The 144179-nt window shown below is 39.0% G+C and overlaps 1 protein-coding gene and 1 non-coding gene across 2 annotated transcripts; both read left to right on the top strand.

Moving 5' to 3' along the window:
• Positions 1 to 39835: 39835 nt before the first annotated feature.
• SLC15A5 (solute carrier family 15 member 5) lies at positions 39836 to 124289 on the top strand. The gene is made up of 9 exons (XM_059680952.1): positions 39836 to 40196; positions 42946 to 43168; positions 62090 to 62259; positions 74743 to 74963; positions 81996 to 82182; positions 94046 to 94234; positions 102574 to 102705; positions 118414 to 118522; positions 124142 to 124289. Exons 1-9 carry the CDS (start codon positions 39836 to 39838, stop codon positions 124287 to 124289), a joined length of 1740 nt encoding a protein of 579 aa, XP_059536935.1.
• LOC132229064 (small nucleolar RNA SNORA11) lies at positions 80366 to 80493 on the top strand. The gene has a single exon (XR_009451631.1). It is a non-coding gene; the product is annotated as a small nucleolar RNA SNORA11 (small nucleolar RNA).
• Positions 124290 to 144179: the final 19890 nt, after the last annotated feature.

Here is a 144179-nt window from a genome sequence, read left to right as displayed (position 1 = left end):
GATTAGTGATATAACGGCTGGTGCTGAGCTTGGGCAAATATTTATAGAGTAATCATATTGGATAGGGTTGGATAACCTCTTGGATTAAGTGTGAGCTTCTGCCAGGCGATGCTACAAAATTGTGCTAATTTAATGGTACAGTCCATTCTTCTGTCTGCTGATACAACCTCTACAGACACTGATACAAATATAATCAGGGGCATTAGGGGACAGTATGGTTCCTTTATTGGCACCCTTGACAGTAATGTGCCAGAAAAATAAATCCAAGTGTAACTTTGCAAATATAAATTATGGGATAGGTAAATGAAATCTTACACAGGGAGATTATATATATATACCTAGCACTGTGATGAGCCTAAAGTAAGTAGTCAATGGATAAATACTTGCTATGTTATCAGTATATTAGATACCAGAGAAACAATTTTGCTTTTATTTACTTTCAGGAACAGTAAACAGGTCTTAATTAGGCAAGCCAGTTTTAGTGTTAATAGAGGATTTCTTCTATATCAAAATGTATTGTTATTAAGCCAACCTCTCACAGAGACACAGCAAGTAAAACTGAAAATATACAGTTAATTTTAATATGTAGTCTTTAACCCAGGGGTGGGCAAACTTTTTGACTCGAGGGCCACAATGGGTTCTTAAACTGGACCAGAGGGCCGGAACAAAAGCATGGATGGAGTGTTTGTGTGAACTAATACATGTTAACACTGCTGCTGGTGAAGGAGCGGAGGGGAGAGCAAGAGAACCCTCCGCTCTTTTGGCTCCGCGGGCCGGATGGAACAGCCGAATGGGCCGGATCCGGCCCGCGGGCAGTAGTTTGCCCACGGCTGCTTTAACCTGTAGTCTGAAAGGAGACTGAGACCTTGGGAAGGAAGAGATGAAGGCAGTCGTTTTTAAAGGCCATGCAGTTAAACAGTGGCCAAATGGAGGCTAGGAATTCCATTCTCACGCACCCTGCCCAATGCTTTCCCAGCCTGGGCATATAGACCGATTAAAACAAAATAGTGTAATACCATTATACAAATGACTTTAGGAAACTGGGTCACTTCCTTACGCATATTCCTTGCTCATAGTGTTATATAATGTTAATTTAATAAAGATTATATATTTATTAAATATACATGCTTTTTATTTGCATTGATTAATTGCAATTGCACCATTTTAAAAATACTGTGGAGCTATCTTTCTTAGACACACCAGCCAACCAGTTAGCTATATTTAGATGTGAGGAGGAGGCAGAGTAATTGTTAAAGAGTCCTATGTTTTTTTACAACTGACTTGACTGACAGGCCTTAAGAGCTATTTCTTTCAAAGCAAATATGACTCATAGCCCTTAGGTAGAGTGTGCACACAGGCTAGAAATATTGATCTGTCCACATCCCACAAACATTAAGACACAATAAAAAGAATTTTTAACTTAATTCTGAATAATGCAATAGCAAAAGCATACGAACAGTACACAATCAACAATGGTAATGTATGTGTAATGTTTTGTGATGTCAAGGATGTAATTTAAACTCAAGAAACGTACGCTGTCTTTCCAGCTCAAACTCACTCCCTTCAACTTAACTGTGACACTTCTTAGAACAGTAGGTGCCTAAAGAAACATACTTAAAGATATAAATAAATATGTATTATTTAAGTCATCAAGTATAAGGCACCCACCTGTAGTAAGTAACTCTAATCACCAGCTCAAAACTTAGAAATGAGAGCAACCAGCAGGCAGTTCAGGTAAAACTTCTCTTTGGCGTTTGCTAATAACGGAGTGAGGCAATGCCCCCGATTACTCCACATCAACACTGGCAAGAGGGAGAAAGAGGTAGAGGCAGGTTATGAAAGGTAGCCAGTCGACAGATGCTCCCTTCCCTGGTGTTTCCTGAACTACTTGAAAACCCCTTTTTTTACTTGCCTCTGGCCAGCCTTCTGCCACTTCTGATTTCTGGTTCCCACCAGAGACGGGAGAGGATAATCAATAGTGCTGTGGGTTACAAAACGCAGTTTTCTTAATTTTGGCTCTGGTGGCTCTCCCAGCTCCATAGAGGTGCCTGCAGCTGGATTCTTCCTTCCAGCCCAGTTCAATGACAGGGTTGCAGGCCACACTGCTGTCACCACCTTAAGAGCAGTATTTTCAATTAAACAAAATAAACAAACAAGCAGAGCAGAAACAGATGCATAGATACAGAGAACAGTTTGACAGTCGACAGATGGGAGAGGGTTGGAGGATGGGTGAAAAAGATGAAGGGATTATGAAGTACAAATTGATAATAACAGAATAGTCGTAGGGCTATAAAGTTCAGCATAGGGAATATAGTCCATATTATTCTAATAACTATGTATGATGCCAGATGGATATGAGATATATTGGGAATGATCACTTTGTAAGTTATATAATGTCTAATTGCTGGGCTGTACATCTGAAATTGATGTAATATTGTACATCAGCTTCAATGTAAAAATAAAAAATAATTTAAAAAAATAAAATACAAAGAGTGCGCCCTAATGCAAACTATGGACTAGAGTTAATAATATGTATCAATATTGTCCATCAATTGTAAAAAACTTAGCACACCAAGGCAAGCTGTTAATAACAGGGAAATGTGCAAGATAGGGAGGAGGGGTATATGAGAACTCTGTCCATTCTGGTTAATATTTCTGTAAACCTAAAACTGCTCTAAAAATAGTCTGTTAATTAAACAATACAATCCCTAAAATAACAGTTAAGCTTTCTACAAATAGTTCTGTTCCCACTTAATATTCTAGTATACATTTGTATATAGTACTTTCCCAGAACACTGGAGAAATGCTTCCACACAATTACATTGTTTGGGGAGCAAATACCAATAGATGAGAGAAATATGGGTGAGAGACAGAGAGAGCTGGTGAGTGTGGGAAGGAAAAACAGGGACATATCACCAGAGGACATGTCCCATGCCTGCTGACTTCTCCTGTTGCCCAGGACTGCCCCGCTGCAAATCTTCATCACAGTCTCTCTCCCATGCCTTTCTCAGTAACCCCCTGGAGTTTGCAATGATGTGCTTGGCTCTTGCCATGTAGATCAAATTATTGCTTGGAAAAATGTTCACTTAGCATTTATCTATGGGCTAAAACTTGTCCATACAGTGCAATCGACCCAGTCCTTAGGCAGAGGAATTTAAGGGTTCATATTTAAGAAATTTTAGCTCCAAGTTAAATTAATTTGTTTGTTGTTATGACACTGTGACTAGTGCAACCAAGTTTCTGCAAGGCTGGGTTCCTGTCCCTGAGCCATCTTTCTTACCTGGTCCTTCACCCACTTTGAGTCCCATCCCTGCATCTAGGTTTTGACATCTCCTACTGAATATCTGAATACCTCGCTTTGTGGATCTCTGCCAGATCTCTCTACAGAGATGGGGTCTCTGTAGACACTATAATCACTACCTGCTCCACCTCTGCTTAAAGCAACCCGTGAGATTCACTCAAACCTTGATTCATATGCAGGCTGTTCTTTCCTCTTGGCGTCATCTCCCAATTTTATATTCTCTTTCTAGAGTCCCATCCTGTCCTCCTAAGGCTAGATCAATAATCTCGTTACAATTCGATTTCAGAAGCCCTCAGGTGTCTATGGATTCCTGATTCTTACTTTCTTTGATCTGATTCAGCTCCATACTCCAAGTATAACCGCTGCCATATAAGTCATAAAAAAGCATTCACGAAAATAGGAATTTCTATTTGTTGAATACTTGCAAAGTACTGGACCCTGTGTTTCAAGTATTATTTTAATATTCACAACCACCTTTTAATATTTTTCAGGGCAGTTTGTCTGCCGATAAACATACGGATCTAGCCTTCCCAATCGTGAAAATACTGTATTACTTTCTCATGGGTTAGTATCTAGGCACTGCCTAAGTCTTCCAAGTGCCCTCCCCTGACGCCCCAGCCACCCAGTCTCTCTCCAGGACCCAGCAGTGAAATGGTTGACGTCCAGCACCGTGCTCTGGCCAGTGGTGATTCTGATCGGTGCTGCCATGCCATCTGACAGTCAAATGTTTTTAATATCAGCCCCTGATGATTAGTAGCTCACCCACGCCTCTCTGCAGAGATTAGGCAAGTAAGGCCTGGAGAGATTTACTTGCCAAAGGCCTTGTAATTAGTAAATGATAAAACAGAGACTCAAGCCCATGTCGGTCTGTCTTCATACCCCATCCTCTTTCCCCTATATCAATAGGTCATAGGCACAGAGAGGTGTTTCCCAAACTTTTCTGATAGTAAGAGTAAGCTTTTGTCAAAATTACAGATTCCTGGGCCCAACCCTTTTGGAGAGTCTAATCCAAACCTGTCTAGTTTCAGGCTAGAATCTATATTTTCAAGAAGGTGATTCTATGATTATTCAAGCTTTGGAAACACTGGCCTAAGGCTTTTTTTTTCTTTCAAAATCATTGTGATTCAAATTATTGTGACATCGCCCGTCTTAAGTAAGTAAAGACATTAACACAATTCCTGACTCATAGGGAACATTTTATGAACAGAATAGGATATGTGTTTCAGGTGGGGGGCCGCTTGCTGGTTGTCTTAGGTCAGGTGGCACAATTCAAAAGTAGAGTCATTCTTTGATATTTCTAGAAACATCCATAGAGACAGGCAATATTAGATTGAAGCAAAATTATAGTTTACCAATAGGTCAAATGAAAAGGACATGGAAAGAGGTCTTTAAAAAAAAAAACTTCATGAAAAATAGCACCGAGCTGAGTAAGAAAAATGTTAGGGTTCTAAAACCTATCAATTTACCCAAATAGCATTCAGCATATGCTTTTTCCCAGAACCATAATCCATGAATAAAGAACTTAAAGGAAATTGAATGTATGCTGTTATCTGTGGTGGTCATTGGTGCTTCCCCTGTACCTTGCCATCTTTCTGCACCTTGCCATCTTTCTGCAGCCGTGTCTTTTCGGGAAATGTTCATTATGGTTTGTCACATAAAGCCTTTGCAATAGCTCCTCTATCGCGACTTTCTCCCATTTCTGCCGTTAGCGAAAGCGAATCGTGAAACATAAAGAGGATTCTAGAAAAAGGCAACTATCACATATTAATTGCACACAGAGGTTTATGATGCAATTCTCCTTCTCAGGAAAGTGCTTTGAAAGAAGCAGGAAGAAAGGGGCAAAATAGACGAGCAGTTGTCTCCAGCCTGGTCTTATAATGGGAATTGATTCATTAAATATTTCTGAGGATGGCAGTGTCACCTAGTCAATAGAACGTCCTAGATGCTCTTCCTGACATGTAAATCATCCCTGCACAAGAGAAACCGAGAGTGGAGCTGAAATTTACTACCGCAGGACCTGGCCCAAGCTGGGTTGGGTCTCTTCCAAGTGTCAAACCCTGCCAAACGCTTAAACACCTGCTTCAGTTATCAGTGCACATATTCCCTGAGACAACCGAGAAACAAGCCCTCAGAAAAACCAGTAAGTAAAACCAAGTGCCAAATATGCCCTCCGCAGAAGCTGATAAAATAAAACATTTAAATAAATTTAACCGGATGCTTCCAAATGGCACACCTGACGATGAAAAAAATGCACAGTAGTGGAAACCACCTCGAGAAAAACATATTGAGCCACTTTTCTGTAATCCTCAAAAGCCAAACCCGTATCTAACCTCACCCTCATCATCTGCGTATAATGTGACTTCCTACCCCACAGCAAAGAAAAATGAAATAAAATAAATAATAGCAGCCACAACAAAAAGTAAACCTTAGAATTAGATGGTACAAGGGACTTGAAATAAGGAACGCTGCCCACTCCCCTTATTTATTGAGGTGAAGAATGGAGCTTTTCTTCATTTACTTGGGTTTTTTTCCTCCAGTACTTAACACCTGTAGGACAGTCCCTGCCTTAAGAGGTAGGGCTCAGCTAATGAGGTGTGTCAACACAATTGAAAGCCCATTTCTAAATGAAAATTGCACTGTGCTGTGAGCACAATCCCTTCAGGTTAAAGAGAGCATTTATAAAGCAGCAGGGGTGGTAGCTGGTGTTTTCTCTGGAAGAAGCGCCTGTAGGGTTACCACAGCTGGGGAAGAGATAGGCTGACCTAGAGCGATGGGCTAACATGATCATTCTCCCCCAAATTAGTCATATTTCTCCAGGTTACCGTGGTAGATAGAGAATAAAGGCAGACATAATCCGTCTCCTAATTGTAAACCAGCACTAGCCTAATTATATTCCCATTTACCCCAGATACTCTAAAATCATAGGCTTTCTGTTCGCTAATTCCTCTTATTCATGGTTTTATGACTCCAGAGGAGGCTTTGGGAAGTACGAATTGAAAAGGAGTGCAGTGAGTTAGTTCCACATAGACATTAACTATGAAAAGGGCATGGAATGGAGCAGAAGAGGGGGTGGGAAGGAAAAAACCTTATATTTAGTGTAGACTGATTTCAATCAAGGCTAAAGGAGGATTTAAGGCCTGGCCACATAAGCCTGGGGGGCCAGGTCACAGATGTGGGAGTACAAAGCAGTGTAATAACCAGCTAGCTTGTGTTCCTTATCTATGAAACGGAGCCATTCTGTGATAAACTCCACTCCCTTTGTCTTAGAATGTGTCTCATTGTTATCCTATTTGATAATTAAGATCTATGTAATGGTGAGTATTTTGTGTCAACTTATTAACATTAGCCTTGGAAGGGATCCACGCAGAAAGCTCAAGAGGTAATGCTGAAAATTGTAAGCTGTTAGCAGCCACAAATAGGGCAAAAGGTGAAGGTCACAAATTCATTTACATCTTTCAAGATAATGCTATCTACATGCTCTTTTACCAAATCATCACTCCATGTGATTTGTTTGATTCTAGTCTGTGTTAGGAGTATAAAAATTGGAAGATTATATAATGGTTGTAATGGTTTGCTGGGAGGTGTGTGTGTGTGTGTGTGTGTGTGTGTGTGTGTGTGTGTGTGTGTGTGTGTCACACACATGTATGAGAATAAGAGAGTTATCAAACTACATCAGGCTTAAATGTTTTATTCTTCTGTGACTTTCTAATGCAAGTGTTGTAATGTACCCTGTGAATCACAGAAGGACGCCTCAAGAAGTCGAATTAAAGAGTCACATTTATTGCAATCCGGGACTATTCCCCAAATCTCATAGTAACAAGATGGTCGCAGCTCCAGGGTTATATAGGCAAAAAATCACAAAGGTATTGATTACATCTCAAGGTTTGGAATGAGGAACCTGGTTTGCAAAAAAGCAGTTTACAGAAGCAGAAGCAGCATGTTAATTATAGTTTTGGGGGTCACTGAATTGACAGAAACACATTATCTAGAGCCCTCGGGTCTGGAATGAGGAACCTGGGTTAAACTTAGGCATGTTATATAAATTACAGTTTTGGGTCTCTGGAACATTGAGTCAACAAGGATACATTAACTGGAGCCCTCTGACCTTGGGATAACTGTGCTGTCCTTCCCAGGTAAGGGAAAATGTGCTTTGTAAGACTAGTATAACCACAACCCATGGGATATTCACATTACAATCAATAAGGCATTTAATCGAATGGAATGATTTATATAATTCAGAAAATCAAAATAACCTGTCCATTGTTAAACAAAGCAAATAGGTACATAAGCCAAACAGCAGGGTTAAAGGTAAACTATAGTTTCTACCTGAGATGATTGTTACCATACTTCACAAGTAAATGATTTTTTTAAAAAATTGTTTAACTTATTGCAAAGATCACCCAACCTTTGTCTCTTAAGTTTTCCCAAGGCCACAACTCAAAAGGGAATGATGGCACCAATATCATGGTGCCACTATGAGGGAAGGCCATGTATTATCTTAGTTTTTAGTTGGGGAATGTTCTTTGCTGGGTCACAAGGTCAGTACAATTCACAGCATAGAGGAGGAGCAGAAATGAAGGTCGAACAGAGCTAAGTGAACAAATTCTCTGGAAGGGAATGTTTATGTTCTGCAACGAGGAGCATTTAAGGTAGAGACATATTAATCCGGGCAATATGGGTCCAGTATTTGATTCTCCAGTGCTACAGGTCAAGGACTGTAATGGTCAGCTCCTCCAGATGATAATAAGGCTGACATTTATACCAAAAAGAAACACAATTTGGCCCTCCCAACTTCCTAAGTTGAGAATAGGGATGCTGTTCCAGTCAGCTTTATACCACACCATGCTCTGGAAGAGTTCCTTGTATAGATAAAATGTTCAAGCAGCATTGCTTGAATTTATAACAAAGAAAAAATTTAATAGTTTTCCATGAAAATTCTGCTGTAAAGCAGACAGGTTGTTTGTGGGTTTGGTTTTTTGTTTCTTAGTGCTTTCCTATCCAGGTCAGGAAACACTGAGAAATTGAATTTAAATTCGAATAATGCTTGGTAAATATGGAATCAGAGAAATGAAAATTGCATTGCCTTGAGAGATGGTATTTTCACGAAGCTATAAAGCCAATGAGTCATTCCTCTCCACTGAAGGGCTGTGTTTGACAATTTAATCATATATATATGTGTATCCTACTCAAGTTACCCTCTTTCTTTTGAGTGCATTTTTCCCTGTAAAAACATTCATTCTTCACTACTTTTTTTCCTGGGTTCCATAAGAACCCGATTGTTTGCATTTATTATCACCATGCTCACCATTTTTATTTAATCATCATTGCTTTCTGACAATCTCTGGGACATTCTCCCTACTAACTTGTTGATTTTGAGCATCAACTTTAATATCTTTCTTCCCTCACCTATCTGCTGACATTTCCAGGAACTTCAATATCTGATTCAATTTGACACATGATCACCACAAGTAAGGCAATGAATGGGCTAAGTGCTGAGTGAATACAAGCATGGGTAATATATGGTTCTTGATCTCATTAGTATCAAGGTCACATGGTTGAGCCTGGTAGGCTTCATTAGAGCCACGGAGTGGGGTGGTCATGTTTGTGGGCTCAGGCACTAGACTGCTTGGATTCATACCCTGCCCTGACACTTCCTAACTGTGTGATCTTGAGCATCACATTTCCTCACCCATGAAGTAAGAATGTTAATAACAGCTGTTACTTTGTGGGGTTATAGTGAGAGTTAAAGAGTTAATATGGCTAAATTTCTTGGAACACTCTCTGACAAGTAAACTAATAAAAACAACTTGCTTTCATCTCTCTTGTTGCTTCCTTCTCTGAGTGCCGGTCTGGAGGCTGCAAGGGGATTTTTTCCAGACATTTCACAGGTCCATTCTCCCAGTTCTTACACTCCTGCCTGGCTTGCTAATCTGTTGCCAGAGAAATCAGTGGGTGCAATTTCCCCAACATTAGTGAAAGTGGGGTTCTTGGGGCACCGCTGGAATGAGCCCTTCCGGAGGCCCCAACGGGAGAATGGATGTTTTTTATTGGCATGGAATTATATTTCTCAGGTTGCAAAGTCCCATGCCCCTTAACCCAGTCCTGAAAAGGATGCAGCTGGGGTTCCAGTAGAGCCAAAACTAGGGTCAGGGTCCAAAGTGTCCATTCCATGATGGCATTGAGTCTGGCAGAGCATCCGGCTAGATTTAGTCCATTGCCGGGGTCCAGCCCCAGCAGGTCCAGGGGTCCCCAAAGGTGTGGACGGAGTCGGCGAAGAAGGAAGGACACGGAGACAGCGTTCAGTTGATGAGCAGCCTAGCCAGGATCTCCAGCCAGGATCTCCAGCCAAGTTCTGGTCTGGATCTCCAGAGAGGTTCTGCTTAGGATCTCCAGCCAGGTTCTGTGTCCATGTTCTCTTGCTAGGTTCTCCAGGTTCTCCAGCCAGGTTCTGTAGCCATGTTCCCTCGCTAGGTTCTCCATCCAGGTTCTGTCCAGGTTCTCCAGCCAGGTTCAGTCACCAGGTTCTAGTCAGGTTCTCTTGCCAATTTCTGTAGTCAGGTTCAGTCCAGGATCTTTTGCCATGTTCTCTCACTAGGTTCTGTCTCTAGGTTCTGAGGCCAGTTTCTGTCCAGGATCTTTTGCCATGTTCTCTCCAGCGAAGTTCTTCTGTCTCTAGAGAACGTTCTGTGTAGATTCTGTCTTCTAAGTACTGTCTCTTGCTGTCTTGTTGCATCTGTATTTATACCAGTTGATTCCAATCCTATCAATCTCTATTCCAAAGGTTAGGGCGTTTCTTATCTCCATTCCAGGGAGTAAAGTTATGTAGCTTAAGCATGATTGTTCGTAGTTAAAATGATTAATTACCCGCCTGGCACTTAGTTAAGAGGTTTTATTCCCTCCCTAACTTCAGGGGGAAATCCCTACCTGGGGATTCAACCTTTCTCGGAGAGGTGACCTTGGTTAAAACACAGCACCAAGAAGGTGAGCAAACATATTAAGAACCGTATGCCATACATGCCAGGTCCCTTGAAACAGCAAGGATGGACCGGCTCCCGGCAGTCCATCAGTCCAGTGTGTGGTCCACATGGCTGTGAGCCACACGGGTGGATGTAGGGGAGCATATGCCCTGCAACAGGAGAGCCAGGAGTCTGGCACCTAAGAGAGGAAGCCAGGAGTGAGCACTCTTTTGTCCAGGAGTCTAAATACTCAGGTTTTCCACCTTTGCAGTGGCCATGCCTATTCTGGCCATTGACTTGTTCTCAGGTGTGACTGACAGATAAGCACCTTCCCACGTCACCCAGACCTTACTGGGCATGCATCTGTTGTCCATTCCCTTCCCCCAGCTATCTGCAGGGACCAGACCTGGAGAATGTTAACTGCAGCTTCTTGGCATGCCTATGTTATTTAGTCTTCCCATTACTCCTTTCCTGTTAAAGAACAACCAGATTATTATAATGGCAACAGCATCATGCACTGCTTTCTCAACTGTTAAATTCTCCATACTTAATTATCTATAGGCTCACAGATACCTTGTATATCATTGTCATGTGGGTGGCCTTCTTTGTTACCTCATTTTCTGATGTCATAGAGACATGTATGGGCAATAATACCTCCTTATGTGCATTCACTAAACAAATATTTATTGAGTGCCTACTCTAAGACAGGCTCTTTTAACACTGAAGATACAAAGGTAAATAACATAAGAATAAGGTATCTGGCCTCATGAAGTTCTTATAGAATAGAGAGGCTTTTGCAAATGAAATAATAAAGAAACAAGATAATTACAAAAAAAATGTGATATAAGAGTTAAGAAGAAAATGAAAGGCATGTTGTGATGGCAAATTACAGTAGGGAGATCACTTATGAACACAAATTTCTGACACATCATGAGCTGTGAGAGAGCAGTTCAGGCAAACGAGAATAATAAAAAGGCCCCTGTAAGAAAGCAATCAAAAAAGCAGCAAAAGGCTTGATGTTTTGAGAAAGAGGTTGTGGCTGTTATAACGTGAGGTTAAAGATTGTCAAGAATCTACTAATGGAAGGCTTTGGATGCCATGGTTAGAAGTTTTAATTTTACTCTAATCAAAACAGGAATCAAAAGAACGGTTCTAAATATGGTGTCTGTGTTGAAAAGAGAACATTTTAGGGAAAAAAATGAAACTTGGAGTCCCATTGTCAAGATCATGTCAGTATCAAGAGGTGGGCAATTTAAGGTGTTTTAGAGATATGGCAGACAGTACACCTTCCAAGAGTGAGCACCATAACACTGAGTAGCTGCTTTCTCAGTGAGCCAAAAAGTGAGGCAAGTAGATGAGATTGCCACAGAAGTGAAGGAGGGGGACAATTGGTACCAACCTGATTATTTAAATTATAAAGGAAATAAATTAAGAGAAAAAAATTAGATCCCACATCTAAATTTACTTGCAAATGACTGTACATGATCGAGAATGCCTTTTCCAGACAGAATTTTAAGGGAGGTAATGTTTGTGTTTGGCATCACAATCCCCACTTTAAAAATATTATTAAAATTTTTTGAGTGCTTACATAAACCAGGTGTCCTTCATTTTCTCATTTAATTCAAATAACAGCTCTATCAGCATTTACTATTATTATGCTTATCTTTACAGATGCAGTGACATCGAATCTCAGTGAGGTAACTTTCCCAAGGTGATAGAACCAGAGAACAGAAAGCTAGGATCAAATGCAGGTGCCTGATACAAGAGGGTGAACTCTTAACTACTAAATAGAACCACGGTGTTCCACCATTGATGGCACCTCCCACCTCTCTCTCTCTCTCTCTCTCTCTCTCTCTCTCTCTCTCTCTCTCTCAAATAAATAAATAAAAATAAATAAATAAAAACCTTCTCTCAGGGAGAATCTATTACCCTGTCTCTCCAAACCCACTAATGACCTACACAATTTTGATAAATTACACTTTTCATTTCAATAGTAGAACCACTAATTGTGAAAATCAAGCTTGAGCAAGGCAGTAGAAGAGATACTTCCTGAGACAGAGCTGCCTTAGTGGTACTTCTGATAGCACATCAGATCCAGCCCTGTGGATAAATGAGACCTTAGCCAAGAAAGGATAAATGATAGATGATTTGGACAAAGTAAATGACAGGAGTGTAAAAATGTTTTAGGGCAAGGGACATTCAAATAAATGCCATTGGATGATTTATTTTCCAAAAGGTGTTATATTCACTGCTGAAACACACCTACATGTCTGCTAGAAATGTGGCTGTAAAAAAAAAAATCTATGTGTATAAAAAATTTACACTGTAGCAAGCTGACCTCAACCTTTTATTTACTAAAGCCACCATCTTAGCGCCAAGAACACATTTCCAACTTCCTCTAAGACTTCAACACCTGGATGTCCCACAGCTACCTTAAGTAAAATGTATGCAAAATTCAGCTCATTACCTTCTCTCTCAACTTTTAATATTTTGAATCTCAGTGAATGCATCATATCAGCAGTTGCCAATGCTATAAACTTCCAAGTTTCCATAATTGCTTCCCTTACCTTCACTCAGCTCTCCAATTCTAATCCAAGGCAATAGCAAATACATACATTTTTCTTCCCTTAGTTATATCACACATCTCCCACTCTTTTTATTTTAATCCTCACAAGAGGATATTTTTTCCGTTGATTTTTAAAGAGGGTGGAAGAGAGAGGGAAAGACAGAGAAAAACATCAATGTGAGAGAAGCACCTCAATTGGTTGCCCTCTGCATGAGCCCTGACCAGGGCCTGGGCCAAAGAGAATCTTGCAACCAAGCTATGTGCCCTTGACCGGAATCAAACCTGGGACCCTTTGGTCTGTAGGCCAACACTCTATCCACTGAGCCAGGGCTCCACCACTCCTTACCATCTGCAATGTGGCTCATGTAGTTCAAGTCTTCAACCTGTCACAAGTGCAATATCTTAGCCCAGGTTCTCTAAAAATCAGAGTTAAAGCAAAGCAAGCATGAGGGGAAAGGAAAAGTGAGGCCGACAAGAAGAAACACGCAGGCAGAAGAAGTCATTTCCTCTTCTGTGTTTCCCAATAACCTTGCATAAAAAACCTAGACCTTGAAAGACCCAAGTCAAAGTAACATCTATCCAGAAAATGCAGCTGTGATATAGTAGAAAGAACACAGTATCTGAGTGCTTCAGTTGGAATCTTTATTAGTTTGCCAGGGCTTCTATAATGTAGTCCCATCAACTGGGTGGCCTGAAAGGCAGAAATTTATTGTCTCATAATTCTGGAAGCTAGAAGTCCAAAATCAAGATGTTGGTTCCTTCTGAATACTGTGAAGTAGAATATATGCCACACCTCTCCCCTCACTTCTGGGGGGTTTGTTGATAATATTTGGAATTTTATAGTTTATAGAAATATCACCCTGAACTCTGCCTTTATCTTCATGTGGCATTTTCCATGTATGTGGGTCTGTCTCCCAATTCCCTATTTTTATAAGAACACGTCATATTGGATTATGAGCCCCTCAACTTAGCTCATCTCAACTCATAACATCTGCAATGACCTTATAATTCCAAATAAGGTCATTGCATCTATTGTCCATTCCCTTCTGAAGTGCTGAGAGTTAGGACTAATGGCCATGAATTCGAGTGTGGGAATTGAGGGCACATTTCAACCCATAATCCCCAAATCCCAGTGACTTTGGGAATGTCTCATAAATTTTCTGGGCCCCATTCTTCTTATCAGAAAAACAGTAATAATGATACAGATATGGGCCTAGTTTAACTGGAGATCAATAGTAATATTGTAAAGCTTCTAGATGAAATAGCAGAGAAAGACAAGGGACCAAAACAAAAGGAATTTTGTCTATTAGATAAGATAATCTGCATCTTAACAACTCACTATTTTAGAGTAGGATTTGGGGTTATAAGGTTAGCCAGCAAATAGAATAGAGCAAGAGTATGAAATATATGAAGAGTATAGAGTAATTAGTTCCTAATTCCCAAGGAGTTTCTCTTTAAATGGTGAAGGGAGAAAGAGCAAAAGCTAGAGCATATTACATGATCTTTCTAGGACTCCCTTTCCACATTGAAAAAGATGCTTACTCTCCTACGTATAGATATGAGAAAAGCACCCTGAGCAGAAACATGTTAGCAAAGGTAGATTAGCACCACTTAGAATGTATGGGCTGTGTGTTTCAAACTCATGTTGCCTTTCACTTTTTTCATACTTATCTTTCCTTTTACAAGTACTGAATTCAAAATTTCTACCTATATCCATAGATATTCTGCTCCATTCCTAAATAAATTTCTTGTATTTATCTATTGAAACTGCTGGAAAACTTGTACATCGGAATCCCCAACAAAGGCATTTTTCATTCTTCACAAAGTTTTAAATTAGGTTGTCCTATATAATAAAAGCCCAGCGACCAAATGGCGGAATGACCAGTCGACCAGTCTCTACGATGTGCACTAACCACCAGGGGGCAGATGCTCAATGCAGGAGCTGCCCCTTGATGGTCAATGTGCTCCCACAGTGGGAGCCTGCTAAGCTGACTGGGATGAGCGGCTGCTCCCACAGCAGGAGCAGCTGCTCAGAGGGCGGGTCCACAGCCACTCAGCTGTCCGAGATGAATGGCACTCCCATAGTGGGCCGATCCCTGCAAACCATGCCCCCCAACAGTGCATGAATCAGTGCACCAGTCCTCTAGTTATCCTATAATTAAGAAGGGTATAATGGTTTTGCATAGGCACAGCTATTAATGCTTTTAGCAGAGACTTCCTAATCTTAATACCTTCAAACACAACACACAACACACACACTTACAGAAATACATACACACACACAGCAGAAAAAGTAAGAGAGATGAAGATTCTTCAATCAATCCTACAGCAGAGAAAAACTCAACATCTCTCCTACACTTCACTTCTGCCTTGGATTTTCAAGTTTCTCACTATCAGCTCCATCAAGCATTTAATTTTGTTTTTGATCACTGTTATTTATGGTCTTACATTATGCTAGTTGCTGTAAGAGTATGGGGGGGGGAGAACAAAAGTTGAATACAGTAAGAATCTCTTATAATTAAGGAAGTTAAAAATATATATGTATGAAAATGATTATAAGACATGTATGTACATAAACAATTATAAGACACTATAGAGAGAAATAAGTTACAGTGTGTGCTGAGGTGAGAAAGGAATCCTACTATGGGGGTGAAAGAGGACCAGGAAGAGCCTCCTAGAGGAGCAGTATTAGAAAGGGCTTTTAACAACGAGCAGCATTTTTTCAAAAGACACAGTAACAATAAAGGAATCAAACTTGACTAAACTTGATTATATTTGTGGAGCAGGGAAACAAAGTTACATGGTTAAAACATACCAAAATGCTATTTTTGTAGGTTGAAGTTGTATGTTGGGGCCAACCTGTAGTAGATCTCAAATGTCAAAATAAGAAATCTGCGTAGATGCAGAGAATAGACTGATGACTGCTGCTGGGGTCCTGCCCCAGCGGGTCCAGGGGTTCCCCAAAGGTGTGGACGGAGTCGGCGAAGAAGGAATGACACGGAGACAGTGTTCAGTTGATCAGCAGCCTAGCCAGGATCTCCAGCCAAGTTCTGGTCTGGATCTCCAGAGAGGTTCTGCTTAGGATCTCCAGCCAGGTTCTGTCCAGGTTCTCCAGGCAGGTCCAGTCACCAGGTTCTAGTCAGGCTCTCCTGCCAATGTCCGCAGTCAGGTTCAGTCCAGGATCCCCTGCCATGCTCTCTCGCCAGGCTTCGCCTCCAGGCTCCGAGGCCAGTCCCTGTCCAGGATCCTCCGGAATGCTGTCTCCAGCGAAGTTCTTCTGTCTCCAGGCTCCATGTAGGTTCTGTCTTCTTGATTCTGTTCTGAGTTCTGTGTGTTTCTGTCTTGTTACAACTGTATTTATACCAGTTGATTCAATCCTATCAATCTCTATTACAAAGGTTAGGGCGTTTCTTATCTCCATTCCAGGGAGAAAAGATTATGTAGTTTAAGCATGATTGTTCGTAGTTAAAGGGATTAATTACCCGCCTGGCACTTAGTTGAGGGGTTTTATTCCCTCCCTAACTTCAGGGGAAAATCCCTACCTGGGGATTCAACCTTTCTCGGAGAGGTGACTTTGGTTAAAACACAGCGCCAAGAAGGTGAGCAAACATATTAAGAACCGTATGCCATATATGCCAGGTCCCTTGAAACAGCAAGGATGGACCGGCTCCCGGCAAATTCCCCCTTTTTTATTTTTTAAAAGCAAGCATTAAAAAGAAAAACCTGAAACGCTCTCTTGTATCCATTTTAAGAGTAGGATTGGCGCTTTCTGCTATTACCTGAGTCCTGATCTATCATCCCAGGGAGAGCTTGCCAATCCTGCACTTTCCCAGGGTAGAAAGGCTGCAGTGGGGTTAAGGATAAGGCTCCTTGGGCCTACCTTCTCCCATGCCTCTACATTTACCTTTCTGGCACCTTTCCTTCCTCAGAAAAGCATGGACATACTTCTTGTATAAAACGTTCTGTCTGACTGGGAGTAACCTTAATTCCTCTGCTAGCAAGCATATATGTTAAAAGATCAATACAGAGTCTTTTTTCTTTAGACTCAGTATGGCACATCTTCTTAACCTAAAGATCAATACAGAGTCTTCTTTCTTTGCACTCAGTATGGCACATCTTCTCAATCTAAGTTCTGTACTATCCACCTTCTTACCCTACTTATCCTCTGTAGGGGGGTCTGCAGTACCCTGGTGGAGTCCTATCCGTCCTGAATGTGGGGGTTCTTAATGGGGGGGGCTTACCTATGGGAATCCTGTTCCAGGGGTTCCCAAAGGTGTGGACGGAGTCGGCGAAGACTATCCACCCTTTTCCTATGGTGGAGTCCTATCCGTCCCGAGTGTGGAGGTTCTCAATGGGGGGGCTTACCTAAGGGAATCCTGTTCCAGGGGTTCCCAAAGGTGTGGACGGAGTCGGTGAAGACTATCCACCCTCTTCCTATGGTGGAGTCCTATCCGTCCCGAGTGCGGGGCGCTTGCCTAGGGGGATGGGGGGCTTACCTAAGGGTCCCTGTTCGGGCGCCAGATGCCGGAGTCCAACCCCAGCAGGTCCAGGGGTCCCCAAAGGTGTGGACGGAGTCGGCGAAGAAGGAAGGGCATGGAGACAGTGTTCAGTTGATCTCTTGCCAGGCTCTGCCTCCAGGCTCCAAGGCCAGTCCCTGTCTAGGATCCTCCGGCATGCTCTCGCCAGCGAAGTTCTTCTGTCTCTAGAGAACGTTCTGTGTAGGTTCTGTGCCTAGGCTCTGTCTCTCTTGGTCCTGTCTTCCAAGCCCTGTGTCCTTAGTTCTGTGTTCTGAGTTCTGTGTGTTTCTGCCTTGTTACAACTGTATTTATACCAGTTGATTCAATCCTATCAATCTCTATTACAAAGGTTAGGGCGTTTCTTATCTCCATTCCAGGGAGAAAAGATTATGTAGTTTAAGCATGATTGTTCGTAGTTAAAGGGATTAATTACCCGCCTGGCACTTAGTTGAGGGGTTTTATTCCCTCCCTAACTTCAGGGGAAAATCCCTACCTGGGGATTCAACCTTTCTCGGAGAGGTGACTTTGGTTAAAACACAGCGCCAAGAAGGTGAGCAAACATATTAAGAACCGTATGCCATATATGCCAGGTCCCTTGAAACAGCAAGGATGGACCGGCTCCCGGCAGACTGCCAGACGGGAGGGGGCTGGGGACTGGATGAGAGAGGTGAAGGAATTGAACAGTACCAATTCATAGGTACAAAACAGTCATGGGGATGTAAAGTACATCATAGGGAATGTAATCAATGATATTGTAATTGCTATGTATGGCACTAGGTGGGTCCTGGAAATATCAGGGGGACCCCTTTGTAAGATATATGACTGTCACCACTATGCTGAACACCTGACACTAATACAAATTATAGTGAATGTCAACTGCAATTGAAAAATAAAATTAAAAAAGGAATAATGCAAAAGTAAAATAGGAGTCTGAGAGACCTCTGAGAGGAGCGCACAAATGTGCTATATGTTAAAGAAGGTTTACTTAATAATTGAGTTCAGGCTGGAAATAGAAGAGCCATTGGGAAGCTCTTATAAACTGGATCCTGACCAAGTCCCCAAAGCTCCACCAGACTTCAGGCCATTCAATAAATATCTCCTCTGTCCTGCTTCCTACCTCCTGTATGTTTCTGTTTATTCAACATCCTTGACCAATTCCTTTGATCTCACCTGGTATCCCTGTCTAGTCATAGGACTCTTGCTTCTCCATCTGGATAGGCAAAGCCCAGCTCAGCAGGGAGATGAGGTCAGTCAGGCTAAACTTGTAAGAACAGCTTTGGGGATGCTTACTCCATTTTACTGTTATATTTGTTAGCATGTCACCCTCTTTCCCATCGGACCACGCCTTCTGAAAGGCAGTCAGAATGCTTTGTCTATGTGCCTCGGACATAGCAGGACACCTGGCACTCCCCAGCGCTTCATAAATACTAGTTCAGTGAGTAAAATTCTCACCATCTCAACTCAGGGGGGAAAAGCAACAGAACAACAAAAATGTGGCTGTTGTGTAGAAACTTTCCCTGACCTCCTATTCCACGTTCGGAATAGCATGCAGTTACTGAGCCTATGCCCCATGTTTTGTGGAAAACTCCCAATCTAAGATACTTATCTCAAATAAATTTAAAAAATAAATAAATAAATAAATAAATAAATAAATAAATTTTAAAATCCAGTCCCTATGATACTATTTCATAGAGCCACATTTAAATGCCTTTAAAAAATTTTCTGTGCAGCTTGCCAGGCACAATTCCGGTCACATGTAGGTGCTCAATAAACATGTGTTTATTGATTTTTAGATAAGCATTTCAGAAATATTAATTACCAGTCACTCAGAACCACTTTACAATATTAATGTAACATGTAGTCATTGGACATCTATTATGTGTGATACTCTATTAGGTACCGAGAGAGAGCCTTGGATGGGCTGCGAAGCTGTCAGAATCCCAAAAGAAGTTCCAATTGCTGCAGCCTACTCACATCACTAACCAAATAAAACTTGAAAATTGACCTGATGAGGTGATCTAAAAGTCTCTTTAGGCTCATAATTTACAAGGCTCATTATACAATTTCACATTAGAGTTTTCAGCTCTTTACATCAAAAATTAATAGACCAAAAACAAACTAAGAATGTAAGCAATATTTAGACCACTGTTGGAAGACTCAGCCCCCTCTCAGCTACTGACTGAACCAGAAAGCCTAATTAGTGCTACAATCACTTCATACTGGAAAGCATTCACTGTACTTTTAAAACAATCTAATGTTAATCAACATTGTACATTAAACCTAGCTCATGTCCATTAGCAAGGAAATCATTTTTAATAGGAGGAATTCAGTTTTAATGTTTTGTAATGGGCCATTTATTAGTATACAAGAGGGTCAGAAGAACTAATTAGAGACTATCTGAGCAAGTGTAAGTAATATGGTTTTCCCAGGTTGCCAATTGGGATTCCAAATCCCAGAACAGAATACTTAGATGCAGATATAGTATCAGATTTTATATGCCTGTGGGATTACTTGAGTGCCCCAAAGCTTAATTTAAATGCCAGGTTGTGAAAATTTGCTTCAGTAAAGCAAGTTTAAGTCACATTCGTCCTTTTGATTTTTATGAGATCTGAACAGGTAAAAGCCTGCTTAGTTTTTTTTTAAATTAGCTCCATGGCATTCTTTTTTTCATTTTATGTACTTCAGTGTAAACATTAAGAAGAAAAATCTTTTCTCTTTCTCACATGGTCCAGCATTCATGACAGTAATTATCTGAATTGCTTACTTCCTGCTATCTTCCTGCCTGCGTGTAAGACATTTTACCAAAACTTCCCCAATGTGAGACCTTCCTAACGGTTTCTTTTTTCAGCAGTTGTGAGGAACGCTGTCGGAGGAGAGGGAGTAATTTTGGAATTTGATAGCAAGGCCCCTGAGGATATGAAAACTCACTCAAAATGCATTGTACAACTGCCTTAGGCAAGTAAGGTATACCCAAGCTATGAACATCTGGCTTGCAACTACTATTTACATAATGAACTCATTCTTTTCCACCCTCAGTATTTACCTCAGAATCCTCTGCTCTCTCCCTCGGGGAGTGCTCCAGAATTCAGTGGTAGCCAGCGTGGCCTTCACTGCCTTGTTTTGCTCTTCAAGATCAGGCATATGCCTTGCTCCTCATGTTTATTTTATGACTTGTACTTTCTTTGTTTCCATCTAAGGGTGTTGTTGTTTTTTCTGAATGTAGATCTTTATTCTTTAATCAACAACAAAACTCCCTTTTTTTCTTCTTTCTAAAAATAATTATTTACCAGTTACCTCTTTACTTTCTCTTTAATTTTGACCTGAAATTACAACCCATATAAAGCAAAAAAGTATCAAAGTCAGGCTTATGATAAACTTATACACACACAAAAAAAAATGTGTTTAAGTAAATGTAAAAAAATAAATAAAACAAATGAACTAGATCCCAAATTTTCCCCTAGATTAATCCATAAAAAAAACCCCACAATGAAATCTACAAATACAATAGAACAACATGGAGATCTCATTCTGAAGGTGAGATGGAATAGCAAAGAAAGACTACCCAAGGTAATCTTCCATAAGACCAAGGGAGAGTGGGACATTAGTCCTATCTGACACTGACATTTTTGTTAAAGCTATAATAAGACAATGTGGCACTCAGATGGGGTTAGATAAACAGAGTAATGGAAAAGATAGGATCCTAAAATAATTTCACACTCGGAGTATGGACTAGGAATTAGAGATCAGTTAGGTGAGAAGGGGGGAGATAATATTTATTCAATCAGTGGGTCTGGGAGAATTGGTTATCTATAAGGTAATCAATTAAATTAGTTTCTTAACCCACATAATATTCAAAAATCAGTTACTAGCTGTAGATTTAAGACAATTATGAAAGGTAAAAATATAGAAATTATAGAATAAAATATAGAGTATCTTTGCAACCTCAGAAAGCAGAAAATTTCTTAAACAACCCACACCCCATAAAGTAAAAGATAGGTATGGTATGTCACTACATTGAAACTAAAATCTTGCATTCACCAAAAGACGTAAGGATTTAAAAAGACAAATCACAGAGTGGGAGGTTTTTGTTATACATGTTTTTATATGCAGAATCAATAAGAAAAAAAGACAATGCAATAGAAAAATGAGAAAAATGTGAGTGGGCATTTCACAACAAAATGCAACACAAATAGCCCTAAGCATGTGAAAAGATGCCTATCCTCACTGGTAATCAGAAAAACGTAAATTAAAACCACAGTGAGAAATAAATAATTAATGTTTGAAAATTAAAAAGATGATTAAAAAATAAAAATTCAATTGAAAGCAAGGTAAGAGTCTTTAACACACTGCTGGTGATGATTTAAATTGTTACAGCCATTTGCAAAAAAGTTTATCCTGTCAATGCTGAGGAAAACTAAGCATAAACACATCCTATGATTCAGCAGTTCCATTCCTAACTACATACTCTATAATCTAAATCTTGTATTCCCCCCAAGTTTATAAGCTGAAACCCAAACCCCATGATATTAGGAAATGGGGCCTTTGTGAGGTAATTAGTTCGGGAGGATAGAGTGATTAGTGGCCTTTATCTAAAAGCAGAATCTTAAAAAAATCTTTATTTAAAAATGGAATTAAAAAAAAAACTGAACAAAACAAAACACTCATAGATACAAAGCACAAATGAATCATTGCCAGACAGGAGGGGGTAGGAAGGACAGGTGAAAAAGGCAAAGAGAAATAAAGAGGTACAAACTTCAAGTTATGAAATAAATAAGTCATGGGGATGTAATGTACAGCACAAGAAATATAGTCAATATTGTAATAGCTTTGTATGGTGACAGATGGTTACTAAACATTATGGTGATCACATCATCCTATCTAATAATAGAGAAACATGGTAATTAACCGTAACTTTGCTACCCTTCCCATTGGCTAATCAGGGCAATATGCAAATTAACTGCCAACCAAGATGGTGGCCAGCAGCCAGGCAGCTGAAGCGAACAGGAGGCTTGCTTGCTCCAGTGATGGAGGAAGCCAAGGTTCCCCGCCTGCCGCTGCCGGCCTCTGAGCTGCAGTCTAAGAAACAATGTTGCAAATATAGAAGCTAAACAAACCCCAGAAACCTGCTTTCAGCCAGCCGGCAGCTGCAACAGTGTTTCAATTATAGAACCCAAACAAACCCAGACCTGCTTTCAGCAGCGGAGGTCTCAGAGCTAAAGCCAGCTCTCAGTTCCAGTGACAGCTATAGAAGATAAATAAATCCCAGAATAAAAAAAAAAGAAAGAAAAAAAGGAGAGGCTGGGAGCTTCAGTCATCCACCAGCCTGAAAACGGCCCTCATCCCCTCACCCAGACTGGCCAGGCACCCCAGTGGGGACCCCCACCCTGAAGGGGGTGTGACCAGCTGGAAACAGCCATCATCCCCTCATCCAGGCTGGCCAGGCACCCCAGTGGGGACCCCCACCCTAAAGGGGGTGTGACCAGCTGCAAACAGCCATCATCCCCTCACCCAGGCTGGCCAGGCACCCAAGCGGGACCCCCACCCTGCTCTGGGACACCCTTCAGGGCAAACCAGTGGGCCTCCACCCATGCACCAGGCCTCTATCCTATATAGTAAAAGGGTAATACGCAAACTGACCCTAATAGCAGAAAGACTGGGAATGACTGGTCACTATGACACACACTGGCCACCAGGGGCAGACACTCAATGCAGGAGCTGTCCCCTGGTGGTCAGGGCGCTCCCACATGGGAGGAGCTCTGCTCAGCCATAAGCCAGGCTGATGGCTGCCAGTACAGCAGTGGTGGTGGGAGCCTCTCCTGCCTCCTCAGCAACACTAAGGATGTCCGACTGCAGTTTAGGCCTCCTCCCCGCTGGCAAGTGGACATGCCCTGAGGGCTGCCGGGCTACCAGAGGGATGTCTGATTGCCATCTTAGGCCCAATCCCCCAGGGAGCGGGCCTAAGCCAGCAGGTGGTCATCCCCTGAGGGGTTCCAGATTGCGAGAGGGCACAGGCCAGGCTGTTGGACCCCTCCCTCCCCCACAAGTGCACAAATTTTTGTGCACCGGGCCTCTAGTAATCTATAAAAAATGTTGAATCATTATGTTGTCCATCTATAAAAAATGTGGAAGGGGACAGGTAGAAGAGGGCACAGAGGGGATAAATGATGATGAAAAATAAAATAAAATAAGATATATGCAACTTAAATGCTAGGACAACCAAAAAACTTCTGGAAAAACAAATTAGAGAGTAAAAAAAAAGTTTGGATTATTTTAACTAAATCATAACTTAGCTTAAAACAACCTAGAAATTTTGTTACCACTAGCTTTTTTACAACTTATCTACTCAATACTATAATTCACATAGCAGTTCATCCTCTCCAGGGTGTCCTATAGGATTTTGATCAAGTTGGTTTCCTGTAGGCTTAGGTAAGACTAGCAAGAAGTCCTTCCCATGGTGTGAGGCTGGAATCCTCTTGCTTGATCCCCATACCACACCCATATCCTAAATCCAAAGATTCCACTGCTCTTATTAATTAGGCAATAAAGGAGGATGTACAGTAATACAAAACAAATACAAAAACTTTGAGGATCCAAAAAATTAGGCTGGAGGATCATGAAAGCTTGGGAGACAGGATCAAGTCAAAAGGCATAATGCTTCTTCTTTCACATTTTGCTCAATATTCTTTCTCACCCCCAACTCTCTCTCTCTCTCTCTCTCTCTCTCTCTCTCTCTCTCTCTCTTTCTCTCTCTCTCTCTCTTTCCTTGCTCTAAGAACTTAATGAATATTATTGAACAATTAATTGTAAATGAGAGGGTAAAAGATCTTCCAGAATGTATGAAATAACTTTTTATGAAACATTTACATGCTGTTGACACAAACAAGCAAGACTGAGATGCCCGAAATATTCCAGGATAGAAAGATACACTGAAAAAATTTTTTTAAAGGGCTTTATAGATCAAGAGGGAGTTATTAAGGGGATGTGACTGATCACTAAGTGGATAATAATATTAGCAATGGCAGTAAAATCTTGAATTTATGAATTCATAAGAAACTTTCTATTTAATGTCAGTTGTAATGATTTATTAATAATTAAATATGAAGTGTACCTAGATTTCCTATCTCTATAAAATGTGTGTTAAATTCATCCCAGATGTTCATCTACATTTTCCAACACACCCTCACTGATTCGTGTGGTAGAATAGTCTTCTTAGCAAAAGGGACAAAAGAAAGAAATCAAAATTTCATTGAGTGCCTGCCATGTTCCAAGGCATATTACATTCATTATTTCATTTAATCCACACAACAATCATATAAGTATTACACAACTAATCCTAACTTATAAATCAAAATTAGGTATTTAGAAAAGCAAATAACTTTTTTAATGTTTCACAGGTAGAAGGTGAGAGGATCAGTATTTGAATAGAAGTCCATCTGGCTTCAAATCCCAGCAAGCTTTCTTTCCCTTGTGTTAAATTCCTCCCTAATAAATGTAGTTTGTAACTGTGAAGCGTTAGCAGGGGGGAAATTTCCTGTATGTCCATAATCTAATTTCCAGGATTATTTTAATGAAAAAAATGGACATCAAGCCTCATAGCAAAGACTGCTATTAGTAAAAGCCTTCCTTGGAATACCAATCTCTTTAGTTAGTTAGGCAACATAGCTTTGCCTCCTACTACTAGGTCATGCACAGCCTAAGCCTTTCAGTAAAATGCTGCTGATTGCAAGTGACTTCCAAATCCAAACAAGTGTTTTAGGTCTATTTAATAGATCAATACAATAATTCACTCGGGGGGCCCTGAAATCATTTGTTTGGACCTGATGTCTATGTAGTCAGATTGAAATATATACTTTAGCATGTGCAGGGAATTAACACAAATAAATTGCATGGAAAGATGTTAGACTAATTTAGGTTGTGTGAAGGAGGTAGTATTTAACTCATTTCCAAGTGACTGGGATTAAATAGGTCACTATAAATGCAATGCCTTCAAGAAGTATCACAAAGGAAAATAAACCAAAAGGCCAAAGGATAGACTCTGTCAAGTTCAGATGCTTCAAAATTCAACTGAGCAGAGGCTAGAATACACACCAATGATGAACTTATTGATGGAAGGAGGGTGGAGCAAATGAAGAAAACTTGATATAAATTGAAGGGTTTTTTTCTTCTTTTGTTTAAATCAGTTCTATTTGACAGTGAAAGACTCTCCCAAGGGAAATGTTGCTTGATTCGCTTAAACTCAGTGGACACAACACCAGAGGGGAACAATTTTGCCTTAACTCACCAGAGGAATAGAGTATATGTGGAAGTAATAATAAGTTCCCATCTCTAATATTGATGACATGAAAACCAGAGTTTATATGCTTGTTTGATCTAGTGTTGGATTGGATTCTAGCAGCAACATTTCATACCAACTAAGGTCTCTTGATTATGTGTGCTGGGACATCAGCCAAAAGACCATTACAATAGTCTGAAGGGAGTAAAATAAAATTTTTTAACATGGATCCTTCCATCAAGAACAGAGAAATGGCTATAGGAGGAAAATTTCATTACAACTGAGGTGTGACTCATTTGTCAGGTGTGCAGTAAAAGATGATTCTCCATAAGAGAAACTTTTAAAAAGAGAATTAAAGGAGGTACTTTGCTGACCAATGAATGACTTGAATGTGCCCATCAATGTAATGCTGAAAACAGTAAAGTCATATAATCATTCATTCATTTACTTGGTCATTTAACAAACAGTTGTTTTATAACCAAGCACTTTGCCAGATGCTGTCAATGTGAAGAAGAATAAGACTCCACCCACATGTGCAGGATAGAAGGACAAACTAGGGGAAAGAGATGTAAGTAGACAATTATATTTAATTACATGAAGCATGGTGTTATAGAAGCATGGACAAAGAACACATCACCTGCCATGGACTAGAGCCTGGAGACATCTTCCTACAAGACAGGAAACCCGAAATAAATCTTGAAACATGAGTAAAACTTAGCCAGCTAGAAATGATGGTATTCATGAAATAAGAGGCAGCACAGGCCAAAGGAAAGAACCTAAGGCCAGAGCTGTGTTGAGAACTACAAGTAGTGCAGTGCTAACGCAGAGAGAGTACTGAAGGATGAAAAACAGAGGCCAGATTAGGGGAGCAATGGGAGCCTCCTCAAGGAGCAAGGGCTTCATTCTGGAGAGTGACAGGGTAAACAGAGGACGATGGCAGATGAATAGAGAGGCGATTGGCATGTCACCAAAGTGGAGACTGGGTAATCAGTAGGAAATCTCTTACAATAATTATGGCAAGGGATAATGAGGGACTGGATAAGGAACACTACAGATAGAAAGGAAAGACAATCTGAAAAATACCTGAAGATAAAAATGATACAGCCTGATAAATGATTGGATGTGGAGGATAGTGAAAGAGAAGGAACATCCAAAACCTCCCAAGTTTAAATGAGAATGGGGAAGGGGGATAATGAAAGGTAACAACACTGACCCATGGTCCAGGAAATAAGCTAAAAGAAACCATGCTAAAGACATGGAAAAAGAGAGGGGGGTGGAGAGAGAGAGAGAGAGAGAGAGAGAGAGAGAGAGAGACTATCTGAGTAACCCTGGTAAATCACACCATTTCCTGAACAAAGGTCCTCATTTTTACGTGGAGTACTTGGTGTGAGGCCATCTAATATCATACCTATCTCTATTATATTTGCTTTCTGGGGGGTGTTGGGTGTTTTTTTTTACTGTATAATATTTATCTGTATGCTACATATAAAAGTGCCTAAGCACTTTTGATTGATTGAATTTGAATCTGCTTGTATTTACTGTGCTATGCCTTCTTTATGTCAGATGCCACGCTGGTTTTATAATGCTCTTCTAGGCACATCATTTCCTTCTCTTCTTTTTATTTTTCTATCAGTGTCTCCAATGGACTGAGGCACAACTGAAAGTTTCCATCCAATCTGATATTCCTGCAGCACAATTCTGATATGAATCAGCATTTTCATTACATAAATCTCAATTTTCAGCTCAAGCTACGAGTATATAAGGCATTATATTTCCTGCCATTTCGAATCTCTGACTCATTCAGAGTTGACCTGTAAGTATGGGTTAGGAAATGATAAAAATCAAAACATAATTGTGGTAGCTATTTGGACAGATGGAACATCAACATGGCCTTTCGATTCTGATTTTTACTACTCTGCCAGGACATGTACAGTTTTTATTCATTTAACAAGTATTCATTGGGCACAATTTTGAAGCCCTTAAATGTTTCTGTGGGAAGAAAAAAACAGTAAAAATTCCTTCTATTATGGAATTTAATTCAACTACAAAGCAACATTCAATTAAATGTGTGTATGGAAAGGGGTATATATGTATAAATGGATAGATAGATGATAGATGACAGATGATAGATAGATGGATAGATAGATAGATGATAGATAGATAGATAGATAGATAGATGATAGATAGATAGATAGATAGATAGATAGATAGATAGATAGATAGATGACAGGCAATGAACTTGGTCAGAGTTAGGGATATTGGACTGAGAAGTTTCCTGGCATGTGGCACTTAAAGGATTAAAATCAGGAAAGTCATATGAAAACCAGGACAAGTTGGTCACTCTAGAGTGTGAAGCAGGGACACAGTAAACAATTTTAAAGAGGAAGCTCAGTAACCTAATTGAGACAATGGTGTCTAAGTAGAATCTTACAGGAGGTGAAGAAGTTGGACATGAGTATATCGAGGGAAAGCATTCAAGACAGAGGAATGAGCTTAGGAAATGGCTCCATAATAGGGCATGTTTGGTGTATATGGACATAGTGAAAATATATATTAGACAGACTGCCTTCAAGGTGGCAAAATTAAAAGAGTAAGGTTTAAATCAGAAGAGCTGCATTTAAATCCAGGATCTCCTACTTCTTAATATTCTGATATTGGACCTCTCTAAACTCTCTAGGGGAATAATTATACATTACTAGAGGCCTGGTGCACAAAAATTTGTGCACTCGGGGGGGGGGGGTGGTCCCTCAGCCTGGCCTGTGCCCTCTCGCAGTCTGGGACCCCTCGGGGGATGTCCACCTGCTGGCTTAGGCCCGCTCCTTGGGGGATTGGGCAGTCAGACATCCCTCTGGCAGCCCGGAGCCCTCAAGGGATGTCCACTTGCCAGCGGGGAGGAGGCCTAAGCTGCAGTTGGACATCCTTAGTGCTGCTGAGGAGGCGGGAGAGGCTCTCGCCACCACCGCTGTGCTGGCAGCCATCAGCCTGTCTTGTGGCTGAGCAGAGCTCCCCCTGTGGGAGTGCACTGACCACCAGGGGGCAGCTCCTGCATTGAGTGTCTGCCCCTGGTGGTCAGTGTGTGTCATAGTGACCAGTCATTCCCAGTCGTTCTGCTGTTAGGGTTAATTGCATATTACCCTTTTATTATATAGGATAGAGGCCTGGTGCATGGGTGGGGGCCAGCTGGTTTGCCCTGAAGGGCGTCCCAGATCAGAGTGGGGGTCCCACTGGGGTGCCTGGCCAGCCTGGGTGAGGAGCTGATGGCCATTTTCAGGCAGGCCATGCCCCCCAGCTACCCAAGCTCCCAGCCTCTCCTTTTTTTTCTGGGATTTATTTATCTTCTATAATTGAAACTTTGTAGCTTTGAGAAGAGCCGAGGGCCGACCAGGGCAGGTGGGAAGCTTGGCTTCCTCCATCACTGGGGGCAGCCCAAGCCTCCTGTTCACTCCAGCTCCATGGCTGCCACCATCTTAGTTGGGTTACTTTGCATACTTGCTCCTGACTGGCTGGTGGGCATGGCTTGTGGGTGTGGCTTAAGTGTGGTAGAGGGGTGGTTAATTTGCATGTTTCTCTTTTATTATATAGGATTAGAAATATAAAAATAGTAGGTTTAAGTAGTGAATGGATAAAATTATATTTGTGCTGAATCAACAAGCCCAAAGAACTGGACCCAAAAATTCATTTTAGCTGTTCTTTAATATCCTTTGAGTGATTTAGACTTTGCCAATATGAATAAACCCATCATGAAACCATTCAATGTAATTTTTCTTCTGCATATTTTTGCCTTCTGTCTTAACAATAAAATATGGGTGTGGGAATCCTAAAACAATCAATAAATATTTGGTATGACCATAATAACCCAAATCTTTATCTGTGCCAAAACTAAATAAACATTTCACACACACACACACACACACACACACAGAAAAAAAGAAAAACAAAACCAGAAACTTCCATTTTCTTATAATTTTACTTATTGTTGACAGCTTATCTGGATAATTCAGTGAAAAGATTCTAGCAGAGAAGATTTTTAGATAAATTAATTAGAACTATTGTTTCAGCAAACCATGCAATTAAATTTCATATTCATTCTGCACATTGTGAAAAGTTTTTACCTGTTCAGCTAGAGTGAATACTTCAAATAGAACCAGATTTACAGAGCTCCAAATCTTTCCTCCCTGGTCATTTTCTGCTCAAGGACATATTTTGGCCTAACATGCACCAAATCACAACAGAAGTCCCTTTCTTTTCATTTTCACTACATCCTAAGCAATTCCTCCAAGGACTTCCTCAGAGTTATCTGCAGATGGGAAAGGCAATTCACAATGCAATAAAATTTATAGCTCATAAAATTATGAATAAGCCAAACGTTAAAAAAGAAAAGTTAAACTAGGTTTAAAATGATTTTTATAATATCAACCACATGAATTGACACAGAAAATGAATTGCAAATGTAAGGGAATGCAACAACTAAATGCTCTGTGCTCTCTGCGTGTTAAATGGAGACTGTCAGCACAGCACAAAAAGATAAAGGAAATCGTCATTGATTTCTCTCAGTAGAGGTGGCCGACATAAGGCCCAAAGTAGACTTTTTTTAAAGCAGATTAACTGGGTCTGATTATAAGGACAAAAGCCAAAATAAAAGGAGGTGTTTGGAAACTAGATGATGAAATGAAGCAAGTCCACCTGTAATCATTGTAATTAGCTAGTTTATTAATATCAATAATAGAAAGAGAGCAAATGGGAGGCTAGAAATTATAAGCATGGTCATCTGGGCAATTTCACACCTCCCCGGGAACCACCAGTCCACTCCCTGCAGATCACTCTGGAAAGGGATCAAACCAACGAGGAGAGAAGCATATATGCAGTGAAGTTGGGGAGGGTGTGGCGCAGGGAAGGTGCTTGCCTGACAGTCTAGTCTGGGAAACAATAGATTGGCCAGGGAATGAACCCCAATGCAAGCCCATGAAATCTTGGAGAGTTAAAATCAAAATCCCCAAGAGCCCCCCTCTCTTGCTTGCCCTTGCTCATTTGCTTTCTCTTGCTCTGTGACCCGCCGTCACCCATGTATTCACATGTTCTCTCTTCATAGCTTCGTGGCTTTAAGCAGCCACATGGCCCAAGGCTGGGGGACCCCACTTACAATGGACTACAGCTGGGGACACAAGCTAAGCTAGCCAGATGCTGGACTGGACTGCACTTTAATATGGAACAGAAATTTGGGGCATTAGCCTTAATTCTGGTCCTGCTGAAGACATGGTTGGACTTTTTCCATGGCAGGAAGGACAGAGACGGGACCTTGGAGGGAATCCCCTTAATTTATATCGTTAATAAATCTTTCCACAAGCCCCTCCTCCTGTGGGCACCTCAGAATTTTTTCCCCTCTAGGCACCGCAAGAACTCCACTTCCACCAATAACAAACCCAAATCATTACTGTGATTATTTTGTTAAAAAGAATACAAATATAAGACAATAATAATTAAATAATCCAAACATTACTTTCTCTAAGTAGTGATTCTTTTTCAAATGAAATAATAGAAGTCTTAGCAATATTAGAATAATCTCAATTTTCCATTTCATTTACCTAATTACCATGGACAACTTAGTGACAACTTTAGAATCTGGAAGGGTGAATGAAAACAGACATTATCAATATCCAATTCAGAATTATTGAATTCCCCCACAAATTTGTGTCCTTGGTGATCTTTTCTTACCATACACACTTTTCCTAGATGACCTCATCTATTCTATTGACTCTAATGATTATACATTGATGATTCCCAAATGAATATTATTATGGCTCATATTCCTGTGCCCCTGCCCAAATTCTATCAGTGTTTGTATGTGTCCTGGTAACCTTAACTATCTGCCTAAATTCAAGCTAAATACCTGACTCCATCTTAGTTAAAGGCCACTCAAATGTGTGCAAGGACCTGGGGAAGGAGGGATTAGGTCGCCTTTTATACATCCCCCTATGGCCAGTATCCCTGCACTATTCCAATCAATCAGCACGTGTAGGTATCAATACCTATGTCTATGGAGTTTATATTTTTCTGTCCATTTCAAGTATCACTTTTTTTCAAGTCCATTCCCAGCCTTCCACCTACTTTGCTCTATATTACTGAAAGCTGACCTCTGGAAAATCTGTTTCTAAAACTCCCTTGCCAACTCCCTTGGCTTTTACTTAAATTTGATCAATGAGGGATGGGGGAGAAGGGGAGGACATGTGGGAAACTAGAGGCCAAGAAGGGGGAGGGTCAAGCTATTCCCAGTCACACAGGGACCCCAAAACTCCGTGTTTTTCAAGCTGCCAGGTTTTGTTCAAAATGTTTATTAATATCTTGTTTGTTAATTATTAAATCACAAAGGTATATTTTATTTCTTACCTAACTTGACATTTGACTATTCAGTTCTTCCTGTATCTCCCAGGAAATCCCACCCTCACTGTCACTCCCATTTCCCCCCCACATTTCCACATATGCAGTCTTTTTTTGTTTTTTGTCTTAAGTATTGAAATCCTCCCAGCTACCTTGTTTTTCCTTTGTTTTATTCTCCCTACACCCTTGAATGGCTTCAACCACTCTTATGGTTTCATCTAGCATCACTAAACAAATGAGTTCATCTATAGCTCTGGTCCAGGTTGGTCTCCTCAACTTCAGAGATGAATATTCTGAACATCTCTTTGTGTATGTCCCACAGGCTTCTCCAAATCAAAACTTAGTTCATTATCTCCTCCACCCCTATCTAGTATCCAACGGCAACCCCCCTCCACCAACCTGTGTCTCAAGGAACTGTGAAATTTCTCCAGCCAGTAACCTGGGCATCAAGATTGATTTCTTCTAACCCATCACAAATATTTAGATCAGTCAGAAATGTTTGTAAATGCTCCCTCTTTCATGACTCACTAATCTATACCCTGTTTATTATTCTCATTAAATACCTGTAAACAGACTCTCATCACTTTACTCCTAACCAGTTTCTATGGCCCCCTGTCCATTCTTTCCATTGCTTCTAGAAAAGTGGTTCTCATTGCTCTTTGAATATAATTCTTTTTTTAAAAAATTTTCTTTATTTTGAATGTAATTCTTACTTCATCAATCTATGAAATACTTTTGCTGACTTTCTACTGAGTTCAGAATAAAATCTAAACTTTTTATTTTAACACAAGACTCTCCACAGTTTTTCCGCATTTAACTCTTCTCACCACTCCTCTTTATATTGCTCTAGTACTAACAAAATATCGGCAGTTCTCAAGCTCCCTTTGCTTTCACACATCATTGCCTGTGGCCCACTTCTCCCTCTTCCCAGAAAGCACCTCCATTCCTTCTTGGCCTGGAAAACCCTTTGCTCCTCATCAAGATTTCACTCAGGCATTCCCTACTCCAGAAAGTCTTTTCTGTACAGTCTCATTAAGGTGCACTTCATCTGTTAGCCCAGAGTGGCCTGTGTACTTCCATGAGAACTGTCACTGTTCTCTAATTGTATTTTTATTTCAGTCTCTACTGTCAGGCTATGAATTCCTTGAAATCTTAGGTCCTTCTTACTTCTTACAATTTTCTAGCACAGAACAAACACATATTTCTTGAATGAAAGAGGTAATCTCATCATAATTATATGTATAAAAATAGCATATCTAAAATATCTAGTATACTTATTGGAGAAAAATGAAAGTTAAAGATCAGATCTTATTCACCATTGAATCCTGAGCATCAAGCAGAGTGTCTGGCATACAAAAGGTGCTCAATAAATGTTGACTTTTTATTGTTCCTAAGTTGGATTGAGTTTATTTGGTGAATAAGTTCATTGGAAAATCATGCCAATCCTCTGTTCTCTTGTCCTATGCCAAACCTTTAAGTAAATTAGCCTCTGTTATTTAAGAACTTATATTGGGCAGAGTACTATGAAAAGCTTAAAAAGTCTGGTCTTTGCCGAAACTGGTTTGGCTCAGTGGATAGAGCGTCGGCCTGCGGACTGAAAGGTCCCAGGTTCGATTCCGGTCAAGGGCATGTACCTGGGTTGCGGGCACATCCCCTGTGGGAGGTGTGCAGGAGGCAGCTGATCGATGTTTCTATCTCATCGATGTTTCTCTCAATCTCTCTCCCTTCCTCTCTGTAAAAAATCAATAAAATATATATAAAAATAAGTCTGGTCTTTGTTCTCTTGAAATTTTGTAATCTAAATATATACTTAGATACATACATAAGTTTAGTGAGAGTCCATCACATGGATGAGACAGACGGGGTCTTATTAGGCTTATAAAATAGTTTACCACTTGCCCTACCCACCACGAATTCAGAGATAACATTGTTCCCATTAGATTTTGCCGTTTTACAATACAAAAACTTTTCTAAAATCCAAGTCAAGAGCTAGGAAATGAGTCAGAAAGAGACATCTCATCCTGAGATAACTCACTCTAATTTCCTCATTAGTGAAAACGACATCATCATAAAGAATATCTGCCAACAATCTGATATAAAAATGTACATGCATCATGAAAAATAATTGCTGTTCAATTACTACTGAATTACAAAGCCATCGTACAGGTGCAATAATGCAAGAGCCTTGAAAGTATGAAAAACTGCTTAGCTTAGGTAATTACATGTGTTTGAATAACGTCCCCAGAATAAAATTTGCAGAGTTTGAAGAAACAATGAAATCAGAACCAACATGCTATTTATAACCGTATTTTTAATTTTTTAATTTTTCCTCTTGAATAAATTTTTAAAGGCCAGGGATAATTTTTCAACTCTGGGGTCCAGGCAGGGAGAATAATACAGTAGCTCTCCCTCTGCTTTCTACCTTTTCCACCTCTCATATTGGATCCACAGGGTCAGTACCACACACATAGAAATCTAGCCATAAACATGGTAATTGCAACTTTTAAAATACTTAAATCTTGCTTGTGCCCTCTGCATAGCTTACATAGACAAAAAGCAATAATATATAGGAAGACAATTCTATTACTAATGTGAAAATTTCTTGTAAATTTCCAGGTCTTTAGGAAAGAAAATTAGAATCAGAAAACTAGAAAGGGCCTTAAATATCACCTAATCTAAAGTCCTTATTCACTGTATAAGATAGCTGAGGTCTTAATGAATTAAGTTCATTGTACAAATTTGTGGCAATAGTAGAAGACCTGAGTCTAAAAGCATTTCTGCAATATTTCGATTTGATTAGCATAAGCTCTATTGGTCCAGGTCAATTCTAATTTTCACGATATTCAAACTTAAAAGCTCTAAGACAGGTTTTTGCCCAACTACAATGTTATAGAAATGAAATTGGACGGCAGCAATGGGGCATACATCTTATTATAAGACAAGCTATTAGCTAAGTTAGCTTAGACCAGTCACCTCAGCTCTCATAGCTTCCATTGTAAATGGGGTTTGTCCAAAATGCCTTCTTTTAGATCTAAGATTGTATCATTTTGAAATTAAGGGAGAGGTGCCCTCCACCTCTGTATCTCTCCAGCCCTCTCTTCCCCTACAGCAGTGGTTCTCAACCTTCCTAATGCCGCGACCCTTTAATACAGGTCCTCATGTTGTGGTGACCCCCGATTTCATTGTTACAAATTGAACATAATTAAAGCATAGTGATTAATCACAAAAACAATATGTAATTATATATGTGTTTTCTGATGGTCTTAGGCAACCCCTGTGAGAGGGTCGTTCGCTCCCCAAAGGGGTCGCGACCCACAGGTTGAGAACCGCTGCCCTACAGTAAGATGCCTTTTTTAAGGAAGCCAGTATTCCTTGTCTCTAAATTGGTCAAGATCATAGTCTAAGGAAATGATTGGTTTAAAAATGGAGGCTTCAATATTCATCAACATTTTAAGTTTTAAGACCAGTGTTATAGAGGTTAATTATTTCCTCCTACACATATTCTCTAGAATTGGTGCAGGCAAACCCCAAATATTGAAGGAAGACAAGGAAATAATTGTACCTTCACATTTACATAACATATGATCCAAATGCTTACATTTTTCTTTTCTGAAACTATAATCTAGTGTTAAAGTCACAGCCAAATTGTTTAGTTTACTCTAAGAAATAAAAAAGGAAGTGACTTAGAGTTCAAAAAGGAATCAGGTTAGTATTTAGTAATTAATTTCAAAACAACTAAAACAGTTATTTTCTTGTTTTAACGAAAACTAACTTTTTCTCCAAAATGTCTACTGTTGTCCTATCATGTATGTTTACCATAGTCTCCTATAGCCTTCTCTGGGTGCTTTGCATAGGAATGGCATAGTGTCCCCATAATTTCTCATGAAATTCTAATGGTATTCAGTAGAAGTGATTAAATAACAATGTTCAAAAGCTGCTTTTGCCTTGAAAATGTTTAACATTGTCACACAAAGTGTCATTGGAGGTTATGCTTCACCTCCACGCAAAGCCAGAAGTAACTCTTCCCACACACACACAGGAAAGGGAATTTGATTCCTCTCTTTCATCGCCTATGGGATATGGCATAGGTGTCTCAAACTCAGTCTGTCAAACAGCAGCGTCATCTTACTTTACCCCAAATCTGTCCCTTTGTACATAATATCACCACTGTCCACTGTGATGTCTATGCTAGAAACATCATCCTTGATGTCCACTTCCTCATCCCACACATCCAATTAGTCCTAAAAATCCTGCCTCCAATTTTCTTCCAAATCTTGGTTCTTCCCTTTTTTAATTCCTTCTTGTGTAGATGGCTACACTAGTACTCTAGGTGATGGTGGTAGTAAAACAAGTAGCTGAGGATTATTGTCTTGTCAATATCCCTTAGCTGTTGTTCATGCTTCTGATCTTGAGTAGAAAAAAAATGATTTGTTATGAAAGACTTTAATCCTTTATACCCTGCCTTTTTGTAGAATTCAATTTAGTTAGTCAGGTTATAAAAGAGGAATGACTTCAACAACCAATCAAAATTCTGTCTTATGGAGCCATTTATGATCTGGCTTTTTCTTTGCTTTTCAGCTTCATCACTCATTTCTTCTCATATCCCTGAAGCTCCCTGCTGCAGGCCTTCTGAATCTGCTCCTACCTTGAACCAGTAAAAACAATTTCTTTAGGTCCTCCAAGAGTAACATGTTCTGTGTTTTAAAAAGCATGCTCTCAAGTGGAGTCTCTGTGTTCAAAAACAATATGGACTCTTCAATTTAAAAAAAAATGTCTGAAATTTATATTGTATTTTGACATTATGTTTTAAGACATCTAAAATCCTTCCCACACTTTAACCCAGTAAAATTGTTTTTGATAAACTAGCCTAAAAATATAGTGTGGGCATGGGAGTAGCTTTATGTACATATGTTCATTCCAGTATTGTTGATAAAGGTGCTTTTTCTTTGAAATGTGGGTTCATGGTCAAAGTTAAAGAAAGACTGCTTATAACTGATCTGGGACAAATGCTACCAAAAGTGGAAGAATAGTTAAGTGAATGATGTGTCCATTAATGCAACCATAAAAATTCATGTTCACAAAGAGTTCATAATGGCATGTTAAAGTGCTAACAACATTACCTACAAAAGGAGTGGAAAATGTATTATACAGCAATTGTATAAAGTTATATATTTTAAAATCTACTAAGAAAAAAAGGGAAAAACATGAAAACAAATGCTCCAAGCCCTGGCCAGTGTGTTCAGTGGATACAGCATTGGCCAGACTACCAAGGGTCTCTGGTTTGATTCCCAGTCAAGGGTATGTACTTGGGTTGCAGGTTCAATTCCCGACCCATGTTGTGGCACGTGCAGGAGGCAACCAATCGATGTTTCTCTCTCACATCGATGTCTCTCTCTCTCTCTCTCTCTCTCTCTCTCTCTCTCTCTCTCCCACTTCCATCCTTCCTTTCCACTCTTTCTAAAATCAATAGGAAAATATCCTTGGGTGAGGATTAACACACACACAAAAAAAAAAAATAGCTCCAAAAATGTTCACTGTTTGTTTTTTTTCTTTGATATCTATCTTTAGATATTTTCCAAATTGTATCTTATGTACATACATTGCTTCTAAAATGGAAGAAAAACATCACTTTATTCAGGGGGTTCAGGGGAGGAAGGAGAGGAACAGAAAATAAGCCTGGGGGTGGGGAGAGTTGCATAAAACTGAAGGATGCTAAGTCCCCCCTCAAGGTCTCAAGCTTGCTGGTAAAGATGATGACATTCAAGATTCTGCCAAGTGCTCTCAAGTGGAGTTGCTATTTGTCCTTTAAGCTCACTCTGAGCTTGGTATTGAGAAAAACCAATAAGAAACTGGTGTTTCCCTATCGCTTCCACTCTACTCCGCAAATGCTGTTACTCTCCCTAACTCGACCACCCCAAAACCACAGGTTCCCACCACCTGTGGCCTGTTGTTGGGCAAGGATACACAGAGGAGCCAAAGAATTCACACACAACCGTCACTGGGCCCTGGGAGGGGCAGCACAGCCTAGATTGTGAAATACTGTAACATTCCAGGAATCCCTTGTCAGCTGCTGGCTAAACACAGCCAGAGGCCGCAGGAAAACTGTCTCTTGCATCTGGGGCAACATAAACTATAACTTAAGGTTCCTTGTAAGCCGCAGAAACCAAACGTGGCTAACTTAATCAAATCCAAGTTGATTGGAAATTGAGTCCTTTACATAAGGAAAAACGAATCCTGCCTCTTGGAGCGTAAGAACCACGGCAGCTCTGCATTCAGCCCAAGAGCCTCAGGGGCAATTCCTTTTTGGGTGCTGCCTTCTAATGACTCAGCTTCCACCAGGGCCCGTATTAAGTGCTCCACTCATGATTAGAATTCCTGGGGAGAAAAAGTGAAAGGATTGCTTTAACCATGTGCCCATCTCCTTGTCTAGAGGTAAAGAGATGCCCCGATTAACAGTCATTCGGGATCTCATGCAATAGATGGAAACCAGCCCGAAGGTAGGATTGACCACATGTTGGGATTTGCCCTACAGTCCCAATTTATAACTGTTTTTCAGGAATAACTATAAATAGTCTCACTTTTACTCGCAAAAGTGTCCACGTTTGGATAATAAATTGCATTATCACTCTACACAAAGGAAAAAGAGGGCATTGTTACCAAAGAAGGGGAAGCGATGCTGAGCAGATGAAAATAGCTACCATTACAATGAGACTATTAGCAGGGGTCAAAACAAAGTGTTTTGCTCCCAATCTCTCAGGTCAAAAGATAAGAATCAGGGTCAAAAGCCCTTATCAGTCTTTTGCTTTTGACTCCCACGTGAAAATAACATTTCCAGCCTCACTCCCTATGTGCTGAATTATTATGACTCTGACCCAATCGTTGCATTGCCTTGTCTTTGTATGTCCTTGCAGCTAAACCCCTGAATGTTAAAAGTGTTCTCTTTTACCGCTGCTTTTTTAGCTTAATTGGTGCCCTCCTGCTTTCCAAAATAGAATGCTAACATCCATTCACCCAGCTGGAGGGTCAGGGTGATCCCACATCCAATATTCCCCAAAGCATGTATGGGATGGTTGCTGCCCCCCTGCTGCTCACTAGTAATAAGGAGTCAAATAGCAGCTTTTGATTCCGATTTCCTCCGCGAGGCTGCTCTACAAGCATGGGGTCAACTTAAAGGAAGAGGGATTTCCTGTATTATTTTTCTCCTTTCATTTGTGCATTTAAATTACTTTCTTGCAAACTCTGCTTGTTACCTAAATGTACTAGAACTTTTGTTACCTAATTAGCTTTATCAGAATCCCAACCAAAAATAACAAGAAATGGAATAACGATAAGGTATCCTGCTCCCCTCAAAATAGATTTCCTTGCGCGCTTTATCTCTTGGTACTGTTCTGGCTTGTTTAATTAAAGTATCAGAAATTATTAGACTCAAATTATTTCTTGATCTAGTGCTCAAATTCTCCTGGAAGAAAAAAAAAACAGCTTCTTCTGCTTCGGTATTTAAACCTTTATCAGTGTGAGGCAGATAAATTTCCCACACATACGCAACCAAATTCAGGTAATTCGATATATTTTGGGAAGAAGAGCCTAATTTAGCCTCTGAGTAATTAAGCAAACACATTTGATTTGGGTACCAGGGGCCACCATGAACATCAGATACTCATGTCTCCTCTCCTATGTGCCTGGGTCATCAAAATGAACAACATTAGAGTGCAAAATATCCTATGAAACCTTAGCATGAAGGTGTGAAATTCAAAGCCAAGATCTTATTTATATTTTCATTAGAGAGGTAGAGGTAAAAAATCTCCAAGTTCAAGCCACTAACATTAGTCGTATTCAAGGAGGGTAGTCATGTCTGTTGTAGACTTTGAAATAACTGAGGAGAAAGCACTTTTAAATGACAGCATTGAGAAGGAGAGAAATATAAGACCGATTGGTTGCCCCTCTTCATCACACTGTGTGGGGAAAGCTCGGGTTGGAATCTGTTGGCTCCTGGTGGAGCTGTGTGAGAGGTTCACTTTCTTTGAAGTCGTCTGCAATATGATCCCTTTCTGCACGGTCAAGCTTGGCCACCGCAGTCACCAGGCAGCCATTCTGAACTTGTGTTTTATCGGAGCTTCGATCCTTAGCCCTGTGTCTGCGGGGTGGTTTGCTGATGTCTGTCTGGGAAGAAACAGACTGGCATATGTTTGCTTATGTCTACATTTTCTAGGTGAGTGTCCTCTTCTGACTGGATTGTTTTGCAATTTAATTGCATGGGTTGTCATTAGAATTTATAGTTTATGTTATTTCTGCCTTGCTCTTAGGGTCAATTGCAATCAGTGAAGTAAGAATGTTGTTTCAATTTATTTCATCTTCCTTATTATTTGAGGGATGCTAGTAAGTGTGTGTGTGTTGGAGGATGCTTTGACACCTATATTGTTGCACTGATTATGTCTTATAGTAATTAGCTCTTTACCTGTCGGTCTTTTGGACTCCTTAGAATGCCTCCTTTCCTCTGTCCTATCCCAAATCCAAATTCATGACCAATGCTATGTGAAGCATGTACTTCATTTACTCCACAACTAAGATAAAATGCTATAAAGATTTTTGAACTCCATGTAGAGTAATTGAGAAATGTTTTCATCAAGCGGTGGTCTTTTAATTAGTCACATAGTAATTAAGATTGCATATGAAGATGTTTTTTCTATATCATGAAATATGGCTGTATGCTAAAAAAATGAATGAATTCAAACACTACCCTGTGCCTTTTTACATAGAGAGAAATAAATATATCTAAAGTTTGAGAGTAAGGTGATTGTGAGAAACGTTTGGAAAATATCAAGAGTGTTTAAGGTCTAGAGAGCAAGTTGATAAACAGTCTAGAATTTTAGGCTGAAAAGTTCAAGTTGTCCTTCTAGACAACAAAGACTCACTGATGATATGATGAAAACATTTGGGAAATGCTTTTCTTCAATAAACGGGAGGGGCAACCACAGGGAGAGGTTAAATAGGGAGACAGAGGGAGACCAGAAATCTCAGGATGATGGTCTAGGACAGCGGTTCTCAACCTGTGGGTCGCAACCCCTTTGGGGGTCGAACGACCCTCTCACAGGGGTCGCCTAAGACCATCGGAAAACACATATATAATTACATATTGTTTTGTGATTAATCACTATGCTTTAATTATGTTCAATTTGTAACAATGAAATTGGGGGTCACCACAACATGAGGAACTGTATTAAAGGTCGAGGCATTAGGAAAGTTGAGAACCACTGGTCTAGGAAATGGAGACGTGTTAATTCAGGAGAGAACGTGAAAAAAAAAACCCACTTAAAAACTAGGCAACTAAATTATGACATAAATATGATGGAGGAATATAAATCAGCTCCAAGTTTCTGAACTGAGGAACTTAAAACATGTATGCTGTTCACCAATATGGAGAAGTGCAGCAGAAATGCAGATTTGGGGCACAGTGGGTGAGATGAATGAGGAAGGGATGGGTTCTCAGACATGCAACATATCACACAATTTCAGGCAGGTGGTAAAGGATCACTCGCCGAATGGGTTAGAGTGTGATACCAACATGTAAGCTTCTTTACTGCTTCAGTCTGTGAAATCAAAACGAAGCCACTGCATGGCAAATATTCATTCAACGTTCATTTCTCACTGACATCAATACTCTGACCCAGGCACTGTTCTAGAATCTGCAAATGCAACAGAGAAGAAAGCCCAAGTTGACTTTCTGGTGCAGGGAGTGAGAAAACAAGTAAACTTAAACTATGAAAAGGGGTTAATGAGTGTCATGATGAAAAACATGCCAAGTAAGGGGACAGGATGGACTGGACAGTCACAGGGTTGCTGTTCTGTATCGGGGAATGTTTTCTGATAAGGAGGCGTTGAGCAAGGGCCTGAATGATTTGCTCTTAACCTGGTAACGGGTCGTAGCAGGAGCACTTGGTAACTACTTAACATGGTCATTACTTAACATGGTCATTTCTATTAGTTTAAATTCCTGTGCACATCATCAGACTAGGACCGAACTTCTAGCTTTGTAATTTGGCAAACAAAACACTTAAACTCCATAACCATTCTTTTTACTAAAAATCATTTCCTTTTTTAAAAATTAAATCTTTTGTTGAAAGTATTACATATGCCCTCTTTTCCCCCCATGGACCCCTTCTAGCCTGGCCCCGGCCCCAGGCCCGGGCCTTCACCACCCTATTGCCTGTGTCCATGGGTTACATAGATATGCATGTAAGTGCTTTGTGTCCCCCACTCACTGCTACCATCAATTTCCAACCCGTCACTGAGTATCAGAGGTTCTGTTAAAACTGTGTCTTCTGTCTGAATCGCTAAAACCTGAGCTCAGAAAGGCAGCTTTCTTTTACTTCACCATCACTTCTCACCTCTGTGCAGCAGTGAGGCTACCCCTCACCCCCACCCGCGTGAGGAATGAGAGAAAGAAGGGCTTTAAAAGGAGAAAGAGAAGCAGAAAAGGAAAAGAGGCTATGCTCTCCTCTAACTACACTGTTATTCTTAAAATGCTTTACTTAGCAGGCTTCTGAGATGTCTGAGATACCACTTTTTTTTTTTTTATCACTCTATTGATTAAGAACAAATAAACCTTGTTAACAGTGTTTTCTTCCTGGGGATGAGATTACAGGCATCTTTAATTTCTTACAGGATGTATTTCTGAATTACTTTAATTTTGTTAAAATGGGCATGATTTGCTTATACATTCTGAGAAAAACAATAGTTCAAGTTTAAGGGGGGAAAGGAGGACTCTAGACTAGTTAAAATACATATTGGAGGACATGTTCACATTGAGAAAAGTCCTGCTGTCTCCAAAATGGTGAACAGATATTTTAATAAGACAATCGCATGATGATGCTACTTTCAGAGGAAAAACCTTACTTGTGATGTGATTTGGTGATTCAATTGGTTTATGACATATTTATTCTCCTTTTCCCCGTCCACAGGCACTGCTTTGTTGTCTGTGGTTGCCTTTCCTTTGGAAGATTTCTATGTAGGTGGTCACCGTATGACCAACCGCATACCAAGACAGGAGCAGAGCAGGCTGTTTTACGTAGCTCTGCTGGCCCTCTGCCTCGGCTCGGGCGGAGTGAGAGCCATCGTTTGTCCACTGGGCGCTTACAGCCTCCAGGAGCCTGGATCACAGACACGAGTGTCTTTTTGTAACTGGTAGGTAGCACCGGTTGGAAGAGAAACAAGGTTATGGCATTCCTCTCTTTTGGGATTTCTCGTTGTTTGCTTTCTGGTGCCCTTCTGAGGGCAGTAGCCCAGTCTTCATCATTGGTTGGGCTAGGCCAGTGGTCAGCAAACCGAGGCTCGGCAAACCACGGCTCGCGAGCCACATGCAGCTCTTTGGCCCCTTGAGTGTGGCTCTTCCACAAAATACCGACTTCTGCGCATGGGCCAAGAAGTTTCAGTCACACTGTACGTGCACACCCGCACGTGGTATTTTGTGGAAGAGCCACACTCAAGGGGCCAAAGAGATGCATGTGGCTCACGAGCCGTGGTTTGCCGACCACAGGGCTAGGCACAGAGCCAAATATCAACAGTACAACGATTGAAATTTCTTTTGAGATACAAATTTTTTAAACTTAAACTATATAGGTAGGTACATTGTTATTAACTTAATTAGGGTACTCCTAAGGCTTAGGAAGAGCCACACTCAAGGGGCCAAAGAGCCGCATGTGGCTCGCGAGCCGCAGTTTGCCAACCACGGATAGGGGATTTACAAGGTGACCATGCCCCTGACAATGATTCAGGCACTAACGATAGGAACATATGAGTCGGATACAGAGCAACCCAACTTCCCAGCACCTTCTGAAAACACATTGATACATTTACCCTCCAAGTGGGCAAGTGTGAAATGGCTTGGCATAGTGCAGAGAATGTGGCTTTGGAGCACATTCAAAGCAGGCCTGGAGGGAAGTCTCACATCTGTTTAACACAACTGCTTGACCTCGGTCATTTATTCTTTACAAGCTTCAGTGTAATCATTCCTAAAGAGATATAATAATGCCTCTGTAAGGCCGCTGAAACCTCCCTTCCCCCTCTTAACTAACTTTTCCAGTAAGCCCTGGTTATTGTAAGAACAAAGAGAAAACCCCCCCTCCTCCTGTGTTTTAACTGACCTTTCCAGTAAGCTCTGGTGCCCTGGTCTGGTCATAGCATAGCTATCTTATCTCTTCTTGGGATCGGTATGTGTAAAGACAGACCACCCTGCCCCTTAGGAAAGGAGTCAACTACTAACACAGGTCTGCCCCCTAGGAGATGAGTCAACTGTTAACTGTTAACCTAGTTCCCTGTTTTACCGGCCACCTGCGTGTGGTTTTTGCCTTTATAAACTCATGTCCTGCAATTGCTCGGGGCTCCAGTCAGCCAGCACTTCCCTTGTGTTGCTGTCTGTCTGCCTGAGAGCCCCTGCGCTGCGCTTGTAATAAAGAACCTCTTGCTTTTGCATCAAGTTTCGGTCTCCGCGTTTGACTTGGGGTCGTCGCCCCCTCCGTCGGACTCACCGGGGGTCTTGGGACCTTACATTTGGGGGCTCGTCCGGGATTTGGGGCGACCACCCCTCAAGCGCCGACATCGGTCTTGGAGGTAAGCAGACTCCGGAGTCGTTCAGTGTTTGTCTTGTCTTTTGTTCGTTCTCAGTTTTGGTTTTTCGGGAAGACAGGTTGTCGGCTCCGTAAGGAGTCGGCTCCTCTGGTCGAAGGGACTTTGGCCAGAAAAACTGTCACCCTGGGGGACGCCCCAGGGACGGGTGGTGACCAAGAGGAGGTCTTGGTCACTTCTGGTTCGGGCTGTCTGGCAACGGGCACTCGCGTGTCCGGCAGGACTAGCATCAGGGAGGGATATCATCCCTCAGCGGGCATTCTGTATCTGGGTAAATTCTTGTGGATCCGGTGTCTTGTCGCGTCGTTGTTTGTTCTTTGTTTTTGTCTTTTACTCCTCTTCTCCCATCCAGGTAACATGGGCCAAGGAAGCAGCACCCCTCTTTCTCTTAACCCCTCAATCTGAGAAAAGGCGGGTTGCTCCTGCTGGTTGGCGCGCAGCCAACGTCTGGCTTTCAGTTTGTTTTGTTTTTTGTCTTTGTTTTTTGCTTCCATGGAGTTGGAAGGCTGTATTTCTTTGGGCCCTTTAGTTGTTTGTGTTTCCGTTTTATTTTGTGGACTTGCTGGATTAATAATTTCAAGGAGATTGGGGGAGGCTTTAGAGCTCCCTCAGGAATGGGGAAGTTGTTAAGAGTTGAATGGATTGTTTAAACTCTGAATGTATATCTGGTGAAAGTATATAAATGTGAAGGGAAGGGGACTGCTCTCACCCCTCCTTTGTGTGGCGGTCGGGCGGCCGCCTGAGTGAGGGTCTGTGGAAACAGGTCACCCCCTCCCCAAGTATTCTAAAATTAAAATCCTTCTTGTAATTGAAAAGCATTTGCAAATTTATAAATGCATCCGGGATTTCTGTGCACATGTAAAGGGAAAAGGCCAGTTTAAAAACGAGTGCGCATAGTTTTGAGCTGGACTTGACTTTTTGCTGTGTACAGAATAAAAACCCGACTGTTGTGGTCTTAAAAATGGCAAAGATGAACCTGAGAAAGAAATACAGGCTGGTTTCCTAAGGCGATCTAAAGTAGCTCTTTTGAAATTTCTTGACTTCCCCAGCAGGAAAATTGTGACCATTTTGAAATTTAGCAGTTATGCCAGGCTTATTGGCTGGAAACTTAAAACTTTTAAGTTCAAATCATATAAAAGTATTGAGATTTATAATGCTGAAATGTTGATCTGAGTATGCCTAGTATGAAGTCTAGATGATAGAAGTTAATCTATTAATTGAAAATGCCTTATATTTTATTTGAAATGTATCTTTAAATGTAAAAGTCTCTTTTCTTGCCATTGAAAAAGTTTAAAGATACATACTTTTTTTAATGGAAGGAGGGGTAGACACGCCCTTCCCCTAGCGTGTAGGTAATCCAATTCCCGCCAGCAGCCATCTTTAGGAATGTTAATTTGCATTTCTATGGCTACACCTTTTGCTAGCGACCTTCCCAGAAAAGGTCAAGCGGCCAAAAGGTGGCTCCTTTGAAATCAGCTTTCCGCCAGTAGTCATTCTGTTAATACCTACAAGTTCGCTTCTCAGTTTCCCCGTGCAGAAAAAAACATGGTTTAAAGTTAATTATTAGATTTTAAAATTTATTCTTAAAAATATAAAAGTGTAGTTAATCAAAGAACTGCTAATATTTGACTTGTAAGCTCTGAAAGTTTAAAGTGCAAATTGAATCAGGAGAAATTAATTAAATATCTAATGTATAACTTGTTTTTGAAAAAATAAAATGTGTTTTCTCTTAAATGATTAGGAATTCAAAATATGTTACTCATTGGTCTGATTTAAAAAGGAGGATTAATTTTATGATCTCAACGGAAAATTTTTTAATACAAAAACCAGTTTAAATTTGATTGATATGCTTTAAGATAATTATAAAAGGTATAAACAGCTAATGAGATTTCTGTTTGTCTAAAATATAATGTTGGTCATCTATCTTTTAGGGGTTTTGGTTTGCTCTGTCAAAGAACAGTGTAGACAGCCGCCACTTTGAGCTGCCTGACTTGGCAGCCGCCATGTTGGCCCCATGGCCCGCCGCTCCCCTGGGGGCTGCCATCTTGAAACAGCAAAGGCCCCGCCCACCCTCTGACTTAGCCAATCACAAAAAGAGTGTCTGCTTACTAAGGGAGGATAGAATTTCAGAGGTGGAGTTTTAAGGCGGAGTTTTACTGCGGAAATGGGGATGGGGCAAAAAGTGTGCTAGCCTCGTGGATTTATTTAATACTTAATAAATTAGCAATCACGGTCTTAATATAATTTCAGTGGTATGATAGCAGTAGAACCACAGTTATACATAATATCATAAACAAATTAAAAGTAATTGATTCCATGGTCAAGACTAAATCCTATTATGTTGAGAACTGTTTTTAAGTGTTGAAAATGTTTTCCTAAGTTTTACCTAGGTTACCCAAGAAAGATTTTTCTTTTTTTCTGTGTCTCTTAAAATGTATTGCTAATCACCTATGAATTAAGGCTAAAAGTTCTAGCTACCTGAAAAGCATGGCCTTGATATAATAAAAAGAAAAAAATATATATTAAATGAATAATATACCAGTGAGCTGGGACTGGTCACTAATGGTGGATGTGAGAAAGGGAGCCCTCCCCATCTGTTCCTGTCTGCTCAAGATCCCAAGACTGTAAAAGTATTTGTTCACTGAAAGGATGTAAGTACAAATGTTTATTTAATGTTTGTATGCCTACTTGGGTATAATTATTTGTTCATGTAAATGTGGAAGTATATTCTATGCTAGGTTGGGATTTTGGAATTCTGGGGTAGATTTAAAAGGTATTTGTGGCTTTTCTAGTCTGATTGGGACATTTAAGGGTGGGGCTCACAGTTCCTCAGGGCAGAGATTCCATGGGCCCTTCCCCCTGCCTGTGCTGAATTAAATAATACAGGCCAGTGTCATTTAGCTTGCTGGTTAAAGGAAGACAATGGGCCTTAGAATCTGTAACGGTGGGCAGGAATGAAGCTGGTCAAATGTACTGAAAGGGTTTGGTACCTGTTGCTGCTACCAAAGGAGGGGCTGGTACCCCTTCTAGCGCACTCCCTTGAAAGAGGCCTGGTTGCTGCTCTGCCACAAAGGGAACTGATAGAAAGGCAAGAAAGCAGAGCGCTGTAACTGATAAACAGGGTTACCTAGAAGCCATCAGGACTTTGAAGTTCTCCAAGAGAGGAGGAATCTGACTCAGAGACTGGCGAGGACTGGGTCGCTTTTTCTTTAACTATCTCTTTCCTTGAGAGGGCTCCAGAGGGCGCACGAGGACATTTGGCCACGCCTCCGCGCCATCTATGAGACCAGCCCAACCCCAACTCCTCATCAGCACAGACCAGGAGATTGGGTCTACATCAGAAGGCACCACCGGGAGACCCTAGAGGCACGTTGGAAGGATCCCTACATTGTGGGGCTGACGACCCCCACCGCTCTCAAGGTAGGCGGCATCACAACCTGGGTCCACCCGGAAAGACTTCATCACCAAATGGAGCATCGATCGATCGAAATCAACCCAACCTGCTCAAGCTCAAGCTACGGAGTGCTTGACCTGCCTGATGCCGGTAACATGACTCGCGATCGCTCCTGTCACCAGGAGCCCCCACAATACTGTGTAATACACTTAGATAATGCCTGCATCTTCATGGACATGGCTCCAAAGAGACAAGGACCATTTATAGAATCACATGTTTAGTGGTAGATTTGGCTACCTGAAGCGGCATGATGCCAATATTATGTTTATGTTATATTAACCTTTGATTCTTTTGCAGGTTTGAATGTATGTTGGCTGTCCTGGAAGGGAGCTGTGTGGGGTGACCCCCAAAAGTAAAGGGTGCCTAGCTGCCAAGGGGGCAGGTGCCCAACTGGGCAGGGAAGGGTGCCCATCAGGTTTTAGTCTCTGTTGAGAGACAGCTAACAGTTGACAGCCTATAATACTGTCTTGCAGGCCTGGGTCACCATGCCCATGTCAGGGGTACTGAAGCTGGAAAAAGCCTATTTAGACTAGAAAGTCTGAGGCATGGTTATGCATAGAAAGAAGGTTTTATACCAACAATTACTGTTTTGTTTTAAATCCATGAAAAGGAATTAGCAAGGAAAGTCAGAAAATCTTAGAGTAAATCAGTATGTTTTTCTCCTTATGTAATTCCTCCGAAATCTGGCAATGCTAAATAAGTACGTTTCTTTGCATAGATCCAATGAGACTGGTTCCTAATAATGGTTTTATTAATGGAAAACTTTGACTGGAGTATCATGTTTTAAAGAGCCCTGCCTGAGCTCTAAAGACTTGAACCCACTAAGAATGCCACGAAGAAAGCCTGGTGTCCTGCCTGGGAGCCCTGAAGATGGCTGGCGCTGGAGCGTCAGGCCCATGCCCTACCATCACTGGCGGTTGGTAAGAGTAGAAGGGGAGCAATAAGGATGCCTCTGCATCTCTGCGAAACCCCCACACACTCTGGGCCGCAATGAGTAGGAGGGCTACTGAGATGGGCCTTAAAGCCTGGAGCGTGGGCTCAGGTAGAGTTGCTACAGGTGAGGGATTCACCTAACTCAGCAGATACTGCAGGCAGGCTTGATGGCAGCTGGATGGCTTGGCTTCCTGGCCCTACGGGGCACATTAAGGTTCAACCATGAAATTCCAGCAAAGGTAGTCAGTTACCATTCTTGTTGTGTTTATGCAAACATCAGGACAGTAAATAAATTTATCTTGATTTGGCTTTTTAATAGCCATGGAGGAATTTTAAGAAGAAAAATCCTATTTCAATGGAAGTTGTTAAATCTAAAATGGTTTCTTTCCCTTCCACCGGACCATTTGTTGAGTGTATAAAATAGTTCAGTTGATAGTTCTGTGTGCTCACTATGGGCCCCTAGCGACGGTGAAATAAAAGTGCAGTCCGTCTCATGATTGAGAAGGAAGTTCAAAGAAAAGGGGGGAATGTAAGGCCGCTGAAACCTCCCTTCCCCCTCTTAACTAACTTTTCCAGTAAGCCCTGGTTATTGTAAGAACAAAGAGAAAACCCCCCCTCCTCCTGTGTTTTAACTGACCTTTCCAGTAAGCTCTGGTGCCCTGGTCTGGTCATAGCATAGCTATCTTATCTCTTCTTGGGATCGGTATGTGTAAAGACAGACCACCCTGCCCCTTAGGAAAGGAGTCAACTACTAACACAGGTCTGCCCCCTAGGAGATGAGTCAACTGTTAACTGTTAACCTAGTTCCCTGTTTTACCGGCCACCTGCGTGTGGTTTTTGCCTTTATAAACTCATGTCCTGCAATTGCTCGGGGCTCCAGTCAGCCAGCACTTCCCTTGTGTTGCTGTCTGTCTGCCTGAGAGCCCCTGCGCTGCGCTTGTAATAAAGAACCTCTTGCTTTTGCATCAAGTTTCGGTCTCCGCGTTTGACTTGGGGTCGTCGCCCCCTCCGTCGGACTCACCGGGGGTCTTGGGACCTTACACCTCTTCTTGGCTTTTATTAGAGGTAATAATGTATACACTGCCGGCAGAGAACCTGGCACATAGTAGGTGATCAATAAGCAGTAGCTATTATTATGAGTTATTACATTGGATTGGACTAATTTAGCAGGGATTATACATTCAGAGGGCAAAACAGAGAGAATATGAAAAGGATAGAAGTACTGCACAATATTTATTTATTTATTTATTTATTTATTTATTTATTTATTTATTTATGAGAGAAAGGGACTGGGAGAGAGAAACATGGATGAGGGATGAGAAATATCAATTGGTTGCCTCCTGCACACCCCTATCAGGGATTCCAGCAACCTTTTGGCGCACAGGAGGATACCCAACCAACTGAGCTACACCGGCCAGGGCTTGTATAATTTTTTAAAACATCAACCAGTATCTCTGCTTTGCATCCACATTGGCCCCATCATCTGAAAGAGTTTGTATTCCTTGACAACCAAACCACGTTTCTGTGAGTCTTGGCCTCTTCTGATGAGTTCTTATACAGTTTTATGTGGTTTTGAGGAACCAATTTTTATTACCAATTATGAATTCAAAAAAATGGAAATTTTATCTTAAGGTAGAGCATTTCATAGAGAATTTTGTTGTGTTTTTTATTATTCACCAGTGGATGTCAAACAGGTCTGAGATACATTACATCTTTTGTTCACACTTTTCTGTGAAATGGGTTGCCAACATTTTTCTAAAACGGTCTGACTTTCCAACGTTAACAATGAATAATGTTAGCAATAGATAAAGCAATGCCCAAAGAGCATCAGACAAAATGTTTTCAGAAAATTTATATTAAAATCATTAAATGAAAAAAAATGTTAGCTAGGTACATGTAGTTATCCAAGGCAGTTAGTATCTCTCTCTCTCTCTCTCTCTCTCTCTCTCTCTCTCTCTCTCTCTCTCTCTCCAATTATATTAATATTACAAAGCACTCAGGCCTATTTTGGATTAAGTCCAAATGTCATAGAATGATGAAGTTTCACCCAAGGTGGAAGGAACTTTTCACTTCTTTATAGAAAATTCTGCCTCCTTGACCTGCCCAAAGGAGAAAGAAAAATCTTTTATTGTTATTCTATTCATAAGTTTAATCCTTAATTAGCAACATCATTTTGATTAAATAAGACTCTAGAGGATGAAGACAGGCAAGCAATCGGTTGTTCTGGAAGATAGCTCTGGAGAATATATTGTGCTGTGGTCTTAGTCATTGAGTTGTGTTTAATCAAAATGACATTTCTCTGTGTGGATTACAAAGGAGACATTATATGAATGAAATATTTCCTCTGGGAGATAGAGGGGACTCCCAATGGGTTTGTGCTTTAGGACTTTGCAAAGGGGGATGGGGAATTGGGTAAAAATGAATTTCTGCAGCTGTGAGGAGTGGGCCAAATTTAGGATGAACGCACTTTGATTTGGTTACCTGTTATTTCCTAATTTCATTAAAATCTCTAACAAGAAGAGCCATTAGGTATTTTTAAAACCTAAGTTAAAGCACCTAAAAATGTGTATAAAGAATCAGGGTGTTATTCATTACTGTGTAAAAGAATTATTTGAATAATAAGCTCCTTAAAGGCTAAATCTGGTTGCTTTAAAAAAAATTTTTTTTCAGTTTAAACACTAACTGAAGAAATTTTTAGCAACAGCTGCTTGTTGAAGTTTATAGAAATGGATATTAACTGTTCCTGTACACACTGCAGGGACTGGTGACAAGACCGACAGAGACCCTCATTGGGCAGCCGCACAGCTGGCATGATCCTGGCTCTGTCACTTTGGAGTTCTCATGGTTTTCAGCAAGTCCCTTAACCTCTCAGAGACCCAGGTCTCTCATCCACAAAATGGAAATACCTTGGAGGGCCATTTATATATTCACAGCTTATATATACTAGTAAAGTATCCGAGCACAATATAGGTATTCAAGTCAGCATAGCTATTACTAAACGACAACTGAGTCATCGGCTAAAATCATTGTTTAAATTCTGGAAAAGAGGGAACCCATTTAAGAGGAGACTATCTTTCAAATGGGCAGCCCGTTCACTTATAATCTATTTCTCCAAGTGAAAAATGCCTCCAGAAATTAATAGTCTGGTTAATATAACGAACGTCAGTAGTGTCTTTAAAAAACAACATACCACTGGAATCTATAACTACTTGAAGGCCGCATCCAGTTCTGTTTTCAGCACAGATGTCAGATGTTCATAGTTACAAGACCTTTAATGAGATGTGTTATTGTATCTGCACCACCTAAAGCTTCTCAATGATCATGTTAAATGGTGCAGACTGGAAGTTTCAGGCGTTGAAAGCACCACTTCCAAGTAGAGCTGCCAAATGTAGGTGAGTAAAACCACTCCCAGCCAACATTACCATCTGGTACTAGATCTTCCTCAACTGTGTACCTCATTGAAAGTATGAAACGAACCTCCATAAAATCAAGAAGCATAATGATCTGCCAACATCCTTGCACCATTATCCAGAGCAGAACTCGGCTCTTTCAGCATTTTCCAAAATCTGAGGTGTACAATTACGAGTCAGCACACGGAGATCATCTAGATAAATACACTTGTGCAGAATCTTTCTTTTTTTTTAATTGAACCTATTGGGGTGACGTTGGTTAATAAAATTATGTAGGTTTCAGGTGCACAAGTCTATGATACATCATCTGTATGTTGTATTGTGGGTTCACTGCCCCAAGCCAAGTCTCCATCCACCACCATTTATTTCTCCTTTACCCTCTTCTACCTCCTCCCACCCCTTTCCCTCTGATAATCACTATACTGTTATCTGTCTGTGATGGTCTCTTTGTTTGTTTGTTTGTTTGTTTGTTGCTTAATCCCATAACCTTTTTTTTACCCAGCCCCCGACTCCCTCCCCTCTGACAGCTGTCAGTTTGTTCTCTGTATCTATGAGTCTATTTTTATTTTGTTTGGCAGAATCTTTTCTAGAAGCAAAAGAAGGTGGATAATTAAGTCTGTTCCTGACCATCATTTTTTAATTAAATCTTTATTGTTGAAAGTATTATACATGTCACCTTCCCTCTCCTCCCCCCCCCCCTGCCCCTGCCCATTGGCCCCTTCTAGCTGGCCCCCATCCCCTGCGCCAGGCTTTTTTGTCTATGTCCATGGGTAATGCATATATGCATACAAGTTCTTTGGTTGATCTCTTCCCACCTCCACCTTCCAAGAGTACACAGTCTGTTCAATGCTTCTATGTTTCTGGGCATGACCATCATTTTTTTATTCTATTAAAATTAATCTCAAACGTTACTTGACATTTCTCTACTTACATCATTTTTTTATTCTATTAAAATTAATCTCAAACGTTACTTCCACATTTCTCTACTTACTTCACCTCATAACATATCACATCTGTGTATCATAGTCTATTGGTAACATAGTCTAGTTACCAGAGTGAATTACACATGATTTAAAGGGCCAAAGAGAATATTGATAAAGTTCTTGAAGAAGTCCAGAAATTTTGAATATCTAGTGCTCAAATTGACCCTACATGATATCTGTCTCCTATTAAAATGTTCTAATTTTAAATACTTACTTACTCAAATATAATATATTTTATCTTAAGGAAATACTAGAGGCAAAATTTTATTATCCTACAGCATTTTTCCAGAAACTGTGTTAATATTCAATTGAGTGTTGTTTGACAGCCTCACCCCCACCTCATAAATCAGAATTTTTGGGGAGCCTCGCCAAGGAATGTACATTTTCAGCAAGTGCTTTAGGATTTTGAAAATAGTCCCAGAGACATAAGGAATGGGGACTACAAAAGCAGTCTAGCAATATCGTTGAAAAGAAATGGAACTAAACATTGATTGAACATACTTAATGTGCACCAGACTTCTTTGTAAATTTTGATAATTCATAGTTATTTTTCACATTTCAAAATCTACCTGATTGAGAAATTCTGCATAATCCTTGAGAAAAAACCCCCACAAAATGTGAATCTGCATACATTCTACAATAGTAAGTTATTATTTATAAAATACACTTCAGCCAACAAAATCAAAGCAGTTCATGGAATAATCCTGCAAACTCATTAATACTCAAAATATCCTCTGAGTTGCATAATGAGGAGTAACCTATAAATAGCTTTAAAAAAATCACTAGACCTCCCAAAATTCTATTAGCATGGGCTCTAGCCAAGTTTAACAAATGCTTCACTCACCCTAATAACAAAAGGCACCTCCTTTATCTCTACCAACATTGTAAGCTCAAAGGAAATACACCCAGAATTTCTCTCCAGTAGTTAACTGTGGGAACCAAACAATATTGGGGGAGAGGGTTGGAGAGAATGACAATTCCTTATATTTCTTATTGCTCTTGCTGCCTCCTGCTTTTCTTAAGCTCTGCTTGGTAATTTTTAAGTTTGGTAGATGTGTGAGTAGAGACTTATGGTCATCAGTAAACATGAGGTGGTTCAAAGGTCTTGAACTCAGAAATGAGAAAATGATATACGTAAACAACTGTTAACATGAGTATGTTGGCATCCTATCCTATGTGCACTGTAACATTATTTACAATAGCCAAGATCTGGAAACAGTGCAAGTGCCCATTGGAAGATGAGTGTATAAAAAAGCTGTGGTACATTTACACAATGGACTACTACTCAGCTGTTAAAAAAAAAAAAAAGGAAAGTAAATCAGCTGTTGCAACAGCATGGATGGACCTGGAGATTATTATGCTAAGTGAAATAAGCCAGACAGAGAAAGACAAATACCATATGATCTTACTTAAATGTGGAATCTAATGAAAAAAATAGAACCAGAGACATGGATACATGGAACAGACTGACAGCTATCAGAGAGGAAGAGGGTTGTGGGGCTGGATGAAAGAAGGTAATGGGATTAAGCAAAAAATCATATATGCATAGCACATGGATACAGACAATAGTGCGGTTTTAGCCAGAGGGAAAGGGAGTGGGAGGATAAAGTGGAGGTGGGCAAAGGGGGCAAAATGGGGACAGAAAGAGACTTTGCTTGGGGCTAGGGGGGCACAATGCAGGGTGCAGATGATGTTTTGAATTGTACACCGGAAACCTGTATGGTTTTGTGAATCAATGTCACCCCAATAAATTTAATTTTAAAAAATTTTAAAGAAAATAATATAATGAGTAATAATGCAAGAATTTAAAAAGAGAGAGAGAAAGAGAATGAGAGCATTAAAATAGTGAGAGAGGCAGTGAGAGCGGGAAGAAGAGAATGTAGCATCTTAATTAGAAATATATATTTTACTTTGACCTTGCTGTGTATTCACCAAAATCAATGATCTTCCTGTAATAAACTGCCATTTCTTTAACAGCATTGTTGAAATAATTTATAGATAAAAAGTGAGAACTGTACAATTTCCATTTTATCCTCCTTTCTCCAAATTCATGGCTGCCAGAGTATTCTTTGAAACATTTCAGTGGGCCACTGGTTATGCTAAAAGAAGCAATGATTGACAACAGCCATTCACCATGAAATCAGCACCCAAGTGTTTCACTGACTCTTCTAAACAGTTCAACTTTATCCCTTTGAAGAGCTGTAAATCCCCTGGTAAATTATCTAAATACTGTTCAATGCACAGAATAAAATATTCACTCTGAACTCTTTACATTGTCCACTAATACTCTAAAGATCTGAATGTTTGATACTTCTCAGGTTAGGAAAGAACATTTTAAACCATTTCTCCTAAAATCACTTAAATTCAGTCTAAAGCATGTCAAAATTATTCAGCCTAAGAACAATTGTGTGAGTTTTAAAATTATCACTAAACAAATTCAGGTAAATATTTAAAATAAATAATCTCAAAATATTTTTGCTATTTTTACATTAACAATTTTGTTCCTTATTTGTATTCAACACCATAAAATCATGAAGACAAAAAAAAATTACCACTTATATATACTCCGAGTTATTTGCAGCTCCCAGTCCGTATTTAAAAGTAGACTAAAGAAACATATTTTTACTGCTGCTTTCAATTTTCCTTAATCACTGGTATTTGTTTTGCTTTAGTGCTTTGCTCTCTGGCTTTCTGTGTGAAAGGTGCTTTATATGTTCAATTTGCTAGTGAACTATGAGATGAAAGGAGCCTTAATGGTGAGTTTGAAGACTGTGGATTTTTATTTCTTTTATTTTTTTACAATTGATATATATACAATTTCAGCCTTAATTATCTATGGCTTGTCCTGTTCATGGATCAACAAAGACATATATAAAACATGCCTGTACTGTGTAATTCTTTCAGAAAATTACACAATCAAATAGGTTGGGTGGCATTTGTTCAAACACATTTAGTACTTTATGTGAAATCTCTTTCTATACATAGATATTCAGCCTATAATTCTTTGGTTTCTGACTACCTTTCACAAGATTTAAGTCTTGCAATAATTGTAATTTTCCTTGACCCTCTTTAGACAATTCAGCTTACATCACCATGTGGTGTACTGAAGAGTCACACAGTGTCCTCTTGGATTTCTCAGCAATACTTAACATTTAAAAAAAAAGAATTTCCTAAAGATGGAAAGAAATATAGTATTGCTTTCAGCTCCAGCTTCTCTCTGTTGCTTCAGCCACAACTCAAATGTGCAGCTTGCAACAGCATGAAAGGATGACCCGAGGCTGAGCCTAGGGACTCCATCCAGTTGTCCTAGAAAATTCTCACTTCATACCTCACCCACATTGTGATGTTTCTATTAGTGAATTACAGCAAGTCAGTTTCCTCAGCATGGCCATGTTTGATATGTAATTACTTTCATAGACCAATTATTAAAGATTTGGATTTGTGGATGTTGTCATTTCTTTAAATTTTTACCAGAGATGCCATGTTATTATCAGTTAGTTATTCATTATCCATTTATTGTGGAACTAGAACTGTGCTAGGTCCTGTGGAGACACGGATATAAAGAATAAGGTGTTGCTGTCAGGGAGCTTGCTGATCTAGAAGTGAGAACACAAAACTGACAAAAGTGAAAAATGGACAGTGCATGTTTGCTTTAGAACTTCAGAGAAAAGAAAAAGTAGAATACTCACGAGAAAAATGAATGAAGAAAAAGACATTTGATATGGGACTTTGAAAGTGAGACAGGGCAAGCCAAAGAACATGAAAAGTCACAGGGATGGAAATGAGCAGGCATGTTTATAGGACAGGGAGGAGACTAGCCTAATTGGACACATCCTCCCAAATCGATATCACATATCTATCTACTCTCCCTTTCCTCTGCTACCACTCTGGTCCAGTTCACACTCAGCTCTCATCCAGATGATTACAATAGCTACAATTGGTCTCCTTACCAAGCCCTGTCTGCAATTCAGAGAGCTGACACAATAATCCTTTTTTCTTTTCATCTAAAATCAGATCATTTCAGCCCCCTGTTTAATTGCCTTCAAATGGCTCCCCAATGCACTAGAAATAAAGTCCAAACACCTTACCACAAACTTCAAGGACCTAAAAGATGTGGACCCAGTTAACTGCTTCGTCTTCTTTTCTTTTCTTTCCTTTTTAATATATTTTATTGATTTTTTACAGAGAGGAAGGGAGAGGGACAGAGAGTTAGAAACATCGATGAGAGAGAAACATCGATCAGCCACCCCCTGCACACCCCCACCGGGGACGTGCCCGCAACCAAGGCACATGCCCCTGACTGGAACCAAACCTGGGACCCCCAGTCCGCAGGCCCACGCTCCATCCACTGAGCCAAACCGGTCAGGGCGCTTCGCCTTCTTTTCTAACTCTCTGTTCCTGTCACTATGCTCTAATTTCACTGCTCTTTTTTGTTCCTGAAATCAAGATTGGAGAAAATGAACAGCAACTACATTTGCTTGGTATTTATACAGCTACTGTCTGTGTTCTTCATTCAATCTTTACAAAAATTCTGTGCATAAGGTATAATCCCTAAGTTTTAAAGAGAAAGACCCAGAATTCTAGAGAGACTCAGATCACAGATAATGTGATTATTGGAGTTGTAATTCAAACTCAAGTCTACTGACAACCATTCCAAAGAGAAAGGACAATATTTATAATTAATGCTATATAAAACATGTTAAGAGGCATGAGTGAAAGGTAATTCAAATGTTAAACCCTGGATTAATGAGGAAATGGTGGTGTTACAAAATCTATAACTTGAAAGACCCTGAAAGAAGTATAAGAAAGACACCCAGCCCAGGTAGCCTCTCCTTAAGAGACTGCACAGAAGAGGTGGCTTCTATTCACGGCTCTGCAAACAATGCAGCTGTGAGAATTGGGATGAGTCATCTCCAATGCTCAGATTTCTTCTCTGAAGAAGAGGGGCCTTGAGTTAAGCAAGGATTTCCTAGATGCAAAACCAAAAGTATGATCTGTAAGAGAAAAAAAAAAGATAATTTGACTTCATTAAAATTAAGAATTTGTCCTCATCAAAGCCACTATTAATAAAATAAAAAGACAAAATATAGGCTGGAAGAAAATGTGTAAAACACATGTTTGTAAAGGACATATCTAGGTTATATAAAGAACGCTTAAAACTCAATAATAAGAAAATAACCCATTTTTTAAAATGGACAAATTATGTGAATGGAAACTTTACCAAAGAAGATACACAGATGGCCAATTAGCACATAAAAAGAAGCTCAATATCACCAGTTATTAGGGAAATGCAAAATAAAACCACACATCTATTAAAATAACTAAAATAAAAATCGACCATACCAAGTGTTGCCCAAGATACGGAGGTATTAGAACTCTGATATATTGGTGGTGGTTATATAAATATGTTACAGCTACTTAAAAATCATTTGGAAATATTTTAAATGTTAAATATACATCTAGCATATCACCCTGCTATTCCACTCTTATATTTTACCCAAGAGAAATGACAGTCCATGTCTATACAGACACTTGTACATGAATGTTCAAAACATCATTATTTGTAATTAGCCATAAGCCCGAGAAAGTGTCTATCAACAGATAAGTGGATAAATAAAATGTGGTATATTTATATAAAGGAATGCTCCCTGGGAATAAAAAGGAATCAACTACTGATAAACATAACATAGAAGAATTTCCAAATAATTATGCCAAGTGAAAGAATCCAGATACAGAATACCTATTTGATCATTACACTTACCAAAAAAAAAAAAAAAAAATCTATCAATTGAAAACAAATCTGTAGCAACAGAAAAAAAAAAAAGATCAGTAGTTCATGGACATAGGGAGGGAGTGGCAGAGGGAAGGTTTACAAAGGAACATAAGGAAACTTTGGGGAATGATGGATATGTTCATTCTCTTGAATATGGTGATCATTTCATGGGTGCATACATTTTCAAAACTTATCAAACTGTACACTTTAAGCACATGCAGTCTATTGTATGTCAGTTATATCAATAAAGTCATTTTTAAAAAACAAATAAGTAGAAAACAGTAATGAAGACAATATGATATTGGCATAAGGATAGATTAGTGGAACAGAATTGAGAATCAGGACAAAGCATCATATTTATGTGGTCAATTGATTTTCAACAAAGGTGCCAAAAAATTCAATGGGAAAAGATCATCTTTTCAATAAATTGTATTAGAATAGTTATATATCATATTAGAGGCCCAGTGCATGAAATTTGTGCACGGGGGGGGAGGTGTGTCCCTCAGCTCAGCCTGCACCCTCTCCAATCTGGGACTCTTTGAGGGCTGTCCCTGTAGGATCAGGCCTAAACCAGCAGTGGGACATCCCTCTCATAATCCGGGACTGCTGGCTTCCAACCGCTTGCCTGCCTGCCTGCCTGATTGCCCCTAAATGCTTTTTCCTGCCAGTCTGATCATCCCCTAACCACTCCCCTGCCTGCCTGAACAATGCCTAACTGCTTCCTTGCTGGCCCAATTGCCCCTAACTGCCCTCCCCTGCTGGCCTGGTCCCCCCCAACTGCCCTCCCCTGCAGGCCTGGTCCCCCCACCCCCAACTGCCTTCCCTTGCAGGCCATCTTCTGGTGGCCATCTTTGACCACATGGGGGTGGCCATCTTATGTGATTGTCAATTTGCATATTACCTCTTTATTAGATAGGATACCAAAAAAATTACCCATAACACCCTACTGAAAAATTAATTCAGCGTCTTTTATTGGTCTTACATAAGATCTAAAACCATGAAACTACTAATAAAGGAAGGAAAGAAAATCTTGTTGGCAATACCTGCCCTACTTCATCTGAGGACTATGGAAAAACTGCCCCCTCACCTCTGCTGGCCCCATAGTATCAGCAGAAAACAGGAATCTGATACTTCTCTCTCTCTCTCTCTCTTTCTCTCTCTCTCTCACACACACACACACACACACAGGAACAGAAGCAGGGCACTCTGATTCCCAGCCTGGGGGTGTTCGTGAGGCTTCGAGAGGAACTGGTCTTCTATCCCCTGTCCAGCAGAAACTGGCAGTGCTCCAATTCATTCTCCTGGGTAGTGCCAACTGGGCACAGCAGGGAGCCAAGCTTCCATCCTCAGCCAGTTAGAGAAATGAGATAGGATAAGGAGTCTGGTCTTTAATTAATTAACAACCTAGTTTGGCATCCTCATTTCCTCTCTCCTTCAATTAGATTTATAGGAAATTCCATAGGATGACTCCCAATGGGTCACACTTTTGACAGACCCATCCCTCTGAATGAGGGAATAACTTGTAATCTGACTCCACCCAATAGAATATGACAATGACCAGATAACACCCAATGATTATTTTATGTTATATTAGAGGCCCAGTGCATGAAATTCATGCCCTGGGGGTAGGGGGATTCCTCAGCCTGGCCTATGCACCCTCATAGTCTGGGACCCCTCGGGGGATGTCCACCTGCCAGGGATTAGACCTAAGCCAGCAGTCAGACATCCCTCTAGCAGTCCAGGATCCCTCTCTCCTTACGGCCCGCCTGCTTCCTGCTTCTTACTGCTCAGCTCACTGCATCTTCCCCCTGGTGGGGAGGGACCACCGGAGGGCTCTAGGGCATGTCCGGCCCATCTCGCTCAGTCCCAATTGGCTGGATCCCAGCAGTAAGCTAACCTACCAGTCAGAGCGTTTGTGCCCTGGTGGTCAGTGCACGTCATAGAGAGTGGTTTAGCAGCCTAAGCATATCATTAGCATAGTACGCTTTGATTGGTTGAACAGATGACCAGATGACCAGACACTTAGCATATTAGGCTTTTATTATATAGGTTGGCAAAGTGAAGGGATTTTGCAATGAAATTAAGCTCTACTCAGTTACTTTTGAGGTCATCAAAGGTGAGATAATCTTGGTATCTCAGTGGTCTGGGTCTAATCAGGCAAGTCCTTTAAATTTTAGTGATATGTAAGTGCTCTAAAACTTAGGCATATTAGTGTTTGGACAACTAAAATGTTTATAATAGCTCATAAAACTATATATATAACTGGGTAAATTTTATTATATTTAATTTTACCTTAATAATTTTTTAAGTTAATATTAAGGACCCCTCTGCAATGAGATTCTAAGGGCAGGATTTAGACCCAAGGAAAGGTTGAGAGATAGAGATGATTTCCCCAAATATACAAATCCTATTTACAAGGAGGAGACACTAAAAGTTTTATTCAATGACATGCATTTCTTTGATTTAATGCAGGATACACACATAACCTGAAGATTCCTGAGTTTTCCCAGGAATAGAGATTCAACTCTTTAACCATGAAACTTTACAGGTTCATTGGGTGTATGCAGGTGTCTATAGCTTCTTTAGCTCCACAACACAGTTGAGAAGCTGCTGCAAAGACCATCTGACCCACAAAGCCTAATCTACTCATGTCAGGCCCTGTACAGAAAATACCTGTCAACTTCTAATTAGATAAAAGAGAATATACTTTCTACACATCTTCTAAATAGAAATGAAACAAAGATAATGAAACTCTAAGACAGCTGATAACTATAAACTTATTTAGAAATCCAATAATATTTGTAAAATGTACTTGAGCTAACATGCCACAATTTTATAGCTTACATTTATATAAAAGCATTAAAATAAGCAGTTGCTATCTGAAGTAACTCAATGGTGTTTTTATTTTTGTCTGTCTGTGTACCTCAGGTTTTATTGGATCATGAACCTAAATGTGACTGTTGTCTTTCTGGGAATATCTTACATTCAGCACTCAGGGGCTTGGGTCCTGGTTTTACTTATTCCTTTTATGTCTACACTTATGGCTCTGATAACTCTTCATATGATGCATTGTAACCTGATTTATCAGCCAGAAAAATGTAAGTAAATCACATTTTATATTAACTTTCTGGTTTTTATGGTTTTCTTGACATATCTCCTTCCTCCTTGATTCCCTGTAACTTCTCTTTCAATGGAATTTGTAGATTTCGCTAGATATTACACTTGGGAGCAACGGAATCTGCAACAATATCAATAACTCTATCTTCTTTTAGTTTTCCCTTGTTAAATAGTTTTAATAATGGAATGTTTTAAACATAAACAAAAGTAGAAAAAAATAATTTATGAGTCCCATCTATTCAGTTTTGAGCTTCAGTAATTACCAACTTATCTTTACTCACTTTTTTCTAATTCCTCCTGGCAATTTTGAGGCAAAAACTAAATATTATAGAATTTAACTTGTGTATGTGTGTATATAACATACATATTATGTATGTTACTTTTAAAAAATAATCAAAATCTCATTATCACACACAATAAAAAATTTTATAATATTTATTTATTAAATTGAGCATTTATTAATAACATGAAATGCTTGGTCACTGTAAAGTGACTTTAATTGTTCCCATTTTTCAAATTGTTTTTTTTTGTTTTAGACTTTATTCAAATCAAATGCAAATAAGGCTCAGATAGCCTAAATGGTAGACACGTCTCTTCAACCACATATATCCCCCAATGCATGAAACTACATACTAGTACAACCAACCAAACCACACCTTTGCCTTTGTCTTTTCAAAAAAAATTGTTTAAGAATCTGAACATTTAATACAGTGTTTCCCTTATAGATTTTGCTGATTACATTCAACAGGTTTTTCTCCTCCTCATTTCCCATAAGTTATCTGATAGACCTAGACAGTTAATCAGATTCAGATATTTCTTTTGGCAAAATTCCTTCATAGATGGCGTTATGAACTCCAATCAAGATGCAGAATGTCTGATTATCTCTGTGTTTTCAGGACCAGTACCTATTGATGATTTTTGCCCAAATTAACCACCCCTCTGGGAGTTGCAAAGTGGTGATATTTTATATTTCTTTTGCTTTTATTACCTGAAATAATGTTTCAACAACTACTTACTTATACAGATATACAGTTTATATAAGAAAAAGAGACATCTATTTCTTTCCCTCTATTTTTAGATTTTCAAGTTCAAGAGTTGAGCTTCAAAATGTTCCAAAGGTAACCTATTAGTTGCCTTTTTAAAAAATAGATTATTGTTCATTCATGAACATAAAAATTTTAATGTGTTTCAATCTACTACAATTATTGATGCTCAAATTGTTCCATAGTTAGGCAGTGAGGTCCTCTTCTTGTGGGTGCCTGAGTCCTTCAGACAAACCTTTGTGTGTTTTTTTAAATATATTTTTATTGACTTGAGAGAGAGAGGGAGAGGAAGACAGAGAGAAAAACATCAATCAGCTGCCTCCTGCAAGCCCCCAACTGGGATCAAGCCCACAACCCGGGCATGTGCACCGAATAGGAATGTAAGTTGCAACCTCTCCATGCATGAACTGAGCCACACTGGCCAAGGCAAGCCTCTGTGGTCTTTGAGTGCTCCCTTGCTTCCTTTTGTAAGATACCACAGTGGTTGGCAAACTGCGGCTTGCGAGCCACATGCGGCTCTTTGGCCCCTTGAGTGTGGCTCTTCCTAAGCCTTAGTAGTACCCTAATTAAGTTAATAACAATGTACCTACCTATATAGTTTAAGTTTGAAAAATTTGGCTCTCAAAAGAAATTTCAATCGTTGTACTGTTGATATTTGGCTCTGTTGACTTAATGAGTTTGTCAACCACTGAAAACGAGTTTCAATTGGGCTGACTGGGCACTTAAGTTTCTGCCAGGTATCTGTTCCATGCCAGTAGGCTACCTCAGGAATGTCCTCAAGGAGATGACAGAAACACAAGAAAGAGCAAGGCCTCTCATATTGTAGACTTAGAAGCACCATACTTGCACTTCTGCTTCATTCTATTACCCAAAGCCAGGCACATGGTCAAGTCCAGAGACAGAGGCAGAGGACACTTCAAAGTTAAATGCCCAAGGGGATGGATGCAGAGAGGGGGAAAGATCATTCAACCCATCAGCAAGACCTATCAATTCTACCTTAGAAATACTTTCCACACCTGTCCAATACTCCTTCTATCTTATTGCTCCCACCACTTCAGTTCACCATGATCTCTCTTACCTATCACCACCTGACTGCTCTGTCCAAATCTTTCTTGTCCATTCCTTCTCAGACCATTCTCAATGCAGCAACGAGAATAAACTTAAAAAGAAAACCTGCTCTGACCACTCATTTAATTAAGTCTGCCAAATGGTTTCCTATTGTTCTCAGGATAAAGGTGAAAATCCTGACTAAGGCCTGAATTGTTTTCAATTTTCAATTGAGGGGTTATTTTAAAGCAAATAGATGAACCTGGTGAAAGGGAGAAAGACAGTGAAGATGGAGTGTGGGAAAGAGAGGCTTTGTAATGACTTCCATGTGAGGACAGCCTGGGACCCCTTTCTCCAACCTCATCTCCTTCCATCCTTTCTTTCACTTTATGGTTGGAACACATCATAATTCCCCAACTTGTACACTATTTCAAGCCTCTGGGGTCTTATTTGGACTGCTCTGGAAGAATTACAATAATAAATTAGAGATTAGGATGAGATAATAAGTAGTCAATATACCCATAGCTCTCCCAATATTCTCTCTTGATGTTCTCACCATCTTTTAATCTAGATAAACATGTACACATGGTTATGCTAGGGTGACGTGAGAGTAGTATACAGGTGTGACAACTCATCCGAGAGGTTTTTGAGCCTGAGTCTGAGATACAACTGTCAAATCGGCTTTGCAGAGAAGAAATCTAAGAGGATGAGGTCAGAGAAATGGGATGGAAAACTTAACACATGGTGCAACTTCTTCACTAAGTTAGGCAACCTGCTCTCTGGAAAGGGACTATTAAGCCAAGACATTCTTCAAGACCGAGGCTGACCAGAGATGCCTTTTAGTCCACAGGGGCTTATCCTGTTACTCTTTCAGAGTTTGAGAAGGCTTATCAGGGGCTAGGCACACATAACCTTACTCCTTGTCTCTTCTCCCCAATTTTCTCAGGGGAATATTTCTGAATATTAGAGACATGGAAAAAAGTGACATATTCTCATTTTCTCTCTCCTCATGTAGGGGTTTCACAATTTAACTGTAGGGGCCCTGTAGAATTCTTTCTCTCTCAGTGATCAACAAGAGGCAAATGTGAGTGCTTTAATCTCAACAAGTCGTCTTAGTTGAATCTACCAGGAAAAAAAAAGGTGTAAGAGTGAACTTTTCCCTATCCCAATAATACAGATCTTCACCCAAAACCAATACTTCCATACTTGGAACACATCACAATTCCCGAACTTGTACACTATTTCAAGCCTCTGGGATCTGACCTGGACTGCTCTGTGTCCAAGTAGAGTTGTTTTTCCCTCCTTTTGATACGGATTCAAAACCCTCTGCCTTATTCCCTAAAAAAAAAGAGAGGAGAAGAGCGCAGATTGGTTTGGCTCAGCGGATAGAGCATTGGCCTGTGGATTGAAGGGTCACACGCAGGAGAGAGGGAGAGAGGGAGAGAGGGAGAGAGGGAGAGAGGGAGAGAGGGAGAGAGCGAAGGATCAGGCTTTTGGAGAGGAGAGTCATCATTTCCTTCCCTGAACTTTAAATCTACTCTTTCACACACAAAAAACCTGTGTTTTCTCTTCCCATATAATGCAATCTAGAGACTACAGTCTTGGCAATAGGGATTCTCATTGCTACTTAGTCTATCACAGTTTCTAGGTCTTTCAGTGCACAAAGCTAGAAAAAAAAGAACAAATGTTCTTTTTTCCCTTTCTTTCTAAGAGAATAACCATTTGGATTATACTAATGCCCTAGTCAAAACCAGTGCTATGGGATTTTTACCTAACTTTATCAAACTTAGAACTTTTTCTACTTCTTCCCATGCCCCAAATCCCAGTTCTCAATAACAGCAATATATTCGCACATTTGCTTTATCTCAAAAGACACATTCAGTAGTCTTAGACTAACACTACCACCAGCAACATGATTGTTTGAAAAGAGTTTCAAGATTTTTCTTGCAGGTTTTATTTCTTTATGGTATAACCCCTAAGAATGTTCACTAAAATGATTATGCTTCAAAGTCATTTGGTACAGTTCCTTTCTATCTTATTAAATCACTAACTTTATATACAATTAAGTGCATTTGTTCCATTTTTCTTCATACTTTTAGATGGTTTTATTTTAATTTTGTTTGTAATTATGTAAAATTTATGTTCAAGACAAGGTCTATATATTCCTATATTCTCTCCTATTCCTTTAGGTGTCAATTTATGTATTTTTAAAGAATTATCATTCCTTTTTTAATGAAAGAAAATACTAAAATGTTATATGTGTGTCTGTCTCTATGTATATGTATTTCCTCCTTCTTATATAAGCAGTTGCACATTATTCCCACTTTTTCTCGCCTGCATTTTTCATTTAATATAATCTAGGGGTTGTTTCATAACTATATATAAAAATATTCCCCATTCCTTTATATTGCTGCATAGTATTCCATTGTGTGGTAAACCATTGCCTATTTTACCAGTCTTATATTGATACACATTTGGGTTGTTTCTCTACTTTTGCTGCTAAGTAGGTTGTAATGAATAACTTGAACTATACCTCCCTTTGCATGTTTCCCCATATGTCTTTAGGATAGATTCCTACAAGTAGGATTGCTAAATCAAAAAGTAAACCCATAGATGGCTTTGCTGTATATTGCCAAATTTCCTTCTAAAGTGGTTATACCATGCTGTATGTTTTCACCAAAAAAATGTATGAGAATGCCTGTTTCCCCATAGTCTTTCCAACACAGTACACTGTCACTTTTCATTTTTGCCAATTTGAGGGTGGGAAATGGTATTTCACTGAAATACCATCTCTATCTTCTTTTAGTTTTCCCTTATTAAATAGTTGACATCTCTCTTATTATGAGAAAAGTTGAACATCTTTTCATTGCTGTAGAGTAATTTGAATTTTTCTCACTAAACTACCTATTCATATATCTAGTTCATTTTTCCTATGGGGTTGTGAAATTTTTCATTTAATTTTTAGAAAATTTGTATATATTGAAGATGTTAACCCCTGTGTATTATAATAGTTGCAAATATTATATTCCATTTGTCATAAATCTTTTAACTTTGCTTCTTCTATTATCATCTATAGAAAAACTTATTAGGTTTATTTGCTTTGTTTTTGAGGGGCATTAATGTTTATAATTAAACTAGAGGCCTGGTGCACAAATTTGTGCACTGGTGGGGTCCCTTGGCCTGGGTGGCGATGGAGGCCTATTGGGGGGCTGGCCAATGGGGAGGGAGGGACCCCAAGAGGTTAGGCAGCCAGCCCCCCTGATCTGGGCCTATGGGGGGGCCAACCGGCAGGGGGGAGGGACCGTGGGAGGTTGGCTGGCCGTGGGAGATTGGCTGTGGGAGCACACTGACAACAGGGAGCAGCTCCTGCATTGAGTGTCTGCCCTCTGGTGGTCAGTGCATGTCATAGCAACTGGTCGACCAGTCATTCTGGTCATTCGGTCGTAAGGGTTGCTTAGGCTGTATATATATATATATTGGATTTATCAATTTTCTCCATCATTGCTTCTAGAGTTTGAACCATGCTGAAAATTTTTCTTCACTCCCAGATGATAAAGGAATTCATTCATATTTTCTTTTGGTGCTCATATTATTTTTTTAACTCTACAACTCTGACGCATTTGGAAATTATATTAGAATCGGTTTTAAATGAATTTATCTTTTTTCCATATGACTATCAAATTATCAACCTGATTTTCTAAAAAAAAGATCTCTACTTTCCCCACTCATTTGAGATGTCACCTTCACTATATACTGCCATTTACATTTCTGGAGTTTCTATTCTGTTCCCTTCCTTGATCTATTCATCTATCTTGTTTAACAATGACCTTAATTAAACGTATTTCACTTTTGGTAGTACTTTTACTACTACCACTGTCTCTACTAATCTACACAATACCACTAATAACAAGGCAATGAGTTGTGTTTTTAAAAATTAAGTGCCTTCACCAGTGTCACTTCATTTTCACTATATACCTCTGAGGGAGGGAGGAAGAGCACTGTCTATCTTTTTACAGAGGAGACTTTATATAATTTGCCTCTGCTACTGTAGCAACTACATATCTTTATCATATCACGTTATACTGAAATGACCTATTTATGAATACAATTAGAAAATCCTATGTCTTACATGCTTGGAATATGGTAAATGCTCAATCAGTGCTTGTTATTCTTAAACTGAGTGTAGAGACAGATGCGTAATTTATTAAATGACTTACCCAAGGCCTCACAAAATGGCTAAAATGGAACCAAAGCCCAGGCCTTACTTTGCTATATATTATGCTCATTTTATTGCACCACATACTAAAGCACGAAGCATAGAAAACAGCATCCACAGAAGCCTCTGACCCTGTCTCTCAGAGCTCCGTGGCCTGTGGGTCACAGCTAAGCAGAACACGCCATTCTGGTAGTCTGTGAAATGGGTTCAACATGCCAAAAGGTGTCTGAGAGATCCTCTCTGTCAGCCCCAACTCACAAAAAAAGAGGAAAATTAAAGTGTGAGCTTTTATTGAAAGACCACTCTGACATATGCTGGAATATATAATTATCAAATAATTCTCTGTGTTTGTGTGTGTGTGCATGCTATATATGTATATAAGGTATAGATTCAAAATTTCTAAACAACTATTTAGTATCCACCCATTTGCTTTTCAATCTCATATTTGAAAAAATATTCATCTAAATAAATAAAATTATTCAAAATTATTCAGATATATGTCATTAACTGCCAGCCTATTGTGATCCACATGTTAAATTTTTTAACATGCAATAAAGTAAGCTTGCTTTGGACATTGACCAAAAAATTTATAAGCTGCTAGTAAAATTGTAACAGGAAATTTTTGTCACCAGTTTTCTATACACAATACTCTATAAAGTGAATATTTAGTTTTTTTCATTTTGTTTTGTGTTGCCAAGTTATAAGATCACCCAACTCTGATGAAGTAAAACTCTTCCCTCTCGCAAAGTATATAATCTTTATTTTGGCTTCTTCCTCTCTGATGACTAAATTGGAAATTCCTCAAAGCTGTAATTCAAAGCCATAGGTGACCTTAAAGAAATGATTTTTTTATATGCTACCTTTTATTTTAAGGTAACTTTTCAAATGTGGACCGTGCATTCCATTATGTTTAGCTGTCAAGCACGGCCTTCATTTGCATTTCTTCCCACTGCTATAATTTTGAGAACTGGCAGGTGACCAAAGAAGAAAAAATGTGCATCTACCATCTAGAGTGCAATGTAGGCTTTTTTATTATAATTAAGTAGCATAGATATTCATGATTAGAGGAAGGTCAGAGGAGCAGAACATCAGAGCCAAGGACTTGAAGGTACAAAGAATAGAAAAATTGCTTTCTAAAGTTTTTTTTAAATAGTAATGGTGACAATCTTTAAGTTTTGCAATAAAACATTTTAAATAGCTCATCTGTTTTATTTTAAAATGTGCACGCCTGGTGTGCTTGCACATTTAAACTGGAGCTTGAAGTCTCAGTTACTTCCCATTTCTGCTCCTGGTGCAGAAAAGCAATTTGAGAATTATAATGACAATGGATTTTTTTAAAGGCTGAGTCTACATGACACCCAAAACTATTTGTACTGAGGCATGAGTTTTCTATTAAGTATAATGGATTAATCCAAGGAGGCAGTGTGATGTGTAGATGGAGATGTTTTCAACTCCTAATTTTCAGTGATAATTCTGCGATTTGATAAGACAGGCAGATTACTATACAGTTTCTTTGCTTGCCCTCTCTATCTAGCTTATTGGCTCTCTTTCAGTCCAGCTGATCAATTTAGGTTTATTACTTCTCCAGCCCTCTGACTTACAATGCACATTGTTTACTCTTCCTCCACCTCCTTGGCTAAGTTTTCTCCTCCTAATTAATGCAGAGCCCTAGGATTCATTCCAGGGACCCTGGCTCTTCTCTTCCTGCCCTCTTTCCTTAAGTAACCTCTAGTTCCATAGTTTTTAATGCCAACTATATACCAAGCGCTCAGTTTCATATAGACCTCTCCTCTCACCTTGAAACTCATGTAACTGACTTCCTATTCAACTTTTTTTTTTAATCCTCACCCAAGGATATTTTTTCCATTGATTTTTAGAGAGAGTGGGAGGGAGAGGGAGAGACAGAGAGAAACACTGATATGAGAGAGACACATTGATTGGTTAACTCTGGTATGCCTGGACCAAGGCCAGGAGTCTGTAACCGAGGTATGTGCCCTTGATTGGAATCAAACCTGGGACCCTTCAGTCTGCAGGCCAATGCTCTATCCACTGAGCCAAACCAGCTAGGGCCCTATTTTGACTTGGTTATCTAAATCTCAAAGTTAACCTGACCAAAATTCAATTGTTAATTCTTCCAACTTCAAACTTACTCCTTTTTTATCTTTTCCATCTCAGTGTAAGTCACTAACACCCAGTTGTTCAGGATAGAAAAAGTAGCCATCCTCAATTTTCTCATTTCTTCAACCTCTTTTCACATCATAAAATTCTATTGATTGTTCAAAAGCACATCCCATCCTGTTCACTTCTCTTCATTGCCACTACTATGTCCAAGTCACCATTACCTTTTTCTGTCTCCTAGCTTCCTCTCTGATCCCTAAAATCCATTATCTAACCAGAGTTTCAGAGTAAATTTTTAAAAAATATACATCATATGTTATCTTAACTCTGCATAAAACATCTTAATGGTCTCCCTTAACAGTGAGGATAAAATCCAAGCTCCTTTCCTTGATGTAACATCTGACCCCGGACCAACTCTTGGACCACATCTCCTCCCAATCTTTTTCTCACTAACTGAGCTACTGACTCATTGGTCTTAATTGTTCCTGAACTTCTCCCAGCTCATGACATGCCTGGTATATGCTTCCTGCAAAGTTCTTCATTTACTTCCAGTCTATTCAATCCTCAGTTCAAATTTCAACTTTTAAAGTCTCCTCTACACCAAACCCCACAATGGGTCTCTATCTTATCTATTTTGTTTTTATCATTGGATTTGTCTAATATTTTCTCGCTTGCTTACTCTCATCCCCAGTAAAACTTAGGTCTTGATTACTGCTATATTTTTAAGGCCTAGAAAAGTCCCTGGCACACAGTATGTACTTAATAAGTATATTAAATGAATAAATAAGTGCATTCACATTTGTTTGGCATCAATTATGAGCACTCACAGTGCTGGCTCAAATTTTAGACCTCATTCAAGCTTAATCATTTCTTGTTCTTAACCATTTTGTTTCTTATTGCTTCATATCACTGCCGGAGTCCAACCCCAGCGCGTCCAGGGGTCCCCAAAGGTGTGGACGGAGTCGGCGAAGAAGGAAGGACATGGAGACAGTGTTCAGTTGATCAGCAGCCTAGCCAGGATCTCTAGCCAAGTTCTGGTTTCGATCTCCAGAGAGGTTCTGCTTAGGCTCTCCAGAGAGGTTCTGTCCAGGTACTCCAGTCAGGTTCAGTCACCAGGTTCTAGTCAGGTTCTCTTGCCAATTTCTGTAGTCAGGTTCAGATGCTGGGGTCCATCTTCTGTCTCTAGGCTCTGTGTAGGTTCTGTCTTCTTGATTCTGTTCTAAGTTCTGTGTCTTGCTGTCTTCTGAATTCTGTCTCTTGCTGTCTTTGTTACAACTGTATTTATACCAGTTCATTTTAATCCTGTCAATCTCTATTACAAAGGTTAGGGCGTTTCTTATCTCCATTCCAGGGAGTAAAGATTATGTAGTTTAAGCATGATTGTTTGTAGTTAAAGTGATTAACTACCCGCCTGGCACTTAGTTAAGGAGTTTCATCCCCTCCCTGACTTCAGGGAAAAATTCCTACCTGGGGAAACAACCTTTCTCGGAGAGGTGACCTTGGTTAAAACACACAGCGTTAAGGGGAGCAAACATATTAAGAACAGTATGCTATATACGCCAGGTCCCTTGAAACATATGCTGTGCAGATGTTTCTTTCCTGCAGCGACTGTGTCAAGCAGCAAGGATGGACCGGCTTCCGTCATATCACCACATCAGATATAATTTTCCTTGTTTAAATAAATTCATTTTTCAAAGTGTGTATTCAGTTGAAGACAGTGCTGCTCAAAGCCTCATCCATGGAGCAGTGCTGATCAATAAACTGTTTTTTTATTGCAACAAAATAAATAGACACTGAGAGAAAACATGTAGAAGTATTTATGAGAAGTTGCATTTTATGTCTGCTGAATCTAATAGTAAAAATATAAGGACTTATATTTGGTATGTCTTTGCTTCTTATTTTATTCTTTTGGTAGGTCATTTTTATTGTAGTTCACAGATGTATTGACCATGATAGCTCAGGATTTTTTTAAAACTGAGCTTTTAACACAGCTAGTTTAAAATGCACTAATCTAAGCCATCTCTCTTTAGAAATAATATGATAGCAGTATTTGATTGCTTAATAAAATTATGATAAATTTAATCAATTTATCATGCATAAGAGTGGATCAAAATTTACTTTGCAACAGATATATTTGTTTAAAACAAATATTTTATAAAGTCCTTAAATTTGAAATATAGGAAGAAAAATAGAGAAAAATATCTTTAGAAATAGTCTTTCATCCTTCAAATAGTTATCATTTAATAATAAAGCCTGTTTGAAAGTATAGAGTAAGTTGAATCAATGCCAGTAATAACCCTACTATCTATCCACCCAGCACTGTTTTGCAAGAATTGAGCAGAGAACAGGTTGAAAAGAAATAGAGACAAAATCATAAGGAAATGTCAGGAAGGTAAGCCTCCTAGCCCAGACCTGTTCAAATTCAGTCTCTAGTCTGTCTGTTCATCAAGACATTCTCAGTTCTCATCCTACTAAAACCCTAAGTAAACTAATTGAAATAGCTAGGAAAGTCTCATAAGAGAGCAATTCTTCCTGCAATAATAAAGAGATATCCCTATTAAGAGATACAGACCTTGGCCACTTATAGGTGCTTCTGTCCCTTTGACCTTCTCAGTCCCTGGGCCTTTTATTTGTGTCTGGAAATAGTGACTAAAAAGAGGTAATAGTGACTACACATATGAGCCCATCTTGCATCAGCAATTACCCAACATACTTCCACTTGACCTCTCAACACACTTCACAGAGGCCACCAAAGAACCACTGCTGTAATCATTCTTGGTCACTAATAATTTGTACTGGATTTGATTCAGTGACTAAGAGGTAAAAGGCTCCATATTCAATTACCAGGCCCCCAGCTTCCGCAATTAATCAAAGACTGACATAATAGATCTATTACAATTCTCAAAGAAAAGACCAGGTCAAATCAATATAATCATTCTAACCATAAAAAGCAATATTAATATTCTTCATTCAAATATAAAATTCAAAACTCTATGGTATTTAAATGAACTTGTTTAGAATGCATTTCATCTAGAATTTTATTCTAGGAAACTTCAACATAATCAAAATGACAACCAAACTCTACTTTGAGTTTTCATAGCAGTCTTCTTTGGAGAAACTCAGACGTTTTCACATCTACTTTACCATTTACCCTGAAACTATGGTTTGGTGTCTAATTTGTGAAAGGATTTATCTGGTCAAAGGGGTTCTGTAAAAAATTGTACCAATCATAATAATATAACTGAATTGTTAACTAAACAGTGGTCTTTTATCTGTCCTGTATTAGGAAATCCTAAAGGAGTTCAAGAAAAGGTGGAATCTGAATCATGAAAGAAGCAACAATGCTGTTGCAAATCATTAGCAGTAAGGGACTGCAAACATCTAAAGCATTAAAATGCTTCTGCTACTAAAGCAACAGACATATAAACTCAGAGGAAACTACTGAAAAAGTAAAAAACCCACTAATCCAATCTGAACTTTTAGTGACACTATCAACATGTATAAAGTCATCTGAAGAGTTCAAAGTTTAACCTTATGTCTGAAATTCAAGGATAAAGTCAAAGCAGAGAACACATTTCCCTTCATCTCCATGTCAAAATAAGAAACCACCTTCTACATGACAAGTGAAGATTATTTATATAACACTTTATATTAAAAAATTGTACCAGTTCTTTGTGTTAAGACTGTAAAAGAAAGTTCAGGTTGTCTTATCCATTAATGAGTTAAAGTTAGAGACTTCTGAGAGATTCTAAAAATTTTACTTCGGTGTTTTTTTGTTCTTTCTTCCCCTTTTTAATATGTTCCCATTGATCTTACCTTTTTCATGTTTTACATCAGCTGTCAAGCACCACTTGGGCTGGTCACCAAAATGCCAGAACCCTTGTCAGAGCCAGTTTCTTTGAATTCAACCCCTTGGGTGCTAAAGCCTTCTCAATCACTTTACTGTCCTTCATCCATACAATTGTCATCTTTTTGATTGACATCTTGGGAACAGAAGAACAATTCCTTTACTAATACATACTGTCTCCAATTATTTGCAGGTTGCTCCCTCCTGACAACCTTTGGGGTGTTTGTTAATGCACTGAAAACATGCTGTCTACGATATTGCCATCTTCGTGGAGATTTGACGAGCTGGTTAGACCATGCTAAGGAAAAAAATGGTGGCTGCTACAATGAGCTGCAAGTGGAAGAGACAAAATGTTTCCTCACCCTTCTCCCTCTCATCATTTTTCAGCTTCTTTACAAAATGTGCATAATGCAGGTAAGGAAGGGTAATTAGTACTACCCACAAGAACAATAAAATAATTGCATATTAACAAATAAACACTTGTTTTCATCCCAGCAAACACCTCCCCCATACATTTCGTCAGGCAGTTAAACTGTAAATGCTTCTAATTATTACAGACTCTAATTTCAAGAGCTAAGTGGGGGCAGGTAGAGGCGTACCTGAGGAGACTCTTGTTATGTTGTTTCTACCATAGAACTATAAACATCTGTTGGTAGGTGCAGACAATACTTCAGAGTGCATAGTTATAAGGCAAAAGAGCAGCAAATAAAAATATGAGACCTATGAGCAATTACCCAACCTCCCTTTAGCCAAAGGTTTTGCCTTCCTCCCTCATTAAGCCTTTTAAAACTGCTACTAACAAGTAGCTAGCTTGACTGATCTGAGTACCACCCCCACTGTACGCTTAAGTGTAAGTACTAATGAGCAAGTGATTCTCTCCCTACCCACTCGCAGTTCCTTGGTGAATCAGTCAGTCCCTATGCTGTGGAGAAATCAGAGGAAAAACACTAAATCCAAAGTATCTTTTATAATGTATACGATTTAAACAATTTTTGATGTAGTAATGCTCAAAGGTTAACATACTTGTGAAGAAATATTATGATTTCTTAATATTTTCTCATATATCAAATGATTACAAAAATCCTTGAAGAAATTTGGGACTGTCTTTGTTGCTAACTCCCAACTTGGAATTTAGATGGCTAATGAGTGAGTTGTATTGATATATCATAGACCCACAGAGCTGAAAAGAAACTGAGGTTAACTTACTCAACCACTTAATTTGTTGAAAAGGAAACTGAGGCTCAGAAAAATTAAGTGATTTTGGAGGGACATAGCCATTCTTGGAAAACAGCCATTTTTGTTTGTCATACTGTGTTCTACTCATAAAAACAGCAGAATTGAGTAATTGAAATCGAATCTGTATGTGAATATAATTTCTATCTGATCTTTTATAGACAAGTTTGGTGACCCTTACTCTAAACAGGCATGAAAGCCAGGCTGACTGAGTAGATTCAAACTTCCTCCTGACTCCACAATAGTAGTTGGCACAAAAACCCAATAATATTACCCATATATATGATAATTAATATCATAAAGTAATTTAGAACAAAAAAATTAATGAGCACAAAATCACCAAGTGATTTATAGCTGGCCTTGACTTTTCTGTACAAGTAACACAAATTACTGATTCTTTATCTTCATAATGTAGTGACACCTGATATTTCTTTTGAATGAGCCTCCTCTGAAAAATGTCATATATTTTTTAATTTGACACAAATTACAATAAATTCTGATAAACTAATTTGAAAGCATTTCACCAAATCTAGGGGCCCATTTTATTGCAAAGAACCAAAATGAATACTTATTGACAACCTATATGTGTCATAGCTTCTTAAAGATGACTTCACATTATATACTTTAATCCCTACAGCAAGCCTACATAACTCATACTGTCGTCCTAAATCTGAGGCTCAAGAGACATTAAGTGACTTGCAACTTGCTCAAGGTCACCTTACTAGTACGTGGCATAGCGCCCATTCCAACACAGGGCTGATATCAACTCCCACACTCTGCTATTACCCACAATGCCTTTCTTGCAGCTGGGTTAAAAATAAAGACTATATAGGTTCCACATTATATGCAGTCATGTTTATCAGAAACTTCAAAGAAAACAATTAGAATGTACTCAAGAGACGCAAAGGAAACTTCCATTGGGATAGGCTGGAATTAGATTTTTGCTTCCAGAAGAAATAATCACCAGTATAAAAATCATCAAAGAACCAAGAATAAAACATCATAGAATTCCACATTTTAAATTTAGTTGCCATTATTAACCTTCAGTTCCAAGACATACATTAAAAATATGTTGATATGAAGGCCGATGATGTTGCCATTTGACATTCCTTGGCTATTCAAAGGTGAAAATAAATCTCTATTGATAGCAATTATTTCTGAATACTTGGAGGCTTGTCTGAAGTAAAAGTATTTAAAATTTTAAAAGGGAATGATTTCACAACTTGAGGCAGAAGCAAAATGATTTCAAGCTTTTAAGACACTGGAGCCCTTTCTTAGATTAGGCAATATATTAATATTCCTTCACTAAAGATTAATAGTACATTTGCCACATTATTAAGTTAACAGGTTTCTGTGTCTGTGATTCATGCTGATAATAACTTTATTCCTATTAACAATAATTCTCACTTGAAATCAGTAACAGAAACTTCCAGGTTGTGCTGGGAGCCTTTCAGTCTTATAGTGGTTCTGCTGCCAGCACTTTTTAAATATATATATACATCATTCATTTCCCTCTGATTGGGCGATATGTGCCTAATAAGTTTATTGAACTAGCTAATGTTCCCTTCACCTTTGCCATCTGTACCCAAGCAAAACATCCTTGTTTACAACTCCATGGGTCAAATTAAAGATTGGAAGATAAATTATCACCAGGACATATTTTATATAGATAGAAAAAAAATCTCACTGAAAATGTGGTTCATTCCTACATAGCAATAGGCTCATTGTACAACTGGTGGGTTAACAGCTGTACTGACTTATGACTGATTCTATACCCTCTCAAATTGCACAACTGATGATAGAGAAGTTAGTGAAGGTTTCAAATGGGAAATTATCATCTGGATGTTTGAGCAAGGCTGCCCTGATAGGATGGTGGGAAGATGGGAATCTTGAGGTAGTTCCCACACTATTAAGAAAAATTGCAGAGAAACCAAGATGGCGGCATAGGTAAACACCGAAATTGTTGTCTCCTACAACAACTTCAAAAATACAACAAAAAGACAAAATGGACATCATCCAGAACTACAGGAAAGCTGGCTGAGTGGAAATTCTACAATTAAAAGGAAAGAGAAAAGCACTCTGAGACTCAGGAGCTGTGGAAGTAAAGTGCAAAGGTACGGAGGCTCCAGCGCGCACAGAAAGGGGCTGGTACCTGAGGACACGGCTGTCTTTTTGAATCGGGAGGGAATCACAAGCTCCCAACTGCTCTGAACTCCAGTTCCAGGAAGTCTCTGGGGACCCAGGACTCATACGGGGAGAAACTGGACTGTCTGGCAGCAGGCAGAACTCGGAACTTGAGGGCTGTTTTCCCTCAGAGGTACTTGTAGCAATTAAATTACCGAGATGCGCGGCCCCTTAGGGCAGGGCCAAGGATCAGCCATAGCTGCTTGCTCCGCCCTGTTGATTCCCTGAGACCCCACCCCACCCAGGCTGCTGCAGAGGCTTTTGCATATGAATGCCTTGGCCCTTTGCAACCTGAAAATTACCTAACAAATTACAGCTGGGCCAGACAGACCCAGAACTTCCAAGAGAAGGCCCAAGGCCCCAAAGCAGCTTACATTGCTTCACAGCTGGGCCTCATTTGGGCACCTCCAAACTCCAAAAAAGGAAGGGGAATCTGCAGATCTTTTCGTAGCTCCTGCTGGGTAACCTCAGGCAGAGACTCAATTAGCACCTCCTTAGATCCAAGTGCCAGTGTACCCAGTGGTCAGAAGGGGACTATCCAGATTATAACTCCTCAGATCCATAAGGGACACACTCAGGGGGCAGACTCAGTGAGCACCAAAGCCCCACTGAAGCAAGTCTTGCCCCAAAAGGGTGTCTTCAGCACAGAAGTTCTCCCACTGCAGACACAGCTGATTCTCACTGCCAGTTGGCCTGGAGGTCAATTCCTCCCAGTGATGCCTACAACAATCAAGGCATAACTACAACAAGACTGTGCACAAAGCCCACAAGGGGGTGCACCAAGAGTGTCCACCTCAGGTAACTGGGGAGGCTGAGCCACTGGGCCCTATAGGACACCTAGCACACAAAGCCACTCTACCAACACAGGGAAGCATAAAAAATGCGGAGACAAAGAAACAGATCACAAATGACAGAAATGGAGGAAAGCAAACGACTGGATATAGAGTTCAAAACCACGTTTATAAGGTTTTTCAAGAATTTTATGGAAACCACCGATAAATTTAGTGAGACCCTGGAGGATATGAAAAAAGACCAACTAGAAATTAAGCATACACTGACTGAAGTAAAGAATAATATACAGAGAACCAACAGCAGACAAGAGGATCCCAAGAATCAAGTCAAAGATTTGAAATACGAAGAAACAAAAAATACCCAACCAAAAAAGACAAAAGAAAAAAGATTCCAAAAATATGAAGATAGTGTAAGGAGCCTCTGGGACAACTTCAAGCGTACCAACATCAGAATTATAGGGGTGCCAGAAGAAGAGAGAGGGCAAGATATTGAAAACCTATTTGAAGAAATAATGACAGAAAACTTCCCCTACCTGGTGAAAGAAATAGACTTACAAGTCCAGGAAGCACAGAGACCCCCAAGCAAAAGGAATCCAAAGAGGACCACACCAAGACACATCATAATTAAAATGCCAAGAGCAAAAGACAAAGAGAGAATCTTAAAAGCAGCAAGAGAAAAAAAGTCAGTTACCTACAAGGGAGTACCCATCCAACTGTCAGCTGATTTCTCAACAGAAACCATGCAGGCCAGAAGAGAGTGGCAAGAAATATTCAAAGTGATGAATAGCAAGAACCTACAACCAAGATTACTTTATCCAGCAAAGCTATCATTCAGAATTGAAGGTCAGATAAAGAGCTTCACAGATAAGAAAAAGCTAAAGGAGTTCATCACCACCAAACCAGCATTATATGAAATGCTGAAAGGTATTCTTTAAGAAGAGGAAGAAGAAAAAGGAACTCTTCCCATTTGCCACAGCATGGATGGAACTGGAGAGTGGATAAATACCACAGCATCTCACTCATTTGTGGAATATAATGAACAACATAAACTGATGAACAAGGACTGATCCAGAGACGGAGAGGCATTGATTGGACTGTCGGGCCTTGGAGGGAAGGCAGGGGAGGGTGGGGGTAAGGGGGAAAGATCAACCAAAGGACTTATATGCAAGCATATAGGCCTAACCAATGGACACGGACAACGGGGGGGTGAGGGCATGAGCGGGGGTTTGGGGGAGTAGGAGGTAACGTGGGGATAAGGACACATATGTAATATCTTAATCAATAAAAAAAAATATTAAAGAAAAAAAGAAAAATTGCAGAATCCATTCCTCAAGAGCAAGACTCGGGTGTACTTTTCCTCTAAGACACTTAGTAGCTTTGTGTGCTACTGGGAATTAAAGAAATTCTCTTCTCCTAATGATAATGATAAAGCTGGGATTATTCCAATAAAGCTCATAAACTAGAAAAGTGTAGGGGGACCCCCTTCTGCATGACAACGTGCTTTAGTCCTGATGTTATAACCTAACAACAGGTTCAGAATATAAGAGGTTCCAAGTTAGGCTTAGAGTTTTAGTTACTATTTGATTATTTTAAAAATGAAGACATTCTTGGGTGTGGAGAGAGCAGAGCGCCTGAAAAATTGCTTCTTTGTGTACAACACATCCAACAGTAACTTGGGCTTACTCCTCACGGTGGCAGAATACTATGGCCTTCCTGTGACATTACGCCCTATACATGAGAAAAGAAAAGAAAAAGAAAAAAAGAGAGAAAAAAATAAAAATGAAGACATTCTAACTCAACTTTGAGGACTTGGAGTGAGGCAGAGCATTTTTCTCTTTCTTTCTTTCTTTCTTTCTTTCTTTCTTTCTTTCTTTCTTTCTTTCTTTCTTTCTTTCTTTCTTTCTTTCTTTCTTTCTTTTTCCTTATCTGCTACTTTATTATACAAACCTTTTTTCATGTAGTTCCCTTTCTGGTTCTCTAGTGCCACACATTGATTTAAAAGGAGAGGAGAGCCCTAGCCCATTTGGCTCAGTGAATAGAGTGTCGGCCTATGGACTGAAGGGTCCTGGGTTTGATTCTGGTCAAGGGAACATATCTCTGTTACAAGCTCTATCACCAGCTCTGGGGTTGGGGTATGTGCAGGAGGCAACCAATCAATGAGTCTCTCTCACATTGGTGTTTCTCTGTCTCTCCCCATTCCACCCCCATCCCTTACACTCTCTCCAAAAATCAATGGGAAAATAACCTCGAGTGAGGAAGGAAGGAAGGAAGGAAGGAAGGAAGGAAGGAAGGGAAGGGAAGGGAAGGAAGGGAAGGGAAGGGAAGGGAAGGGAAGGGAAGGGAAGGGAAGGGAAGGGAAGGGAAGGGAAGGGAAGGGAAGGGAAGGGAAGGGAAGGGAAGGGAAGGGAAGGGAAGGGAAGGGAAGGGAAGGGAAGGGAAGGGAAGGGAAGGAGGGAGGGAGGGGAGGGAGGGAGGGAGGGAGGGAGGGAGGGAGGGAAGGAGGAAGGGAGGGAGGGAGGGAGGTTGGGAGGGAGGGAGGGAGGGAGGAAAGAAAGAAAGAAAGAAAGAAAGAAAGAAAGAAAGAAAGAAAGAAAGAGAAAGAGAGGGAGAGAAAGAAAGGGAGGGAGGAAGGAAGGAAGAAATGTTCTGGAATTCACCAAGAGAAAAAAAATTATATATATATATATCCCAAATAAAAAAAGAAATTAAAAAAAACTTAAAAAAGGAGAGTAGAGCCATAAGTATGTCTTTTTCTCATGTTGCTTGGCTCATGTTAGAAATGAGGCCAATCCACAAACACAGCCTCTAACAAGTTATGCGCTTCCACAATGGAAAAAAATCATGCTACTAAACTACTATTAAAGGGTCTATTCTAACCCCAAGCTTTTTTCATCAGAGTGTAAACAAAACATTTAATACTTTCTACTGGTTTTTGGTATATGTAAAATGAAGTTATTTGATTTTTTGTCATCCTAAACACAAAAGTAGGGCCATTTTTATTTTTCATAGGAAAATTAAGAAGATAGACTAGATGACAAAAGATTCCTGCATAAAGAGTCAGTAGTATTGTCAGTAGACTACACAGAGCTCTTACTGCCCTTGGGGGCTCATAATTGGGACCTTGAAGACCTAGGGAACATTCAGATCATCTGTTACAGACAAGGCATCTGCTGCAGGATTCTTTCTCCAAAGTTAAACCACTGTGTCAATGCTTGCTCCTTTGCCCCCTCAACTATAGATTCCTTCAGGATATTATCTGCAGACCATGAATTCCAACCTGAATTTGGATGGATTTCTTCTGCCAATTGCAGTCATGAATGTCACCAGCATCCTGCCACTATTAATTCTGGCTCCTTGTATGGAATATTTCAGCACCTGCCTATTTCCCTCTAAGAGAGATGGACCATTTCTGTTGGCATGCATTTGTAAGTACAATTTACAAGTAAATTATTTGCAACTTTTTAAAATAAAAATACACTCTGCTGAGCTCTAAGCTGGAGATACGCTCTATAAGGAAAGTCTGATTTTGACAAATTGGGTAGAAGGTGAATTTGAGAGTGATAGCAGGTAATCTCTATGCAGACATTGGTGTCTGCCCCATTCTTTTATGCCTTCTCAGCAGACACACCTGATAGAAAGACATGGTGAAACTTCCAGTACCACCAAATGGCCTATCCTTCTTCAAGTAAAGTAGTCCTCACTCCTAAGTCAATGTTGAGTATGTTCTTAAAAATTAACATAAGTAATGAACCTAAAGAGTTAATTTCTGAACCAGTAGCAAAATTTATGAAAAATTAGTACTTTAATTCACAGCTTCAGTATAGTAGTTTTTCAAATAGTAAGGTATATAGCAATAATTTTCCAACATTTTTTCCAGCTTTATTGAGATATAACTAGCATATAACATTGTGTAAGTTTATGGTGTACGATGTGATGATTTGGTACACATATTTTGAAATGTTTACCCACAGTAGGGTTAGTTAACATATCCTTTGCCTCATATTATTACCATTTTGTTGTTGTTATGATGCTTAAGAACATAAAAGCTCTACTCATGTTCTTTTAGTAAAAAAAAAAAAAAAAAAAAAAAAATTAGGACACCCTAGCTGGTTTGGCTCAGTAGATAGAGTGTCCAGCCTGTGAACCGAAGGGTCCCAGATTCGATTCTGGTCAAGAGCACTTACCTCGGTTGCAGGCTCCTCCCCAGCCTGGGCCCTGTTCGGGCTCATGCAGAAGGCAACCAATCAATGTGTTTCTCTCACATCGATATTTCTTTCTGTCTTTCCCTCTCTCTTCCACTCTCTCAAAAAATCAATTGAAAAATATCTTCAGATGAGGATTTAAAAAAAATTTAGGATGTTATACTTAGAACACAATTAATGGACCATAAGATATATTTTTTTCTGATTGAAATGGGAGAGAAGGAACTAAAGCCCATTATGATCACACTCTCCTCTCCCTGTGTTCCCTGGGCACTGACATGGGCAAGAAGACAGGTCCTGATACAGTAAAACCAGGATCAGTCTAAGAATCAGAGATCTGGATCTCAGCCCTTACTCTGCTCCTGGGAGACTTTGAAAAGCCACCTAACCATTTTTTGTCTTCTGATTCACTTATTATTGGCAATGAGAGGCACACCCTAGATAAACCCTCTATTCTGTAAGACTTTTGAAATCACTCAGGATGACATCAGTGCCTGGAGCACAGTCCTGACACATTGTGAAACTCCACAAATGATAGCTAGTATTGAGTCATCAGTTGCAATTGTTTGGTAGGCATAAACAGAAAGCAAAGGGAATTGGAAACGCTTAAGAAATATTATATAATGGTAATCTGATGTCTTATTGTCTACTTGAGAAATAATTCTCTTGAAATAGTCAGGGCCAGGCGTTTCAAGGGCTCTTTCCTCTTTGTTAACCTGTTCTTATTCTTAATTCCTCCTTTTTAGAGATCTGTGGAGACCATGCAATCTTCTAGAATACATTTTTATATTTTTTGCTGATTCTCTGTTTATAGAAGTTACATTTTAGTGTGCTACCTGTTACTCAACAAGATTACTCCAGATCACATCACAGAGTAGATTTGTTTTTGGAAAGAACTCAGAGTGACTAACCTTACCTTAGTTTATCTTACTTTGCTGTCTTCAGTTACAGAGGCCTTTAGTACATAACCTTTTCTGATTTATTTCCTAAGCCAAACCCTGGCATTATCTATTGTAATAGGGTTAGGCAAACTATAAATATTAATAGGTTTTGGCAATCCTTAGATCTCAAAAAGTGTTTTTTCTGTGTATGACAATATAGAAATCCCCAAACCTGTATATAGTGAATGCCCAGCATTATTTGAAGATAAAAAAAAGTAAGATATTATAAATACCCTCAGCACCACGCTAATTAAAAAAGAATGAATGCAGGACAACATGGAAGTAAATGTATATTGCAAAATGGCAAAGCTTTTGCCGTTTTATACAGTATCATGAAAATCCAGTCTGAACTTCCAATTTTGCTTAATTACAAAAGAAGAGTATTATGCTGAGCAAAATAAGCCAGTCAGAGAAAAATAAGTATCACATACTCTCACTCATATGTGGAATTTAATGAACCAAATAAACTGATGATCAAAAATAGACCCAGAATCATAGAAGCATGAACAGACTGTTGAACCTCAGAGGGAAGAGGGGAGGGTGGGTGGGAAGAGATCAACCAATGAACTTGTATGCATATATGCATAACCCTCGGACACAGACAATGGGGTGCTGAGGGCCTGGGGGGGTGGGAGGAGAGGAAGAACTGAGCAGGCTGGAAGAGGTTAATGGGGGAAAAGGAGGACCTATGTAATACTTTCAACAATAAAGATATAAAAAGTAAACAAAAAAAGAATTTCTTAAATTGGGCAACTTTTGGAAAAATATGCTTCACAACATGGTTGAAAATACTACCTTAAAAATCTTTCCTGAGAATAGGAAATCTGAAATTCACTTTAAACATAAGCAACTTTCTCTTGGACAATTCTCCAATCTTATATAGTGGAAATCATGTCTGTTCTTAAAGTAAGATAAAATATTTTTCTAGATAAAGGGAATCTGACATCTGACAGGGTTATCTGATATATTGTTTGATGTTAATGAATTATCATTGCCCTTCAAGATTGGTAACAGTTGTTGGGCAGCAAAAAGAAAAAGCTCAACTCATTTGAAAAAACTGAGCCAAGTTCTACTAAGTGCAGAATACTGAATTTGGTTGTTTCTGAACCAGACTTCATTCATTTGTTCACTTACATGATTATGCATTTATTTGCATAATAGTTTGCTATGGGAATATAAAAAAATATGATGATATTCGTTTTTTAAACTAGATGTTTAAGTTTTCCATATTCTGCTTATGATTATAAAAGCTGATGTTTCATCAGGACAAATAAGCACAAACCTATGGCTCTTTATGATCATAATTTACATAACTGGATTAGTCTAATATTAAAATTTCTTGCCACTCTGAAGTCAAGTACCTTAAAAATGTGAGTGATATATGTGTATAAATTATGGATAAACAAATATTTGTTAGTTCTTAATTTGAAACTGGGCACCTTCATATGTGGATCCCACTTAAACTCATGTTAAACCAGCATGTGATAGGTCAAGAATCTCAAAGATAATGTGTCATCTGAATTCACTTATTCTAATTCTCAAGCCATTGCATCATCATCATCATCATCATCATCATTCCAATTCCCAGCTATGCATAGCTATTAGGTTATATAAGTTAAATTATCAGTGTTAATTTTGCATCCTTACTGTTATTTTCAAATAAGGCTCTTAAGTGAATGAAAAAATTATTTTGTTACCACAATGGAAAGTTACTCCTTAGACCCCCATTCCCTTCCACATTCAGTCATTCTCTTTCCAGGACTGTCATGTGTAAGAAGGCAGATGGTGCAGACAATGCCAATGCTTAGTGTTTGATGTGGATAATCACAGCCCAGGATAAGAGTGAGGAATGGGGAAATCTCAGTCAGTTGGTCAAACTAAAAATTTAATAAGGAAAAAATAAACTTATCTTTGTAAAGTCTATCTTATAAACAATGCAACGAAGAGGGACCTCTGACTCAATATATGACATTCATGAGTTTATCACTTAAAGAAATCAAGAAGGATGTCACAGTACTATTTGAAAAATCTCCAAGGCTTCCAGAACTGTGAAAGACAAAGGCTTGATATGCTCAGTTTCATCAAGACTGTATTTTTCCTAACATTACATATGAGGGGATCTAGCTATTTAAAAGTCAACCTTAATTTGCCAAAAATTTAGAATCAGTGATATCATTGTGATTTATCTGTATGTTAATTGGACATACTTCATTTAGCCTTTTTTAGTTCAAAAATGTTTGCATCATGAGTATTTCCTTTGTTTAGCATTAATTAAAATCCTGTCGTATGTGGCATTTAGTAGTTAGTGCTGACACACACAAGTATTAATCTGACTAAAATTAGCCTAATTAAGATTGTTATTAAGCCTTACACAAAGCAGAAGTGTACAGCACAGTGGGTAGCAATTATCTTGGCTTTTAAATGACATTTAGATTGAAATGTGGATGAAGTACATTCAAATATCTGCCAGACCTTCCTCTTTAAAATAAAAACTTGAAAATTCAAATTCTCACTCAAAGTCCTGTATGATATAGGTAGAGCCAAGGTGTTGGTCGGTTTTTACATAACCAGTAACTTCTACCAGTTCTAATAATTGGCTGAGATACAAATTTTTGTGGGTTTTTTTTTTATTAGAACAAAGGTGCTTGATAAATTAAAAATAGACTCAGGGATCCAATCACCTTCACCAAAAATAGGATTACTTTGCCAAAACTACTTTTCCTCTACTATAATTTCAGAACTGATCGTTTTCCCTACGAAATAACACAGTTTATAGCCATTGCAAATATCTGATAGAAGGAAATTTGTGAACACTAAAAAAAAAAAGGAGTGTGTAAATATCTAGTCTGAATAACTCATTTGTTTAACTCATTTGCTTAATAAAAACATATTAATGTTCCTATTTTTAAAGTTGACAGCAATGTTGGAATTATATTTGAGGTGAAGTAGACCATCTAGTATACCATCTGATGCAATAATTGATGGCTTTATAGGTGCATGTATGTATCTAATGAGTTACCGGTTCCTTTCTCAGAAATTAAAACACAAACTGAAGTTGAATCTCCTGAAATGAGTTCCAGTAATCTAAAGAGAAACAAAAGACAGAACCCATATAGCTCAATTCAAACAAAGAAATACATCAGTAATCGGAGAAACAACATAAGTAAAAAATATATGCCATTCTAGTGGTGGGTGAGAAATGTCTTCCACAAAGGTTGTGTCTATGATAGTGGTTTTTGGATTACCAGTATGTTTTCAGATGAGCAAATTTCCCATTCTGGGAACTTGCCAAAATCATGGATCTAAGGACAATTTCTCAAGAACTCAATAGAATTTCACACTTACGGTTATGTTACATATCAGAGACTCATGCATCAGACTAGCCATAAAAAAACCCATAGTTTTCTCAGTGAGTAAATTTAGCCAGTAACTGAAGAATCTTAACATTTCTATTTTTTAGTGTGGGATTTTGCTTCAGTACGAAATGGTAAGCGCAACCTTAATGTTTGAATAAATTCTGACTTTCTTTTATTTCATTGTGGTCTAATTTGACAAATTATTACATGGTAGGATAATAGAATAAACTTTAAGACCTTCAATACTCTTATGGATTTGTCTACAACCACGTAGCCAATATTAAAATATACATTATTTATATGAGTATAATATCTCCTTTGGAACCATGTGCTTTATCTTGTAAATACAGGCCCACTAGCGGTTTAAAATGTGTACATTCTGATAAATTGCACTCTGCTTTGGACGAGTTATGATCTCATAGAAGTTAAGAATAAAAATGGAGTGGATTAAATTTAGGTTGGAATCAAACTTTGTTTTGAATTTCAAAAAAGTCATTTTTCACTGGCACCAGAGTGCAGGAGCAAATAAAAAGCAAATGTAGTTATCTAGATCCTTCAGGTAAAATATGCTTTGCCTGAAAACGTCTGGATAAATAAGTTAAATATTTGTGCTTCACTTGAAATTGTCTGGAGAACTATCTTTCATTGGATTTTCCTAGATCAGTTTTCAGAGTGCTCTATGCTGGAGTAGTACTTCTCAGAGTGTAATGTGTATAGGAATCTCCTAGGGATTTTGTTTAAATGCAGATCTGATTCAGTCCTCCTCGGGTGCAGCTTGAAAGTCTGCATAGCTAACAAGCTCCCGGGTGACCCTTATGCTACTGGTCAGGGACTACACTTTGTATCAAGGACAGAGAGAGAAGCCTGTTCTTTCACATTTCATACCCATGTACAGGCAGCCATGACCCAGGTAAAAATGCCACAATTTCTCATGAGGTCAGAGCTAAGATTCAGGAGTAGGCAACAAAAGCTGATGACTTAACCTCTGCACTCATGTGCCAAATCTGGCCTACCACTTGCTTTTGTACTGCCTGCAAGCTAAGAATTGTTTTAACAGATGAACAACTGCAATTGATTCGACAATAAGAAAAAATAACTTTGAGCACCAATTAAATAAAATTGCATCACTCCCTAAAAGAATTATTTTGAATTCCATTTTTAAAAAATGTAGATATGTATTCTATTTCTTGTTACATAAGTATCTACATAGCTTTAAAATTTGCCTTTGTCCCACAGAAACTAAAATGTTTATTACTGGCCTTTAACAGACAAATAATAGCTGATCTCTTATCTAAATTATTGCCTCTAATGCTACATAGCACATGCGATAACAAAAACAAAAGTGGGTGAGGGTGGTAAGTACACATGATGTTTTTTTGTTTTTGTTTTTAAATATATTTTATTGATTTCAGAGAGGAGGGGAGAAGAAGAGAGAGACAGAAACATCAATAATGAAAAAAAAATTGGTTGGCTGAGATCAAGCCCTCAACCTAGGCATGTGCCCTAACCAGGAATCAAACTGGTTCATAGGTCGACACTCAACCACTGAGCCACGCCGGCCAGGCTAGACATGATGTTTTTTTATCTAGATTACCCTAAATTTGTTAGAATGAGGGGTATTATAGAAGATTCTCATAGAATTCAAATTCTAAAATAAAAAAGCAAAGAAAGTTTGAAGAGTTATTCCTAAGCAGCTCAATGCTTTCTTCAAAGTTCATATGATTATCATGGACAATATGAGTTGTAATTTGAGCAACTTAATTTTTATTTAAACCAAAACATACCTGTATTAGTCTTCTAGGGCTGCCATAATAAGATACCATAAATTGGGTGGCGTAAACAACAGAAATGTATTCCTCACAATTCTGGATGGAAAAAGTCCCAGATCAAGGTATAGGCAGGTTTGCTTTTCCCTGAGGGAGGCCTCTCTTCCTTGACTTGCAGGTGGCCACCTTCTTGTTGTGTTCTTCATGTGGCCTTTCCTTTGTGCTTGCACAGACCTTGTGTCATTTCTTATTCTTTTAAGGATACCAGTCATACTGAAGTTGGGCCCCATTCTTATGACCTCATTTAACCTTAATTATCTCTTTAAAGGACCCATCTCCAAAGTCACCTGGCGGATCAGGATTTCAACATATGAATTTTGAGGGAAGACAATTGGGTCCAAAGAAGCATACATATGTATAAAGTCATCTGTAATATTGGGTTACATATTATAATGGATTGGCAGCATTTTCCCCCTCACTGATATATAAAAACATGTTTCTTCTGATAGTTGGATACATCTTAGATTGAGGGAAACATGGTAGCTTAGAAAACAGTGTTGAAAGCTTTCTAACAAGAAGTAACAGTCTCCAGCCCCAGCTTTCTCCACCATCCACAGTTCCTGTTGGCAAATCATTTTTAAATATTTAGGTGTTGTTTGTCTAAGTTAAGAAATAATAATTATAAGTATATTTTTATTTAAGTCAATAATTAGTTATATACATACAACTATGGCAAAGCCAAAGAATTTGATTCACTTTTCTCATAAAAAATCTTATTTTCTATACTTAAAAAGTATCTGAGTTTTCATTTTTTATTTATTTAAAAATTGTTTTCCTAAAATTTTCAAACTGCTCCACCAGTTTTATCATACCATCACTCACTTTTCCCCAATGCTAACACAAATAGGGCAATGCACCAAGGCTCCTCTTTCTCTGGAGATTTTCTTGGAGACTCCCATGCCTTTGTTCTCTGCTGGTGTTCTCTGTCTCAACGGCAGCCCTCTGATCAGGTGTATCTCCTGTTAGATCTCTAGCTTACCCCTCCTCTTCTATTATCACTTATATTTTAGCAACTTCCTAAGAAAGAGTACACAGGAAGAATATTTTCCAAGAACTTGTATGATTGAAAAGTCTTCTTTTCGTCCTTGCACTTAATTAATTGGGGTACATAGAATTCTAGATTGAAAGTCATTTTTCTTCAGAATTTTAAAATTATTGCTCTAATGTCATCCAGAAACTTGAGGATCCCGATGCCCTTCTGCTGCTCATTCCTGTGTTTATGACCTCTTTTCCTTACTGGAGCTCTCTTCTCTCTATGATGCTCCAAATGTCATGTTACTGTGCCATAGTGAAGGATTGGGTACCAGGAACCGTAGCAGAGAAGAGAAAGTAGCAAGTAATTAGAATGAAGTCAAAAGAACAGGCAAGATCATACAGGTCATGTTAAGGATTTTGGATTTCATCCTAACTGTATGGAAACCCACAGGAAAAATTTAAGCAGAAGAGTAATATTGAATTTGCATTTACATAAGATCACCCTAACTATTAGGTGTGTGACAGGTTGTAGATGGGCAAGAGTGGAAACAGGAAGACCAGAATTTAATATGTTGTTGCAGATAGTATTGTTTAAAAATTATGATTTGGATTAGAATGATGGCAGTGGTTATGGAGAGAAGCAAGTTAATTTACAATAAATTTTGGAAATAAAATCTAGAGAATTTAATAATATATTTGAAGATAGGGCAAAAGAGAGGGGACCCCAGATTTCTGCCTTGAGTACATATAGGTACTAGAGGACGTGATACAGAAGAGTGAAGGAGAAAAAGTAGGGGAAAAGGCCCATTTGTGCATAATCCTCTTTGAAACCTTCCCTTAGACATTCTCTAATTGTAATTTTACTTCTTTTTTTTTTCTTGCCCCCACATGCAAATATTTTTTAAATATATTTTTATTACTTTCAGAAAGGTAGGGAGAGAGAGAGAGAGAGATCAATATTGAGAGATAATCATCGATTGGATGCCTCCTGCATGCCCCCAATGGGGATCAAGCCCACAAACCAGGCATGTGTCATGACTGGGTATTGAGCAGTGACCTCCTGGTTTATAGGTCAACACTAACCACTGAGCACAGTTGGACTAAATGCAAAGATTTTTTAAGGCATTGCTCAGGTGTTATTTTCTTTCCTTCCTCAATCATTTCTCAATTTCACCTGACCCTAAGTTCCAATTTTATGTAGATGACTCATTTATCTTTCTCTCTTGACTCAACCACTGTTCTGACCTATGATTCACATTTTCAATTGTTTTCTGAGCACTGCTCTCTAGATTACCCTTTTGTACCTCTAACTCAACTTAAAATCAAATTCATTTTGTCCATGTCTACTGTGGGTCTTATTTGTATTGTTGTCACTACCATCTTCCCAAACACCTGGACTTATAGTCAACATTGACATCTGCTGCTTCTATGTTCCTTGCTTCAGATGCTGTGGTTTTATCAGTGGAATCTTATGTTTGCACTCTCTGTATTTTCTGAAAGTAAATGTCCTGGTTATAATTCAAGCCCCTATTGTACTTTACCAAGATTATTTTTTAACATCCTAACTATCTTTCAACCTTCAGTATCTTTCCCATCCTATCAACCAGCACAATCAGGATGATGCTCTAACCACCAAGGTTCCCAGTTCGATCCCCTGTCAGAGTACATATAAGCAATAAACAATGGATGTATAAATAAGTGGAAAAACAAATCAATCTCTCTCTCTCTCTCTCTCTCTCTCTCTCTCTCTCTCTCTCTCTCTCTCTCTCCTTTCCTCTCTCTCTAAAAATTAATAAATAGAATGGCCTTTAGAGTAATAATTTCAAATGAAAATTTTAATCTTTTCATGTGTGTCTAATATCTTCAATGATTCCATCATTGTCAGAGTAATTTCAAAATTCCTTAAAAGTATATTAAATGCCTCTTATGATCTGACCCTAATTTATATTCTCCTCTGATTCCCAACAATTTGAGTTTCTCACTATTTTGAAAATTTGACATTCACATCTGTGCTTTTGCTTAAGCAATTTGTGCTGCCTTCACCTCTTCCTATTGAAACCCTTCTTCCTTTAAAGCATAAAATGATTCCTCTCACTTCTCCATCTAGAAATAACTTCTTCCTCTTATATGCCCTAACAGAACATAAGTCTGCGATGACTGAAAATAGATATTGCTCATCTTATATCCCCCAACTGTACCTAGTGTAATGCCTTGTATATAGCAACAACTGAGCAAATATTAAATTTAATTGACCTATTAGCTCTTTCTGATGAGTCTGTAATGTGCCAAGTAATCTAGAAAAATGCAATTATGTGATGAATTTGGCTTTAAAGGGGGATCATTCTGAAATTCATGTTTTTTATATGACCTATTTACAAAGCCAAAATCTCTACTTCATTATGAATGGGCCTTTATGAAATAATTAAAATAATAAATAAATAATCTCTCAAATTTTCTAAGTTATTCATATTTCTTCCCTTTTATATGCCTTCTATTTCTTGGAAACTCAGTAAAGAACGGACTATTATTGATACATTTAAATGCTGAGATATAATTTAAAAAAATTACCTACCAGTTTCTCTATCAAACAAAACAAGCACTAGGTTGATTTTTCTGAATTGAAAACTTTGTCTTATCTGAAATTTTATGCAAGTTAGCAAGATGTGACTATCTCTAAATTTCAATTAAATTCCACTGAGCTAAATTTTGCCTATGCTTTAACAATGGAATTAAGTCCAGTTATATGAATGATAAATTGAGAAATGGAATGGTTGCAATAGACATAAACTGTAACAAATCTATAACAAAATCTCTACTCATTTTCAACCAAAATTTCCTAGACAATTCCTTAAAAGTAAAAGAGAAAGCTGCTTCCATTTATATACTTTACCTAGTTAATTCACCTTTTAATATTTTTTCCCTAAACAGAAGTTTCTAGTCTTTAATTCTCTAATAGCTGCTTTACTTTTTCTGCAAAGATTAGAGAAATATCAGACAACTGAAGACTGATAATGCTTGCAGATTATTTCAAAACCATTTTAAAAATAACTCTTAAAAGCTTATGAGGAGATCATTTTATTTTAAATGCACCCCACATCATTTTTTATTTCTATATAGCTAAAATAGTTATCAAAAGTGACATCTCTTACCTGAGGATAAAAGTTCAAAACTATTGCTTTAGCTTTAATAATAATTGCTACTAATTGCTACCAGGAACTGTTATAATAATACCAGTCCATTATCTTATTTAAATAGCCCAGTTCCTGAGTTGGCTAGAGCATCATCCCGATACACCAAGGTTCCCAGTTTGATCCCCTGTCAGAGTACATATAAGCAACAAACAATGGATGCATAAATAAGTGGAACAACAAATCGATCTCTCTCTCTCTCTCTCTCTCTCCCCCCCTTCCTCTCTCTCTAAAAATTAATAAACAGGAAAAAAAAATATATATATATATGAGCCTAATATGCAAATTGTCCCCTCGGGAGTTTGACTGGGAGACCGGGAGTTCAACCGCCTGCTATGAGATGTGCTGACCACCGGGGGGGAGGAGGGGGTGGCGCAGAACGAAGGAAGGCCCTGGCCAGCATCCGGAAGGCCCCGATCAGCCCTGATCACCGGCCAGGTCTAGGGACCCTACCCGTGCACAAATTTTGTGCACTGGGCCTCTAGTTTAATAAATAAATAAATGTCATAGCCTCCCTATAAGTAATCATCATTAACCCTATCTTAGAGCTGAAGAAAGTTATAATGAGGTTAAATAATTTGCCTGAGGCCATATGACCAGTAAGTCAGGAAATAGGGAGGCAATGCAGCCACAGCCTACTGGAGCCTCTGCAAAGGATGGTCAGCCAGCACCTGAATGTTTAAAGGGAAAGAAAAATGTTGAGGAAACATTCCCTAGAGTTAATGTGTAAGAAATGCTATGGCCACTTACACTGACTTGGGCTCTTTAATATTTTTTTCTTTTGCATTCCTCTCCTTCAGCGGCTGGACAACTTTCTGCTGCATTGTCTGTGATGGTAGCTGGCTTCTTTGAAATACACAGAAAACACTTCCCTCCAGTGGAGCAGCTTCGTTCAGGCAAAATGCTCACTGTTTCCTCCATGCCCTGTTTCCCCCTGGTTCTTCAGTACGTTTTACTTGGAGTGGCTGAAACACTGGTTAACCCAGCCTGTGAGTAACAAATTTATCACCTCATATTAGGATACACTGAATTTCTACACAAAACACATCATCTCAAGCAGCTGGCAATCTAGTCACTGCCTGGAAATTTCCCATGTTTCAGAAGAAGCCAATTTATCCCCCTCTTTTTATTAATGTTTAATTTTTCTTCATTCCTCTATCACATACAGAACAATTATTAATTCTACCTGAATGTAAATGAAATGAAAGATTTTACTAACCTCATTCAAAGCAGTAACCATTTGGTCAGATACGTGAAAGGAGAAAAAACTTTGCTAAAACTTAGAATGAAACTCCAATATACTCAGATGAAAACTCTTCTCTTCTACCTTCCCTCTTCTCATCTCCCCCCACTCACTCAGAGATAAATTCACATGTATACTCCCTCCAAAAATGACATTTATAATGTAGTTTGAGAGCCTATGCACATGAAATGAAAATTAGGCAATTTCCCAGATAATTCAATGTCTTTAAACTAGATTGTGATCATTAGCGTTTCATAAGACAGGTTCAAAATAATTTTATTAAATATCCAGGTTTTCTGGATTGTCTAGATGGCTGTTATTAACTAAACTAGTCACTTTAAAATTCATTAAAATATTTCAGTGACTTCTTGAAATACAGTAGTGTGTGAAATACAGTATGAGTACATTTATCAGTGTAATCTATTGTTTTATATTCTGTCTTCCTTATACTGCCTTGAAGTGGGAACTCTGTAACTCAAGCCCAATTATACTTCACCAAGCTTATTTTTATAACTTCCTATCTTTCTCATTTTAATATCTCTCACATTCTATCTACTCAATGCACAACCTTTACAGTAATCATCCTAAATGGCAATTCTAATTATTTCATTGTATCTAAAGCTTTAATTACACTATTATCTTCAGAATTATTTTCAAATTTCTTAACTATATATGTTTAATAAAGATATCTATAATAATAAAAGCATAATATGCTAACTAGACTGGACGACCTATCGGACGAAGCCGGGGCTGCGAGGGAAGCCAGGGTCCTAGGTGCCAGAGGGAAGCCGGTGCCAGCAGCAGGGGGAAAGAAGGCCTACTCTTACATGAATTTCATGCATTGGGCATTTAATATATATATATATATATATATATATATATATATATATATATATATATATATATAAAATCTCAAAGCAATTCATTGCAAAAAGTCAAAATAAAATCAAGTTTGTATAATTATAGTCATATTTTTGTGTGAGACTTCTTTTATATAATTTTAAATCATCTCATTGAACATATTTTGCATGAATAAATTATTTTATGAGATTCTAAGATGTTGATATTATTGGACACTATGAGGAATACAAAAAAAAGGTATAAAAGAAGCCACCACACAAGTGTTTGTGATTTCCTTGGTGTTGTTTCCAGAAAACTGTTGGAACTAGTCAGCCTAAATTTTGCAGTCTAGATAGGAAGAAAGGTAATGAATAAAGGTGATGAGTGAATACAGTCAGGAAATTTCCCTATTCAAAACACAAAAGGCAGGTTATGTGATATAAATCACTTAGCTCACCCTTTAGTCAGGAAACTAAAGTCCAACTAATTCAATTGACTTATCCACTATAGAGGTCATGGGGTAGGGACCACAAGACTTTGTTTGACCTGGCCGGTGTGGCTCAACAGTTGAACAGTGACCTATGAGCAGGAGGTCAAAGTTCAATTCTGGGTCAGGACACCAGGTTGCAGGCTCAATCCCCAGTGGGAGCATGAAGGAGGCAGCCAATCAATGATTCTCTCTAATCATTGATTTCTATCTCTCTATCTCTCTCCCTTCCTCTCTGAATTAAATAAACATATATGTACTAGAGGTCCAGTGCACAAAATTCGTGAATGGGGAGAGGTCTCCTCAGCCCAGCCTGCACCCTCTCCAATCTGGGACCCCTCGGGGGATGTTCAACTGCTGATTTAGGCCCAATCCCTCTCACAATTCAGGACTGCTGGCTCCCAACCACTGGCCTGCCTGCCTGATTGCCCCTAACCGCTTCTGCCTGCCAGGCTGATCACCCCCTATTCACTCCCCTGCCAGCCTGATTGATGCCTAACTGCTCCCCTACAAGTCCAATTGCCCACAACTACCCTCCCCTGCCAGCCATCTTGTGGTGGCCATCTTTTGACCACATGGGGTGGCCATCTTGTGTGAGGGTGTGATGGTCAATTTGCATATTACCTCTTTATTATATAGGATGTTTTTTAAAAGATTTTATTTGGACTTCCAGTTTTGTCATTTACTACAAGTGTGACCTTGAAAATTAATTTAACCTTTAAGTTTCACCTTTCTGATCTTTAAAATGAAAATAATTATAATTCTTCTTTATATCAAAGCATCAGTATAACAATCAATGGGAATATAAACTACTCCTTGAGAGTTAAATTCCATAGTGTAGAAAGGTGTTTCAAAATATAAAATCAAGAATTACTCTTGCCGAAACCGGTTTGGCTCAGTGGATGGAGCGTCGGCCTGCGGACTGAGGGGTCCCAGGTTCGATTCCGGTCAAGGGCATGTACCTGGGTTGCGGGCACATCCCCAGTGGGAGATGTGCAGGAGGCGGCTGATCGATGTTTCTCTCCCATCGATGTTTCTAACTCTCTATCTCTCTCCCTTCCTCTCTGTAAAAAATCAATAAAATATATTAAAAAAAAAAAAAAGAATTACTCTTGCAGTACAACATAAAGGTTAATATCCATGGTCTTAAAGACAGATCTGAATTAAAACCCAGTTTTGCCACTGAGTAGTTTTGTGACCTTGACAAAATTATTCTGTATTTCTGAGTCTTTCTCATCATCTGTAAAATGGGGAATGTTGTTGTAAGGACTAAATGAAATATTTTATGTAAAGGAAAAAGCAGTGTGTCCGGTTTGTAGATGGCATTCAATAATTAGCAGCTATAACAAGTGCTGCTATTATTATTATCATTTAGGCTCTGGGATCAGGCCTAAGCCAGCAGTCAGACATCCCTCTTGCAGTCTGGGACCCCTCGATCATTACCACCCACCAGCTGTGAGTCTGGCCCCTGGCTGAACAGCGCTCCCCCTGTGGGAGTGCACTGACCACCAGGGGTCAGCTCCTGCATTAAGCACCTGCCCCCCGGTGGTCAGTGTGCATCATAGTGACCGGTCGTTTCACCGTTCATTTGATTTGCATATTAGCCTTTTAATTATATAGGACTAGAGGCCTGGTAAATGAAAATTCATGCACTGGGGAGGGGGGGATCCCTCAGCCCAGCCTGCCCCCTCTCACAATTTGGGAGTCCTAGGGGATGTCCTAAGCCGCAGTCTGGCCTCCCTCTGCAGGAGAAAACCAGCCGATCAGGGGAAGGCACCACCCCATCATCCCCTTGCTGCTGCTGCCTCTGTCCTCCCTCTGTGGGAGGCGAGCCAGCAATCAGGGGAAGGTAACGCCCCCATCACACCTCTGCTGCTGCCACCGCCTGCTGCAAGGCTGCCTGAGCTTTGGCCCTCACAGCCACTGTGGCTTGCACAAGCCTTGGCCTGGCCCTCGTTGCCTGAGCCTCGGGCCCTCACAGCAGCAGCCATCATCTGCAGCTTGCCTGAGCCTCGGGCCAGCCCTGGGCAGCAGCAGCCACCATCCACTCCCCTGATGCACCTCCTGGTCAAGTCCCCGCAGGGGACGCAGCGTCAAGTCCCCACCCACCCACGTGCACCTCACAGCTCACGCAGCCCCGCTCAACCACGCATGCGCACACTGTGCACACAGTCTCCTGGTGATGGGTTGTTATGGCATGAGAGCATCATGGTGTGACAGTGTGATGGTGTGACAACCACATAGGCTTTTATTGGTATAGATAGGTGTCAAGTTGGACCTTACCTGACCATAGTTCACCAACCCTAGTCGGGGGTACAAGATTCAATGAGTGGCTAAAGTAGAGTGGAGGACAATGATATTGAAAAGGAAGGAGGACAAGGGATAAGAAACAAAGATTTGCCAGAATGGAAGGTTGAAAGGATAATCTATATGTATGTCAAAACTGCCAAGAGTTAAGGCAGGATTAGAACTGGAGGGTGTGATGATAAGAAAGGAGCTGACAAATAAATAATAGAGGGAAATGGCCTAAAAATTGGCAGATGATAGCACAAAAGAGAAGTATTAGGTCATATAATCGGATAATATGAGATTCAAAACTGAAGCTTTTTAGATATGAGAAAGCAATAATGACCTGAAAGTGGTAATCAGATCAAGTTCAATTTTCTAGACATTGGTAGTTCTTTATATGGTCAAAATAACTTCTTACCAAACACAATAAACACATTTTAACTGTTTAAAAACAAATGGAGTACAAGTAATTTCTAGCAATGAGTCCCCAGTACAGGGTGCCTCAGGAAGGTGGTGATGGCCCATAATTTGTAGATTCTGCATGTTCTGTGATAGAACATTTTTACGAACACTAACCAGTCTCCACCTGGAGGCACATTTCAGCTCTCATTGGCAAGAAGACCAGCTTTTACATACACTTTGAATAGTTTTTACTGTGTCTTCATAGTAAATGATAATTTGAGAGCAGTGACAGACTTGTTGATAATATCCACAGCACAGTGTACTAAAAGGAATACCATGAAGCCCAAGTTGATGATTACTAAAGTTGAAAAAGATCAGAACATGAAGATGCCTGAATATAGAGACCCGAGGACTTGAAAAGCTAAGTCCCATAAAAGTGAACTGGAGGCTTTCAAAATGCCTAAAATGACACCAAAGAGAGATTAACCAGCAGGCAGAGGCTGGCAAAGTGTGTTCATGAATTATATACCGCACCAGAAGTTCTAGCAAGAGAAAAGCATAGGATTAATAATTAACTAGCAGAGTAATAATGGGCTTGTAAGTTCTGCTTTTTCTCAGTGAAAGAAATCACCCAACTTAGTCTTTCCGCCCATTGTTTGTCTCTTCATATTTATAGAGAGGAAAGTTCATAAGCCAAATCCTTTTATAACTGTGAGTCCTTTCTTCCCAATGCCTCTTCAACATTTCTCTCATACTATCCTTCGGATCTTCCTGAAAAAAACTTGCAGCTTGTCCTCAGGCTCCTGATGGTGATTTGCACTGCACAGGAAAGCTGGGGTGCCCACGGCCCCTTGCCACCAATATTGACGTCCTTCTCCACAGTATTCTCTTTATCACTATCATCATCTTCATCTCCAATAAGTATGTGTGCTATTAAGTGCCTGTTTAGCACTGCCCTTAGTATTGTGCATATCTCTGCTCTCTGCCCTCTCAGAGTTTAAAACCCAGGTAAAAAAAATACCCATGCCTTTTCTCACCCTCAGCCACAGCACTCAGCACATTTCCTAGGGCACAGATAGGGATGTCTTTCAATGTTTATTGGATGATAAATGAAAACATGTGGAGGACATGCAGAAAGCAAAACAGAAATGCTAACTGAATGCAGGAAGGAACATTAGTACATTTATATTATGTACTAGAGGCCCGGTGCATGAAAGTTCATGCACTTGGGGGGTCCCTCAGCCCAGCCTGTGCCCTCTCATAGTCCGGGATCCCTCGGGGGATGTCCACCTGCCAGCTTGGGCCTGCTGCCAGAGGATCGGGCCTTAGCTGGCAGTCAGACATCACTCTGGCAGTCCAGGTGCCCTCGGGGAATGCCTGACTGGCAGTTTAGGCCCGCTCCCTCTGGGGAGTGGACCTAAGCCATCAGTTGGACATCCTTAGCGCTGCCAAGGAGGCAGGAGAGGCTCCTGCCACCACCACTGCACTCACAGCCATCAGACTGGCTTGTGGCTGAGTGGAGCTCCCCCTGTGGGAGCACACTGACCACTAGGGGGCAGCTCCTGCATTGAGCATATGTCTCCTGGTGGTCAGTGCACGTCATAGCAACCAGTCATGCCCAGTTGGTTCACCATTAGGGTCAATTTGCATATTACCCTTGTATTATATAGGATTAGTAAGTTGGTTTAAAAGAGCTGGATAGCCCAGCCGGTATGGCTCAGTGGTTGAGTTCGACCTATGAACCAGGAGGTCACGGTTCAATTCCTGGTCAAAGCACATGCCTGGGTTGTGGGCTCGATCCCCAGTGTGGGGCATGCAGGAGACAGCCAATCAATGATTCTCTCTCATCATTGATGTTTTGATCTCTCTCCCTCCTTCTCCCTTCCACTCTGAAATCAATAAAAATATACTTTTTAAAAAATAATGAAAAAAGTAAAAGAGCTGGACAAGTAATTTACTGGGGTAAAGAGCAGCTGCTAAACCAGGAGTGAAATTTTCCAGAGAAAAAAGTTATTTTTCTTTTTATAGAGAAGGAAACTAAACGTTTAATGTTCACAATATGTTGATTTAGCATCACTTTTCTTTTTAATATAAATATATTTTTGTACTGATTTTAGAGAGGAAGGAGAGAGAGAGTGAGAGAAATATCAATGATGAGAGAAAATCATTGACTGGCTGCCTCCTACATGCTGCCTACTGGGGATTGAGCCCACAACCCTGGGCATGTACCCTTGACCAGAATCAAACCTGGGACCCTTCAGTTTGCAGGCCGATGCTCTAGCCACTGAACCAAACAAGCTAGGGTGCCACTTTCCTTTTTTAAATGAGCTTTAATGTTTACTTATGACCTCTCATTGTAATAAAATTTGCCAAGTACAAAAAAGCAAGGAGAAGACAAAGTAAAAATCCAATAATTCAACCACTCAAAGCTAAAACTGTTCCTGTTATTCAATCTATTTTCTTACAATTTTTTTGCCCTACATGTACAAAGAGAGAGATTAATGTAATAAATTCCTCTGTACCCATGTTCCAGCTTCAACAATTTTCAACTCACAGCCAAACTTGTTTTATCTCTACCCTCATTTGCATACTAAGTTCCTTCTTGTTGTATAATGTTGAATTACATCCCAGATATAATATATATCATAAATATTTCAGCATATATGCCTTAGATTGTCATACATATTTTAGTAGTTATGTTAATATGGTATGTTCAAAATTATACATACTTATTTTCATCTATTTATAATATCAAAAATTATTTTAACTTTTTCTTTTCTATTGAGGTATAATTGATATATAACATTATATTAGTTTCAAGTGTATGACCTAATCCTATCTAATAAAGAGGAAATATGCTAATCTTTGCAATGGTGGCACCCACAGCCAATAAGGAGGGAATATGCTAATTGACTGCCATGCCTTCAAAGATGACAGCACTCACAGCCACAAGATGGTGGTGTCCCCCAGTTCCCTCAGCCCCCCAGCTGCCCAGGGCCAGCTCAAGGCACAGGCAAGCCTCGGATGGCAGCTTTCCAGGCACCTAAGGCTTGCCCAAGGTGTAGGCAAACCTCAGATGTCAGCTGCCCAGCCACCCAGGGCCGGCCTTAGGCACAGGCAAGCCTCGGATGTCGGTTGCCCAGCTGCCCAGGACCACCCGAGGCTCAGATAACCAGGGCCGGCCAAGGCTTGTGCTGCTGGCAGTGGCAGCAGCAGAGGTGTGTTGGGGCGTTGCCTTCCCCTGATTGCCTGGTTGCCTCCTGCCCCTGAGGGCTCCCAGACTGTGAGAGGAGGCCAGGCTGAGGGACCCACCCCCCGCTCCAGTGCATGAATTTTCATGCACCGGGCCTCTGGTGATTAGATATTTGAATACACTGCAAAATGATCACCACAAGAAGTCTAGTTACCATAGGTCACCATGAAAAATTATGAATTTTGATGGATTTATTTATATGTGTGTATGATGAGAACTTACAAGATTTACTGTCTTAGCAACTTTCAAACATGCACTATAAAATTACTGACTATGATCATCATGCTGTACATTACATCCCCATCAGCTACTTATTATATAACTGAAAGTTTGTACCTCTTCATACCCTTCACCAATTCTACCTATCACCTGACACCTCTCCCCTCTGGCAACCACCATTCTATTCTCTGTATCTATGAGTTTTGCTTTGTTGTTGTTGTTTTTAGATTACACATTTAAATGAAATCATAGGGTATTAGTCTTTCTCCATCTCACTTATTTCACTTAGCATAATACCCTCAAGGCCATGCAGGTTGTAACACAAGGCAAATTTTCATGCTTTTTTTATGGCTGTGTAGTATATTTGGACACCCAACCACTAATTGATCAAATTTTTCTTGTAGCTTTACAAGGACATATTTTGCCATATTTTATTCCTTATAGACATATAAAAATTTTAAGATCATAATATATCTTACTATAGTAATTTTAATCCTATCAGTAACCTTTATTTGAGATATAATCAATACTAATTTGAACAGTATCTATGAAAGTATGTTAGATTATTCTAATTCTGACCTGTTTTTTCTCTTAGTCTCTGTAATATCATACAGATTTGTTCCAAGTACCATCAGAGGAAACTTGATGAATTTTTTGACCCTGTTCAATGGATTTGGTTGTTTCACGGGGGCACTGCTGGTGGAGTTAGTATATCTCATCTCAGAAGGTAAAAATAGGTCTATGGTATGTTTATATCTACATTGACTTGATGACTAGAAAATTGGGAGACAAAAGCCTTAAGAAGAGGGGCTTTGCCAGTGTAGTTTCTTTAATTCTTTAACTGCTCCACTTTTGCAATTAAAATAGGAAAGAACTCTTGCTGTATTCATTAATTTCTGAGAATTGTCCTTTTTTTTATATGAAGAGGTAATTACAGAATGTAACTTCTCATGAGATACTGCCTGCTGTCTTTCTTTAGTGTATTTTAAAACAAACTGGTCATTATATTCTTATTAGGTATTTCAATGAGGCCAAATTTAATAATGCATCATAGCTCCCATATATAATCTTCAGAAAAGGTAAATCCTGTGTAAATGGGGCTATCTGGATGATCCTTTTTTCCTTGTAATTCACCAGAAATCATGTCTATGCAACCAAAGAGAAATTGTGCATTGATTAACCAATGATCTTGGAAAATTTTCCCCATAAAGACTTTGGTCAGAAAAGCAACCAAACTGAGTCTGTCTATCTGTTGAGAATTATGTCCTACAGAAAAAAAGTCTAATTTTCTGTCCACATAGCAACTCTTCAAGCATTTGATTAACATTCAGAGAAATAATGTGGAACAGGGTTAAGAAAGTAGCTTCTGGAGTTGAATCAGATAATTTAGCTGTGTCCTTCTCAGTTTCATGCCAATGATGACAATAAATAATTCATCATGTTTTTCTTAGGATTAAGTAATTAATACATATGGTAAATGCTCAATAAAGAGCTGTTATGATCCTCTTCTATTTTATAGATGAACTACCCCAGTTTTCTCACATTGCTTGATTACCTGATTTTTCACTATAAAAACCCCTCCATCAATTAAACAAGCAACAATTTGTCAGTATCTTTCTTAAAATATGGTTTCCAGAATCAAACACAATACTTAACATGATAGATATGTTACACTGACTAACCTTCTCTCTCTCTCTCTCTCTCTCTCTCTCTCTCTCTCTCTCTCTCTCTCTCTCTCTCTTTCCTTCTCTCTCTCTCTGAATTCCAACAGGGATTGTATTGACTTTTTCAGTAGTGCATCATGCTTATGGTCAATTAAAACCTGAAGTATTTTCTATTTTTAGCAGCTTCTCCCCATTCAGTTTCACTCATCTTATCACAATATTTTTCTAATTAAACACATGAATTTATATTTATCCTTAATAAATGTCAGCTCATCATCCTAAATGACACATTTTAAAAACTTAATTCTGTCATCCATTGAATTACTAATCTTCACTTCTTTATTAGCTTTGCGTCACTTGCCAATTTAGAAACAAGTAACTAGAGTTCTTCCAGGTAATTGATAAATTGTTGAATTGGACAAAACCAAAAATAGAGCCTGTGGAAAATTCCTAAAGACCTCACTGCAAGTTAATGACAATCAACTAACCCTTCCCCTTGGGGTTTAATCAGCTCCCACTTCATTTAATTACTATATTTAGCCTCCACACTGCTCCATCATTCCCTGAATGACATCACAAGACACATTGTCATATGTTTTTCTCAGAATAGTATATGGCTTTGTTTATGACAGTCCCTTTAGCATTTATCAAGAAAGAAAATGAAGTGCATTTATATGATTTGGATCTAGTGACCCTATACTGACTTATAGTGACTAATTAGAGCCCTTAAAAGAGAGGGAGGGGTCCTTTGACCTTGTGCCTGACTTTGGGTAAGTCATCATCTCTCTTATTTCCTCTTATTTAAAAAAGGAAATGCTGTACTTCACTATTCTCAGAGATGATAAGAAGATAAAATTAAATAAGGCATTTGAAAATTTTAATGTCAGAGATTATTTTAAATATAAAATTAAGTCATATATTATAGTGGCCCATTTGGTTACAAACAAAATCAGTTTAGTCAAACAACCAGGCCAATTTTTTGACAGAGCTGACCATAATAAAACCAACACTATTACAATATGCTCCAGCACCCCACATGCCTCCACATTCCATCCAGCACATAGGATATTTTAAACCTTTACGGATTCATGTCAGCTGAGCATGTGTGCATATGAGAGTGTGTGAGTGTTAGTGCATGATTGGAAAAGATAATCAGCTATCACAGTCTCCCAGTCTCCAAGCTACATTAGTCATTTTTAGCACCATGATGGAGAATGGTGTGAATGCGGTAAATTCAAAAGATTTCTCAAAACTTGACTGTGCAGACAGATAGCTGTTAGAGTGACATTTTCAGTACAAGTGAGAAAACTGATCCTTCTGGGATCTCTAACTCTGAGTGCTTTAAAGGAGAAGATACAAGACTAAACCCATCCTCCTACACTAATCATTTCAGGAATAGTTTATCTAAAAGTAGCAATGCTAATATAAAGGAGTGAAGAAGTCAGTCAAACTGCGTATTTCAACTATATCCCATTAGCAACCAGATCAATTTTCTCACACGTGAGTTCGAGCTTACCTTTTGACAAAAACTAACAAAATAGCATTCAGTGGAAAATGACATCTTTGTTATGGACGTGCAGGTGATTGAAAGATCCAAAGCAAAATGTCTAAGAGAAAAGGAATAATTGGACAGAATCAAGAGGTCAAGGTATACATCTTTTTGTCCCTGCTAGTCCTTCTTCCTCAGAATTCAGGAAAGGAACAAGGAATTTAGCTGTTTAATTCCCATCAAGATCATTTTAAATAAAAAAAATATGATCTTTTAAAATTCTCATTTAAATATCTATGATTATTGAGGCCCCTTGACAGCCATGTCAGCATGAATCACCTAGTCACTCTTGAAAGAGGAGTTTGCAGTTGCAGTAAACTTGAAAGAAGAAAATATTTATTATGCATCTGGAAGGGTGTTCATCTGGGTTTCACAGGTCCATGCTTATTTTTCCAGAGATGTGTTTCTTCAAATTCAGATCAAAGCCTCAGGTCCAACTTCACATGGGTTTTGAGATGACAGATTTTTAAACCCAGAGGGGAAAAGAAGTGGCCTGCTTCCCCATGATCTATCTTTAGTCAGCCAAACTCTACTGCCTGTCAACTGGCTTAATGCCAGAGTTCCTGCGGCTAACTAGGCAGGACCCCAACAGTTCCCATGGGCAAACCCCGTTTATGGTCCTCAGTTGGAATTAGATGCAGAACCCTCCTTGTACAATGGGGTTATGCATTTCAGAAACAATTTATTCTACACCCTTAGCCTTCATCTCTATAGAAACCCTTGGAGCTGCTCAGAGGCCTTCGGGTTCATAACAGTATAAGGGCAGAGCCCAAATTACCCCCCAGACTATGGAAAGCAACTGTTCGTGGCTATTGGCTCACAAGAGGTAGAAGGGGCACAACCATGAGTCAGATAAGCCTGAATTTAAACTTAAAAAAAAAAAAAAAAAGAGCTGTGAGATCTGGAGCACATTATTTAACTTTCTGAGACTCAGTTTCTCCTTCCCTAAAATGGTGTCACTAATATCTTCCAAGAATTCTATGAGAAGAGGAACTAAATATAAAGCACCAGCTAAATCAAAGCACAAAACAATGATTTTGTTCTTGCTGTTGTAATTTGAGTGAGATTTCAACATTTTCAGAGTGAGCTAGGATTGTCATGGATACAATATTCTGGTATGGCACTTTAATAATTATTCAAAAAAGAGTGTATTCCATAAATGAAGAGCTCCATCGTCCTATTCAACTTCGATTCCAAGTCTAGATTGGGGTGAGCTAAAATAAAGCAGTGCTCCGAGATTCTTCTTGGCCTCATGTACCCATGTCATTAGTGGAGGTCCCTTTGCATGGCAAACTTAGAAATCTAGATAGTTAGAATCACATCCATGTCCACACTAAGAGGACCTGAAAATGTGAATAAAGTCGACACTAGAAGGATGGGTTGTATTGGCTTGGTAAGCACAGGAGTGAAGTATTTCCGGTAAAGAGCACATATAACAAGGCTTGGAAGTAGAGAATCAAGAGGTACATCAGAGGAACTCAAAGAAGATCAGTAACCTAAAAATATTCAGTAAATATTTTCAGTAAATGTTCAGAGAATATGAGGATAGAATCACATAAAGTTAGAAGCAAAATCATGCAGGGTCCTTGGCTTACAGGGATTTATTTAATTTGAAGGTAATAAGAATTCATAAAGGCATCAGGTGAGTGGCATGATCTATTTGGCTTTAAGATCACTGTGGATGTAATATAATTTGGAAGAGAAGAAGAATGGTTTGGGAGAAGTAAGAAGGGTGCAACTGAAGTCACCCAGGCAAATCTAGACAGTGATGAATTAATGAGGAAGTGAGCAGTTGGAGAGAAATAAATGGATATAAGCTTGATTTTTTTTTAAATTCAAAATGTAGTTTATTCGATTTTAGAGTGTCTGTTCTTCCCAATGCCCCTGTTGTCTCTCAAACTGGGATGGGGGGACACAATGAAACAAAAAAAAAAACCCAGCCTGACTATCTTGACCCCCACAAATCTACTAATCTCACATGCCCTCTTTGCCAACAAATTTTCTTTTCTTTTCTTTTTTTTTTTTTTTTGCACCTTTGGGTCTCCTTTTTTTTCTTTTTTTAATATTTTTCCCTTTATTGAATAAGATATTACAAATGTGTCCTTATCCCCCCAATAAGCTTGATTTTTAAAGTAGAATCAGTAGTCCGTAGTGATAGTTTTGATAGAGTCAGGGGGCAGTAGGGTACAAAAAGGAGAGGTATCAAGAAGGCATCCCAAATTCTGCCAAGAGAAATTGGGTAGACAAAGCTTCCATTTTCTAAATGGAGAACACTAGAAGACGAATAGATTTAAAAACTTGTCACCCATTCATTTTTTAACACATTAAGTTTGACATACTTGTTTGACATCCATGTAGAAATATCTGGAGCTCAGAAAAAAGATCTGGGTCAGATATATAAATATGAGAAACTTTAGCACAAAAATAGCATTTGAACCCAGAGAAGTGAATGAAATTACCTAGTGTGAGTATTAAGAATGAGGAGAAAAAGGAGCCTGGGACCTAGACCTGAAAATCCTCAATATTAGAGGTTAAATGGAGGAGAAATGGCTGCCAAATAAAGAAAATTAGCAGCCAGAAATGTGGGAGAAAAAAAAAATGTAGATCTATACACATATGTGTGTGTGTATATATATATATTAATATACATACATATGTGTGTATGCATATGTATATTTCACTGAAGATAACAAAGAGGGTTATTTCAATCAGGAATTAGTAAATTGTATTAAATGCTACTGTGAGATCAAGTAGAATGAAGACTGAAAAGTATTCATAGATTTAACAACATTATGATCACTAATAACTTTAGTAAGAGTCACTTTGGTGGTGACAGGGGAATGAGAACCTGGTTGGAGTAGGGTGAAGAAATACCTAGTAAGGGAAGAAATAAAGGAATTGCATTAAACACCTCTTTTGAAGAAGTTAACACTGAATATTTAAATAAAATGGTGGCTAGATGGAGATGTAAAAGGATTTGCCAGATTTAGCAAATAAAAATATGAGACCCAGTTACATTGAATTTCAGGTGTACAGTGAATAATTTTTAGTATAAATATGTCTGATGAAATATTGTGGGTATACTATAAACAAAAAAATATTTGTACAATATTCAAGGCATGCTTATCCTATATAATAATTTATTATTGTTCTAAAATTCAAATTTAACTATGAGCCCTATATTTTATCTGGGAAACTTGGATGTGGGTTCAAGATACTTTCTTATTTGAGAAATCTTGAGCATATTTAACAGATAAAAATGTCTGGAGAAGATAAAAATGCAAGTGAAAGAAGGGAGATTGACTTATCAAAGAATGGATACTTCTTCTCTGCACTGAAACAGAGAGAAAGGAGAGAATGGTGCTGGTGCAAGTGGGGGTAGCTCTGGTTTTGGAAAGACGCTGGAGCCTTCCTTTCAAGGCCCACAATTTTCTTTAAAAAGCAGCAAGTCAATCATGAGAGCAAAAGGGGATTAGGATGAGGATGAATACAAAGAACAGGGGAATACGAACTCATGGCAAGAGTGAGCAAAGCTGATTTAGAAGATAAGTGTTAAGATGCTGGTGATAACGGATGAAGTGGGGGGTCCTTTTCCCCAATAAATTTTCTGAGACTTGCATAGGAAAATGAGTGATTTTTATTTGTATGGAATTCCACCCCTGAGTTTCCAGGGTCCGATTCTCTTAGTCCAGTCATAGAAGTGTAGCTAGGGTTTCAGTACAGCTAGAAGCAAAATCAGCATCAAGAGTTTTCCTTTCTGAATTGGAGCCGGGTCCAGTACAGCATCAGGCTAGTTGCAGTCCATTAGTCGTGTGTGTGTGTGTGTGTGTGTGTGTGTGTGTGTGTGTGTGTGTGGTGTAGGGGGTGGTCCACATGGTCCACAGCAAATGCAGGAGAGCACACCGCAAGCAGCAAGAGTAAAATAGTCCAAAAGCACAAGAGCAACAAGAGGGCAAATTGCTTTGTTCAGAGGATAAAATATCCCAAATTTCCACTTGCAGTGGCCACACCCATTCTGGCCAACCATCTCTGTTCCCAAGTGTGATTAACAGCAAGCACCTTCGCTAGTCCCCTCTACTTTACTGGGCATGCATCCATAGTCCTTTTGTTGGACCCCTGGGGAGTGTAAAGTTGTTTCCTGGTGAAGCTGCCTAAATGACATGCCAAGAATATCTGGCTTTCTCTTTGCTCCTTTCCTGTTATTAATAACTAAGTTAATTACAATGGTATCGTTGGCAGTGTTGAAGCTCCAGTTAATACTGGTGATGATAAAGAATGATAACCAAACTACCTGAAGCATTATTTTGCCCAGTGACATTCAGGTGCTCAAGGCAGGTACGAAGCTACCCAGTAGATTTTTAAATGGTGTAAAAACTACAAGATACAGGAAGAAAGACACTACTCTACTCTTGAATTAAAGTAATTTGGGGTAAATCTTATAGGCTATTTCTTTCCAAATGCGCAAAAAAAAATGAGAAAAGCTTTCTTCTCAAATTCTGAAATTAATAAGTCTACACCATTAGCTAACTGGAGTTGCAAATAAGAGAACAGACTTTACAAATAAGCAGATATTGGGGAAAGTCAGTTCCTGCTATATCCATAAAATGATTTAAATTAAACATTTTACTTTTTTAAGTAGCTCCACTTAGAGATTGACTTATTAATTCAGTCCACAAATACATACTGGGTTCCTACTATGTGTAAGTACTCAATTAATAATACCAAGTCTGATATTTAATTAACAAGAAGAACCTTATAGAAATAGTTGACACTGAAATTAATATCAGATATATTCATTTGACTAATGCTATTACAATTACAGTTCATGCCTAATGACATTATCGGGCTATTATCACAAAGCATTACCTCTCTTCTAAAACTCATTTCCATGATAATTCATTGAAATCATCATGAGAACACACTATCTTGATGGGTTTTTACCTCCCAGTGCTCCTCAAGAGGAGAAACTCACAGCATAAGAAAGCTTATTATCCCAAATATCACCCTGCAGTTCTCTGTGCAGATCAGATGAACAATGCATAGTGAATTCTCTACAATTTTGAAAGGCACAGTATCCCCCAAAACAGCAAACCAACTTCATTTTAATCCACAGTTCCCAAGAAGTGGAAATGCAAATTAAAGTGTCCATGCTGACAATGTTATGAGAGCAAACTACTGAGCTCTTGCAGATTTGGGACCCATTTCAGCTCACCCATTTTATCCAACACATTTGTTCTATCTCCTTTAAAGGACTTCTGAAATACAGCTCAGCCACCCTGTGCCTCTGTTTCCTCATCTGTGAAATAAAGGTGATCATTTGAGTACTTACTAGATAAATATGAAAAAAAATGACAGAAAAGTCAAAGTAGAATATAGTTGTTAGGTATTCTTTCCTTCAGGTATCATGAAAATTAATGTGTTTTAAAAATTAACTCAGGTAGGAGAGCTATGAATCTCAAATGAAGCATTTAAATCAGGTTACTGAAAGGAGGAAGGAAAGAAATTAACATTTATTAAGTGTCAGTTACATGCAGACCTTGCTATATGCATTTCACAAAGATATTATTTCATTAAATCTTTACAACAATCCTTTGGTGGTAGATATTTGTAGCCCCATCATATATAAGAAGAAAATGAGCTCAGAGGGTTATATAAGTTGTCTAAATCACATAGCAATGGTGGCTTCCTGATACCAAAGCTCTTTTCACTGCACAGGGTTTATTTCCCGCGGCACCTCAGCACATCCCCCCTGGAGAAAGACTGCTACACCTTTTTAATTGCATACTTCTTTGCTCCCAAGCAAAAAGCATAGATGTGTCTAAAATAAACTGAGGTATAAAATCCATTTCAGTTTTGTCTCAACAATTTTGGATTATTGATAGATACTATCATTAGAAAAACTAACGTTAAAAAAAAAAAAAGAAAACTAACCAAGTCTGAGGGAAATAATTGCTTACTGTGCTCAACTATTATTTGAAAGATTCCAAAAGGCACATTTTCAGATTTGAAAACTTCCATTACGTTCAAAATTAAACAGTAATTAGTGAAAGAAGAGAGGAAATATTGTGTTTTTTCTTCTAAAATAATGATGGCAGAAATCTGCTTCGAATAGAAAGCAATATGCTGTAGCACTGAAAATAATGCCATGTGCGCTTGAGGTGAGTGAATCTTAGGGTTCAAAATAGACTACTATCGTTACTTAGAGTACGAGGGTTTCCGTTTCATAGATAGCATATAACTTCCAAGTTATAGTGTTGAGGTTGTTATCCAGGTCTTCAAATGCTGAAGAAGAGTTGGTTGTGATGAAAAACCCTCCCTTTTTGTTGTTTTATAAGAAATCAGAAATGCAAGTCTTAGAAAATTCTTTATCTCAAGATATTGCAAGAACCCCACTCCCACTAGCATCAGAGGAATTTCACCCATGCCATCTGCTGCCAACAGTTTCAGCTATCTCTTGATTTAGTATCACCTTTTTTGCAATTATTACAATTTGGTGATTAAAATTACATATCAGATATTATACTTCTCTTTATGGTTTATTCTTCAGTAATAAAAATAATAATATTTCCTATGGTTTATATTTCTAGATGAATTTCAGAATCATTTTATCAGTTTTCCCCAAATTCTATTTTTAATAAGTAAAACTTGGTAAGTTGAGAAAAAATATAAAGCCTTTATAATATTTCATGTTCCATCAACACCTATAGCATAACTTTTTTATTTATTCAACTAGAGGCCCAGTGCATGAAATTCATGCATGGGGAGTGGGGGTATCCCTCAGCCCAGCCTGCACCTTCTCCAATCTGGGACCCCTTAGGGCCGTGGTCAGCAAACTACAGCTCACGAGCCACATGCGGTTCTTTGGCCTTGAGTGTGGATCTTCCTAAGCCTTAGGAATACCCTAATTAAGTTAATAACAATGTACCTACCTATATAGTTTAAGTTAAAAAAATTTGGCTCTCAAAAAAAATTTCAATCGTTGTATTGTTGATATTTGGCTCTGTTGACTAATGAGTTTGCCGACCACTGCCTTAGGGGATGTCCAACTGTCGGTTTAGGCCCGACCCACAGGCAGTCGGACATCCCTCTCACAATCCAGGACTGCTGGCTCCTAACCACTCACCTGCCTGCCAGCCTGACTGCCCCCTAACCGCTCCCCTGCCAGCCATATTGACACCAAACTACTCCCCTGCTGGCCCGATCGCCCCCAACTGCCCTCCCCTACTGACCTGTTTGTCCCCAACTGCCCTCCCCTGCCGGCCATCTTATGGTGGCCATCTTGTGATGATGTTACATGAGGGCATCGCACAAGGGCATAACGCCACCTAGGCTTTATTATATAGGATGTTTAAAAATTCAGTTTAGTAAAATTTTCTTCTTTCCTTATATATCCTGAACAGTTCTTGTCAGAGTTATTGTAGGCATTTTATGCTCATTTTCATTTTGCTGTTATGAACTGAATCATTTCCCCTCATCACAACTCACTGAGATAATCACTATTATATAAGATTAGTAATGTTTGTCTTCATCTTGCACTGAACTTTTAAAAATATACTTTTATTGATTTTAGAGAAGAAGTGAGAAGGAGAGAGATAGAAACATCAATGGTGAGAGAGAATCATTGATCAGCTGCTTCTTGCACGTCCCACAATGGGGATTGAGCCCGCAACCTGGGCATATGACCTGACTTGGAATCGAACCCTGACCTCTGGTTCATAGGTTGATGCTCAACCACTGAGCCACACCACCCAGACCTTGCACTGAACTTTTTTAATTTATGAGAGAATTTTAGTTGATCTTTTAGTTTAAATCAAAATTATCTAATCTTAAATATAATTTTTTAAAAATTTTATTTGAGAGAGGGAGAAAGAAAGAGAGAGAGAGAGAGAGAGAATGATTTGCTCTTCCACTTATTTATGCATTCACTAGTTGATTCTTGTACTGGTATGTGCCCTGACAGGATTGAACCCACAGCCCTGACATATCGGGGAAATGCTCTAACCAACTGAGCTATCCAGCCAGGGCTTAAATATAATTTTTATCCATATTTCCAACATTACCTCTTATGTCTTGTGTTTTTATCAGGACATAGAACTTCTAGGGCAATGTTAATACCAGAAGAGAATCACATTTTATCTTGCTTATGATCTTAATATTAATCTCTCTTATTTTTCTAATAAGCATATTTATAGATTTATAAAGATAATTTTAAAGGTATTCTTTAGTACAAGAAAATTTCTATTTCTTGTTTTCTGATATTTAAACAAATCAGGTTACATTTTATTGAATGCTTCTTAAACAGCTCTTGAGATCGCCTTTTGATTTTCTTACTGCTCCTGACATTATATAGTATATTTAATTAATAGATTTTTAAATATTAAATCACCTTTACTTACAAGAAATAAATAATACTTGGTATCATCAATACTTGATGATCTTTTTGCTACACTCTGGAAAGATCTAAAGGAAAGATTCATTTCTTCCATAAAAATTGAAAGGTGCATTCAGGACCTAATGTCTGTTTTGCAGATAATTCTTTGTAACTTTCCCTTACTACTTCTTGCTATTATGTTTTTCATTTCTCCTTGGTTCAATTTTGGCAATTAATATTTTCCTAGGTAATTATCTCATTTCTATGAGATTTTTTATATTAATATAGAACACTCATCACTAAACATTGTTGTCTTCTCTTATTTTTTTGTTATGTGTTCTGACCAGATTTGTCCAGGGCTCTTGTTGTAACATTTTTTTTGAGTAATAATCAGCTCTTAGACCCATTAAATCTACTATACTTTAATATATTGATTTTCTACTATCATCTTTATTTCCTTTCATTTTACTTTCCTTAGCCTTGTTTTGTAATTTTCTTACGTTAATATTTACTTCATTTATTTTCAGTCTGTTAACAAACAAAACTCAACTGAGTAAATTTGAAGACCTAATTGGCTTGATTTGTGAACCAGGCAGCATCCCATCTAGTAGATAAAAAGGTACCCTGAGCCTGGTTGGTATGGCTCAGTGGTTGAGCATCAAGCTATGTACCAGGAAGTCAGGGGGATTCCCAGTCAGGGAATTGGGCTCAATCCACAATAAAAGGCATGCATGGAGATGATTCTTTCTCATCATTGATGTTTCTATCACTTTCTTCCTCTCTGAAATCAATTTATATATATACTAGAGGCCCGGTGCACAAAATTTGTGCACTCGGGGTGGGGGTGGGGGGATCCCTCAGCCCAACCTGCACCCTCTCAGTCCCAGAGCCCTCAGGGAATGTCCAACTGACAGCTTAGGCCCACTCCCCCTCACCCCTGCCGCAAGTACATGAATTAGTTTATTTTGTTCACTAGATTCCACATATAAGCAAAATCATATACTTGTCTTTCTCTGACTGGCTTATTTCATTTAGCATAATATTCTCCAGGTCCATAAATGCTCTTGCAAAAGGTAAGAGTTCCTTCTCTTTGTTCATGGTGAGTAGTATTCCATTGTATACATGTACCACAAGTTTTATATCCACTCATCAACTGATGGGCACTTGGGCTGCTTCCAAATCTTGGCTATATTAAATAACGCTGCAGTGAACATAGAGGTGTATATATTCTTTCAAATTAGTTTTTGGGGTTTCTTTTAAAATTAACAAATAACTCTAATTGGACAAGAAATATTTGGGGGACTTCTGTGATCTAAACTCATTATTAACTAGCTAGTTATAACATTAAAATGTTTAATGGGTTCACTGTGAGCATTAACAAATGTCACTTACTGTTCCCCAGACTCTTTATAGGGCACATTTTTTTCTCATGTTGTTAATCTTCCTATCCAACCAACCTAAGATTTGAAGAAGTTTAGTTAGTTCCATTCTAGACCTAAAGTGTTCTCTTTATCTCCTTTTGCAAGGATACTCCTGATTTCCATCAGCTACTAGAAATGGCAGATGAAAAATGGCACAAATGTGAATTATGACAATAAAAGTTTATAAGCTACTAAAATAAAATTATAGTACCTAAGAGCTGAGTCAACTGACAATGTTAAATGGAACATTTTACAACCAGTCCTGGGATAATGATAAAAAGAAAAAAGTGTAGCACACAGAACATGAAGAAATACCTGACAGGTAACGGGCCCAAGATCAAGCTCAGGCTACCTGATTTTGGATGAGTTATCTTAAAAGTTAGGATGGGAGGAGATAATCTAATGTTATGGACTGCCTCCTCTGTGTTCAATTGTTGACATCTATTATCTCTTTTACTTCCCATAACAGCTCAGTGAGAGAGCTATTATTGTCATTTTAGAAAAGAGAAATCGAGGCTAAAGTGGTCGAGTTGGGCAAATGCCCAACAACAAAACTGTTAAATAATAGACAATATTGACATCCAAAGACTCTCTGACTCTGAAGCCCATGCTCTTTCTATAGCTTTTTTTTATACCCAAATGCTATCTTTTTGTATAGATAGATAATCTCTATATAAATAAAGCAACTATAGGTTTTATAAAGAACCTCTCTTTCCAATTTGATGCTAATGTTTCTTCCACACTATCAATTCAGGTGATGGTTCTCTTTACCTTGAAGCTCAGCTTGTAAATTAGCTACACAGAGAATGTTAAATTATAGCTAAGTAAGGCAAAAATATAGGGTTAGCATGAATATCAGCATGAGGAAGAAAGCTGAACTCTGAAAATTATATTTAAGGAGGAATATACAAATGTTATCAGGAGTTTGGATAGTTGATACAGCAATCTTTCATTTTATTTTTAAATAACTCCACTCAGAGATTATTTTGTGTTAGCCATAAATTTCCACTGCCTTTCTCTCGCCTTTTTAGTAAGACATCCTTCTGTCACTCCACATGCCCATAATACCAAATCACAGTGCTTCTCATCTGTGACCACCTCAGTATCCCCAGTGACAGACAAAAGCTCACTAGCATGTCCCGGTGGTCTGGTGCTATCTCCCAATAAATTAGTATTTGCTCTAATTACACAATTTTAGAAATATTGTTTTATCTTTAAATATCTTAAAAAATGTATATTCTTTTCTTTCATCTGACTTTGTTATAATGTAAAGATAGTCTTTCCAATTACTTACTACGGACCAAAATTCATACTCCAAGAAGAATTAATGTCATGTTAATTCTGAGGCATCACATACTCTGTGCAAACTCCACTTACTCTAGCCAGAGAAACACAGTGATCAAATGATATAATCGAATGACATGCAAAGGGCTGATGTGAAATGAAAAGGGCAGAAATATGATTAGGATATTAATTCAAGAGAAATAAGAAAATAGGACTGTTCGAATAGACTTAGCAGGATGGATTAGTTCTTTCTGGAAATATGTGTGATGTTATCTCAACGTGGACTTCCACTCCAACTCCCCCCATTTAAGTACAATCAAATGCTTTGTTTCTACACACACACACACACACATACACTACACACACTACACACACACACACATTAAGAGGGCTACGAAATATTCAATGGCCAAATATAGAGAGAAACATTCAGTGAAACTGCTCCTAAATATCAGATGAAGGCATCATGTCAATATAGCAGTAAAGCCATAAATTTCTATTGTAATGGAACACAAATTAATAAAATGGGAAAGTAGAACTTACAAAATAGCTTTAAACTCAATACCACATTTCATTTATAGGTCCAAGACTATAATGGACAAAAGCTAATTTTCATGGTTGATCCATAATAATAGTCATTGAGAAGTTAAATGACAGAGGAGAAACAGCTTTAAATGGGAAGTGGCACAATTAATCACAACTGTCATACTTATGCACTTGCTGACTATCAACCTTGAACAGAGCATTTAATTCAAATCCCATTTAAAAGTATGCACTGTCAAGGGAGAGGCCAAGAACCATTTTCTAGTTCAGGAAGCAACCCACAATCCATGTGCCAATGATGGCACTGAAAATCAAGTCTATTGGCATATAGACTGATTGCTCTGATCCTACACCCTCTTCACAACCCATTGTATAAGCTGCTTCTATTAAAATAATAATAATAAAATGCCAGAAACCTTGACATCTGACTTTTCAGAGATGATCAATTTCTGTTCTCATTATTTGAAAATATTCTGCACATGTAGAACCCCAATTGAATTGAAGCTCTCTGTGTGAAGAGAGAGTTTACCTTTTGAACACCCTTTTAAACATTCTGAAATACTATATATCTGTAATATATTTGTTGATACTAAGATCCCATTGCTGTTTTAAAAGCATTACATAGAATAACTGTTGTATATATAATATAATACAGTATATTTCATACAATGGATTAAATAATATCTCAAACTCGCTGAAGAAAAACTGTGTAGAGAAAGAGATGATACACAGATAGAGATACTGATACAGATGTAAATAGATTATATAGATATAGACAGAGATAGAGATAATAGAGATAGAAAGATAGAGATAGAAAGACAGAGATAGAGATTAGAGATAGATAGAGATAGAGATAGAGATAGAGATAGAGATAGAGATTTGGATATGGAATGAGAGAGAGAGTTATAGCAAAGATCCAAAGCAAAGGTCAAAATTTAGGAGCAAAATAAAAACAATTACCTTGAATCCTAAATAATTTCATATTTACATATTTAATGTAAATTTAATGTAACCATCACCAGTTTGATCAAAAGGAAGTATGTAGAAGTATTAAATTGAAGGAATTAATTATCAGTTCAAAAAAATATCTTCCTGACAACTAGATTGCCAGTAATTATAATAACACTAGATTTATCTAAGTTATCAAAATAATGTAACATCTGGCATCTATACATATTATCTTGATAACCTTACAATTAGCATATGCAACAGACTACCTGGTCATGGCAAATATTTTTCATTCATTTAATGTATATTTACTAAACAATCCCTACATACCAGCCACTATTCTGCATACTAGACAGGAATAAGACAAACATGGTTCCTGCAAATTAATAGGATAATCAGGGTTACTTTTACAGCCCAGTTCTTCTGGCACCTACACTGTGTTATGTAAATTAAGTTTTTCTGACCTTGGGTGCTTTGCTTGTCATTTTACTGTTATTTACAGAATTAAATAAATTTTGACAATGAGTTTCAGATGAGCTTTTTTGCTTTGTAGGTATTATTGAAGCGAATAAAGCTCTATGAATCATGGAATGATAAAATATTCACAGAACTTACAACTCTGCTGTTGAATAACAATTACACTTATTCCAAACAGGCAATTGGTTTCCAAACGCATTAGACAAAGGCAATTTAGAGAGCTTCTTCTTCTTCTTGGCATCATTAACGTTGTTGAACATCCTGGGATTCTGGAGTATTTCACAAAGGTAAGTATGTGTGTGATAAGACGGAAAATTTCTGAGTTCGTGAAATATTGACCTGGGAACCATCACTGAGCCAAAAGGAATCCTGTATGCCATGACTGGACAAATTAGCATATTAGAGAAATCTAACAGATCATTCAGAGCCAGAAATGTCCCATTTAGAATTCACTTTTTTCATCGATCCTTATAATAAAAACAGTTCTTTAGTTGATTCTACAAGATGTTCTAAAGCAAACTTTCTTCCTCCATTACATAGTACTACTTTAGAATTAGAAATAACTATATTGATAATAAAAGAGAATGAATCATTATCATTAAAAGCAAGTATCATTAAATAAATAGCTAGAAATCTAATGATGCTTAAGATTCCGATTCCATTCAGGCCTTTGAATCAGCAGTGACCATTTCAAGGTCAATAACAAACTGGGAAAAATCATTTAGCCAGTCACCTGAGACCCTTCACTGGCTTAATAGGTTTCATCTACCATTCATCGATTGCCAGTGCATGCATCTCTCTCTCTCTCTTTCTCTCTCTCTCTCTCTCTCTCTCTCTCTCTCTCTCTCTCTCTCTCTCTCCTGTTCCTACACATGTAAAAATAAAGACAATAATAATGACCTCTTATGGGCCTTAGGGAGATAATTTCTTATAAAGGGTCAAGCATAATATCTGCCACATAGCGGGAACGAAACAGATCTTTGTTTTCCTCACTTCCCTCCATTCACTTATCCATTTGATCGTGTTTATCCCAACCATTATCCCTTCTCCCTTGCCTAAAGCATCCTTTTACCCATCTAATAAGTTTCCTTTGGAACATCAGTCATGTGATAGGTACTGTGGTCAACTAGAAAATACAAAGTCAGTAAGTCAATTATGCAGAGTGCCACCTATAATCCTGCTCTCATGGAGCATATGGTCCAGTATAAGAGAGAGGCAGGATTAATGGCCAAATCATACAGAGGATGTATCATAGAATTGTATACTTAAAACTTATATAATTTTCTTAACCTATGTCACCCCAATATATTTAATAAAAATAAAATAAAGAGGCAAAAATCAAATGAAAAAAAATCTGAATGGCTACATGAGTTTCATCATTCCTTTCCTTCCACAGTGTATGTTGTCAAATTGACCCTCCACGATGTATGATTTCCCTAAAATGCCTATTTCATTCTGAAATTAAAAATAAAATAAGAAATTCAGTCTTGCAAAAGGACCCAGCAAGAATGTCCTCAGCTTTGTAGTAAAAATAGACTCAGCAACAAAAACGGAAGCTGAAGCAAGGCCCCTTTCCCCTTCATCCATTGGCTCCAAACACATAACTGATGCCCATCTGCTGATTCTCACAAGCCTGTACTATTTCTCAATTTTCACTTTTTCTCCCACTGTAAGATTTGACCCTTGTCTGTTTTGGAGTAGTTGAATAGGCAATCTCTAGGGTCAGCCCAGTTGAATTCAAACCCACAACTTAGCTGTACTAACTTCAGCAAGCTGTTTAACCTTGCTAAACCTCAGTTTTTTCTTTTATAAAATGGAAACAATAAGAGTAGCAATTGTAAAATTGTAAGGATGAGTAAGTGCTCAGAAAGTTAGTAATATTAATAATGGCCTCATGCTCTGCTTTATGCTCCCCTTTTCCTCCTTTTTATTCTTCTAGACCAGGGGTGGGCAAACTTTTCGACTCGAGGGCCACAATGGGTTCTTAAACTGGACCGGAGGGCCAGAACAAAAGCATGGATGGAGTGTTTGTGTGAACTAATATAAATTCAAAGTAAACATCATTACATAAAAGGGTACGGTCTCTTTTTTTTTAGTTTTATTCATTTCAAACGGGCCGGATCCGGCCCGCGGACCGTAGTTTGCCCACGGCTGTAGACTCATGCTGAGTTGTGGCCAAGATGACCGTGATTCTGAGCTGAGTTCAGGTAGAACTGGCACTGGGACCAGAGACTATTAGCTCAGGGAGTTACTCACTCACTCATTTATTCATCCACTCATTCAACCAACTTACTAAGCACTGTTCCAGAAACTAGAAAAATAGAATTAAAAAAGCAAAGCACCAGTCTACATGAAGCTAACATCCAGGGCTTAAATTAAAATATGTGTGATTCTTTCTCTTTGGTTGTCAAGCAAATGAGTTACTATAAAGAAGTGGGATTCAGAGGAGGCAAAAATAAAAATATAGAGAACACCAGAGATTAGAGGAACCAAAGGTGAGAACGAACTAAATGATAATATAGGGTTTATTTAGAAAGAATTTGATTCTTACTAAATCTTCTTCATCTCTTTTCTCTTTTAATGCATACTTTTAAAGGGAAGGAAAGAAAGAGAGAGAGGATAAAATGAGCAAAAAGGAGAAAAAAATAATTTTCCATGTGTTGAGCATTCCTGTGTCTTAGTCAGCATGCTAGATACACACAGATAACCTCATTTTATATCTACCACCTCCTGTTACACTGTACTTAAAAAACTAAAGTAAGAGCCCTGGCCAGGTAACTTGGTTGGTTAGAGCATCATCTCAACATGCCAAGGTTGCAGATTCAATCCCCTATCAGAGTCAACCAATGAATGCATAACTAAGTGGAACAACAAATTCTCTCTCTTCTCTCCTCTCTCTCTCTCTCTCTCTCTCTCTCTCTCTCTCTCTCTCTCCCCTCCCTCCCTTCCTCCCTTCTCTCTCTCTCTCTCTCTCTCTCTCTCTCTCTCTCTCTCTCTCTCTCTCTCTCTCTCTCTCTCTCTCCTCTCTCTCTCTCTTTCTCACAACCCCTTCACTCTGGTAGGTAGATAGGAAACCAGTCCCTTCCATTAAAGTGACTATAACCACCATCATCTGTTAATCAGCCACTCCAAAGGGAAAGAATGAGTGTCACATATTAGAAGAAAAGAGTCTGGAAAACTTGCCTACAGAGATTAAATAGCTAGAACCAACTCTTAGAGCAAAGGCACATATTGCCTTGGGTATGTGTTGCCCATTGAGATAAAATGGACCAACTCAGAAGATCTAGGCAAGAAACTGTATGGAAGTTAAGGTGGGAATATAGTGACCTCAGGGAGGAGTGCATGACTCTGATTTATTTCTATACTGATTTTTATTGTCAAATGCTAACAAACAACAAGTATGCAAAGAAACAGGAGAAAACACAGGTGTCTCAGGGACAGTACTGTGGAAACATTGTTTATGAGTCAGATAGTGTTTGATCACAATACACATCCAATCACAATTCAATTTTTACCAAACCCAAAGGTGTTCAGAGCCAGATAACAGCAATGGCACATCTATCAAGAACAGGAAAGTCCTGACCTATTCTTTTCCCCCAAGATTTTGAGGACAGTGGATAATTATGAAACAGCATCCTCATCAATATACAGGTGTCATTAGGTCTGTGTTAGCACCAGATGGTACCCCTACCACCTTGCATAAGGATCCAGTGTGATGCCATCCTGGCATAAGTCCAAAATCCATCCTAATCTTGTCAGGGTCACTGAGATATCAGTTATAAATTACCCATAAATGTCAGGCCAAACTTACCTTTAATTTGTACAAAAAACAACAAAAGCAAAAACAATAATAAACAAACAAAAAACAAGAGCTCCCTGACTTCGTATAGAGTCTCCTCAAATAAATCTGAAATAGAGAAATAGTGACATGTCATATCTGAGGCTCTCCAGGTTGTAGATGAAATAAGTAGGCAGATAAAAAAAATCTCTTCTTCTTGCTGAAAAGTATTAGATAAACATATCTGTAGTACTTAGCATAAATACCTATCCCTCATTGGATGCTAACATTAAAAGGTATTACAGTGGGACCTTGACTTACAAGTTTAATTCATTCCGTGATAGAGCTCATAACTCAAATTACTCATATGTCAAATCATAAAGTGAACGAGTGAGACACGTGATGCTGGGCTGATGTTGTGGCATTCACTGTGACATTCGCTACGCCAACTAGCAGTGGGGTATCTGAAGCTGGCTCGTAACCTGAATTTTAGCTCGCAACTCAAAGCAAAAAATCGGCCGAGAGACGGCTCATATCTCGAAAAACTCATTAGTCGGGACACTCGTAAGTCAAGGCCCCAATGTATAGATGTTTCCAGGGGAGGTGGCAAAAGGGTGTTTGTTTTATAATCAACTAGAGGCCCGGTGCATGAAATTCGTGCACTCTGGGGGGGGGGGAGCGGTCCCTCAGCACTGGCCTGCACCCTCTCGCAGTCCAGGAGCCCTCAGGGGATGTCCAACTGATGGCTCAGGCCCGCGGGGAGTAGGCCTATACCATCAGTCGAACAGCCTTAGCGCTGCTGTGGAGGTGGGAGAAGCTCCTGCCACCGCCGCTGTGCTTGCCAGCCATGAGCCTGGCTTCTAGCTGAGTGGTGCTCCCCCTGTGGGAGAGCACAGACCACCAGGGGGCAGCTCCTGTGTTGAGCATCTGCCCCCCTGGTGGTCGGTGCGTGTCATAGCGACCAATCATCTGCCATTCAGTTGATTTGTATATTAGGCTTTTATTATATAGGATGTTGTAAACACATCTTATTAAGTTTATATCTATCACTGCACTTATTTTGCCAATGATGCAGTGATCTTTTGTGTATAACCTATAACAATCGAAAGTGACTTAAGTCAGATATAAATGACCATGAATATTCTTCTCTTACAGCTATTTTTAGCAACATATTGGGAAGGAAAAGAAGGTGAAATCAGCTTTGAAAACCTTCACAAGTCGAAAAATAGATGTCTGATCCCAGAAATTTATATGTTCTTGATAAAATTGGACTTATAATCCATATTCACTTGTTTATTCAATAAATATATATCGGGCATTTGCTATGTACCAGGCACTGGTCAAGGCACTAGGAAAAAGCAGTAAATAAAGCAGTCTTAGATTCCTATCCTCCTGAGGCTTACTCAAAAGTGTTTAAGAAAATAGTTTGTCTTTAGAGGCAGCATGACATAGAAGGAAAAGGCCAGGACTCCAAGTAACAATGAGTTCTGATTCCAAATCCAGACTCTGCCAACTACTATTCATATGAACCCTAAGCAAGTTATCTCACCTCTTAGAACCTCAGTTTCCATACCTGTGAAATGGGATGATTCCATCTTTCCAGGGCTGTCGTGAAAATTCAGTAAGTTGGGGTGAGTATAGTTAGTACCCGAGCATGGTACTTGGCACTTTGAAGACACTCAGGAAAGCCAGGTCTTTCTTGGATCAAGGAAGAAGGCACACATTCTAGAAATATATTCATGGATTTCTTCTTCAACAATGATGTTTTCCACATAGTCTCAGCACCAACTTTACAAATCCCCCGTGCATCTGATGAACCTTTCTGTCAACCTGGCTGCCTCAAAATCTGTAAAGGTGACAGGGTCTCACATTTCACTTTCTCACTGTCAGACCCACTGCATGTTGTGAAAGAGCGCCACCTAAAGGTCTTTGTGAGACACCTTCACTAAACCTCCTTTCCTTGGTTATAAAAGACTTTTTGGTGAGCAGTCCTCTTAAATAATCATCACTGTTGTGCCAGTATCTATGGCCCCGTAATAAAAGGTACACAAGCACAGGAGAAACGCAAATGATTTATCAAGTCATATACATCTGGTCCTAAAAAAAGCCTTCTTTCTTTCTTTTTTAGATATTGTAATCTAAATCATTTTAACGCCGGGAACATTAGTGAAAGTCATCTTGAAGAAACACTTCTCCTCCATGAAAAGTCTCTGAAATTTTATGGCAGTACACGGGAATTTTCTTCCAGTATTGATCTCTGGGAGACAGCCCTATGAAACTATATTTGATTCCACCTGTCTTATGAGCAAAGTATTCATTGTTTTCCTCAGCTGAACACTTTATGCATTTTAGTTTGAGCTGATATGTATGGAGTGCCTTTATGAATACTATTTGTGTACATTTACAAAGACTAATTATGACTCTAATAAATTAGTATGATTTTGCGTTCATATGCTATCAATTAGAATACAATAATTTCAAAGTCTAAGTGAATACAACAACAAAATGACAATTTCCCATACATCATAATATTTCACAACTTCTTACAATGGTTCAACCATTATAAGCAACATATGTGATATTTTTTGGAGTTTAGTAAATGTGCCATTAAAATCAAAATAACAGTATGTTAGTTATATTCTTCCTTTTAATATATTTATTGAGCATTTATTATATGCCAGGCATTGCAATCGTATACTATGTCTGAGAAAATACTAAATCTACGTGTGATTTGACTATAGTGGATCTTGATGTTACACTATCAAGATGTGAACTAAGGAAATTTTCTCAGAATTGAAACGCAATGTTACTAAAATAAAGAATTTTAACAAAGAGCAGATACCCACATGCTGAAGAAGTTATAAAATGAATGTAAGTGGTACAAATACTGAGCTTAAAGGAAAGAAAAAAATTAAGGAAGGTTAAATGAGTGCTGAGAGGAGAGCAACAAGTCAAATCAAATAGAGATGCTTACAGGATCCCCCAGTGGTTCTCAACCTGTGGGTCGCGATCCCTTTGGCGGTTGAACGACCCTTTCACAGGGGTTGCCTAAGACCATCCTGCATATCAGATATTTACATTATGATTCATTACAGTAGCAACATTACATTTATGAAGTAGCAACGAAAATAATTTTATGGCTGGGTCACAACATGAGAAACTGTATTTAAAGGGCCAGAAGGTTGAGAACCACTGCTTCCTAACCCAAATGGCATCTTTGAGTCACCATTGCTACCAATTCAAACACATTCAGAAAAATGTCTTCCAAGAGAGATTTTTCCTATATAGGCAAAAATATGTGAAAGCTCGTTTTCTAAAAAAAGTAAATAAAACTACCACCCCATATCTTTGTAGCAGTGCATGTCCAATTTTGATTGAAGACCACCTGCTTAAGGAGAACCTTCTGGCTCCTACCACAGACTGCCTTAACCCCAATCTTTTTCCAAGAATCAGTGGTTTAAACAAACACATCTATATTATTTGTTAAGTTCCCCAAAGTTTGTGTAAGCACCACTGCCTTCCAGGACAGTTCATGTTGGATAGGATAGGCGGGTTTATCAGCCGATTGCAAATGATTCTGCAATTAAGCGCTCTCCCTTGTGTATACCTAAATTATTTTAGATCTGTAGAATAAAACATTTATTCATCTTGATTAGGAATGATATGCATTTTTTATTGCAAAAGAGCAGCTGTAAAGCACCAGGTGTTTCTCTTACTCAAACAATATTTTGTTCATTGGCTTGTTTTAGAGACAAGTGGAAAAAAAGAAAACACCTAGCTCTTACGGACAACAATTCTTGCCCAATTATTGCTTCCAGTCATCTTCTAGCATTTGTTCTCTGACAAAACAGTGAGGCCAACCCCTGAGAGGCCATAGATGCTTTCTTTGTTACAGAGGGTTAAATGCCAAGTTTGCAACTTGAGTTTAATGAACACCCAAAAGATCAAGACAACTTTACTAGTAAACACTTCACCTTAGTACACATGCGAAGCTCGAACAGTCTCTCTCATCATTAGAAAAAGGGCCTTATTTTGTTTGTTCCCCCCAAATGTGCCTTCCTCTCTTAATTTCTACATCATGACAGAAAAAAAGTGCTCATTCTGCTTTCACTCGTCCTTCGAGATGAAAAGAGATCTACAGGATTATAAAGTGGACCCAAAGCAAACATCCTAAGAGCTTAGAATTCTCACACTGAGGTTGACACTCGTGATTAGCTAAATTGCAGTAAGTACACATGCTTCCATTCGGAACGGGATGCATCCAAACAGCAGTTTCTCCTCTAGTGCCTAGCAACATTATCACTGAGCACCTGGAATAGTTTAGGCATTAAGTGTAATTGGTTTTGCTTTACATAAATCTGTAGCTTTGTAAATAAGCTGAGCATTTCAGCTTCTCTATAACACCAATTAACTTAAAGGGATGCGTTGTTTGCAGAAGCCTGCTGGGTCTGTACTGTACTTCCCTGGTAATATGATCAGCGGCGGGCAAGGTTCTGTGTCCCTGTGGTGTTCCATTTACTCCCAGGCACTCGGTGCCAAGGGTCTGCACCCAGCCACTCATTTGCTCTATTTTTCACTTGGAAAAGATTGGGGAAATGAAGCCTTCCCTAATAAGCGCCTTCTGTGCTCTATTTCTGTCCATGGCTGAGACCTGAAAGGCAGGGGATTTGGGATTGTTGTCTGTGACCTGCAGAGCACAGGTCTGACCCCATCTGCTTCTGATAGGGACATCTCTCTCCTCTTTCTTTCTTGTAACACTGCCGTCCAATGCAGCCAGAAGCCCCTATATTGAGGCCGTACACAAAATTAAGGAAACCATTTCTTATTATATGAAAATGTTTTCATCAGAGTTATTTTTTCTTTATTTTTTTTGAAAAGCACTCGGAAATCCACTTCTAGAAATTGGTAAATCTGTCCAAGCTCTTGGATATTTCCCCTTGCTATCTCTGTACTTGGCTTAATCCCTTATCTCTCATATCCCCTTCAGGTAATCTTGATTTATAGCATTCATTCCTCCCTGACCAACCTCTAATTCTCTTGGTTTCTGAAAGTGTTTTATTGACTATTAGATTAATGGTATCACCAAAAAAAAAAAAAAACAGCTCATGATTCCCAAAAGTTTCCTGTTAATATTGTGTGATTCACAAATTGAAGGAAGGAGAATTACCCCTTCTGAAAACAGTCAAGTTTCCTTGTTCTATGAGAACAGAACTTTAGCATTATTACTTGAACCAGTCCAGCAATGAGCAGTTTTCAAAGATTATATGAGCACTATGGACAAAGTAAATATTTTGACCAAGAGTCTGGCTATCAAATCCAGGGGCTAGCCCTTTCTACATAATTGCGTCTATTACAGCTATTGTCTATAATCCTATATAATAAAAGAGAAATATGTAAATTGACCGTCCCCACTATGCTCACCAGCCGATCAGGAGTGGGTATGCAAATTGACCCAACAAAGATGGCAGGTTAATTTGCATACACAGGCACTGGGCAGAGAGCAGAGCAGGAGAGCTGGTGTCTTGGGGAGATGTGGCTCCCTCAGTCACTCCCCCAAGCCACCGGGTGGAGAGCAGAGCAGGAGAGCTGGAGGCTTGCAGAGTGTGGCTGCCTCGGTCACTCCCAGCGACCGAGAGAGCCACACCCCCGAAGCCACCGGGTAGAGAGCAGGGTGGGAGAGCCAGCGGAGAGTGGAGCAGCTTGGGGAACTTGGCTCCCCAAGCCACCAGACAGAGAGCAGAGAGGGAGCCTGGAGGCTTGGAGGACTTGGCAGAGTGGGAGGTCATGGAACAAAGACAGAGCAGGAAGGGAAAACCAAGAGCACGGGGAGCACTAGGAATTCTGGGAATAGTAGTTCTGGTGGCAGCCCCAGGACTGGAAGCAGAAGCCCAGAGTGCAGGGAGCACTAGGAATGCTGGGAATCATAGTTCTGGTGGCAGATGGATCTCCTAGACACTAGAGCAAAGTGAGCCTGGAGCAAGTTACTATTGAGGTGGGGGATGGAGGATAAGCAAAGATGAGAGACATAAGTAAAATCAGAGTGTCTAGGAAAAATTAAAGGGGAGATATCCTAAAACTTCCAGGAAATCTCCACCAATGAAGCAAAGAAAAGAAAATGCCTCTATTATTCTGTGAGCAACAAACCAAACTGAGTTGGGGGGTCTCAGACAATTCGCTCATATGATTGCAAAGACAGACAGAAACTCCTGAACTGGAGAGGGCCCCCCTGAGGGCTCCCAGATTGGAGAGGGTGCAGTCGGGCTGAGGGACCCCCACCCCCCCCCACCCCCAGTGCACGAATGTCGTGCACCAGGCCTCTAGTATACTTATAATATTCTCAGGAGGAATTTCAGCCTTTTTCTGTCCCAATAAACAAGAATACAACTCCTTCCATCCAGTAACTGCTGGATTGAAACAATAGCGATTCTTAATATCTCTATAGTATGCCCTCCCCTTTTGTGGATAATTACTGTCTTCTGCTTAAACTCAGAGGTATAACTCTAAAGGCAGAATTTCTGGTTCTGTGGGAGTGAGTACATCTAAGAATGGTTGTATGGGTACTTTTTTAGTGCTCTTTAAATCACAATGTAAACCATCTTTTCCTCAAATAAAACAGTCATCATTGGATCAAGATGGGAATCTGAGGTCAACTAGGCTCTCCACTTCCTTAGCATTTACACAGGCATCCCCTGGAATTCCTCCAGGCCTGTTCTCCAGTGAGTGCAAAATTGTCAAGGATCATCATGGATTGTGATGGCAAGATGTGGTCTCTCTGTATCTCTCTGCCTCTTTCTTTCTCTCTCTCTCTCTCTCTCTCTCTCTCTCTCTCTCTCTCTCTCTCGCTGTGTGTCCCACTAAGGTTGTCTAGAATGGATGCTATTTGACAGCCAAGATCACATTCCAAGGTGATACACTGTCACTAGTTCACTCAGAGACTGTACTAAGTATTAAATAATGACAGCACCCAAACCCTAATCTATCATCCATCTTAGACAGGTTTGAATCCATTTACTGGCTGGGAATCAGGTTGTTTCTTAAGCCTGCTAAACCACAAGTGACCAAACCTCATATAAATACAGTAATGAGTCAATAGCCTATGACAAATGCCTATTACTGTGGTAGCAGCAAGTCAGGAGCACATTTAGTGACATTTATGCAAAGAGAAAGGAACAATTCTGCCAGGCATAAAAGATGGAGGAAAATGGAATCAATGTGAGGATGAAATGTGGCAAAAATCAGGAGGAAGACACTGTAACATCAAAGATACTACTAAGAAAATATACATTTTATCATCATGGACAATTTTCATTTTCCCAAAGCAATCTCTTAAAGCAAGATGATAGAGTGGAAAGAATATGCTAAATTTAAAAAATAAGGGAAAGACCTCTCTATCAGAAATGTGGAAAGGAAGTGTGAGCTTCATAAGCGAGAACAGTGAGAGGCCATCTGGAAACACTGACTTCCCATTTTGACATACTGCATTGCGCACAGTAGGTGCCTCGTTTCATACGAATGGATTATGACCCCATGAGCATGCTGGAATGTGTTTTACCATTTCCCAAGCCTCTCTTTTATGGGTTAAACCTTTCTGACCAGTATCACAGTGTCTCCAGAAATGCGGACTTCTGTTTCTGGTGCAGCTTGTGCAGTTCTGCCTTAATTCATTACAGCCAACCATGCCTGAACGACAGGAACAAACAAGATGGACAAGTGTGGCTGTGAATGAACCATTTTACTGCAATTAGAAGTTCACGGAGAATAAATTATCCTCTAGTTCAAGCTGTCCAGCAGTAATTTTCATTAATAATAACACTTCAACAACAGTCTGCTTCCCACAGCTACAGTGAGTGCTAGAAACTTTATTATTACTCTTGAAGCAGGAGTCACATCCCAGACGGCCAGCTCAGATCACCATATGTAGCACAGAGAGGGCTTACATGACAAAGAAGCCTGAATGCATAACTGTCCATGAAGTTCACTGGCTAGATGAGCAGGTGGAAAAAATCCAAGGATTTCTCTCCTTCCAGCTTTCACTTCTAATTTATGCTAAATTGTAAATGATTTTTCACATTAATGAGTAAGTCCATCTTAAAGGATACTTTCCACCCTAACTGGTTTGGCTCAGTGGATAGAGCGTCGGCAGGCAGACTGAAAGGTCCCAGGTTCGATTCCGGTCAAGGGCATGTACCTTGGTTGCGTGCACATCCCCAGTGGTGGGTGTGCAGGAGGCAGCTGATCGATGTTTCTCTCTCATCGATGTTTCTAACTCTCTATCCCTCTCCCTTCCTCTCTGTAAAAAATCAATAAAACATATTTTTAAAAAATAAAAAAATAAAGGATACTTTCCTCTCTACTTGCCTCATTGAGGACATCTTTTACTCCAGCATCCTTATTTCCTACACATGACCACAAGGTTATAGAGGATTTGTGATCCACAAAACAGATTTTTGTGGATCTCTATGTCTCCACATATTTGGGTTATACATATACATATACATGTAGCATATACATATATAGCAAGAGAGAGAATTCCGGCCAATAGTTGATGCTGGCTATTGGCTAAGAACCTCTGTGTCTCTCCACATGGGCTTCTTCATGTGACTCTCTACAAGGGCTATTTGGGGCTTCTTTGGAGCTTGGTGGCTAGTATCCTCTATAATTTTCACTAACACTATGATCTTCAAATTACTGTTATCTTTAGAGTCATAAAACATTTATACATAAAACAGACTTTAAGGAACATCTAGCCAAATTTTTATTTTATAAATGAGGAAATTTGTGCCCACAGAGGTGAGGCAACTTCTCCATAGATATATGCCTATTTAACTGGTGAAGCTTCCAGTACTTCTGACTCTAAGTATAGCTTAGTAGAGTTTGGATTCTCCAAAGAATTATTAGGAAAAAGAAAAGTGTTCATAGTCAAATACTGAATTTAACTAACAATTTAGTATGGTTTGTTTAGGACTTCTCAGAAACTGTATTTTGTACATTGGGAATCACTAAAAGTGTATTTGTTACTCAGAGTTTTTTAAATTCATGTGGCCATACAATCTTTTATTCAGAGCACAATTCTCAGCACTGGTTTTCTTTGTTGTACATTGGAAATGCTGATAGGATTGTATGGACAGATGAATATAGATGCAAAAAATCCTCAACAAAATACTAGCAAACCTAATCCAGTAGTACATTAAAAGAATCACTAAAACCAAATGGGATTTATCCCTGGAGTGCAAGGAAAGCTCAATATATGAAAATGAATTAATTTGATACACCACATTAACAAAATAAAGGATAAAAGTCACATGGTTATCTCAATGGATGGAGAGAAAGCATGTGACAAATTTAACACTCTTCCATGAAAAAAGGTCTCAACACAATAAAGGCAATATATGAAAGCCCACAGCTAACACTAACTCAGTGGTGAAAAACTGAAAGCTTTTCCTCTAGGATCAAGAACAAGGCAAGGAGCCTGGTTGGCATGGCTCAGTGGTTGAGCATGGACATATGAACTAGGAGGTCACAATTTGATTCCCAGTCAGGCCATATGCCTGGGTTGCGGGCTTAATCCCCAGTGTGGGGCATGCAGGAGGCAGCTAAACAATGATTCTCTTTCATTATTGATGTTTTTTATCTCTCTCTCTTGCTCTTCCTTCCTCTTTGAAATAAATAAAAGTATATTTTTTAAAAAGAACAAGGCAAGGATGTCACTCTTGCCACTTCTATTCAGTATAGTATTAGAAATCCTACCCATAGCTAGTAGACAAGATAAAGAAATAAACGGCATCCAAATGAGAAAGGAAGAAATAAAATTGTCCTCGTTTGCAGATGACAAGATCTTATATATGGAAAATCCCAAAGACTCAATAAAAAACTGTTATAACTAATAAACAAATTTAGTAAATGTTTAGCTTACAAAATTAGCAAGTAAAAATTAGTTGCATTTCTATATACTAAAAACAAACTTTCTGAAAATAAAATTAGATAAACAATCCCATTTACAATAGCAACAAAAAGAATAAAATAAGAATAAACTTACTAAGGAGATGAAATACTTGTATACTTAAAACTATAAAACACTGGAGTAAATTTGAACACTGACAATGTTTGGTAATATTAAGAAATTATTGTTAATTTTTAGGTGTAATAATGGCATAGTAGTTACATTGTTTTAAAAGAATTCTTATCCTTTGGCTATTCATATAGAAATACTGATAGATACGATGCTGAGATAACTATTTGCTTCAAAATAATTTAGCGTAATGGAAAGTGGTGAGAGTTTATCAATCAAATTTGGCCATGAGTGGATAAATACTAAAGTTGGGATTAGGTCCATCCTCACTATTTTTGTGTATCTTTGAAATATTCCATACTAAAAACTTTTGTTTAAGGTGTGCTTGTTGTGAAAGCTATCAGTATGTCAGTGACATATGCAATTGGATGTTCAACAGATGATTCTTTTTTTAAAAAAATCTTTATTGTTGAAAGTGAAAAGAATTTTTAGGGATAAAATAGGCAGGTTTAGGAAGTTTTAGGAATTAGGGGGTCCATGGGAGAGAACCACAGGGCTGCAAAGCTGGGAGCTGCCCAAAGGTAAACATTCACAGAATAATAGAGCTGCAGAAGGTATACATTCACAGAATAAGGGAGCTGCCAGAATGTATACATTCACAGAATAAAGGAAAGGAAGCCACTCATTCAGAGAGGGAAGAGGCAGGCCAGAGGGAATAGAAAAACAATAAGGGAGAAGAAGAGGGGAACCTCACTCGAGATTTGGGCTCTGGATCTGCTATAGTGACCAATCAGAGGGGATATCAAGACACACAGAACTGCAGCCTTTATAAACCTTAGAAAATAAGGGACTTAGTGAGGTTCTCTTGCTCCCTCCCCACGTGGGATTCTGTGCTTGTTTCTCAATAAATTTCCACTTTTTCCTATACCACCTTTTGTCTGTGACTTCATTCTTCAAATCTACCTGGACAAGAACCCAGGAAGCCATCATTGTACCCTGCCCAGGGGAACAGCATGCGTTCCAGGTCAATTTTCAATTTCCATGTTTCAAAAGTATTATACATGTCCCCTTTATACCCCATTGACCCCTTCTAGCCTGCTCCCTTCCTCTGCCCCCATTAATAGATGATTCTTGATAATTCAGTTTTGTTTTGTTTTTCATCTAATGTTTGGAAGATCCACTGTCAAAACTAAGGGAAAGCAATAGGAAATGAAAACCATATTGAATGTATATGTTTGCCCTAGTGAAAGAAGCTCCAGATTTCAAAACTATAGCTAAATAGTATGCCCCCAATCTAAAATAAAAGACTAGCATCTTCTCATTCCCATCTTTCCTATTGGCTGTACTGCCACACTGTGCTGAGCCCAACGTAATAAAGGGGAAATATTGTATGCACATGATGAATTTTTGTCTTAACTCTGAGAATGTGTAGTAACTGTCTGCCTTTGGTATCTGATAAAAGGAAGGCATCTGTCCAGAGGAGATATCAGTCTACTGGTATCTTCCTTGAATTTTATTCTTCATTCCTAACCAGATTTAGCTTCTATGTATTGCTGAATTGGATATGGATGAGGTTTAACAAGTGGAAATAAGTACTCTTCTTACCCCCACATGCCAATCATAAGTACAATTACTTTAAATGTGCAAATCTTTAGATTAAAGACATGGGGGCTAGAAGTGTAATAGAGAAAGTAAAATAAAGAAAGTAAAGAATGGAGGGAGAAAGGGAGGATAACAGGAAAGGAGGAAGAGAAGAAAGAAGAAAAAGTTGACCCTTCTCAGCAGAATGCAGAACATTTCAATTTACTAAGTTTGGTGCAGATGTTCTCATAAACCCACGAAGAGTGGAGCCAATTGCCCATTAAAGATTTACCAGCCATTCCTAATCTTCACTGTGCAAAGTGTCCTTTGGAGATTTCCCTGTACTAGTTGGTGAGGGTTATTTTTCCTTTCAAAGTCGTTTATGGTCACTGAGGAATCTGAACTCTAAGAAATGGATTGTTGGTTATAAAACTAAAAATTTACATATGATTACAGGCTTTGTCAGATCTCCAATTGTCCCAAAACACTCTAATAGGACCTTAAATGTGTGCAAAAAATATTTGGGGGGAGACCAGTTACTGGAAAAGTTAAATAAATAACATCCTAAAACCAGATCATCTCCCTTTGTTTGGCTGTAAAAGGGACAGTTACTTAGGAATAGTAGTCTTTTCCTCTTAAACCCCTATCTTCAGATATGCAAAGATGTAGCCATGCCTAAAACACTACTTCCTGTCTTCTGAGATAACTGAACTGAGAAACTCTAGAAAAACCAGTAACCCTCTGAAATGTCAAAACAGCCTGATTCAAATAGTTCAATTATTCACGGTCACATTAATTATTTCAAAGATATATGCTGACTGATGGCATACCAAGTTCGACACCTAATAATACGAATGTGATGAAGACAGGAAGGACTTCTCCTGGGGTACACAGTCCAGGGACAAATCAAGGAATAAGTCTCATCTAAACCCTGAAAGATGGCTATAATTTGACCAAACAAGGTGGGACATTGGGCAGCCTCTTCAAGTGAATACATGGATATAGCAAGTCCTTGGAGATCTAGAATCATTCTTGCAAGGTCTCTTAGAAGGGGCCGCATCCTTTTCTCTTCACTCCCATTTCCAGGGTTCGTTTCAAAGAGAGTGGAAAGAAGAATACAATTATTGAATGATTTGGGGAATGCAAAAAAAGTGACAACAGACTCCCTTCTGGAACCCTGGGAAACAGCATTTACACCCATTCAGTCAGCAATCAACAAGATTCATAGGGATCCTTGTATTCCAGGCATATCTTTATAGGCCTTTCTTCTATGCCACTAAAGCAAGGCAGCAGTGGGGGGGCCAAATGGCTTCATGGGATTTCTGGGGCAGAGGTCCTAAGATTTCTTCAAATGATATGCTGGAGACTTGGAGACACTGACCTTTCCCCTCGTTCCTACCTTTTTGGGTTACAGAAGTTACCTCTGAAAAGAGAAAGGAGAGAGGGTATGAGGGGAGGGAGGGAGGGAGAGAGAGAGAGAGAGAGAGAGAGAGAGAGAGAGAGAGAGAGAGAGAGAACAAGTGCCCCAGTGTGCCTTGCAATCATGATAAAGGCCACAGAAGCAGGAAGCAGCATGAAGGACCAAATGGGTGAATTGTATATCTCAGGAGAAACCAGTGCAGGACAAGCAAAGACCAAGGAGTAGATACTATCTCTTCACTATTGCTGTGAGACTGTGAAAACATTACAGTTTAGATCAGTCCCAGGAAAAGGGAGAAATTATAGCTTAATGGAGTTTAAACCAGAAATAAAGGAAACTCAGAACTGACTTAGATTGTGTTGTTTATAAGCAAGGAGTAATGGTGTCTTTGAATATATACTTAGTTGAGTTATATAAAATAAAGGTCTTTTTTTATACATCCAAGGCACTTGAAAATACTGCAATCTGTATACATACAATCTCTCTCTCTCTCTCTCTCTCTCTCTCTCTCTCTCTCTCTCTCTCTCTCTCTCTCTCTCTGTTTATGTGTTTACAAACATAACCAAACGTACTTGAATATTGGACCCTTCAGAATAGCCACCTTGGGAGATTCTATTTATGATGTTGTCATTGTTCAAACTCTTTCTTAAACCTTCAGCATCATTTTATAAACCATACAGGAAAATCAATCCCATTAGTTTATATTGATTCTCCGTGTTTGATTATAAATTGTAAAAGAAAAAAAGTAAAAAGAGACAGAGAGACAGAGATAGAAAGAGAAAAATTATTTGCTTAAATCATGGATTTATTCACCAAACTTGGCACAGGCCAGTTCCAAAACTCAGCAAACAGGTCACATTTATTAGCTCTGTATAATACCGAAAGAATAAAAGCAATCCCAAAGTTGTTTTAAGCAATGACTACTGTTTTGTAATACATGTGTTGCCAAGGTGACTATTTTGAATGAAAACATTCATTTGGTTGAATTAACATATTTGTGAAAAACAAGAACCAATCCAAAAATGGCCACATTTCTTTATAGTGATGGCTATTCAAAACAGCTTTTACCAAATGGCTATTTCCCTTGAAATCACATGCTCTCTGCCACCGTGTCAATCTCCAGAATGTCTTCTATTTCTCCACACTTTGGAAAGGGCTCTTTCAAAGAAGCCACAGCATAAGCGCTGTCGTGCAAAAGAGAGGATAGCTTGAGTGAGTCCGGGTCACGTAGCCTGCACTGTCTCTCATGCAGGTATCTTTGCATTTTTACAAGCATTACTCTTAATCTCATTTTTCATTCCCATCTTGCAACTTTATGCCTTTCTATTGATCTTAGTTCGGCTGCTTAGAGACACCAATGAGAAATGCTGAGAACATTCAATAAATAAAAAATATCCACCCACCCTGTACGTGATTCCTCTTTAGAAAATCATGCAAGTAAAGTTGTGTTTTCCTGCTCCCTGTTCGTTCTTGAGACCAAAGCCTATGTCGTGCATCTGGAATTGACTCCAGGGATGGGTAGAGGGTGTTCTAAATTTCAAATCTCAATCCTGGTTCAGAAGCCCAATATTGCCTTAGAGAAGTTGCCATCTATAATTATTGATTACCCCGCACATACTGTAATTGAAGTCACATCTACAAAGATCTCAGTTTAGATTGTAGCGTTTGTGATTTTTCCTGAATGAGAAATGCACTTATTTGTATTACTTCTATATTTTTTTAAAGTTGTTTAAAAATGAGAAAACACTCTCCTATAGCACATATTTTGCTAGGTTGAATTTAGCTAGGAATCTTGGTATATCGGTGCATATTTCATTCAAATGATTCTTGTTTTAAAAAAAAATGCAATCAAAGACTACTGGAGAGGTGTTTTTTATCAAACATTTAAGTTAATTCAGGGATCAAAATTATATCCTTCATTTCTGTACTATAGACAATTTAGGTAAATACCATTGAGTAGTGTGGAAAGAATTCTAAGCATCAGAAAAGTGAGTTCTAGTATTTGCTTTCCAAGCTATCTGGATTTAATTTTATTTCCCCCAGCTTGCTTTATTTATTTGTTTGTTAACTTTATTGGGGTGACACTGGTTAATAAAACTATATAGGTTTCAGGTGTACAATTCTATAATACATCATCTGTATATTGCACTGTATGTGTTTACCATCCAAGTCAAGTCTCCTTCTATCACAATTTATCACCCCTTTTTCCTCCTCTACCTCCTCTGACCCCCTTCCCTCTGGTGGTCACCATACTGCTGTCTGTGTCATCTATGAAAATGAAGGGACTGACACCTGATCTCCACTGCTACTGATTTTTTGGAGCTTCAAGCACAAAGTGTGAAGGTATATTTTCATAAGCACCTGCTGCACTTCGCGGCAACTTCATCTGTCCCTCTTCCCCCATTTTGAAGTCTCTTAAGAGCATTACCAATATTTGGTCACGGAGAGCAGAGGACTGAGGAGAGAGCTGAGAGGCTGCACTTGGGAAGCAGTCTCAATTAGACTCAAATTCTAAATGATGAGACCCCCCAAAACAACAACAACAAATAAACACACAGCCTAACTTGATGTGATGAGAAAACAGCTATTTTGAATTGCTGCCTGGGAATTTGACAGTACAACAACACTGCTCACACCACAGTCTACATTTAGATAAGAACTTCAGTTTAGGATTCTACCACAAGTTCCTACTTTGGTTTTCCCAAGGCACCTGTTGTTTTTGGTTCCATTTTCATATTCTTTTCTTTTACATTTTCAATTACAGTTCACATTCAATACCATTCTGCATCAACTTCAGATGCACAGCAGAGTGGCCAGAGAACCACGCACTTCACAATGTGGTCCCCTACCTTCCCCACTGATACCTCAGGCACCCACCTGGCCCCACACACAGCCACCATGACAACTGGCTATATTCCCCATGCTGCAACCCACACCTCTGTGACCATTCTGCAACTGCTAATTTGTACGTCTTAATCCCTTCATTTTTTCACCCAGCCCCAAAACCCTCTCTCCACTCTGACAAGAGTCAATCTGTTCCCTTTATCTATGAGTCTGTTTCTATTTTGTCAGTTTATTTTGTTCATTAGATTCCACATATAAGTGAAATCATATGGTATTTGTCTTTCCCTGACATTTCATTTAGCATAATACCGTCTAGGTCCAGACATGCAGTCACAAAAGATTTCATTCCTCTTTATGGCCAAGTAGTATTCCATTGTGTATATGTAGCACAGATTTTTTACTTTTTTAAAATAACCACACCCTATCCAGTTTGGCTCAGTGGATAGAGTGTCAACCTGCGGACTGAAGGGTCCCGGGTTCAATTCCAGTCAAGGGCACATGCCCAGGTTGCAGGTTTGATCCCCAGAAGGGTGCATGCAGTAGGCAGCCAATCAATGATTCTCTCTCATTGATGCTTCTTTTTTTTTTTTAAACATATTTTATTGATTTTTTATAGAGAGGAAGAGAGAGGGATAGAGAGTCAGAAACATCGATGAGAGAGAAACATCGGTCAGCCGCCTCCTGTACACTTCCTACTGGGAATGTGCCCGCAACTAAGGTATATGCCCTTGACCGGAATCGAACCTGGGACCCTTTAGTCCACAGGCCGACGCTCTATCCACTGAGCCAAACCGGTTAGAGCGATGCTTCTATCTCTCTCTCCCTCTCCCTTCTTCTCTGAAATCAATAAAACTATATTTAAAAAATAAAAATAAAATAACTATGTACAGTTGGGCCCAATAAAAGTTAGTAACTTCTATCCCAACCAGCTTATAAGTAATAGGTTCTTGCTACCCTGCTTTCTATCTCCTGCTCTATCATGACCTAGGATGAAGGACTACCCTTCCCTGGGCACACTGCACCAACCAACCCTGCCCCACCCTGTTTCTGGGATCTCTAATAAGTCATGTGACTTTGTTTCCTTTAAGTGAGTGTACTGAAATTGTACCTTTAATCAAAATGACCCAAGGGTTTTCACTTCTCCCAAATGAGAGCTTGGATACTAAAGGAGACACCTACCAACTCCATGTGGGCAGCTTGTACCTCCTCAATCAAGCAGGTCATCATCTGCATATTCTTAATTTAATACACCAGCTGCAGGCCCTCCAACGCACTTGACATAAAGAAAAAAGGAATGTATTGGCTCGTACCATTGAAAAGTCTAGTTATAAATTGAATTGCATCACCTCAAAATTCCTATGTTCAAGGCTTAACTCCCAGTATCTCAGGATGTTATTGGATGTGGAGATGGGGGCTTTAAAGAAGCGTTTAAGATCCATATGGGTGGACCCTAATCCAACCTAACTGCTGTCCTGATAGAAAGAGGGAATGGGGACACACAAAGAGATACCAGGGGTGCACATGCACAGAGGGAGGACTATGTGGAGAGGCAGCCAGGGGGAACCATCTGCAAGCCAAGGAGAGAGGCCTCAGAGAAAACCAACCCTGAAAGCACCTTCATCTTGAACTTTTAGCCTCAAGAAAATAAATGTCTGTTGACTAAGTCACACTGTCTGGCATTTTGTTATAGCAGCCCTAGCAAGGCAATACCACGCCCTTCAGGACTGAATATATTATTTGAAGAACCCAATGAAAAATGATAATGTGGCACCCCTGCTTCAACAGCAGGGAAACAATTGCCACTATAAACACTCTAACATTATACTTTTATTTCCTTCATCTCTGGCCTTCCTCTAACTTGTCACGGTAGTTTTGTTGTTTGGGGGTTTGTTGAATGATTTTTTTTAGTTTTTGCTATTTAAATGATTCCAAGAAAAGGAAAATTAAAAAGTTAAAATTAACCTGAATATTACCTCTATATTTCCTCTATATTATACAATGCCAGTTTTAAATGTAAATGTAAGATCATTTAACTCACATGCAGAATCATCAAAATTGCACAATTATATTTTGTAGCCTGTAGATGCAGATGTATGTTATTCTTACCAGAACAATGGAAACGCTGCAGAAACTAACTCAAGTGTTTTTATTTCACTTCTTGATACACACGCATTCTACCCTGGATTTATCAATGAGTATGGAAGGACTGAAAGGTTGTCCTTTCTTTCCCTTTTCTTCCATGTCAGAATTTTCAGTGTAAGTGGTTGACTAACACAGGAAAGTTACATACAAGCAAGACATGATCTGACAGGGTGCTTTGGTCAGTTGTGTTTCTTAGAATGCCACTGTCTTCCTTCTGCATTCAAAGTAGATTCTGATTCAAAGGGGAAGCATGGCCTCTCAGGACTGTCAGCACCCCTGCTTACTCGGTCATAAACATGACAGGCTTGCCTTGTACTTTCTTTGAGTCTCACTGAACCTCTACACACCGGGGCTCACTAGAATTCTGTGCTTCTGCTTCATCGTGAATGCTATATGCAAATGGGGTGCCAAGGAATGGCAGGCACGTATTACGTGCACTCCTCTGTTCACATGCATGCTCTATGGTCCCATTGAACTTCACTTACAAACACAAGTTCAAAAATAAATGTAGTAAGATATTCAAGATTGCAGCAGCTGAGCAATAAACCAAATGCAGGGTCTGTCTGAGCACAGGGCCCTGTGAACCTGCACAGGATCTAGACCTGTGAAACCAGTCCTGGTCCCTTGATGTGATGGTATGGAAAGCTCATCATAGCATCAGAACTCAATGTCTCTTTTCCCATTATCTGCTCTACTCATGTCCATGTTCCAGAATACTTCATTCCAATGCTTCTTTTTGCATTTTCCCTGCATTGTTACCATTATCATCACAAATTTACCATCAAATTACCCCAGACCCCAAAATATCATTTCTATTTCTAACTTTCATGAAAGAATTACTTAAAAACATTGCAGTATCCAGCATTGTAGCTGGTTTAGCTCTGTTCTACTCAGACTTCCCATGAGATGTCACTCTGACAGGGGGTGGCCAGAGAGAGGAGTTGAGGTGTTAGGTAGTGGAGGGAGAGTGAAAACAAGGGTGAAAATGAAGTCACATTTTCAGATATACACTATGTTTGTCCAACTCCCCCTGGACCTCTGATTCTTGGAGCACCTGCCCTACCCTGGGTGGCCTAGTTTTGTCAAATGAAGAAGAGGGAGGCAGAATTGAATGTGTTTTCATGGAAGAGCTTTCTCCACCCATGTGGAGTACCAATTATTATGTCCCACCTCCCCCCACACACATACTCCCTAAAAAGCCACTAAAGAGGAAGTAGCTGGCAGAGCGCAGCAAGTACCCACAGTGAGGCCACCAACTACTAGGGTCCAGCTTCGCAGTGTGCCCAAGACCTCCCCAAGCAAATACCATCACTACCAGACACCCTTGTTGGAGCCTCTAGGTATCTCCAGAGCTCCTTATAGAGCCTTTAGAGTCTGCATTCTGAAGCTTTTAATTTACCAAAGCCACAGTTTTGTGCCCTGCCAAAGAGTTCACCCATTTTGCACTCTGCACTGCCACACAAATACCAAAGCAGAGTAGCCAGGCACTTGTAGGTCTTTTGGTGATGCCCATGGGGAAATGCTAATAGAAAAAAAAACAAACAGGTTTTATGTATTTAAATTCCATTGACTACCAAGGCTAGTGATTAGGGCAAGTTTGGGTGCCTAGAACACTCTTCTCCAAGAATTTCTTCTCTGGACAGAGCATACATAAAGTTGATGGGTCTACTGTGCAAATAGGCTCCTGATGAGTGGTCTCACTGGCCTAGTTTTACCAAAAGGAGATGTGTCCAACTGTCTCCAGTGACAGCATCTTAGACTCAGGGTTGGAACTCACTAGCAGCAATTTAATTCTAATGATGAATTTGGACAGGAAAAGGTCTGAGCTTGAGATATTGTTCAGAACTGAGTGTTAGAAGGATATAAATTAAAGAAATATTGCTCTATTTCTCATAGAAACTTCTGTCATAAAAGTGTTGAAGTTAAGTTTTATAGAAACTTAGCCCTGAATGAGAACTTAGATGTCATCTAGTATAATGCCTTCTTCTTGGCAGTTAGTGAGAGGCAAACTTGGAAATAGAACTCAGGTAATTCTTTGCTTTTTCTCCTCATGGAAAAATCACAAGAACAGGGCAGAGATTACTGATGCTCTTGTAGCTTTGGCATTAACCACATTTGTCTTGGAGTATGGAAAACTTGCCCTCATACCATCCACTTCTTGCTCTGCACTCTCGAGAAATATTACATCACTTCTTACTCTGAACTCTCATGAGAAATATTAGAGAGCTGTCAAAATCCTGCAAATTTTGATTGGCATCTACTCCTTAGGTCAATATAACAAAGCCAAAGTCTTACAACTTATTTTCCATAGCAAGTACCCTGACTCCTCCAGTTTTTTCATTGATTTTTTTTCTCATCTGTGATCCATCTAGAAGAAATGTTCTCATCTAAATAACTTCCTCTCACATTTACTCTATTTTCTGAAAACTAAGATAAAACTCTAGAAAACTGATGAACCCACATCTCTTTAAACTTCACAGCTCTCTCTGACATTGACCTCACCTCCAAAAGTAGTTCTCCAAAGGTATAGAAGAATTTTCACAGAGCAGAAAACAATAAAGATTTAGGTCATTTTCATAATGGAGAAACTGAAGAAAAGTTAAGTAGGAGTCAAACAAAGACACCGTACGGACATGACTGAGAAATGTGTGATTTTGTTTCCAGGCTACTAAACAGAGCCTATATAGAGAGTGTTCCAAAAAATGTGTACACACTTTAACAGTGGATAGCTCAATTTTGAAAATGAAATGTATTTTAATAAATACTGCTTTTATAATTATTCAAAGTGTGTGCATACATTTTTGGGACACCCTATATTATTTACAGAATAATCTTGCTGACCCTTTGCTCTCTATTTATAATTGTAAAGATCAGATTCTCTTTGAGAGGTATATGTGTGTGTATCTTTGTGCGTGCGTGTGTTTGGATCATGGCATCTAGCCTGAATAAATAGTGTGCTATTTAAGACAAATCTAATGCTTCCTGAAAACTAACTCAACAATCTCATTCAATTCTGCCTCCCTCCTCTTCATTCAAGTGACAAAACTAGGATCCGCAAGACTAGTCCCCTAGGTCACCACCTGAGTGATTTAGTTGTCAGCCTTTTTACTAAAACAGCCTACTTGGATCTCAATTAGTGCTAATTATTATAGGGACTCCCTTACCCAAATGAGGAAATGTCTCCCCTGATAAAGTCTGTGCTATATAAAAAGAAATTTAAATGTGCCTGTGCTTATGATGCAAACATCCAAATTTTAAGTGAGTCTAATATCTGACCTTTAAGTAGAGTAAATGTTAAGACTCAACATGACAGAAGTATACCCCCATAGCACCCAAGTCACGAAGAGCCAAAGACAGTGTTGGTGGGAGTACCTTTATACATAAAAGATTAGCTGCCATCGGCATCTGGCATGGCACTACAGTACAGGAAGTCCAGGCTACTGTTAAAGAAGCAGCCCAGCATGAAAGGAGCCATGTCTCCCTTGTCCTCAACTCTGCCACTTCTCACTGGGTGCCAGCTTCACCAGATCTGCCCCTAGTGCCCAGCTGGCCTTCTACTGACATTTCCTCTAAGGCTGGGTTTCTCAGCCTCAACACTGTTAATACTTTAGACTGGATAATTATTTAAGTGGCTGTCCTGTGCATTGTAGGGTTGTTGTTTTCTTGCAGCTTTCCTGGCCTCTACCTACCAAATTCCAATAGCATCCGCTAGTAGTACCAACTACATCATTTCAAGATATTACCAAATGCCCCCAGAGAAGGAGGGGGGAAAACTGCCCTTGGTTGAGAACCACTCACCTACATCATAGAAAGTGAGGTCAGGAAGAGGCCACAGGTAAGCTGGCTCTCAGAGGATGACTGTTAACCTATATGGTGGCTCACTACTCTCACAGAATTTGTGTGGAAATTTTTTTACCTGTTATACACAAATGCACTTAAGTACATATAGGCAACATTTTATTTCAGGGACCCCTTCAAGTTCAAGAATTCATTCATGCTCTAGGGCACTCATTCCTCTATGTCAATGTGGTAATTTTTCATACAGGACTTTCCCAAGAAGCAAAGCAAAAGCAAAATAAAAAACAAATACTGAAAATGTAGAAGTTCAAACACAGACAAGTTTACAAGCTAGAGGCATCTTAAAGTAACTGAAGTCTAATCACAAAATGG

Source organism: Myotis daubentonii, chromosome 2 (genome assembly GCF_963259705.1).
Source record: "Myotis daubentonii chromosome 2, mMyoDau2.1, whole genome shotgun sequence".
In the NCBI taxonomy this organism is placed as follows: Eukaryota; Metazoa; Chordata; class Mammalia; order Chiroptera; family Vespertilionidae; genus Myotis; species Myotis daubentonii.
This window is presented reverse-complemented; position numbering and strand designations above follow the sequence as displayed.

Excerpts from the sequence above, each read along its gene's own strand:
- SLC15A5 (XM_059680952.1), top strand. The coding sequence starts at position 39,836 with ATGTCTGTTGTAGACTTTGAAATAACTGAGGAGAAAGCACTTTTAAAT. Across the intron at positions 74,964-81,995 it reads ACAAAATGTGCATAATGCAG|ATTCCTTCAGGATATTATCT; the intron begins GTAAGGAAGGGT and ends CCTCAACTATAG. Across the intron at positions 82,183-94,045 it reads ATTTCTGTTGGCATGCATTT|CGGCTGGACAACTTTCTGCT; the intron begins GTAAGTACAATT and ends CCTCTCCTTCAG.